Source organism: Poromitra crassiceps (genome assembly GCF_964638095.1).
Source record: "Poromitra crassiceps genome assembly, chromosome: 2".
Classification (NCBI taxonomy): domain Eukaryota; kingdom Metazoa; phylum Chordata; class Actinopteri; order Beryciformes; family Melamphaidae; genus Poromitra; species Poromitra crassiceps.
In genome coordinates, this window is record NC_139624.1 from 38,733,590 (window position 1) to 38,849,961 (window position 116,372).

At 43.8% G+C, this 116,372-nt stretch overlaps 2 protein-coding genes across 2 annotated transcripts; one reads left to right on the forward strand and one right to left on the reverse strand.

Annotated features, from left to right (window-relative positions):
- Positions 1-11,964: 11,964 nt before the first annotated feature.
- Positions 11,965-56,100, reverse strand: ano6 (anoctamin 6). Its single transcript, XM_083657453.1, has 20 exons — positions 55,881-56,100; positions 48,895-48,965; positions 46,910-47,038; positions 37,947-38,012; positions 32,272-32,559; positions 27,869-27,982; positions 25,838-25,953; positions 24,609-24,743; positions 23,530-23,635; positions 22,636-22,696; positions 21,743-21,888; positions 21,434-21,511; positions 21,055-21,283; positions 20,666-20,835; positions 20,340-20,437; positions 19,870-20,000; positions 18,864-19,069; positions 16,972-17,177; positions 15,968-16,073; positions 11,965-14,600 (listed from the first exon to the last, which is right to left on the reverse strand). The coding sequence occupies exons 1-20, from the start codon at positions 55,975-55,977 to the stop codon at positions 14,382-14,384; spliced, it is 2,772 nt and encodes a 923-aa protein (XP_083513579.1). The 5' UTR covers positions 55,978-56,100; the 3' UTR covers positions 11,965-14,381.
- Positions 56,101-56,941: 841 nt separating this feature from the next.
- ints13 (integrator complex subunit 13) lies at positions 56,942-83,546 on the forward strand. Its single transcript, XM_083632339.1, has 17 exons — positions 56,942-57,411; positions 58,267-58,525; positions 59,438-59,512; positions 60,403-60,605; positions 61,238-61,318; positions 61,769-61,859; positions 65,454-65,582; positions 67,959-68,043; positions 68,214-68,306; positions 68,732-68,821; positions 69,100-69,278; positions 74,054-74,218; positions 75,294-75,448; positions 79,496-79,726; positions 79,884-80,017; positions 81,359-81,494; positions 83,320-83,546. The coding sequence occupies exons 2-17, from the start codon at positions 58,274-58,276 to the stop codon at positions 83,354-83,356; spliced, it is 2,136 nt and encodes a 711-aa protein (XP_083488465.1). The 5' UTR covers positions 56,942-57,411; positions 58,267-58,273; the 3' UTR covers positions 83,357-83,546.
- Positions 83,547-116,372: the final 32,826 nt, after the last annotated feature.

Genomic DNA, 116,372 nt, shown 5'->3' on the forward strand with positions numbered 1-116,372 from the left:
AATATCTGAATATTGGACAAAATTAAATTAAATTAAATGTAAACGTAAACCATAAGAGAAACCCACATACAGCGATGGGGTCTGTAAATACCCCTTGTAAATACAACGTCTTCTAGTGAAGTGGGCGCAGTGCGTATGTTCCGTAATAGTCTGCCAGCAATCTGCCAAAAAGCACCGTCTTCTACAACAAGTTTTTGTTGCGCGGAAGGACAAGAATGTGAAACTGCAAACGCCCTGGACAGAAGCAGCTAGCTACGGTAGCCTACGACATAAACCTCTCAAAGCATCTGCAGTGGAAACATGCTAACACAAAGCTGGCTGCAGTCTTGCAGACCCAAGCTGAGTCGTCTGCCTCGACCCCAAGCAAGCAGCAACAGCTTTCTTTTCACCAGGTAACATCAAAATCAGAGATGGACAGGCTTGTTGCCTCCTCCTACATGGTAGAGGAAATGTTGCCAGTTTCAACAGTAGAATGAAATCGCCATTTTTCAGAAACATATTGAGCAAAATACAGATGGCAGGGAACGGACAGCCACCATCAGACAGGAAAAGTTTTGCAACCTACCTTATTACGATAGAGATTTGTGCTAATATATGGGCATATATGTAAGGATTAATGTTGTATTGTTAACTGGCAAATTACGTGACAATGCATCTCAGGCTTACGGAGTAACGCAAAAGTAATGTAACGAGTAGTGTAACGAATTACTTTCTCCAGGGAGTAATCAAGTAAAGTAAGGCATTACTTTTTTTGAAAGTAATGTGTAATGTGTAATATATTACTTTTTTGAGTAACGGACCCCAACTCTGCTTATGACCCGCAGACGTTAACGTAATTCCCTGGAATGCGAGTTTAAACGACCCAGTTACATGGCGTTGCATTCGTATGTTGTTACATAGGCTACAATTGGCCAAATTATTAGTTAGCTTGACTCTAGAATTGTGCCAGGTGCAGCAGGCACTAAGCGGCCATTTTATCCAGTGATAGCCTAATCTTGAGCAGCCGAGGGGACTATTTTGTCTCGCCGGTTCTCAACTCATATTCAAGGTTATGAAAACTACATTTTGATTGCAAAATGCATGGAAATATAAATGAATGGTCTTGTTTTGTTTCTTTGGCAAGTGACCATGGTATAAGCGGGTTAATGCACTTCGAGGTGTCCATTATCGGACACCTCGTTGTGCATTAACCCTTACTTAATGTATTAACTGAAAATTAGACTAAAAATGCATTATGACCCATTAAAAATCGCCAACGCAGTCATAAGCAAATGCAGTACATAAACTGTTTACTGCATGTTATGCTGAATCCTGGCAAAATTTAGATGGAGGTAATACAAATGTAATTCCTGCATTGGACTCAAATATTGTTTTTCAATATTTCAAATAGAGCAGGTTCAACAAGGTCGATTGAAACAAAATTATGTGCTGACTGCTTAATGGGCTATGTGACATGTCAGATCAAAGTATGAAATATGGATTGTTCAGTTATGTATTTATTTATTTATTTACATTTTCATCCAGCAGACAGCTCCAGACAGCTGGACCCTGAAGACCATAGAAGAGCGCACAACATTGAAGACCAGGCTTCCCTTGTGCAGCACGTAAATCAGCACAGCACAAATACTCCCACCTCTTCCCTCTGCCACCAGTGTGGTAAAGTTTACCGCTCAATCGAACATCTCAAGAGACACATGAAAATTCACAGTTCAAAACCTCGCCAAACTCACTGCTGCAGCTATTGTGGAAAATGTTTCAGCCATAAAGGGGGTCTCACAGTGCACATAAGGCTGCACACAGGGGAGAGGCCATATTCCTGCATGGACTGCAGTAAGCGTTTTACTTCGGCAAGTGATCTCATCGTGCATCGGCGTTTTCATACAAGGATAAAACCCTACCAGTGCAAGGAGTGCAGTGCTCGCTTTTTCACATCAAGCCATTTGGGAGCCCACAGGAGAATTCACACTGGAGAGCGACCGCATGCATGCCAGGCCTGTGGGAAACGCTTTACACGAAAGAGAGGTTTAATGAATCATCTCTTAGTTCATTCTGGACTGAGACCGTTCTCATGCGCTCACTGTTCAAAAACATTCCAACGAAAAAACCAACTTGCTATTCACATAAAAAAAAATCATCGGTGAGAGACGTGAGCCTCAACATGGGTCCAACGACTCATGACTGAAAACCTCATGTCTGCCAAAGGTCAACATAGGCTTACATTTTAGACTGGCTGATTTGGAAGATATTGCAATGGGTTCCAATGAGGTTCCATAAGAATTCTAAAATTCCAGAGAGGGGTTAGAACCAAGTTGTAACAGCATGAGCATTACACAGTTTTGTGTATTGTGCCTGAGGATCCCGCAAATTAGGTAATGCTCTTGACTTTTATCAATTGCAGGCTAGGTCCTTCAAAATTGGGAGATGAGAAGGACCTTTCTGTTCTCCATCTTTTTGAGACCTGATGAGTTCTGAGGTTCTAGGTTAAGACTATTCCTTACATTGTTCCTTTAATAACTATTTCAGCCTTGAGATAACCTTACATGTTTTTTATTTTCCTTTTTGATGATGTCTGTGTGTTTAATGTTCTTATCTTATAAGTTTAGGAGCCAAAGGTTTAGGAAGGGGCTGGGAAGGGGGCAAGTGAAAAAACAGCATGAGCATAGAGTTCCCATCATTGTGAGATTGTCCATGTGCATGGTTCCCCTGGTCATGGAAAACCTGGAAAAGCAATGGAATTTCAATTTTATTTTCCAGGCCTGGAAAAGTAATTGAATTAATAAAACTTTTGAAAGTTTTGGAAAAGTCATGGAATTTTGTTCTGTGTAATGAAATGCTACTTTCTGTAGCTGTTTGATGTAACGTAGCTCTAAATTGTCGATGCGTGACTATGTTTTGTTTACTATCACATACGGTATGTTTCTTCACTTGATGTTTGTGCAGTGTGGCAAACATGAATTTGTAATTTTAGTGCTTTTTCTATTTTTTTAAATAAATATTTTCATGGAAAATTCTTCCATCCCCCACTCGCTCTGATAGCTTCTATGTAATGTGACCCACTGACTCCAAATCAATACCAGACTTACAGAAAGGCAAGTCTAAACAGATGGATCCTGCTTGAGCTGTTTTTTTAGTGTTTAGGAGCAGCAACATCCTAAAAAGCATTGTCTCCTTTTGTTCTAAGCCTCCCATCGTGGAACATCTGGCAGACCCTGATCAGTAGACCTTAGGGACTTGCTGGTGATATAGGGCTGCATTAGCTTAGCCTGGGTAAACCCATCCCCCAGTGACCTGCTCTCAGACCTGTTCTCAGTCACTAGTGACTGGGAACTGAGAGAGCAGGTCACGTGGGGGCTGGGTTTACCTAGGCTAGCATTAGCTCTGATCAGTAGACCTTAGGGACTTGCTGGTGATATAGGGCTGCATTATCTCTGATCAGTAGACCATAGGGACCTGCTGGTGATATAGGGCTACATTAGCTCTGATCAGTAGACCTTAGGGACCTGCTGGTGATATAGGGCTGCATTATCTCTGATCAGTAGACCATAGGGACCTGCTGGTGATATAGGGCTACATTAGCTCTGATCAGTAGACCTTAGGGACCTGCTGGTGATATAGGGCTACATTAGCTCTGATCAGTAGACCTTAGGGACCTGCTGGTGATATAGGGCTACATTAGCTCTGATCAGTAGACCTTAGGGACTTGCTGGTGATATAGGGCTACATTAGCTCTGATCAGTAGACCTTAGGGACCTGCTGATGATATAGGGCTGCATTAGCTCTGATCAGTAGACCTTAGGGACCTGCTAGTGATATAGGGCTGCATTAGCTCTGATCAGTAGACCTTAGGGCAGTGGTTCTCAAATGGGGGTCCGCGGACCCCCAGGGGTCCGTGGCACTTTGCCAGGGGGTCCGCGAAAAGTTTTCAGGTCAAATTTTTTTTTTTTTTTTTTTTTTTTTTTAATTAAAAAAATTAAAAATGATCCTTCTCAAACTACTTCCTACATGGTGCTAGTCTATCAAAATATCTTGGCTGTCATTGATTGTGTTGCATAGTGGTTTTCTGTACTGTTGACAAATTGTGATATTGCAAGTCGCTTTGGACAAAACAAAAGCATCTGCTAAATGACGTAATGTAAATGTAATGTAATAAAAAAAAATATATAGATACCGGTATATATTTTTTTGCAAAATCTTCATAGTTCAACGAAAATAGTTTATGCTTTAAATCTAAAATGGTTCATGGATTACATTCTAATAACAAACCTATCAAATTAAAAGTCAAGCACGTTACCGTGGAAACAATTAAGCTTAGCCCAAAATCACAAATCAGAATGAGGGGGTCCCCGGTATATTTTCTATCTTGTAAGGGGTCCTTGGCTGAAAAACATTTGAGAACCTCTGCCTTAGGGACCTGCTGGTGATATAGGGCTGGTGCCTGATCATGCAGAGCTCTATAGGTCATGACTAGAACTTTAAATTGTATTCTAAATTTGATAGCGAGCCAGTGAAGAGCAATGAGGATTGATGACATGGGCCCTTTTGGAGAACCTAGCCAAGAGCGGCAGCATTTTAGACCAATTGTAAGCGACCCAGGAAAGTTTTACTGAGGCCGGTAAAAGGGAATTACAGTAGTCAAGCCATGTTGAAACAAAGGGAAGAGGTGTGTCCTATATCCAGTGTAGTAATAATTTCTGGTATAGATACAGAGTCACCGCCTCACATTACATGGGAATTCTATTATGGATCCTTGAAAAGTCATCGGGAAAGTTTAAAAATTTTATCCACAAAAATGTGTGGGTCCTAGTGAATTCTCCATTAATTTCCTCATTGAAGTTTCATAAAATCTTTATAAAAAGTATTTTACTTGGTCAAAAGAAGCTGGGGGGGGTAATCTGTCTCCCCCCTTTTTTATTTTTTTGCTTTTGCGCCGAATCAAATGTTTTATGGTCACTCATGATTCATCTGCTGGCTAGGTTGGCTTGGTTCCAGGATTAAAACTTCATATAAGGATTTTTCAAAACGTCAATGGAGATAATGAGTGAAGAATTCTCTTCCAGAACCGGAGCTGTGAAAAAGTGGGCAGTCACTGTTGAGCTATTACCAAAACTGAAGCTACAAGATTTCCATACTAACACCATTATTTGACTGTATTTTTAGCATGAAATAAACGTTGTCTTGCTTTTTTCCTTTTCATTATTTAAAGCAACTACTATTTGCATTAATTGTGAGATCTGTTTAATATGGGATATGAAATTTGAAATTGCACAATCGGGATAGCTTAAATCATAATAGTACTAATAGTAATTTATAGCAGCTACTATTAATATAGTAGGCCTTGCTGGCTGATGAAAGGAATGACCATGTCCTTACATACTAATAGGTTCATATTAACTCCTATAAGTGGTTACTATACAGTACACATTACACAACTGCCACTACAATCAGCTGCTGAATAACATGTCTATAAAATTGTAGGAAGTAGAGTCAAGTTCACATTCAGAAGCCTTTATTGGCAGCAGGAATTAAGTGTAGTCGCAGACTGTAGTTCAATCATGGAAGACCAAATAAGGCATTAATAGAGCACCCCATGCTGTCATAACCCTCAGCCCAAATGACGTCACTAAATGACGTCTCCATCTCCGACGTCACCTTCTCCATGACGTCACAAATGACACCAGTTATGACATCATAAATGACGTCAGTTATGACATCATAAATGCCCTTCTCCCAAATGACATCAGTTATGACATCATAAATGACATCAGTTATGACATCATAAATGCCCTTCTCCTGGTACTATATAAAGCCCCCATCACCACAGCTTAAATCACACTTGTGCTTGTGCAGTCATCACTCACCTTGTGTCAGCATCACGCATTCATCCAGCATCTCCAGAGCAAAAAGCTTCATTCAGTCCAGCACCATGTCCGAGTCCGAAAACGAGCAGCAAAGTTTCAGCTCCACCGTGGACGCTTTCCTCCAGAGCACATTGAACGCCCCGGCCAGCCTCGGGCAAATCCCCAATCCCCAGGCTCCATCTCCGGGCGTCACAGGCGTCTCATGGGACGCTCCCCTCACCAGGGGCCGCGGCCGCAAAAGAAGATCCAACGTCAAGGAGGTCCTCGTCTCGCCTGGATCTCAGTCCGCACAGCACTCCGGAGGCCGCGGCCGCGGCAAAAGAGCCCAGAAGTCCACTTCCCCCGGATCTCAGTCCGCACAGCACTCCGGAGGCCGTGGCCGCAGCAAAAGAGCCCAGAAGTCCACCTCCAAGAAAGGCCCAGCGAAGCGCACCACGACCGCCGGCTCCTCGGCGGACGCGCCAAGGCTCCAGCCCCTCCAGGCCTCCAAGATCCCCTGAGCGCAACGATGTCTTCACTGGTCGGGTCCCTCATCGACATCGATGCCCAGCCGAGGACGCTCGCGAGCCCCACGCTCCCCACGGCAGCAGCCCAAACAGCCCTGCCCCAGGTTTCAGGTCGTATCCCCCCTTTTCAGCCGGCATCTCTTCCGGCGGCCGCACTCATTGCAGGCCGGGTGCCAATCCCCGAGCAACTCTGCCCTGTTGCATACGGCCGCTTCCCTCTCCCGCGTCCGGTCGGGTATTATCAAACATGCATTTAGTCCCTGGTTTCAGTCAACGTTGCGGCATTGCTGCTGCACTCATTTCAGGCCGGGTGCCAATCCCTTAGCATACGGCATACGGCATACGGCCGCTTCCCTCTCCCGTGTCCATTCGGGTTTTAACAACATGCCTCTAGTCCCAGTTTCCAGTCAACCTTTTCTTTTTCATAGCATGGTTCCTCTCTTACGCATCCAATCCATCGATCCAATCCCAGTCATTTAGATAAAGTATAACCCTTGTAAACTTTTCCGGCCATGCTGAGTAGCGAGCTAGCTACCTGGCTAGCCACCGGCCTTCCATGCTATACTGCGCATGCGCGTGGCTGGTCTAGCGTTGCCAAAGATGCGCATTGCAAATGCAAGATGCGACACTATCGTCTCCCGTCGCATGCTTCAGGCAAAATGGCGATAATCATCAGTTCTGCTGTTGCCGTCCTTCAAAATATAAGAAAATGTATAGCTCAGCGCTAGAGCGGACTGGCTTGAATGTGGGAAAGCGGGGTTCGAATCCCGTGTGCGAGCTGATATTTTAATTTAAGATCCTGGTGAAATATGGTCTAAATCTGAAAGTTCGATAAACGTCTGCAAATAGTGGGTGAAAAAACTTTCACTTTCAAATTTAAACGTCTTTTCAACCGAAAAATGCTCGCGGGTGGTTCTGGCTTCAGCATATGCTTGAATTAAGTTCTAGAGGTGAATGGTTGCAGAAAAGAGGCACCATGAGTTCCCTACTTTCTCCCAGTAGGGAATCGATCTTCCTCTACGAGATTTACTCTGGTATTGCAAATGCATACGAAGCTTCAGTCTCGATCATAAACAAAAGGTGCTCCTCCCAGTCCACCACGGCTTTAATGTGCAGTGCAGCATCACCCGGCTTTCCGTTATGCATAACTCGTCAGGTCAGCAGAGCTCATTCCCCGGTCACGGCGCAGTAGATTCAGCAGAACACATCCCTGGTCACAGCACAGTGGCTACAGCAGAGCATATCCCGGCAGCGTTGCCAGACGTACGATAATTATCGTACCTGTACGATAATTTTGACCTCTGTACGATGTACGATCAATAATCCCCAAATCCCCCAAACGTACGAGAATCTCATCATTTCGTGACACTTAGACGAATCCTACGTCTATCACTCTATCTGTTTATACAATCATCTCTTCAAACAAACATATTTGCAGCTAATACGTGCAGGGTGTTTTGTCGTTGTTGCAACGCAGGCTGAGACCACAGTGTTGAAAAATCATGCCAAGTCCAAAAAGTAGCCTGTGATCAGCGCAGCCCCCCGACATAGGCGCGCCGAAGGCACGCGCGCTGGGGAGGGGGCGTGCGATGGTTTCGCTCCAAAGACGATGGTTTTGACCCTCTGGTACGATGGTTCAACATTTGCCATCTGGCAACACTGTATCCCGGTCACAGCAGTGGCTCAGCAGAGCATATCCCTGGGCACAGCTCAGTGGCTTCAGCAGAGCTCCTCCCCGGTCACAGCACAGTGGCTTCAGCAAAGCATATCCCTGGTCACAGCACAGTGGTTTCAGCAGAGCTCCTCCCTGGTCACAGCACAGTGGCTTCAGCAAAGCATATCCCCGGTCACAGCACAGTGGCTTCAGCAGAGCTCCTCCCTGGTCACAGCACAGTGGCTCCAGCAAAGCATATAGCCGGGCACAGCACAGTGGCTTCAGCAAAAGTATACCCCCGGGGCACACCTCTTAGAAAATTGGAACGGAATCTCATTTTTCTACGACGAAATCGTCTCGTCTGCCGACGACTTAAAACTTTCTACAGATGCAGCACATTCACTGCTCCCCCTCCCGCTGGACGTCAAAACTAATCAAAAAGGTCATGGCACGAAAACCACGTGTCTCCACAGCCAGTCTCTGCCTCAACTGAACTAAGTCCACCGTACAACAGCTCAGCCGAGGGTGCGGGTGCAACTCTCCCGAAGTGACAGTACACGACTGTCAAAACAAATGAAAAAGGCCCATAATAGACATACTGTAGACACGCAACTTAAAGTCAAATCCAAGGGGAAAACGTACTTATTAACAATGGTCAGCCCACCTTTAATATTCCAAATGTCAAAATGCACAAATCAGAACGTGCATCTATTAGGAATAGAACGGATAGATAGGAAAACTATGAGAAAAATATCAAGCCTATCTTTGCCTCATACAATTTGGGATAAAGTAAGTGCACAACTAAAGAATATAACATTATGTCTACTCATTTTTAGACATTTTCATGCCATAATAATATAATGCTAAAGGTTAAATATTGCATCTTTAAGCCATTGCTGGCTATGCTCATGCAGGTTGTTGCGACCTTGGTCATTACTGACCTTAAAAAATGCAGGTCATCGCTGACCTTTTTCTTTTGGGGGGGGTGGTCCCCTCCCGGGGGGGTCCTCCCTTCAACAACTGGGCTGCTGTCCTCATCAGCCATGCATCCTACATCCATCCAGAGCAAGCTGCTATATCATCAGCCCAAAGATGCCTCCTTCCATGATTGGTAGGAAGTATTAATGCATTTCGTTGGTGGCGGTCTTCTCTCCCAATCCCCGTTTGGTGCCCATGCCCGGGCAATTTGCATATAACCCCATAAGTGTCCTTGCCATTGCTTAACCTCAGTCAGCCCACGTCCTGACAATTGCACAACCCATCATCCCTGCATTCTGCTTAAACATCAGTCAGCCCATGTCCTGACAAGTCAGCCCCCGTCCTGACAATTTGCTCAACCCATTATCTCTGCATTCTGCTTAAACCTGTCAGCCCACGTCCCGAGAAGTCAGTCCACATCCTGACAACTTGCTCAACCCATTATCCCTGCATCCTGCTTAAACTTCAGTCAGCCCACGTCCTGACAAGTCAGCCAATGTCCCGACAATCTGCATAACCCATCATTCCGGCATTTGCATAAACCTCAATCAGCCCTTGGCCCCCTTTTCCTCATCTCTCCCCATCATCACATGACAGGATCCTGGTTCATCCTTCACTTCAAGACCACACTCCAGAAATGCAACATCCCTGCAGAGAACTATTCCAGTCACTCCTTCAGGATCGGAGCAGCCACATCAGCAGCCATGCAGGGGGCGTCCTCCGCCTCCCTTCAACAACTGGGGCGCTGGTCCTCATCCGCCATGCATCTTTCATTCAACCAGAGCAAGACACCATATTATCAGCCCAAAGATCCCTCCTTCCATGACTAAAGAGGCAACAAGCACTTCATTGGTGGTGATCAAACTCTCCTTTTCCTCATCAATGCGCCCATGCCCGGGCTATCCACATCCACGCCCTTGCAACCCCGCTTTGCCTTAAAAAACCCCGGTCAGCCCCTCATCTCCCGACATGCCTAAATTCTCCCCCCGTCAGCCCACGACCTGACTAAAGCATACCCCAGGCGAGCTCCATGACCCCCGTTTTCACTCTCCCAGTTCCTGAAATAACTTTAAATTCCTTTGGGGGATGTCCTATCTCATACAGCACTGACGCCCCTCTCTCATAAGCAAGAGGAGCGTCACATCATGGAGTCATACGCCATACTCAAACTGTCTATTCTGATTCAATAAAGTTTGTTAAAATTATATTACGAGTCTCTCATGATTGAAGTGTAGTCGCAGACTGTAGTTCAATCATGGAAGACCAAATAAGGCATTAATAGAGCACCCCATGCTGTCATAACCCTCAGCCCAAATGACGTCACTAAATGACGTCTCCATCTCCGACGTCACCTTCTCCATGACGTCACAAATGACACCAGTTATGACATCATAAATGACGTCAGTTATGACATCATAAATGCCCTTCTCCCAAATGACATCAGTTATGACATCATAAATGACATCAGTTATGACATCATAAATGCCCTTCTCCTGGTACTATATAAAGCCCCCATCACCACAGCTTAAATCACACTTGTGCTTGTGCAGTCATCACTCACCTTGTGTCAGCATCACGCATTCATCCAGCATCTCCAGAGCAAAAAGCTTCATCCCACCACCTCCCCAGATCACCACCAATGTCATGACTCCTGTTGGAAACAAATCCCCTTAGGGGGATGTCCTATCTCATACAGCACTGACGCCCCTCTCTCATAAGCAAGAGGAGCGTCACATCATGGAGTCATACGCCATACTCAAACTGTCTATTCTGATTCAATAAAGTTTGTTAAAATTATATTACGAGTCTCTCATGATTGAAGTAGTATTGAGTGTTAAAGCATGTAGGATAAAATAAGGTACAGAATATCGGTATTATAGGAAATATATTAATTTAAAGTTAAAATTGTTTAAAATATTAGATATATAAAAATTGCTCATTATAAAGATACCATAGAAATGTGCAAACTATTGCTAAATATGGACAATAATTGTGCAATACATCCTAGATGATTTCACTCAGTCCTGAGGTAGTAACACAATGAAACATCTGGCAGCAAGTCTCAGTTTTCTCCTCGCCCGAATAGTTTGAGTGAGTTTGGGATGGAATAGGAACAGGGTTGGGTACTAACTGACTACATGTAATCAGATTAAAAAACATAACTATAATCAACCCAGATTACATTCGGAAAGTGTGTAATCAGATTATAGTTACATTTGTCAAGGATTAGATCTTTAAAATATGGCAATTTTCAACCCCCTCCTTTGAGACCTCAGCAGCGGAGGGAGAGTCAGTGGTTTCCCTTTCTCATAGACCCCTGTCGTCCCAATCCACACCTATTAGCCTTTTTCACTTAACACCCAATTCCCCCATTTTGTGTCTAAAAGGCAGGAAGTAACACAGGTGCAAGCAAAACCTTAACGAGGGCCCCGGCACTGGATCACCTAAATGGATTGGAAGTTGGAAAACCTCATTAATGTTTTGCTTGCTATGTCTGTCTGTGGACAGATCTTTTTAGTGCAATAGTGTCGTTTGAGTCTTGAAGAAGATCCCGCACACTGCTCTTGCTCAGCATCACCCTTCTTTTAAACAAACATTTCGGTCCAATGGACCTGATGAATGGACCTTTGTCAATGACCGTTGAAATGTTGTTTATTTAATAAAGGGGTGATGCTGAGCAAGAGCAGTGTGCGGGCTCTTCAAGACTCAAGTGATACTTTCCAACGCACCTGCACCAGAGATAATAACCATGCGAGATAGTCAATATTTTACAGGTGTGTCTTTATCAATTCATATTGATGGAAAAACAAGCTTCTTGCTCTATTGCCTGAAACCATTAGATGTGAGATGAAAAATAACCCAGTGGGATGATCCAGCTCTCATGCTTTCTACTGGATTTCATTGGGTATGAAGACATTTGTTTTGATTGATACAGATTTTCTATCAGAAACAAGAGGCTACATTTTTATAAAACACAATTTAATAGCAAATGTATAAAACACAAAAGACAATGCTGAAAGGCTATAGTACATAGCTATAGTACGCTATATCATACTGTTGTTTTTGCATACATGTTGGTTAGTACCTTTAGTTATATCACATGGGGAGGCAATAACAAAGCAGTGGTAGGCTGTTGGTCAGATTGCATTTCTGTATTGTGTATCCATAAAACATATAGTCAAAATGTTGTGCAATAATTTCAGAGAGAGAGGGGAAGAGATGCTTGCCTCATTAAATAAGCCACTGAATAATGTAAGGTTGGGGTCAATTCAAAATATAAAGTGGCGCTGCATTTCATTTAAAAATGAAAGGTTTCCTCTATATACATTCAGCAGCGGTGCCCCAGCCCCCACTGCTTCCAAAATAATATGAATTGTCATGAAGTCAGGGCGACTACTTTAACAAATCTAAAATGTAAGATAGCTTTGATTTGTTTGACTCTTTTGGTCACAGCACAATTCAATTTGTGTTATTGTTGTTTTATGTCTTTTCAATTCCAAATGGTAAAAAATGAAGAAAAATATGGTGTGTCAAACCTTGGTACCTGGTAGTGTAACTTAAGATGGATATGCAAATGTTCAGGGAGAGTAATGTTACTTAACTGAAATAACATTTAGTTTCGGGGGGACTTGGCCAAGAAAAGCAGCACAAAGTTACAGACGCTACAAACAAACATTACACTAAATAACATTACTTTTATAGAGAAATAAATGGTGCAAAGCACATACTGTTGTAGAAAAGTAAATCTGTGCAATTCTCCAACTGCCAGCGTATGAGACGCGCACGACCCAGGTACAACTAAACCCTTTGCCCCCGCTGCTAAACAAAAATCCTAGAGGAAACACTGAACCTTCATTTTCAAAACGTCCTTATACACAGTGGTAAACGTTTTCCCATTTTGAATGTAAAGAAGATTCACTTGCTAAATGGATTGTACTGAAAGTAAAAGTAACCCACCCTCCCCATTCTGTCACTCAACAATAAAGAATGTGTTTATGAAACGTAAAGAGCTTAAGGCACACAGTCTGTAGGCACATTTAAAACAGTGGTAAGGGTTAATGTACACCGCCTCCGGAACAGATGCGGTACGGCTGCGAACAGACCCACACTCATGTAATCTGTCAGACGTATGCAAGATCCGACAAAAATAGAATAGGTGCGTAATTTTTCCGTACCGCATTTATCGGCCATCAATTAACATGGGCGAGAGTCGATACGGCAGGTTTGCTGGATCCGCAACGCAGCCGCAACGCATCTGGTGTACTCCAAGTGTACGCATCTGGCATAGGCTACTCCTTAGTCCAAGATTGATTCCAACTATAGCTGTGACCATTGTAACATTGTGTGAGATCTTGTCAGAACACTATAATATAGTAAGAGTAATGATAACCCCCCCCCATAAAAAGGCACATCATCATGATAACATTGCATTCAAAAGGTGTAAATCGTTGGCAATTTATAATACTAGTATTTGATAGTGGCATTTTCCAAAAACAAGTAGCATTAACTGATGGCTTTGATCCTACAGCGTACAGCTCATCGGACAGAGCGTGACGCTAACACTGCCAGGGTTACAGGCCAGCCATGCTAAAATCACATGCAATCCTGGAAAGCTTTAAATAAACGCATCCAGAGAAGAGGTTCAGAGATTATCATCGCCGAGCATCAACAAGCAGATACAGTAGAGGACAGACATCCGTCCCCTGAGGAAACTTTACTATGACTAGTGTAGTGCCCATTCACTCCACTGCTGCACAGAGCACTGTTCGCTAATATTGTCCAAGTTGCACCAAATCTGACACTGCACGTCCTTGGGTCCCCAGCAATACAGTAGATCGGAGGAACAGTTCTCGAGATATGCGCACACACACACAAACTCTTACAGACTGATATTCCTTTCCTTAGTAGATACTAGCTGTATGCCCATAGCAGCTGAGCAATGATATAATATAATTAAAGTTTTTATCTTAGTTTCTAGTGATTTTATTGTTTTTATGAATGCTTTTATGAGTGAATAGCTGCACTTTTTAGTCAAAACTAATGGTTGTGGTAACCAACTATGCTCCTTCATGTCCTGAGTGTCTTGTATTCACTGTCGCATCTATGTTTATCTGTATCTTGTCGAGTGTGCTGATTCACCAGAATTAATTCCTGTGTGTCCTTGTGATGCATTTGGCAATAAAGTGTTTCTGATTCTGATTCTGATGATTATGTATATATGAAAATTAGCATGTTAAGATGTTAGTATACGGTACTACAAAAAAAAGTGTAGTCGGAGTGAAAAATAGCTTTTTTGATACTTATGTACCAAACACTAAGACCTGGAAATACCTGGTCTCTTCCTTTGTACATTCCATGTGTGCACAGGAGCCCAGTTTACTATTGTCAGAAATCAAGATCAATCTCCTCTTTCATTGTGTTCTCCTCTGCGTGTTTGAGGATCTTGTCAGCCACTGGTTTCAAACGTCTGGTCACCAGCTTGAGGTTGGTCTCATGGAGGATGACCTGGGTCAAGTATCTCTCTCGTTTGATCTGCTCTTTGACAGCGATTGGGACGTCTGGGATCACGTAGGACAGGACGAACTTGGTAAAGTAAACAATGTGCTGTCAGGAGAGGAAGAAGAAGACGCCCATATTAGTGTGTTTTAATAAGAAAATAAGCCGATGGGAATTATTTCATACATGAGTTATTAGCCCTGTTGCAATTTTTCAGATAATATACTGATTAGGGATGCAAGGATATGAAAACTTTGGCCAATACTGATAACCGTTTTTAACATTGCCGTTATGGCCGATAACCGATATTTACCAATATATACCAATATGATCTGTATAAAAACAAGTTTCTACAATAATCAAATTGTGTACATACTGAAAAACACATGTAAACACTCTGAATGTAATGTCTTTCTTTATTTCCAAAATATATGGAAAAGCCCATAAATAATAGATTTACAGCATTGTTTCCTCTCAATATGAAAACTTTGGCCGATACCAATATGTACCAAATGTTATTATTGGTTATTAACCAATATTAACATTACTGTTATTTTTTCTCTTCGGACCATACCGATATATAAAAAAATTATAACATCGGCTGATACCGATATGATCATGCATCCCTAAAGGGCAGTTTAGAGTCCAGTGATTTATGGTCGTTGCGACCGACCATGATCACATTCCATCGTTGGTGATAACGACAAGTGTTTATACTTCCAGCGACGGGTGATATGCCATCGTTGTGATGAAAGTTGCGACCATCATCAAGACTTCCTCTGGATTCAACTTTGACCCCATTGTTGGCTCCATTGTCATGACAACCACCTTATTCTTTTTTCTCCTACCGCAATTTCTGAAGCCACTAGTTAGCTAGCTAGTTGAATTAACAATGGCAGAAGATCACATATTTGTGGAAAACTTAATAAACACAATGACACGGTTCCCGAGCCTTTGGGCTAATGACCAGGCAGATTATAAAGATGCTGTTAAAAAGGCAAATGCCTGGAAAGCGGACATTCTCAACACAGACGGTAAGTAACAGCTAACACATCGTTAGCATGGATAATCACACAGCATGTTAACAAGCAGATAGACAGTTTTGTAAATTTGTTGCAATCAAAACGGTATAAGTGACTGACTTGACTGGCAGTTTCTCTGTCTGTCCGTCCGGCATTAATCCATGTGAAAATATCACAACACATCCTGCCTCTGCGATGCGTTCTCCTATCGCCTAGGTGTTTATACTTTTTATGAGCGACAGCGTCCAAAATCAGCATCGAGCGATTCTGGAAAAGTCGTCACGTTCAGCGATGCCCGTCGGGCTATAATAAATTGCTGGACTCTAAACTGCCCTTAATACTGATGTAAGAGTTTAATGGTCACTACTGTACTGTTAGATTTGTGGTGGAAAATCAAGAGAAGCATCACACATTTTTAGTGTCACAGAGATTGCTTGTCATGCTCTCACTCACCTCTACAACAATTATAAAAGCCATCTTTGCAGCGATCACATGCCAGTAGTAGATACTGTACTCATACTCATACTTATGGCCAGGAGGATACCGGAAATCTCGATATCTACAAAAGAAAAACACCAGCTGTTAAATGGCACCAAAGATCAGCTTGGGGGGGGTAAGGGGGGGGGGGGGGGGGTTTCTTCAGAACTCCAAAACATCCAGCCACCCAACTGTTGCTGACACAAATCATCTATCCACTTTGCTATATGAGTTTGTTTCTTTTCAAGGCAATCTGCAGATGATGAAGTTATGGTCATTTTTGCAATTTCCATTCAAAGTAAAGATGGTAAAGTTTGCATGGAAGCTGGGTAGCTGACTCTGCTCAAATGAAACATAATTGTCAAACCACTGCAGGAATAGTTAATAGTTAATTTCCAAAAAGCTATACATCTATTTGGAAGAAATTATTACCTAAATATCATTATGATTAAATATCTCTGGAATTCGGAACCATGGTATGTGTGTCATCTAATCTATAAAAAGATATAATTTTGTCAAGCAGACTTTCCTTCAAATAGTATTCAAATTTGTTTTAATTGTGCTAGCAATCGTATGCATGGCGTTAAAGTAGAAAATATTACAGCATGGACTGCATTTATTGAAGCTGTGTGTGGGGACTACTGAGGTCACCACGTTAACTTTGTATTGTGCATCTCTGGCTTGTGGTTTTGCGGGTGGGGGGTCCTGTGGGCAGGGGGGATATGTTTGTATGTGTATATGTATATGTATATGAATTCGTAGGTGTGTGTGGTTTTTGTTTTTCTTCTTTTGTGTTGTGTTGAATAATATCTTAATAAAAAAACTTGATCACAAAAAAAGTGCTAGCAATCATTTTGAAAGAATATGTGTTACTTTTTTCAAGATCTGGTGGATCAACTGTACAAAATCCCAGTATTAAAGAGCCCGGTAATCCAGCATGAACATATAATATTGGGATCAATTTGTCAACTGCTGTGTACCTGCAGTAGGTGGTGTCTGTGAACCAGAAAGGCGTGTTCAGAGGCCTGCTCTGGTTGGTGAAGTCATCAATGTTGAATATAGACAGGGTGCTGTTGATGTAGCCCTCCATGGTGTGGTCTGAGTGCTCTCCATATGGATACACAGAGAAAGACCAGTAGTACACCAAGCGTGGGATCATGTCTGATGTAAAAGCAATTATCATGGCCTGTTGAGAAAGCAGGAATTTGAGATGTGGCATTTGACATTTAAATGCTCCTATCACGATCACTCAACAGTGCTTTTTTTTGGCGGGGGGTTTCTATCTGGAGGGAACCCCAAGGGAGCACAGGGAGAACATGCAAACTTCACACAGAAAGGCCCTTTTTGATTACCCACCTGGGCCGTGGGCGCTGAGGACATGGGAATGGGGACACGCCCTCTGTGCCCACAGCGTCCCAGGCGGGAATCGAACCCAGGATCGTGCTGTGAGGCAACAGCGCTACCACCCACCGTGCCCCCAATCAACAATGCTTTGAGAAAACAAATATTTGTTATTATATACAAGCAGAACACTAAGTGGGGTCTTCCATGTCCTTTGTACTGTTTGTCATTTTGATATTGCTGACATGAAACTCAGCACCAACCACAAGGCACATTTCTCACAAACTGAATGTAATTATGATCTTTAATAGTAATAAATAATATAATAGTCTTTGTTTTTATTGTGCTTTAAAGAAATGGTTGATTTACAGATAAAATAACAGCAAAGAAATGAAATAACAAAAGCAAAGTAAATAAGGGAGATTCCTACGAGACGAGACATCACATCGCATCACATGCAGGTGTGGGAGTCTGAGCAGTAGTGATGCGCGGGTCAGGGTTTTTTAAGGCCCGCCCCAACCCAACCCGTCATTGGAGCCAGCCCGTTAAAATATCTGAAAATTCTGAACCCAGCCCAACCCAGCAGCCCGCAACGGCCAATTTAATGTAATATGTCTCCGGACTCAGGAGGAGCACAGCAGAGCTTCCAAGGTGTGCAAAGTAGCTAATAACTCTGTCTCTCTCACACACTCACACACACACTCACACACACACACACACACACACACACACACACACAGACACTCACATGCTGCCGTGCGTGACAACAGTTGTACTGCTCTGGATGAGTTGCGCGGCTGCTTTCATGTCGGTCTTTCTTCAATTAATTAAGCGTAGTAGTGTGCAGCAGGTGCGTAGACGGCTTGCAGATACGGCTTTTTTTAATTACCTCATGCGCTCGCAGCCGGTCATGTAGCCTAGTTGCAGTAAAGTTGACAAATAGATCACAGTCGAGTCCACAACAGAAAATCTGCGGTGGCATTAGATGGACACTTCAAATAATAATTACAGCGAATAATCCTTCCAAAATTTTTGTTTTGAGAGCACATAGGCTACCTCATTGAAGCGTTTCTTTACTCCATGTAGGCTATAGTATAGAGAGTGCAGCAAGAGTCTGTCTGATTGTGTGTAGACCTACGTGTGTGAGAGAGAGTTCACCGTTAATAGACCCTTCTCACGGGGGCCATTTTGTGTCGAAAAGGCAGGGTTAACACAGGTGAAAGCAAAACACTAATGAGGGTTTCAAACTTCCATGATTGGAATGTGGAAACCCTCATTAGTGTTTTGCTCACACCTGTGTTTATTCTGCCTTTTCGACACAAAATGGCCCTCATGAAAAGGGTCTATTACTCTGCGTGTTTCACTGCTCTAAATTATTTAATAATGTTGCTTTGTCACGTTCTGAGCCTGCCCCGCCCACACCTGTGATATTTTCATAATTTGCCAACCCAGCCTGCCTGCGGGGCGGGCCAGCCCGTGGGACCCGGCGGGTTCTGGGTGACCCGCGCATCACTACTGAGCAGTGACTTACATTTGTTGCCACAGCCAAGATGGCGATGCCCCCGAGAATGGGCTGCCAGGCCCCGATGTCCTGCGCCTTCTCCGGCACCATGCGGCGAAACTGAGTGGTGATTTTCCAAGCATCGACACGGATCTCAAATAGGTTGTTAACCAGTGCCAGGACCGGGGCCAGAGGGAAGGAGGCCACAAACAGGGTCACAAAGCCAAACTGGATCACTGCAGGAGACAAGATACAGGTGTACAAAACACCAGAGTGTGACTGTCAAGTGTGCAGCTAAGAATGTGAGGGAGGGGCAGACGGAAAAACCACATACATGCTCCTACATGCTCAACACATAGAGCAGCAAAACTTGCCTGTAGAAATAAAGACACACTGGTGCATAGAGATGTACATGCTGCTTGTGTGCACACATTACAACATACATAGGCACCCACACATACAATAGTTACGACTTACAGTACTAACTGTAACTGTACATAGTGTCTCACCCACTGAACTGAATCATTGATTGATCATTGTAAGGCTTAAATAGCCACTTTTCAACCAGCTCTCTATATATCTGAAATTGGGATATAGTGTGAAAAACAACACTTTTTATGCACTCTCTCTCTGGGGCACGGCTTCAGGATCTGCACTACTTCCTTGATCCAGTGATGTCATGGGTTTGTGATGTCACTGGTTCGAGGAAGAGCACAGATTTTGAAGCTGTGCCGGCTCACATGGCTGTTATTCAAGCTACAGATTGGATTTACTCATTTTTGTGTGCCTGGCTGCATCAACGGGCAGACGGAATAACGAGAGCCTTAACGAGCCATACAGGGGTACCCCATATGTACCCATACATATGGGGACGGAGTTTCTGTGACAGACAAACGGGGGGCTCTCGGTGCAGGAAACATGGAGGGAAGGTAAACATTCTTCATTTGAATACCGGTATACTACTGACACTGTAATGATACAAAGCCGGTTGAAAAGTGGCAAAGTTTTCCTTTAAATTTAAACTTTTTTCTCTTACCCATCTCAAGATATTCATAAAACAGTCCTAGTTTTCCCACAGGCTGGAGCTCATAGTCCTGTTCCCAGCGAGGAATCACCTTCTCTGAGCTCACACGCGTGCAGTAGTGGAAAATCAAATTCTTCACCCACCTGTGGAGGAGACGAGAGTATATCAACAACATGATGTCACTTGTACTTTTTATGTGTTCCTTCTTGCATGTTATGTACTGAAGAGGTTCAGCCACCAGAGACCTTTCAATATAGAGACAGTTTAACTTTCAGTCACTTCCTGTATGTTTTGCCACTGCCAGCCCCCCTTAGGAGACTGGTCAGCAAATGAAGTTTCATACCATTGACAGACAGATAATTACAAGCTGATGACCATGCCCATTTAGGAGACCGGAAGAGTACCGTTTCTTACTATCGGCGGAGCCTGGAATGCACCGTCTCTATACTGAAAAGTCTCTGGTTCAGCATCTGGCTGCTTACGGTAGCAAGACCTCCTGGATGTTATTCCAAATGGCTTTTCCCCCCATGATGACGGTGAGCTGAGTTGTCAACTCAATCAGACAACCGCCAGGATCACACTGCAAAAAAACAAGACGCAGAGCAACAGTCAAAAATATACGAGCAAGTGAGTGTGAGAAACAGACAGATGGACAGATAAGAGTGATAAAAGACAAAAAACGTATAACCAAAAAACATTGTCACTGGAAAGAGAGTGCACTGCTGTTTCTGCCCACCAGGGGAGACTAAAGCTTTGGGCTGGGATTGTTAGACATGGACACAGAGCAAACACGATGGACAAACCTTACCTCCTCGTTCCGGTACTTTCCCAGTAGATAAACAGGCTGTCCGGGATAGCCAACAACTTTTCCCTTGAAGAAGGCGATGTAGAAAATGGAGGAGTAGTAGTTGACGAATTGAAAGAGAAACATTTTCAGAGTCAAACTGTTCTCATAATCCGTCTTGGTCCGTGGAAGCTCTGTTATTGCGTGTCAGAAATGATAAGTGCAAGACAAATTAAGTTTTCAATACATAATGCCTTTTATAGTCTTGATTTACTATCAGCGCTAGACCTCAAAGTCAAATAACACTCGTTCTAGATTAATTCATGGAAGGGACAAAAAGTATTTTCTGTCCTGTACTGTCTTGTTGGCTCTGCACCAATGTCACCAAAACAGACTTGGATTAAGATGCTCACCGAAATTGGTGATCCAGATGGCGACCTTCTCGTAGAGGATGTTGAGGATCATGATGATGATGAAGCTGATGATGGAGGCGGTGACAGAGGTGGCCATCTGCGGCGTCACATACTCCTTCAGAGGCTCCAGCTCCTTCAGGTCCTGGGCTCGCAGTTTGGCTGAGAAGGCGAAGAACGCGGCCAGCCGGTACACGATGATGGCCACAACCGACGCCACGATTAGCAGAAGCTAAAGAAGAAGAGGGAAATGAAGTGATGGATGTATTGTTGTCATGACTTGCAGGGTTAACAGAAGTTATGGAACTAGTTGAAATAAAGATGTAATCCATTTGTTGTTTTAAACAGGGCAAAAATGCTGAATGTACAAGAGCAGAATTACCCAGAACAAGACTGTCCCCATTCCTATGGACACCCGAATACATCGTCCACAGGCTGAATATGGCACTTTTTCATTCACCTAAACAACAAACAAATACTATAAAATACTGAATAACATGGCAAGCCTTGAAACTGACTGTATGATATAAGACAACTGAGAAAACCTGTTTGACTGCATATTCAAATATTACAAAACATTTTCATAGTTTGTCTTTTAGGTGTTTTGGTCATGATCATAAAACACAAATTGGAGTGGCAAAGCTTTGGCAGCATCTCAAATCTGTAATCACGGTCTGCGTGAGTGATTTACCCCTGTGACGGGGTTTATCCTGTCGTGGGTACACTTGGCTTCATATTCTGGACGGACCGGCTCTTCCTGCTCCAGGAACTCCTCTGTGTCCCACTGATACTCCAGCTCCGCCTGGTAGCGCTTCCAAAACTCCAGGAACACAGTCACTGAAGCCAGGAAATGGAAAGCAAACAGGCAGTCTAAGTGAAGGGAATCCCTTATACTTATAGTCTGTTTCTCCCTAAACACTGATGTAGTGTGAAGACTGAAGTCTATTGTTTTTGTCTTTCATTGTGCCTGAAGTAAGGCCAAAGAAAACCTGCTTTCAGAGTAGAATTCTGTTCTGTTCTGTTCTATTCAAGAAACAGACATCCATTGCTACATGTGTGCAGTGATGCCGAATTTGTTTCCAAGGAAATTGGCTATTGGCTGCTCAAAATGTTGCTAGAAGTGGCCAGATGATGTCATATGCTAATTTACATATCAAAATATAACCTACAGTCTACACTCACAGCAGGGGGCGGGGCTACACTGTGTGTGGAAAGCGCTGTGATCGTCAGACCTCTCTCCATGACAAGCAAGTGGAGCAAACCAACATTAGCTGTACCAATTCACTGGAAAATGCTTTGGGATTCAACACTAACATTGTGTCCCATGGTCAGAAAGTCAACATATTTGTCACTAATCGCTTTTGAAATATACAGTTGCCAAAGGGTTCTGTAAAGTCGCTCAATCTAGCGACAAAGCCGCCAAGTTGGCAACACTGGATGTGTGGCTGAGGGTGACAGATGAATGATTTTTAGCTGCGACCGGTCGGTCGGTCGGTCCACAAAAGGTTCACTACCCTTTTAATGTACTGTATATCTCCACATTTAGAAACAATGTCATGAGAGTTTAAATTGTGAACAACTTACCCCAGATTGACATAAAAACAGCAAACACCACGGTTCCAAAGTTATCAAATATGCAAAGTTTCTGAAAAAAGAAAAGCATTTAGATCATCACAGTTGTGTCCTCCTAACCCAACCTTCATGCAAATCACTTCAAAACCAAAAGCATTCAAAGCAGTGATGCTGTGTGCCTCTGGACAAACACAACAGCGATACATATTTAAATATTTAAATGATGTAACTGTATCATGTAGCCTACTGGTGCATTCAGTATTGAGTTTAACTCCCGTTGAGTTCCATTTACAAAGATTATTCAATTGATCCATTGAGAAAGAAAGGTTGTTGCTTTGAATTCACAGCTAAATATTAAAGACAGGGGATTCCATTGTCAACTATGTTACTATTTTTTTAAATAACTAATTACTTAAATTATATTCTATATTTAGAATAGATTTTTGCTGCAATGTCAGCCAATCATATTGTAATAGTGCATGCATGTACATGTTGAATATCTACTTTTGGAATGAAACTCTTCAACTAATCAACCAATATAGATACCCCCCCCCTCCTCTGACTCTGCATGATGACCAAGAATAAAACCAGTGGTACAAATCCAGAGAATAATTTGATACTTTTAATCCCAAATGAGGTATCCACCAATTGAAAGATATTAATCATACCCTGGCTGGCATAATGTTTGATTTGTTTGACATGAAAGTAAAACTTTTTTTTTTATGAAGTTATAACTATCTACAGTAGAAGTAATGTTTTAGATAATGTAATCATCTGTAGTCACCCGATTCTTTATATAATGAGCAATAGATATCAGGGTTTTTGGAGGGGAAGGGGTGTTTTTGTTTTGTGTTTTTTGCTTAAATGAGAACACAACTCTGAGCTGAAATTAAAAATACTACTCACTTGGGCCGATTCACAGGTGCTGTTTAGCCTCCAGTAAGTGCATTCCCTGTCACACTGTGGACACATCACAATAGCTCCTCCAATCTCAGGGTCACACACCTCTTTGCTGCAGTCATTTAACACAGGACAGAGGTTAGACTATGAGCTGTACACCTCTTTGCTGCAGTCATTTAACACAGGACAGAGGTTAGACTATGAGCTGTACACCTCTTTCCTGCAGTCATTTAACACAGGACAGAGGTTAGACTATGAGCTATACACCTCTTTGCTGCAGTCATTTAACACAGGACAGAGGTTAGACTATGAGCTGTACACCTCTTTCCTGCAGTCATTTAACACAGGACAGAGGTTAGACTATGAGCTGTACACCTCTTTGCTGCAGTCATTTAACACAGGACAGAGGTTAGACAATGAGCAGTCCACCTCTTTGCTGCACAGTCATTTAACACAGGACAGAGGTTAGACTATGAGCTGTACACCTCTTTCCTGCAGTCAGTTAACACAGGACAGAGGTTAGACTATGAGCTGTACACCTCTTTGCTGCACAGTCATTTAACACAGGACAGAGGTTAGACTATGAGCTGTACACCTCTTTGCTGCAGTCATTTAACACAGGACAGAGGTTAGACAATGAGCAGTCCACCTCTTTGCTGCACAGTCATTTAACACAGGACAGAGGTTAGACTATGAGCTGTACACCTCTTTGCTGCACAGTCATTTAACACAGGACAGAGGTTAGACTATGAGCTGTACACCTCTTTGCTGCACAGTCATTTAACACAGGACAGAGGTTAGACTATGAGCTGTACACCTCTTTGCTGCACAGTCATTTAACACAGGACAGAGGTTAGACTATGAGCTGTACACCTCTTTGCTGCACAGTCATTTAACACAGGACAGAGGTTAGACTATGAGCTGTACACCTCTTTGCTGCAGTCATTTAACACAGGACAGAGGTTAGACTATGAGCTGTACACCTCTTTGCTGCAGTCATTTAACACAGGTCAGAGGTTAGACTATGAGCTGTATCAAATGAAGGAACAGCAGTAGTATCAATAGTGCAGACAGAAGACTAATACCTCCAAGTGCTTGTTTCTTGAGTTGTGTATCCATAAATGAAACAAGCCAATCCCACGACGGCGGCGACAGCAAGCATGGCTGTGTAGAAGCCCAGCCAGGCAAAGTAAATGCCAACCTTTTCCCCATAATACTTCCTGTGGAAGGGTACAAATTTAATTTATCGTTTGAAATGACAAATGCTTCAGTGTTCACTGCAGTCATATTTCTGATTTACACAAATGCGACATCGGCCACTATGTTATGTAATCTAATAAAATGAAAAAAATAAAAAGAACGAAGAACGAAAGAAAGAAAGAAAGAAAGAAAGAAAGAAAGAAAGAAAGAAAGAAAGAAAAAAGAAAGAAAGAAAGAAAGAAAGAAAGAAAGAAAGAAAGAAAAAAGAAAGAGAGAAAGAAAGAAAGAAAGAAAGAAAGAAAGAGAGAAAGAAAGAAAGAAAGAAAGAAAGAAAGAAAGAAAAAAGAAAGAGAGAAAGAAAGAAAGAAAGAAAGAAAGAAAGAAAGAAAAAAGAAAGAGAGAAAGAAAGAAAGAAAGAAAGAAAGAAAGAAAGAAAGAGAGAAAGAAAGAAAGAAAGAAAGAAAGAAAGAAAGAAAAAAGAAAGAGAGAAAGAAAGAAAGAAAGAAAGAAAGAAAGAAAGAGAGAAAGAAAGAAAGAAAGAAAGAAAGAAAGAAAGAAAGAAAGAAAGAAAGAAAAAAGAAAGAGAGAAAGAAAGAAAGAAAGAAAGAAAGAAAGAGAGAAAGAAAGAAAGAAAGAAAGAAAGAAAGAAAGAAAGAAAGAAAGAAAGAAAGAAAGAAAAAAGAAAGAGAGAAAGAAAGAAAGAAAAAAGAAAGAGAGAAAGAAAGAAAGAAAGAAAGAAAGAGAGAAAGAAAGAAAGAAAGAAAGAAAGAAAGAAAGAAAGAAAAAAGAAAGAGAGAAAGAAAGAAAGAAAGAAAGAAAGAAAGAAAGAAAGAAAGAAAGAAAGAAAGAAAGAAAGAAAGAAAGAAAAAACAAGAAAGAAATGGAAACTTAGACAACAGATAAGAGATAATGGGACTTTTGAGAATCGTTGAAACTGATAGCTATACATATCATGGTAAGGCGCTGTGCTGGATCCAGATCCTATTTGATGTGGATATGGATCGATTCACAGTAAACTGAAATACTGTCAATGAAAGGTTCACAAAGGGGGCTCCTAATGTGCAGACTTGACTATTTTATGCCTCTCTGAACAGAAAAGAAAAGGTTGGTTTACCTTATGAGGTCAAGCGGTTGCATTTTGTAGAAGCTTTTGGGGTGAGCCCATTCCTCATAGAGTAGGAATCTCTCACTGGGGCAACCGTCTTCTTTGGACCTGGCATTGAATTTGCACTGAGTTGTAGAAACACAAAACACCTCAGATAGGGAACTGTGCAGTATCTTTACATTTTATATATTTTAGGCATTATAGGCTAAGATGATCAAAATCACAATATGTATAAGTGCCATATCCAAATTGCAGGAAAGATATGCACTGCTGGCTCTATGTCCTCTTCCGCAGAGCAGAATATAACCTAATATTATAACATACTGCATCATTGTATTGTAATTGTATTATAATTGTAACAATATAACAAAGACACAAATAAATACTTTTGCTACATAACACTTTAGGTTTGAAAGTCCACTCACGAGAAAATCCCAAAGATTTAGTATCACATTGTCTAGAATGGATGCTCTTTCAGAAGCTTTTCTGCTTTTCAGGTAATCTGGGTGAAATACTGGTACATGCATAATGACTAAAGCTGGAAATATACTTCGGCGATTGCCTCAACTTGGAGCCTTGCCGGCGGCAGCTGGTCCTATATACTCCAACGTCAGCTTGACGAGGGTCGCATGGGAGTCCCCAGCAAAATTAGTAAATTGTGTGATTTCACTAGGATTTAAATGACTAGAAGTTAGCCCAAGGAGAGAATGTAGTGCATATACTAGCGAGGTAGCGGCCGAGCATAGGAATCGAGCGTGCGATGCCTAGTTACAGTATATTATACTCGCGCTGTTCACGTCAGCTGCGTTGAGTCACATTTTCGAGGAGCTGCACGCAGGCTGCGGCGGCAGGCTTGCCGACCGCGGTGCACCCCTCGGCACATTCGGCGAGGGGTTTAACATGGAACTATATCAAGGCTTATACCATGGTCTGGGTGAATACTCAATTCTGATTGGCTGCAGGGTGTCCATTCATTTGTGATAATGTACAGTGATAATGTACACCAAGCTAAGTAGTTCCAGTCTGGTCTGTTCATTGTTCATATCAATGCACCAGGATCATGACAGAGCCCTTTGAGCTCTATACCACCGTTAAGGGTTAATATGGCACTTTTATCAATTTAGAAGAAAATGGAGTCGGTCAAAGTAACTATTTAGATTATCCCTGAGTGCTCAGTTTATTAAAATAACAGCTATTTAGAAATCTGTAATTTTCGGAGATCTGCTGATGTTGTCAGCTGACAGAAGCCAGGTTCTCAGCTGTTAGCTGTCAAACCAGCTCTGTTTACAACTTTGCAGAAAGCCAGCCAGGCGCTTTACAAGTGCGCGTGCTGCCTCTATCACTGACACAAATCAAGTCAAAGAGGAAAAAGACGAGATCAACAAAAAGAAAACAACGAAATGGGCAGTTAACAGCAACACACTGAGAGACGTCCTTATAAAAAACATACCTGGACTCCAACATAAAAAGATTCAGATGGTTTTCAGTCTACTCCGAGCGAGTGTGGCACGTGCCTTTTACATCTTAAAGACCCGCAGACACTAACGTCATTTCCCTGGAATGCGAGTTTAAGAGCCAGTTGCATTCTTAGACATTCCCGTTTGATTTATTTGGTATGTTACATACAATTGGCCAAATTATTAGTTAGTTTATGGTCTAGAAATTCTGCAAGGTGCAGGCAGGGTGCAGGCACTAAGCGGCCATTTTATCAAATGATAGACTAATCTTGAGCAGCCGAGGGGACTATTTTGTCTCGCCGGTTCCCAACTCATATTCAAGGTTATGAAAACTAGATTTTGATTGCAAAATGCTTGTTTTGTTTCTTTGGCAAGTGACCATGGTATAAGCGGGTTAATGCACTTCGAGGTGTCCATTATCAGAATTGAATGGCCTTCGTGGAAGCAACCGTCCTCGGCTTTCTCCTCGGACGGTTCACGCCTCCGCGTCGTCCATTAATTTCTGATAATGGACACCTCGTCGTGCATTAACCTTTACTTATAGGCAGGTAACTCATAAAGTGTAGTAACCAGCCTCACTCACATCATGCAGAGGATAGGCAGCTTTATACACTCCACCATCCAGTAACTTGTTGATGCCAAACTTCTTTATGTCCTCTCGCACTTCATAGGGGGCTCGGCTAAGGATGTAATAAGCCTAGAACAAGAAGAAACACATTTTGCCATGGTCATCTACATACTACAAAACCAGTTTTATACTTCATGTTATCAAACAATTATAATATATACATTTTTTGTTAGACATTCAATTGTCATAGTGCACCCGCAGAAGGCGTACAGACAAAATCCTTAACTGAGCAAAAACTCATAATGACAAATTCTAAGGACAACAATGTTCAGTCATTAGCTGTGTTTCCATTACAGTTTTTCGCAAAATAATTGCGATATTTCTACAACTTCGACAATGTACAATTGCGACTTGTAGGCATTTCCATTGAAGTTGAGTTTGAGTGACGGCGCACACACCTGAACGCAATTCCCCGTTGCAGCAGCTGCCACAGTGATTACGCACGGGGATCTGCCCCAAATCCCGTCCCCTGCATGCTCAAATCTAACCAATGGTCAATGCAAATCACAACATGAAGTTACAACGCATATAAACGAGCCTGATTATCAATTCAAAAGAACATGTTGCTGGCTGCGGTGAATGCAGTGAGCGCGAGAGGCAGAGGAAAAAAGGTAGCCTACAACTGCGCGCACACAGACAGGCAGCCTGTCACCATGGACCGTTTCTGTCATTAAACATGATCTATTTTCCCCAGCTCCGCTTTTGCACAACACTCGTCTTTCTGCTAGGTTGCTGCGGAGGTTTTGCCACGGCTTATCAAACCCTTTCTCCCTCATTTTCCTTTCATTTTCCGCTCCTTTTCCAAAGGAGAATGGGTCACATGACGTGCAAATGCGGAAAAGTGTGTTTCCATTACACTTTTGCGATAAACTGCTATATCGACACGTCTGAAAAACCACCTCATGAGAGCGCAAAAACTTTTTGCGATATTTGGGAGGTTTTTCTAAATTTACGTGTTTCCATTACCCACTTTCTATTGCGATATTTAGATTTTGCGCATTTCTGATGGTAATGGAAACACGACTACTGTCAAGCTGAAATAAAAAGGAATTCACTGTCAGGGTGACTACAGTTTCCTGCAGGTTCAATTTAAATTCAAATAAATATAAGGCTAATTTGAAAAAGGAGCTCTTCAGGCACAAATGTAAAAAGTGTTTCAGCCATGCTGTAGTCTTCACCAGAGAGTGGCACACCAAACTGTCATGCAAGTCAGACTTTTTAAACTTTCGCCTGAATAGTGCTCAACAGTCACTTGGGTTTCCTACTGTCTAGTTGACTTCTTCTTTTTCCCCACAGCGCGCATCCATGGAGAATCGCATTGAGAGGATTAATGAGCGTTATACACCCATACCATCTGGTTGGGCCGGAGTTTCTGGAAGCAGACGAACTGGGTTTTATATCACAACTCTCGGGAGTTTATTCTCACTATGGGGAAAATTCACCCTGACCCCCAGACAGAAGCCCTACTTTTTCTACACCAATACACAGCAATGGGGTTGTATATTGTGGTAATGTGTTGTATACTATGGTATGTTTTTATGTGCTGCATTGCATTTATTGTGTGTGCCTTTTTATTGACCTGTACAGCACTTTGGTCAACTTCGCTTGTTTTTAAATGTGCTTTATAAATAAACTTTGAGTTGAGTTGAGTTGTGTTGAGTAAGCTAGGCTGATGTCTTTCTGCCTCTCCACGATGTTGATGTTCCAAAACAGCTCAGTGGACAGAAATCTATCCGTGAGTAATTCTATCCATTTTCTGCCACAGTTAGTGGTATTCCACACACGCGCCGTGGGCCTGTACAGGATCTATACTTGCTTTATCATGCAATGACCGCAAATCAAACACCACCTTCAACAATTGCCTTCACACACCACAGCCACCAGCACTCTCTATTCTCTCTCAGTCCAATTTTATCCTCCAGTATACTGTATGTCTGCACCACCAGGGAGATTTCACACTAGAAAAGTAGTGCACTAAGGAAATAGTGACACATTAACTCATTGAGTGCCATGGACGAGTATGTTCGTCATTTCGTTTAGTAACGTAGAGTGCCAAGGACGAGTATGTTCGTCAATTGCGTTTTTTGACGGTGGGACGTGGATCAAAGCCTCAGGCATCTCCTGTACAAATATGGGAGCTATTGAAGGTGTATAACCTATTTTACGGACTCATTAGGTGGTGAGAGTGCTCTCCAGATTACAGAAAGGTCCGGAAAACAGCAGGAAAAAGCCGTGATCAAAGAGAAACCGATGCATGCTGCAGCCAGAGCCATATAGATTGCTCTGTCTGCAGCTGACATTGGCTGCGAACACAGTCAATCCGCGCCCACAACTGAGCTCCTCTGCCTCTGTCTGTCTGTCTGCATATAGTGGGCCCTATTCTCCCACAGGCCTTCGGCGCTAAAACGGGCCTTAACTGCAAAAAAACGTGCCTTGCGCCTGTTTTGGGACGATATCAATATGGCTTTACGCTGCCAAATGCGCTTTAGGCCGAATGGGCGTGGCGCAGTCCCAGAATGGGCCAAAGTGGGCGTGTCGGCCTTAAATCTCGGCGTACTGATATCTTCGCACCTGGCGTAAATTTAGCGCTTTGCGCCTTTGAAAACCAGGCCTATTCAGTGCGCCAGTGCTCTTCTGCCTCTCCCCTGTCACCCTTCTCTGTCTCTCTCTGAAACCAGGCCTATTCAGTGCGCCAGTGCTCTTCTGCCTCTTCTCTGTCACCCTTCTCTCTCTCTCTCTGACTCCCTCGCTTAGACAGGCACAACACACTTCCCATATAGGAAAAATAAGTTGTAAGTTGTCTGGCCTGTCCCAGCATGCATTGTGCTTCTCCATTTCGCTACTAAATAGCAACCAAATGAGGCGAAATAGATATAAAAGGTCGATCTAAATTAATGTGTAATGGTAACACAACCTGCAATTGTACACATTTCAATATTGGACCAAATGAAACATCGAAATGAATACACCACCCTATGTGAAACATATATGTCCTCCTGGGCCTATATATATCTCTTGTCGATTTAACGTGATTTAGATAAGTGACAGGGGAACGCGCTGCGGAACGCTTTCTACTGTCATGTGCTATACTGTGATGTCCGCTCCAATAACTTGGCCCTACTTCACATTTAGTTTTACAATAAAAACACATTTATGCAATGACTTTACATAATGTAGGGTATATTTATGTGCATCATTCTACCTGCAGCAGGGGAGAGAAAACGATATCGTTCTGGACAAACTTTCACCAATATAAAATTAATCTCATCATATAGGGATAGGCTATATTTTTCTAGCTGATGCCTTTAGAACATTCTTTTCACTTTGATCTTGCTATAGTGTAGCGTATTTACATGCTTGCAGTATTTAAACTGCAGTTAGATTGGTTTGAGAAGCATAATAATATGGAATAATAGCCTATAATGGAGACAGACAGACTGGATGAAGGGAGGGGGGGGGGGGGCAGAGCGCTTGGCTTTCGTCAGGTTTTGCGGGACCACTGGAATTGGAGCTAAAAAGGCAAGCGTGCGATTCGTTTATTGCACTTATCCAATGAGCATGACGGTGTATAATTTTACGCTTAAAAGGCGTGGTTGTAATGCTTTAGGCTGCGTTTAGCGCCAGCACGACGATATCAAGTGCGCTGGTCCACGCCCACTGATTTGCGCTGCGCCAGGCGCTCGGCCTAGAAACAACGCCGATGCAACGATAGGGGCCAGTTTCTCCACACGATTACCCGCCAGAAAGGCAGCAGCCGACGCCGAAGGGCCAAACCTTTCCCTGCAGTCCGGTTTGGCATTTCCGTGTCGCGCTGGGAGCCGCCCGGCGCACAAAAAGGAAGCGCTCCGAAAATAGACTGGGTGCGTGTTGGCTGTGTGTTAGTGTGGGGAGGAGTTTGCAGCTGAGGGGGGGGAGAGGGGGGTGGGGCACGCAGGCACCACACAACTACACCACGTCACTACATCAGAAAATATTAGCTAGAGTCAGTGAATGTGCTTGAAATGCTTTATTTCACAAAAGGCTGAATAGCTCAGCTTATAATTTGAAACCTGTCTTTTTGCTCAAAACAGCCTATCTTCTCCGGCTCATAACTAAAGAACGGAAAATGGTATCAATAAACTTTTTTTTGCAGATGATAGAAGAGTCTCATCGTTCTTTGTGCGTGTTCGGTGTTTACATAGTAATATCACACAATATTCTGTGGGCCTCGAGAAAACACTGAAAACGCTCTGAAACTCTGGCACTGAGTCCGTTCTCCAAAAGTGGCTGGCACTCAATGAGTTAAGCTGTAGTGAAAAACCCTTTAAGGCCTTGAAGTTGGATAATTCAATTTGTAACATTCAGTTTAAGGGACTTGCCATCCTGCTCCTCATGGACGGAGTGAAGAAGACATCCTGGTCCTTGATGTAGAAATACTCCAGACGGGCTTTCTCGAAAGGCGCAGTGAAGAACTCTGTCTCGTCGGTGATCAGGTCCTCACTGGGGTAGAAGTACTTGGTGATGAAGGAGAGGAAGCGCCAGGGGGAGGGGCGGGATGACAGGTCGTTTGGCTGGATGGGAAGCTTGATGTGCAGGACCTCGGCATAGGTGCACAGGACATCCCATGGCATGTGCACCTTGACGAACATCAGCTTTTCGTCCACCACCTGCAGAGCGCAAAGAGGGCGTGTTCAGTTGAGTTCAGCCTGCACACAAACCATTACATGATGCCAATTAGTGCTGAAACAGATGACAGAAACCTTCCTAACGTGTTGTGTTTTGTGTGTGTGTGTGTGTGTGTGTGTGTGTGTGTGTCAGGGTTCCCACACCTTCTTCAACAGCAAATTCAAGGACTCTCAAGGCCCAATTCCCCAAATTCAAGGACCCAACATGGCATAGTTTAAGACTGTTACTGTTACTGAATTTTTATAATGAAAACTAACAGAAGCTCACAGACAATTAAAAAGTGAGAGGCTTGAATGTGTGAACACTTCTCAACTGTACTGTGTTGTTAGTTGCAATTACAAATGACAGAAATCCACTGACTGCAACGCTTGTTAGAAAATATTTTGTTTTCACTTATTGAGAGCTGAAGGGGGAACCAAATTTGACAGAGGCAGCCTGCTCGTAATTCTCTATGCAGGGGGGAGCACTTTCAATGACCCATGTCTATTTTCAAAAACTTGTGTGTGTGTGTGTGTGTGTGTGTGTGTGTGTGTGTGTGTGTGTGTGTGTGTGTGTGTGTGTGTGTGTGTGTGTGTGTGTGTGTGTGTGTGTGTGTGTGTGTGTGTGTGTGTGTGTGTGTGTGTGTGTGTGTGTGTGTGTGTGGCAGGAAGTTGTGGGATGGAGGTTAGAAGTGGGTGTAAGTCAGAAAGATTGGATCTAGCACGAGGGGATGGAGAATGAAGAGCTTATATTGCTTCTTTATTCATTTCAAATTACTATGAATTAACCATCAAAACTCATTCATTCATTCATTCATTGTCTTTCCTCCCTTATTCACTGTCATGGTCAAGGGGGGACTGGAACCTATCCAGAAGTCCCTGCACTTCCTGCTTCTTACGTGTAAAAGTCAATGGGATTTTTGTATGGGAATTTCGGTTAAATGCATGAAATACGATCTGTGGTTAACAAAAGTTTATGACACAGCAACCTTTCTGTTCAATAAGTGATATATAAAATGTAAGTTCCATTGATTTAATTTCATAATCAATAAGCTATAACAGATACAAATAGTTATTGGTATTAGTTATTAGTCATAAAGCGCACACACATAGGTTAAAGCAGATTTCACCCTCTGCCTACAGTAACACGGTCATGTCACACCTTGCTCGGCTCCAGCCTCTGCTGCAGCTCTTAGACAAAACATGTGTGCCTTGTGCTCCAAGTCTCCCCTCCCCTCTCTATCTGCATAAGAGCTATGTGCAAATGTTAAATCTTTACTGTAACTCTGTAACTCTTTATCATGTATATTTGAAATGTTGCAGTCTCCCTGTAACTCTGATGTTTACAGGGATTATGTAATGGCTAATACTTTATGTCAGACAAACTTCCGTGGACTCCTGGCTTCAATTATTATTTTGGTCACAATTTCATATTGGCTTGAAATGCTCTGGTTAATGCGGGATGAAGAATGATGATATTGATACATATTCCATTCTACAACAGTAATCTTCATCTTCAATCTTCTGTGCTTTTTTGTATATTTTTAGTCATTTTATTTCTTTTTTTTTGCCTTTTGTTCGTGTGAGGATGTATTGTGTTGTCATATTGTTGTAGTGTCTGTTATGTGTTGTCTTTCGTGCCTGTAAAAAAAAGGATCATCTTCACAAATGAGGACCACTTTTATAACTTTTGAAGCCTTTTCTGAAAATCGTGTTTAAAAAACGCATACGCTTCGAAAATCACAAAAGTGGTCCTTATTTGTGAAGATTATCTTGCTGAACACAAAGTTCGCTGATTCATTAACCTTTGTTAACCATAGACTTATTTCAAGCATCCTTATATAAAGTGAGCACATGGGAAATATCTGTCTGTCTGTCTGTCTGTTAAATTGTTTGTCCCACTGACAATGTCACAATGCCTATGACATCATCAGTGCATATGACATCATCAGTGATATCATAAGATGATTTTGGTCAATAATGATGTCGCTGATCAAATTTAAGTTTCGTTGTGAAAAACTCCATCAGAATTCTAAACCAAGTTAGGAGTGTTTTCAGTCTACCAGATGTTTCTGTCCACACACCAATTTGGCTTGATCACTCTTTTTTACCTTTATGGTCAGACAGAACCTTCCATGCCTGGAGTGAGAAGGGGCTGGTCTCCATCAGAGATCTAATATAGATGGTCAATTTGCATCCTTTGATCATCTAAAGAGGAAGTTTGAGTTGCCTGGCACGCACTGGCTCAGATACCTGCAAATCAGAGATTATGTTCGATCCAAGATTAATGCCTTTGAAGCGCTCCCAAACGCGCATGCTTTTTTCTACGTTTTACTGAGCCCTCCTCACTCCAAGCATCTCATCTCTAGATTTGTATGTTTGTTTGACAACGGCAACACAGCCTCTACTGAGAGGATTAGAGAAGCGTGGCAGATGGAACTTGGTATTGATTTATCTGACATTATATGGGAAAGGAGGCTGTCTGTGGTACAACTGTGCTCAGTTAATAGCAGACACCAGCTGATCCAGTTTAAAGTCGCTCACCGTCTGCACTATTCTAAGCATAAATTGCACAGGATTTACCCTTCCATCTCACCACTGTGTGACAGGTGCCAGGTGTCAGAGGGCACGCTGTCTCATGCTTTCTGGTTCTGCCCTTCACTGACAGGATTCTAGTCCAAAATATTTGACTGGTACTCTAAGGCCTACAAAATAACTCTTCAGCCGGAGGCAGAACTCGCCATCTTCGGCTGCTCGGAGTCCTCTCTGAACTTCCCTACAGCTGTGCAACAGTCTCTGACACTGGGGACAATTGTTGCCAAAAAAAAAACTCATTCTGAAGGAATGGAAGTCCCCCTCTTCACCTCCTTTTCAATTGTGGTTGATGTACATGATCTCTGTTATACAGATGGAGAGGCTCAGGTTCCTGAGAACCAACTCACTTAAAAAAATTCTAACGATCTGGGACCCGTTTCTAGCCTACCTCGATGAGCTTAGGGGCGACGGCTGACTCGCCTTGCTGGTTTCTCATGGACCCCTGGCGCAGGATTTTGACCGAAACGTCTGAATAAATCTACTGGGAGATACTGTATCTTTAAGCAGTGTGCGGACTCTACTTTTTATTTGTGTCCCCTGGCGCGGGATCCCATGTACATTTCTTATAAGCACATATGCGCCTTATGTGGCTGGTAGCAGCACCACATTGTAATGAGGACCGCAGTGGAAATAAGTCCTGGACTTTTCTGTGTTATTATCCTCGAATTAGGGATGTCAACGGTTAACCGTTAATCGATTAACCGTCGCTAACGTCGTTGTTCGGTTATTGCTGTCGGTCTATCAGTTAATATTTAATTTTTTTTTTTTTTTTTTTTTTTTTTTTTTTAGTTTCCTTGCAGATTTTGCACAGTGTTTTGCATCATGCAACTATTTTGTTCAAATTTTGTTCCAATTGTTGGCAGCAAATAGAAATAGGCTATATTTTGTTTAAGTTTTTATCCTGCAAAAGACAGTAGGCCTAATGTGAAAAAATCAAAAGAAATAACAGATTGTTGTTGTTGTAATGTTTACATAAACAGGAAATAAAGCTCTCAAAAATATATTTCCTTGTCATCCATATAAGAGCCAGAATGATTTTGGAATGATTACCTGATCAAAATGTGGCAATAAACTTATAAATTTCAGCAAAGCCAACAAAAAATAAAGGCATAATTCTAACACAAAAAGCATTAACATTTCAGCATCTAAATAGACACGCCTTGTTTGGGCATGAGCTCATTGAGTAAATAGACAAAAAAAAAAAAAAATTATATTAAAAAATTATGAATTAACCGATAGGTTAATCGATTATTAGCGTCGGTTAATCGAAAGTGAAATTAACCGAAAATTGACATCCCTACCTCGAATATACTGGAATTGCATTACTGTGGCTTTCCCTCCCGTATGTGGAAAATGGGGGCTTTTTGTATTTTATTTATTCCTTTAACTTTCAATAAAACCTGACCTAACCTAACCTAATATTGAATGTTGATGATGTTTGTGTTTTTCTTTCTTTTCTGTTCCTGTGCATGAGCCTGTTTGTTTTGTCTTGTTTGTGTACTGCTCTATTAAAAAATATATATGGGGAAGGGGGGATTATGTCACTGATGACATCACTGATGATGTCACAATGTCTATGACATCATCAGTGATGTCATCAGTGACATCATCAGTGATGTCATCAGTGACATCATTATTGACCAAAATCATCTTATGACATCACTGATGATGTCATAGGCATTGTGACATAATCAGTGATGTCATAGGCATTGTGACATCATCACTGACCGTGATGTCATCAGTGATGCGAAGTTTAGCAATTGTGCCCTGCGCAATGCCAATAGAGCAGGTGATTGTGCGCTGCGCATGGGAGGCTGCGCGGTGGCTGAGCCGCATGAGGCGAGCCCGTGCAGCGGGCGAAACTAGGGTTTCGGGGATACCCTAGTTTAATCAAAATCTCCACACTCCTTTGTTTTCCTTTCTCTTTGTTCTTTTTTTTACTGTTGCTTTTCTTTTTCTTATTTATTGTTCTCTTCTTTTCTCTATTTTTTTTAATATTGTATGCTTTGTAAGGATTATTTTGAATATTGGTTTTAATTTCTGAGGTAGAATAAGCCCACGTAAGGTTTCCTGTCTCTACTGGCACATTGTGCACATTGTTTTCCTTCCTTCTTTCCTTCCTTCCTTTCTATGTGCAAAAAAAAGGAAAAAAGGATCTAACATCCAGGGGCTGGTTGCACAAAGCACCTTAAGTTAAGATTTTCCTTAGCGTCCGAGTTATGGGGTGTTTAAAATAAAAGTGGTTGCACAAAACACCCTTAAATCTTCTCCTTAAGGTTAAACATTTTAAGGAAAATGTAAGCACAAGATTTAAGAGTGTTTTGTGCAGCCGATTGTATTTTATGGACACCTTAACTCGGACTCTAAGGAAAATCGTATAACTTAAGGTGTTTTGTGCAACCGGCCCCAGGTCTTCTGGACTCATTCCTGTGGTACTCTCTATCTATATCTATCTCTATATCTATACCATGCATCATGCATGATATAGATTTTTAGACTACCATGAATAGTGGTTGAAAAGACTTTACATATACAGTGTTTCTAAAGGGAACCGTGAAAATGCGATGGTACAAGTCTACACAACCATTTTCTGTTTTTTTTTAAATATATACCGGTAGTATAGATTATTGTTATTTCTTCACATTTCCACAAACAAACCGCACTTCCCTCCAAACAAAAGGCTGTTTTGCAGGCAGAATGATGCATCATTTTCTATGTTAGTTTAGTTTTACATTATGTTTGCCCCTCTTTGTCTCCATCCACAAGGGGCCACTTTGTGTTGAGGGCAGACTTACCGATCTTGTGGTCTCCAGCTCCATTCCCAGCTTCATCAAGCTGGCCTCAAAGTACTCCCGCCGCCGCTGGGAAGAAGAGCAGGAAATGGATTCAATGAGCCTGTTGTTTCAATGCTAGCTTGTGACTCTGATCAACTTCTGAATTCACCCAGTAGCAGTTAATACAGTAGGACAGTCGGTTGGAAATATCATCCAAGACATTTCAATCATTCTGAACAAATGCCAACTCCAAGATTTCACCCTTTCTAATGAATATATTTGTGACTGTTGACAGAGTGAACTAAATCAAAGGTCAAATACTTTTGCTGTTTTTTTTTAGCAAACTTTGGCTTCAGATGGAGGCTGTTTGTGCAAGGCTGTAAGTGCAAGAATGTTTAGATAACCACATCTGACAATGTCGCTGCCACTATACGAATTGATGAGTCCCACCCATGCGGTAGTCAGTCTCAGAGCAGATTCAAACAAATGCAAAGAAGCTTTTGCAACTCATATTTGACCAGGTTCAGCTGTAGAAAAACAAAGTAAGGGAGTGGCTGGCAGAGGCTGTTGCACTCCTCATCCCTCACTGACGGTAATTAGATTTGGGATTATCCCACTGGCTCTGGAGTGATGTAACTCTTGATCTCTGAGTTGGAATCAGCTTTGCCAGATACAGGCCATGCGCCATGAGGGGGCAAGATCAAGCTTTTCCCCCTTGGTCTTAATGTCTGCAACCCCCCCCCCCCCACACACACACACACACACACACACACACACACCCGTGTAAGTTTTGTGTTTTATACAAAACGATTGCTTACTCAGTAAGTTCAACAACCAAACAAGGAGGCTGCACCTCTAAGGCGAGACAGAATGTAGCTGGTATATTTGTCATTTGTCTGGTTTGGCATGTCACAGACAGATAGGCCTACTTTAGCATATTTGCATAGGGCCATGCGGCGCTGTCTGTGGTACTGAATGGAGTGGAGGAGAGATGGACACATAATATATATTCGGTTCAGCCTGCTTTTCGTGGTTGTAAACCAGAAATTTCGTCCCTAATTATATATTTTTTCCATTGTAGGAATCCACAGAATAGAAACGACAGGGAAGTGAAGTTTCGGTCAATGAGAGCGAGATGCGCGGATTGGCTCGGACACGATGCCATCCAAATCTGCATGTAGGCTACGCATAACTCACTAACCCGCCACCCACCACAACGCCACTATACGAGAGATCAGCCGAGCAGGATTTTGGTAAACAAACCGCGTCACTGGTTGGCAACGGCAATGGAACCCTATGGAGCCCAAGTGTCGCGAGCCGTGAGTGTCTGCTCTAGCCGGCTTGACTCTGTTTAAATTTTAAAAGCGACAGTTCACACAACTTTAACACGACATGCATATATTATACATCAAACTCTTGAGCTAATTCTGCTCTCACTCAGAATGTCAAAATATAAGCAATGTGATGTATAGTTTTTGAGATATTAACATTTGTTTGGCACAACTCATACTATTAACTGCCGCGGGGCATGGATGGATGATAACCTACTGTTTTACCATTTTTAACTGCCCCCTCCAGTCACTTCATGTGACTGGACACTTCAAGAGCGTGTCAGCTGCCTAGCTATAACATCTGCAACAGCTGCTGTCGTGGAAGAACAACGGATCTATCTGCATTAAATACTTCATTGAAGCTTGCCGTGGTCATTTAGGTACTGAGTGGGTTTCAAAACCAAATGAATAAATCAATACAAATTAATTTCAGGGCTGAAGAACATTATTCTTCAGCGACTTACTTTTTACAACTATGTGTTTTTTGTCTGACCACAGTTAACTGCTCCCTGCCCTTTCTGTCAGCACCCATTTCAAAACCACTTGTTATAATTGCCACCCTGTCTTTGGATCAAGAGTATTTGCAAGCTTGACACTATGCATCCCTCAGTGAAAATCTATTGTGAAAGACAGCGGTAGCAACACAATACACCTGGCTGTGCCACTTCCTGTCTAGAGTTTCTTCATTTTGTACATCTCAATACCAGCTCACATGCACACGTACGTATACACACTACTCAACCTGCTGAGGTGTGTGTATGTGTGTGTCCAAAAGAAGCTGAAAGTAGCATTGTAGTAATACAGCAGCAAGCGAGTCTTCAGAATGAATGAGACCCCGAGGGCTTGTTCCACACACACACACACACACACACACACACACACACACACACACACACATACACACAAATGCACACAAAGTAAGGGTGCTTTCTCACTAGTGCCCAGGTACCGTTCCCGAGCACACTTGTCCCCAAATTGACCCCAGTTTCTGAACATTTGACGAGTGTGAACGTTACATTCCGTTACGTTCCGTTACGTTCCGCGCCCGGGCGCGCAAGGAAACCGTGACAGGATCCACTTGAAAAGGTGGTCTGCGCTTTGGCGTGCCCGGAACACTTGCGAGTGTGAAAGCCAACCGTTCCGAGCCTCATAGACAACACACGGGCAAGGATAAACTCCAGGCATAGTTGATGACCTAAGTGCACTCTGTTCTGTTTCCGAGCCCAGAAGAAATATTGTAATGTGAAAGCTGATCAGTGAGGGAGATGGTGGGGGGGCAACCGTTCCCGGGTGCGGAACAGAACGGAATGAAAGCAATCGTTCTCAGTGAGAAAGCAGCCTAAGTCTCCTCACACAGTTTCTGCTCTCCTGCACATGTAAAACTGTGTGTACTGTATGTGTGTATGCCCCGGAATATGCAACACACACACACACACACACGAACACGCACACACGCGCACACACACGCACACGCACAGACTCACACACACACACACACACACACACACACACACACACACACACACACTCACTCACTCACTCACACTCACACACACACACACACACACACACACACGATTGATTCTCCCATAAAACCTCTCTCTGTCTCTCTCTCTACTAGTGACGTTGTCATAGCGATGTGACGAAACGGTAATGGCCTGGGGGAACAGGTCATGTGATCACACACACACACACACACACACACACACACACACACACACACAAACAAACAAACACACACACACAGCAGGGTTACATAACGTGGAATTTTGCCTCATTGGTTTCTCATTGTAAAAGCAGGAGGCATGAGAGGACAGCAACAAAGACACTGGAAACATCCCATGATCCTCTGCTGCTCTCCTCTGCATGGTGGACTTTAATTCATCAGAGTTCTCTCTTCAGAGGTGTAGAGCTCATTTTTTAATTCTCTCTCCTATAAAATTAACTACAAATACAAGAAAAAAAGAGAGAAGAATCCTGTTTTAATCCTGGTGTTATTTCAGTTAAAACACAACATAGAGAAGCAGAAGTACTGTTACTTAAAGGAGGACTTACCCCCTAGATATGTATTAGAACAGTGATTTGAAAATACCTATGGAAAAAACCAAGAAATGACATATGCTCTTGTCTATACTGGACTCTTTGGCTGTGTTCGAGTCGAGATTCTTTTTCGGAAATCGACGCCATTACAGTTTGCCTACTGCCTCAAAAATAATTTATTTGAGAGGGGCAATATCTCTATAAATATCAACAACTAACCAACGCTGTTGGTCTGTATGGAAACAGAAAATCTGAAAATGGTTTTAAGTTATATCAATTTGGTAATTCAGTGGCGAACTAGAAATTTAATTATTTTTCTGCATGTATCTCTATGGAAACTACTCAAACTACGTTACGGGAGCAAAGTGACATGGGCTCGTTAACAGCAGCACACCCACAATAGGACAAACCTCTCGCTCTGGGGTAACACAATGCGAGATTTCTCCACGTAATTCCCTCGTCTAACTAGAGATAAACCGCGCAATGAAATCCGTTTTTAATTTGCGTTTTGGGGCTTTTCGTGATTTACAGCATGACAGCAGCATTTTTCCTCTCAGGGTTCAGGAGAGGCAGCGCAGAGCTCTTCTCCTCTTCAAAGCCCCCGCCTCTCACTGCCCGCGCGTCCCCGCTGCCTGAGCACACAGCAGCTCGTGCTCGCACACAGCGAGTCAACCCCCCCCCCCCCCCCCCCCCCCCCCCCCCCCCCAGTCCCCAGTCGCTCTACTCTGCTGACATTTCCTCTCCCGTTTGACTGGCCGAGAGACAGTGCTTCCAAGTCGGACTGATAGCCGCGGAAATGTCAGACTGTGCTCTCTCTGCTCTGGCCGAGTCCGAGAGAGCCCAGCTCTGCTGCGCGCGCCCGCGGAGCTTGGAGCTAGTGCATGAGGTTTACAGTACGACTCTCTCCCGCTCGCTCCCGCCTGCCTGCCTGGGCTGGAGACAGTGCTTGCAACTCGGACTGATAATATAAACATCATCATTCGAGCTTATCCAGGTAAGATATCAATAAAGTAATGACACATTCAGCGGGAAACTAACTATAATTAAGACATGTGCCAACTTTGACGACGTTTGGTTCAGTATTTTAAGAGCAAACTTCAATAAGAATAGGCTTGGAGTTCTGAGGAGCTGAAAGGGTACAGGGGGGGTAGGGGAGTAATTATCTTGAAATCCCATAGTCTTTGGGGGCACTGTGACGTCAGTGTGCCCCTAATCTCCCATTCATTTGAGAGAAAAAAAAAAAGCAGTCTTTGACCCTTAGAGGGCGCTTATGCCAGATATGCTGCTGAAAAATGATACAAATGGTAAAATGGCAACAGTTTGGTGTCAAATGTGGAAATTCTGACCAGAATTCTTCACACATCACCCCCAAAGTCATATATATTGGTTAAAAGCTGAAAAAAAGTGTTTTGGAGGTAAGTTCTCCTTTAAAGTAAGTAAAGTAACTTAAGTAACTTACTTTACTGACATTCTCCTGCAGTAGAAGTAAAAGTACTGGTGTAAAAATCTACTAGAGTAAAAGTATCCCGAATCTCAAGCTGAGCCTATTTTTTCCCCCGCTATTCATTTATTTTTGTGATAGCAAAATGGTAGCACAAGCAGATAATGGCAAATCCTGTTGAATTCCACAATGTTGTTGGATCTGGATGCACGGAAGCACTGGTGAGCGCTCAGCACACGGATATATCTCTCACAGTAACCAAATAGTGAAATGTTTTCCACGTCTTAACTCATTCACCGCCAGTTTAGGACTGCCAATATTTAGCACAGGCCAAAGATTTTCATAATTGTTGGTCATCTTTCAAGACCCACAGTAAATTATCTATTAGCACCAGAGTGATTTGCAATACCTCAAAATGAAGATGTACGTCTCTGGGTTCACCAGGAAAAAAAAAGTGAGCTTTTAGCATGTTCTGTACTCTACTTATAGCCATTTATATACACCCTGTTTTCACCCAAAAAGTCTCTGTGATAAAAGAAATAGCAGAAAATGGCATTTATGTACACAGCACACAATATCAGGCAGAACTCGCTCTCAATTCTTTTATTTTGAACTGTATTGACATCAGACATGTAAATATTATTCATTATGACACAAATGACCAAAAAAAATATATATATATATATATATATGAAGTGCTTTTTTTACATTCAACAATACAGTTTGCTCAGTGTGAGTGAGTGTACAGACAGACACACAGACAGACAGACAGACAGACACACCGACAGACAGACAGACAGACAGACAAACACACACACACACACACACACACACACACACACACACACACACACACACACACACACACGATCCCCCTTTTAGATTTCTAACCCCACTTAGGATAAGCAATAACCACGCCCTGTGGCGCTGGGATTGGCCAGGAGCAACACTGGAGGGCACGCAGCCCTCTGTGTGAAAGCCATTTATGTGGCGAGGCTGTGTGGAGGAGGAGAACAGCTTCTCCTCCTCGAACAGCTTCTCCTCCTCCACACAGTTGTGACTCCGTCTCGTCTCTTTCGGGCTGGCACATAGGAACGGGGTCCAGGGACCAGGATCGATCATGTTGGTCACGGGTTTGACTACTGCGGTTTCGATGTCCGCTGCTCTGAAGCAAGTCGATCAGCTCTGCAGCGCGGCGAGGGGGCATTTCAATGGCGTTTCTCCTCTGCAACAAGGAAGCGTGTTTCCTTTCCACCTTCTTCCTAATTTCAAACAACAGCCGCGGTATGTGTTTGATAACGTGCTGTCGGCTTGAGTTTGAGGTTAGGGACCCGAAACTATGTCACAGGCTGGGTAAGTGTTTCAACTATGCGCTGCACTCATAAAAACAAAAACACGTCAAACACGTCATTGGCGGGGAGGGCTATTTCTGATAACACGTCAAAGACGTCATTGGCGGTGAATGAGTTAACATCAACAGTGAACAGCAGGCACTGACTGTACTGACTGTATCAACTGAACATATTCCAAGGCTTTTAGATTTCTGAACTGAGACTGAGGCAAAGAGCCATTGGCACCAACGCCTGCACAGGGCAAGTAAAACAATATTCGGGCAGGTGGATTTTGCCTTCGGGCAAGTGTTGTTTCTAGAGACTGGGAAGGTAGAGAATTAATTTCAATGAAAACATTGACTGTCCAGACTGCATGCTTGTGCACTGGAGTGCAACTGTTTGCTACGCTGTGTAGTGTGCACAGAAGCTGGCAGGCTGCCAGGTAATGTTAAATCTGCACTGTTAGAAACTAAGTGGGTCTGTACTGTTAAAAACAAGGTAAATGTGCACTGTTAAAAACAAAACACAAGATATTTGACTACACTATCAAAATGAACGGGGGACATTACAATTCAGAACTGTTTACTACAAGCTGAACAAAGTAATTGCAAATATATGGCTGTGCTAAAAGTATAAGAATAAGAAACTAAAAATAAAGAAGGAAATAATGGATGAGAATGAGGAATTGCTGGGAGCTACAGCAGTGCCCTCAGATCCTGGTCCACCAGCATGGCTGAAAACACTATACTGTAGATACAGTCGGTCTGTGTGGGAATGCCCACAAAATGTTACTACGGCTGGCTGAGTGGGGTAAAAAAGGGCTGACTCACCAAAGGACAGTGCTGCGGCGCTACACTACATTATTGGGGATTCTAGAGCAGGTACATAGATGTCTGTTCAGATGTGCGTTTACTGCGATGGTTGAATCCCCCATGCTGCCTGCCTTGGCTGGGCTAGCAGCTAAATGCTAACTATGCTGAATGGGGAGAACGGGAGGATTTACCCCACCCTGACCACGTCCCCTGCCAGCTACCCCAGCGTCTATGACAAGACATTGACTCAGATTGTACTGCCATGATTGTACTGGGCGACTCCCAGTCCCGGGTGAGACTGTTAGTATGTCACTCTATGAAACAGGATGGCACTGAAAAAGACTGTGTGCTGAGCAATACCCTTCCCTAGATAAATAGAGGCTAAAATAATATTCAAATTGCTGTGCATACTCTGAGGAATATACATTATACATCACTTGTAATTAATCTAAACTAGATTTCCAAACTGAATCATGTAATATTAAATACTCCCTTTACAAATAGTCACTCCCTTTACAAACAGTCATGGGTAAATATGCTGGGGATGCTCCGGTGGCTCACCTGGGAGAGCGCGTAGTGCTGGGCGATATAGCCAAAAAATGTATGGATAGAAAATATTTCACATCAGTCGATATCGATAATTATTGATCAATTTAATGGTCTATTTTTAATAAAGACCACACAAAAAAGGTTGAATTTAACCACTTTATTTTGAACCACCTTATTTATCAAGGCACACAGGTCATAATTTGAATGTTAACACAACAATTAAAAAAACACAGCTGTGCAATTTGCGTGTCTGGCTGTGTGAGTTCCTGTTAAGTTAAGTTATCCTTTATTTATCCCCATCGGGAAATTCATCCTCTGCATTTGATCCATCCTCTACTAGGAACCTTCCTAGGAGCAGTGGGCAGCCGCAGTGCAGCGCCCAGGCACCAACTCCAGTTCTTTTGCCAGTACCTTGGTCAGGGGCACTGACAGGAGTATTAACCCTAACATCCATGTCTTTGATGGGAGGAAACCGGAGCACCCGGAGAAGACCCACACAAACACGGGGAGAACATGCAAACTCCACACAGAAAGGACCTGGGACGGACCGGGATTCGAACCCGGGGCCTTCTTATTGTGAGGCAACAGTGCTAACCACTGAGCCACCGTGCCGCTTGTGCTCGGCTTCAGACGAGGCAGGAGGCTGGCCAGGGCCATGAACGGCGGGAACGGTGAACAATGTTAAATGGCGTAGTGAGTGAAGAAAAGTTGGATCCAGTCTGCAAGGGGCGGCCAAAGCGACATGAGCTGCTGTTTATGAGCCAGGGAGAGAGCAAGCTTGTGAAACTATTGAATATTGTATCAAACAGTTTTCGTGTATTGTCGACGTGTACCTTAGTGGTAAGCAAGTGCTCACTTACATTTACATTTGACCAAGCTGCGTCATGTGTCATTTTCTAATTTACGCCATGTCCAGCTGAGTTTGTTTTGCAGAGAATTCATTTCAGTGACAAAGTGAATTAGCATTATGCAGGATGATGATGTTGCTCTGACCTGTCCTCAACCTGCTGACTGATACTGATATGAACATGACTTTCAGCTGAAGTCTTATGACGGACGACTAAGTTTAACCGAACATGCATGTAACCACTAAACACCTCTCATCGATGCTTGCTTTTTGTGGACAAATTACTTTCTACGAGGTTGTATGAGAGAACTACCATCAGCAATGCTGATCTATGATTGAGTGAATGAGTACATTTGCAGCTTGTAAGTTCAAGTTCAAGAGCTTTTACTACAGAACTACATACCTACCAGAGAAACCATAGAGAAACTACCAGTGCTGCTGCTGTCAATGAAAAAAAGGCACATGACAGAAGTTGGCCCCTCAGGCTTTCTGTCAGAAAGCCAGGACGCAGAACAGAGGAATCGCCATACAACTCTTCAAAACATGTTTCATTTTTATTTTAAGGAAACCTTGACTAACCTGGACTTATAAAAGGATAAATAAATTGACAATAACAACATAGAGAGAGCCTACCTTGCGTCGGTGGAATGTGTGCCTCTTCTCAAATTCCTGCTTGTCCTCATCCTCGTAGACCAGGACGAAGTCGATCCGCCTCACGCCGTCGTTGAAGAATAAGGAGTCGGGTTTGTCGTTAAACTCTGCCTGGGAACCAAAACAATGGTCAACTGGTAACTCCTCAGCCTCCAACTCGTACTCCTCTTCCTCTGAGTCCAGAAGGCTAGTGTTGTGTGTGTTTCCCATGAGGAGAAAGAAAGGTCTGTCTGCAGACAGTCTTTGAGAAATCTGTTTCAAATTCTACCTGTGTGATCCAGGCGATCAGGGAGAAGCGGGATGGGTCAACAAATCCTGAGGCACCCGCCCCTTTGTGTTGCCACAGGGTATTAAAACAGCTCTCGCAAGCGCATGCATCTACTTTGTATTAGGGGTGTCGCGTAATTGCGATATGACGATAATCATGATATTGAAAAAGAAGCAGCAGGGTGCACTGACTATGTGTGTCTGGCTGTCTGCTGCACATGAGGAGGAGAAGCACTGACTACGTAGGCTATATGCTCTGTGTCTGGCTGTCTGCTGCACATGAAGGGGAGAAGCGGTCCAACCAACTGTCTCCCCTCGGCTGTAACGACCTTATTCTGAAACTAGTAGCACATTGTCGTGCCATTGTTTCCACAGGCACAACATATTGTAAGCTGTTAATCAATGCATAGCCTAAGCCTACAAATGGATCTCGCTCTGAATGCATCTAATGCATTGTGCCTGTGTGATACACTAGAAGACTTTGAAAATCTTAACAGATTGTGAGAAAGACGGGGGAGTTTACACTACAAGATTGGTTCATTAAGATTTTTTTATCACGACTGAAAAAACGGAATGGTAAATGGTAAATCCAATGATAATATCCTTATTGTGAATTATTTTGGCCATGATAATTGTGTAGTGAAAATCTGATATCGTGACAGCCCTACTTAAAGTTTGTATACTGTATTATGATACTTGTATGACACATGAGTTTAGTATGTTTATGTTAAACACAAGTGTAGTCTTAGACTGAATTTCAATCATGGAAGACCAAAAGGCATAGGTAGACACCCCATGCTATCATACCCCTCAGCCCAAATGACGTCACTAAATGACGTCACCATCTCCGACGTCACCTTCTCTATGACGTCACCTTTGCAGGGTGACGTCAGTTGCCCAAATGACATCAGTTATGACATCATAAATGCCCTTCTCCTGGTACTATATAAAGCCCCCATCACCACAGCTTAAATCACACTTGTGCAGTCATCACTCACCTCGTGCCAGCATCCCGCATTCATCCAGCATCTCCAGAGCAAAGCTTCACCCCACCACCTCCCCAGATCACCACCAATGTCACCATGATGTGACGCTCCTCTCGCTATGAGAGAGGGGGGCGTCAGTGCTGTATGAGATAGAAAATCCCCCCTAAGGGGATTTGTTTTCAACAGGAGTCATGACATTGGTGGTGATCTGGGGAGGTGGTGGGGTGAAGCTTTGCTCTGGAGATGCTGGATGAATGCGGGATGCTGGCACGAGGTAAGTGATGACTGCACAAGTGTGATTTAAGCTGTGGTGATGGGGGCTTTATATAGTACCAGGAGAAGGGCATTTATGATGTCATAACTGACGTCATTTGGGCAACTGACGTCACCCTGCAAAGGTGACGTCATAGAGAAGGTGACGTCGGCGATGGTGACGTCATTTAGTGACGTCATTTGGGCTGAGGGGTATGATAGCATGGGGTGTCTAACTATGCCTTTTGGTCTTCCATGATTGAAATTCAGTCTAAGACTACACTTCAATCATGAGAGACTTGTAGGACATTTTAACAATCTTTATTGAATCAGAATAGACAGTTTGAGTATGGCGTATGACTCCATGATGTGACGCTCCTCTTGCTATGAGAGAGGGGGGCGTCAGTGCTGTATGAGATAGAAAATCAACTTCTAGCTGAAACCAGCATGGTGTTGACTCACCTGTTGTACTTTGGCTAACGATGCTCCTTCTTCTATAGTTGCATATGTCGGTAAATACTCCTGAAGGTAAACTGCCAAAAAGAAGAAACCAAATACATATCATTCACATGGATGTAGATTGTAGATATACAGGCAGTATACCTAAACTCTGGGGTTATAGGTAGGGCTGGGCGATATGGCCTCTAAAGAATATCGCGATGTTTTTCGGCTATATCGCGATACACGATATATATCTCGATATTTTTGAAATCTCTCATAAATGCTCAATTTAACCCTTCAGGGTTCATACACATTTTGACCAATGGATTTCCATGACTTTTCCATAAGTTCTTAACCTGTATTTTATGCACACCTGGGGTAAAAAAATAAGAAGAAAGGGCAGATAGTGAGCAAAGATGGATGATTTAATATTCCATAGCTCTGACCTACGCAAATCTGACATCACTATTCTGATATAGCCTAATATGATTGTTTTAGTAAAGTGTATCACTCAATAGTCAATACAAAAAATAATGGCTTTTATAGAACCGAAAGCCTAGCTGCTTAGTCTGCAGATAAAACATAAAAAATTACATTTAGACTCTTTGGCATGACGGCAACATATGTGCGCATTCGTTTTCCTGATAGATCATGACAGCCCTGCAGCTAGCTACGTTAGCTTGCATGTAACGTTAACGTTAGTTGCTTTTGGAGACCGGAGACAGAAACCCTGGACGTTTAATTTTGAGTAATGCATGAGGTTCTCTATGGTTTACGCCAGCTCTGGGAGTATGAAGTGCTTTAAATGCGGGGATTTTGGTCACAATAAGCTTGTGGAGCGCTGCTTGCTCTAGGTAGCCACAACCAGCTAGCTAACGTTAGCCCCCATCACAACAGCTAACGTTAACGCCAAACAAATCCGCTGCCTCCTCCCCACGTTGGTTTAGCGTAACGCCAGCTCAGACTTTCCCCTAATCTCAGAAACCTTGCGGGACATGTATTGCAAATCGCAATAGTGGTTGTTTTGTTATAATTTAACTGTCAACAGCCACAGTGGAGGCGGCCATGTTTCGCTAGCTGCGCCTCCTTGGGTTGGTGCGGACCATAGGTGCGGACGCGTGATTTCGAATCACACATAGGTTAAGGACGGGTGTGTCTGACGCGGTTTGACGCGTTTGACGTATCCATGTGATTCCCCCTCCCTTCCTGAGTGTGACAGAGATCTCCCTTGAGAGAGAGAGCTGACAAGAGGAAACGTGAAGCGAGTCATGCCGGCGGCTTAAGTTATAAACAATGCGTGACAATTATACTCGAATGTTCGCGATATAGTCATTTCTACATCTCACGTGGCACAAGCCGCGATACATCGAGTATATTCGATATATCGCCCAGCCCTAGTTATAGGTGAATGTGGATCTGCATTATTGCATTATTCTTCTAACATAATAACAGTATCAGCACATATCCACCAGCGTAATATCCACAAATATTTGTTCTTCTTGTACATGATGGACTTGTAGCCTGGTAAACCATCCGGTCACATGAACTCAACTCACTTTTGTTTGGTTCTATGGGAGGAATACGTAGAGCAAAACAGAATGTGAGATCACAAAATCAGGATGGTTTTAACCAGGCTAAAAGACTTGTAGATTAATATTAAAATTCTCCCAGACACAGAGCTGGTTAAAGGAATAGTATGTAAGTAAGATTGAGGCATAGCGCCCCCTGCCCTCCTGCCCAGATCGCAAGTCACCAGTGAAAACAAAACAGACATAGTTTCCACTTTTATAGATTGAAGAGCCTGAAGCTAAACAGTCGTATGGTAAATAGTGGTAACATGGAAGAGAGGACTCCAACTGGACCTTCTGCACCAAAACAAAACAAGGAGCCGATAAGTAGCATAAAGAGCTAAGAAGGAGAGGTGGATAACACATCATGGTCATTTTTTGATTTAGTACAGTAAATATATTACATACTGTTCCTTTAAGTGCTAAAGGGCCGCAGCACAGAGTGTTACTCATTTCACTGTTCAGACTTTCCCAGCTGCTCTGAGGATTTTTGCCCTGCCTGTTACCCGCCTGTTTCTCTAAGCTGCAGGCTGCCAGCGTCCCTCTTAAAAGCCCATGACACACCGATCAAACGTTCTCCAACAAACATGGACAAACGCAGATGATGGTGTGCCATGGCGGTCTGTCCTTGTTTGGAGATGTTTGGTCAGATTCCACATGTTCAATCCTACTTTGTCTGTGTTTAGCCCATGGCACACCAATTAAACATTCTCCAACGACTGCCAACATTGTTGTTGGAGAATGTTTGATTGGTGTTCCATTAGCCTTAGGGCGCGACGTGTATCATTGACCCAACACTCATTTTCAGCTTCTTGAAAACACTCTCTGCCCACTAACGAGCTGCAGTTTCCTCAGATATTCAGTCAGCAGTGGTGGACCACCACACCAACAAGCCCATGACAAGAACAGCAGCAGCATAAGATGGGACTTATTGTATTACGAGTGCTACTTAATATTTTACACAACACCCAACAACACAACACTCAATAGGGAAAGGAAAACCCTGCAATCTTTCCACAGTACAGCAGAGCACTATGGTAAAACTAACTGAAGGATCTTTCCACAGTACAGCAGAGCACTATGGTAAAACTAACTGAAGGCAGATGTTGTTTTCAAAACACTGGCCTTAGTAACACTGTGGGGAAGGGAATGAATAACTCATCAAACAGGACTTCCCTTTGACCAAGGAATCTACAGATTTAAGTGTTAACTTATCCATTTGTTGGCAAAGGAATGAGAAATGAAGCCATATTCTCCTAGCAGTGTTAGTGCCTCTCTCACTTGTCTTGATATAGCTTCAATTCAAATGTTTTTATACTGTTTCTTACAAGTCTCTCGCTTGTAGCCAACATGAGTCACCTGGGATTTAGTGGAGCCGAAACACAGCAAAACTCAGTGTAACCACACCTTCGAGGGTGACGTACTTCTTCTTCATGATGTAAACTCATAGTATACAAGTTGGAAGCAGCAGTACCACATATATATGTATTAGTTACATGAAGATTGGGACTTGTATGGGAAAAAACCCTGAATTACCAGATTTGTGTTTATAGTGTCAGTTGTTTGATCACTGACTGAAGCTCAGAGTTTAACCAGCTTTTTATTTATTTTACCTCACTGCTTTGGTGTGTAAAATATGTGGACACACCAGCCTAATAGCAACACATCGACAAACATCTGCACTCTAGATTGAGCTCACTAGTTCCTCCCCAGAGGAAATCCTCCCTAACAACAGACAAGAAAAACAGACGGCCCAAACCGGGAAAGAACAAAAACAAAACATCAGTCTATCAGAAATATCAGAAACTAAACTAAAAGTTATAATTACCCTTGAAAAATGTGTGTACCAAACTAGTTATAAAAAAAATGCATTTCCCTGATGTCAGTGAAGATTTTGGTAATTACACATGTAACTGTGTTATTATTATACAACTCCCTTTTCTTTTGATTCCCTACATTAAAAAGGCACAAGGCCCATAACTGTTTGACTTCAGGGCCGAGACTGGTAGATCAACCACTGTGACTGAACCTTTCATGTTCAATGCCAGCCCAAGCAGAGTGGCAGAGTGACGGTTGATGCAGAAATTATTGTCTGCGTCAGCCAGCCTGACATCATCTGCACAACAGACTTCCTCTCCAGGGATTGGTCGCAGTGAGGAACACAACAGTATTTTTATGTTGGAAAAAGGGGGTTTCCTACAGATCTCAGTGCATTATTTGATTCAGTGTCTATAATTGCTGTTTTGGATGTGAAATAAGGTCTGATGATTCATTTTCATCGCAATATGCTGCCAGCAGTGGATGAGTATTACTCTTTCTTTGAAGCTAGAGAGAATCAGCCTTGCCCCTCAATGATCAGGTCCATACGGCTATTTCACATCCCAACCAAATCAGCCATTTTGTTTCTAAAAGGCAGGAAGTAAAACAGGTGCAAACAAGATCAGAGCCCAGGCACTGGGCCCATTTAGTTGTTCCAGTCCTGGGGCTCTAATCAACGCCTTGCTTGCACTTGTTTTACTTCCTGCCATTTAGACACAAAATGGCTGATTTGGGTGGGATGTGAAATAGTCTAAATAAGACAGTGGCGGGTAAAGGTAAAGTAAAGTCCCACACCTGAGTGTGCGAAATTTGTTCTCCGCATTTGACCCATCCCCTGGGGGAGCGGCAGCAGTAGTGCCGCGCTCGGGAATCATTATGGTGATCTAACCCCCCAATTCCAACCCTTAGATGATGAGTGCCAAGCGAGGAGGCAAATGGGTCCCATTTTTACAGTCTTTGGTATGACTCGGCCAGGAATCGAACTCACGACCTCCCAGTCTCAGGGCGGACACTCAAACCACAAGGCCACTGAGCCAACGCGTTCTCACTCCGAGCGCGTAGCATATTGACGCTTTGTCCCGTCCCTTGTGCGTCGCTTGTTACTAACATGGTACCCTTGAGCGACACATGAAACAACTTGGGCTTTCCCACTAAACTCAATGCAAACCCATGAAAGTCATCTTTGACGCTTATGGCAACTGCTCCCCCATTAGCCTAACTTACTGCTCCCCCATTAGTCAACTGCTCCCCCATTAGGGTCTGGAGGAGCTAACCTCTCCCAGACCCTAATCCTAAACCTAACCTCTCCCACCCCCCATGCCTAAACCTAACCTCCCCCAGACCCTAACCCTAACCTCTCCCACCCCCCATGCCTAAACCTAACCCGTTGTCATATCTACATATTGTAAAATTGAATTACTTTCCTGTGATTGCCTAATCTTTCCAGACATCCATGGCACTCGTCTTGCACAATAATAGGCTAGTTGAAATAGTTCAAAGAAAGCACACGTCTGGTCGCAGCATGCAGCTATACAGCACTTCTCACTTTCTCCACTACAATCACAGCATACGCATCACAGGCTGCAGCTGAGCCTAACCCTGAACCCTAACAAACCCTAACCCTAACCAAATCACAGTATCACAGGCTGCAGCTGAGCCTAATCCTGAACCCTAACAAACCCTAACCCTAACCAAATCACAGTATCACAGGCTGCAGCTGAGCCTAACCCTGAACCCTAACAAACCCTAACCCTAACCAAATCACAGTATCACAGGCTGCAGCTAAGCCTAACCCTGAACCCTAACAAACCCTAACCCTAACCAAATCACAGTAACACAGGCTGCAGCTGACTGTGTAAGCATAACTGATTCATATTAGGCTACATGGAGCAGAATGCACTGCATCCCCTTTGTGATTACACATCCATGTGGCAGAGATGCTCACAAGTCATTTTTTGCAAGTCTAAGTCAAGTCTCAAGTATTTGAGCTCAAGTCCAAGTCAAGTCTCAAGTCTTTGAGGAGCAAGTCCAAGTCAAGTCTCAAGTCTTTGGTCACAAGTCCAAGTCAAGTCTCAAGTCTCTTATGGATGAGCGTTCTATCATCTGTTACATGCCATCCAGTCTGCTTAGAACACTGCAGAGCTAAATGAAGGAATTCAAAGCATGTACTGTATTATCCTCACTCCTTTATCTATTAGCATACATTATCAGCATTGATTGGATGACATCAGTATAGATTTCCTTAATGTTAATGCACCAAAAAAATTTAATAAAAAATAAAGATTGTTCACAAGTCCCAAAACTCAAGTCCAAGTCAAGTCTCAAGTCTTTGAGGACGAGTCTCAAGTCAAGTCTCAAGTCACTGTGAGTGAGACTTAAGTGCGACTCAAGTCCAAGTCCCAAGTCCAAGTCCCCATCTCTGCCATGTGGTCAAAGGAAGCATCTGTTATATCCATCAATACAGGGTCTAAGCTCTATCATAAGGTATATCACTGCCAACAATTAAAACTGTGTGTAGTATTAATCTTAAGGGATCACCCTGACCCACCATTTCTGGACTTGTCCAAAGGATAGATGCCCGCTCAGCCTTGGTGTACGACATGATAATGGCCAATAGATGCATTTTGAAACTGTGGAAATCTGACTCGGCTCTCAAATTTGAGCCCTGGTTAAGTGAATTGGTGAGCATTTTACGAATTGTCTGGCAATCCTCATACGTTTATCAGGATATGGAACCCAGTGTTAGATCACAGTTGCTTGACATCACTGATGACATCACAACTGCCTGAGTAACATCACAGCAGACACTGCCCACACACCTAGGCGCCATCGTGCAACTGTGCGCCATCAGCTCATACTACATCACAGTTGCTCGAGTGACATCACTGATGACATCACAACCGCCTGAGTGACATCACAGTTGGGCAAACACAGGTGCTCGAGTGACATCACTGATGACGTCACAGTTTGCTCGAGTGACATCACTGATGACATCAATTGCTCAAGTATAAAAAGTACAAAAAGGCACGCACATCCAGTGAGGGGTTAAAACCAGGTGCAGGACCGAAGTGCAGATAAGTAATAAAAATAGAGTCCGCACACTGGCAGCTGCTCCCAAATATTTATTTGACCACAAAAAAGTGACGTTTCGGGCAAGGCCCTTCCTCAGACATAAATGAACCCTGCGAGGGTACTTAAGGGGTGTGTCCCTACACTTCATTTATGTCTGAGGAAGGGCCTTGCCTGAAACGTCACTTTTATCAATTGCTCAAGTGACATCAATTCCGTCTCAAATCGTGACTGACACACCACCACAGCAGACACCACTTAGCGAATTTTAACTAAGATGTTCAAAGCTCAACAGAAACCAATAACAAGACTGCAGAACGAAACTTTTAAGTAGGCTAAGTTGAATAGGCCTAAACGTATGCAGAAAAGTCTGTTACACTATGATTAAATTGTTGGGAACATAAAGGCCCAATTTCGTTCCTGACACAAGGCACACACAACAAAAATCATTGTGATAGCTATGATGATTCACATACAGGACCTGCACCTATTTATTTAGCTCAGTGACCTGCACTCACACACTCGTAACGTTATGTAAAAGTGTGGTCTCACCAGTTTCTTCGTCTATCATTCCTAGTTTAGTATCTCTCTCTAACTCCTCTGTCTCAGAACCCACGGAGTCCATCTCTAGGATGTCGTTGTCGCTCATCTTGTGTCGGGTCGGGGGGCAGTCAAATCACAGAAAAACAAAAACGTGAAAAATATTAATGAAAAGATAGCCTATGATGACAAAGGCTTTAAAGTACAGCCCTCTCCGCCATGCATTCTCACGTTATTTCTCAACATTGTTCCGACCATTGACTGTTCCGACCAAAAAGATTTGGATCAAGTTGTGACTTGAAGGAAACGGGACGGGTGGGGTCGGAGGAGGAGGGCTTATGTTTTTTTTCCTCCTCCAGAACAAACCGCCCATACCGCCCTCTAAAAACACAGACGCATTTCTTCCGTCTGAAAGTTTGTTTGACACACGCACAACACTGCACCCTGTTGAACGTTGTGAGCGATGATAGCTGCACATTCTCCCCCTTGTTTGAACGGACTTGCCTCTGGGAAAAAAATCTGGAACATTTTAAAGTGACTCGTGGAAAAGTCTAATAGGATAGATAGCACAGTGTTTCAAACGAATCAGCGTGACGTCACTTGCCACCCAGAAATGCTGAACCCCGCGGCAGTTAATAGTACGAGTTGTGCCAAACAAACCTTAATATCTCAAAAACTATACATCACATCGCTTACATTCTGAGTGAGAGCAGAAGTAGCTCAATAGTTGTATGTATAATATATGCATGTCGTGTTAAAGTTGTGTGAGCTGTCGCAGTTTTTAAAATGTAAACAGAGTCAAGCCGGCTAGAGCAGACACTCACGCCTGCGCCACTTGGGCTCCATTGTCGTTGCCACCCAGTGACGCGATTTGTTTACCAAAATGCTGCTCGGCTGATCCCTCGTATAATGTGTTGGGATTGTTTGGGGATATAACAAAGCAGGAAATGTAGGTAGTAATTTCCAAGCTATATATTTTTTTTTATTCCAGAATCAGATTGTGTAACGCTGATGCTGGGAACTATTTAACGGTTTGGCCTAGCAGCTGGGGGACGAAAAATGTGACGGACCGCTGGTACATTTCCGCCAATAACAAACCTTGCAAGTCTTTCTTGTTTAGAGATAGCTAATGTGAATGATAGCTAACTTATGTGCAAGTTAAGTGCGAATAGAAAATATTCGGTGTAGTATTGCATATAACGTTAAGTTACAATCTGTATATGTCGCTCCTGATAAAAGTGAAACAGCAAACAAATGATCCCGGCTAGCGAGCTTGTTAGCTTACAAGCTAAAACGGTAGTCTGACTGACATGCTCCTTTGATAACGTTAGTATCGAATTTGGAGGTCTCTGTGTGACTGTGTGATCAGCATGTTGTGAGACGATCGGGTCTCTCGTTAGGTAGCCAGTAGCCAACTTAATTGCCCAACTTGACACAAGAGAGTGTCTTTTGCGCCTGTAACGTTAGCGAACAGTCAATCCCGGGCCTGATCCACATACTTTCCCGAAGAGGAATCCTTCATCTGAAAAAAGATTTTCGACAGGTAAAGTCAACTAACAACCAGCACTGAATCACATCTTGATAACAACAATACAGATGCTTTAATCAGCTTAAATGTTTGAGTCACGTGACACAACTGTGCTGTGAGATAAAAACATGTCAGCTGTCAGGGTTTTTTGGTTAATAATAACTGGGGAATAGACAGTGGATGATGATGATAAGGCAAACATCCACAGTAACTTTACTTCTCTTTGAAATGCATTCATTGCTTTGTTTATTTTTAATAACACTGTGTTGCACAATTGCTCGAGTGACATCACAATTGCCCAATGACATCACTGATGACATCACAATTGCTCGAGTGACATCACTGGTGTATCACAATTGCTCGAGGGACATCACTGACAACCACAATTTTTCAAGTGACATCACTGACTCGAGCCAGACAAACTCAGGTCAGAAGACAGTGGATGGATAAATCCAGAAGGAGGGGGTAATGAAACATAAAGGATGCCAACTGCCATAAAACACCACAGAAGGAGAAGAGAAACTCAGGTTGAGCGTGCGAAGGTAAACACATGATTTGGCGTGACGTGAGTTTGGTCACACCTAAAAAATGTGTGCCCATGGCACATCCTCTCCAGAGTCTCCACCCTACAAATGCCAGTCTTCATATAATGTATGTAATTCTGGTGCTATATACATTATGATTTTATGCCATTATGAATTTATGTCATAAAAAGGTTTTGCCTAAGAGGTGGCTAAACTCCCTAAGTAGAAACACAAACTGAGTTTCACTATGTTTACCACTACATTCCTGCTCATAGGTGTGAAACTGGGGAAGCAATTTTACCAGGAAGTAATTGCATAAAACAAAACAAAAACGTTGTCTTCACAGATTCCAGATGTCGGTCCACATGCAGATCAGCAAAATGAAGATGTTCTCCGTCGCTCACAAGACAGCCTTTGTGGTGGACCACTGTCCTTACATGGCGGACTCTAGTCGGCAGCTGATTGAGTGTGACGTGCTAACGAAGAGCCGAGCTCAGGGTGTCATACCTTTGGCCCCTGTGTCCAAGTCCCTCTGGAGCTGTGCTGTGGAGTGCTCCATGGAGTACTGCCGAATCCTCTACGATGTTTACCCAACAAACAAGCTGGTTAGCTTCTCTCATTTTCTCTTTATTATCTTGGGCTGAAATTTGCTGGGTGAAGTTGTACCAAGATTCCATTCAAACCTGTGTGTGTGTGTGTGTGTGTGTGTGTGTGTGTGTGTGTGTGTGTGTGTGTGTGTGTGTGTGTGTGTGTGTGTGTGTGTGTGTGTGTGTGTGTGTGTTAGAGAGCTGCAAACCCGAGGGTACCCTCACGGGCCCCTCGGGCCGACCAAAACGGGCCGAGGCCGGGCTTGTTTTTTATTTATTTTTTATTAATAGGGCCGGGCCGGGGTCGGGCCGTTTCAATAATTAAATTAAATAATGTTGTATTACTCGCTTGATTTTACACAGCAGAGCACAGTCAGACAAAGAGGAGGAGTGCACAGACACTCCCCCAGCCACACAGTCACACACAGACAGACCCTCACGTGACATTAGTAGCTGTAGACAGCTCCCGAAGAGAGATAGAGAGAAAAAACAAGCCGTTTGTGCCGTGTCCGTCCATGTACAGCGAGCGGACAGCTCCCGAACACAGAGAGAGAGAGAGTCAAATAGAGAGACAGACAGAGAGAGGCTGCGCAGGACGCCCGCACGGCGACGCAGCACGCGGAACAGAGAGGGAGAGAGATGTGTCATTATATCGTAATATTGGCTTTGGGCCTCGCAACGGGCTCGGGCCAATTAATTTTATAACTCCTCCGGGCCGGACCGGGCACGGGTCTGCATGTCACGGGCCGGGGAGGGCTCGGGCCGAAATTTCAGGCCCGCGCAGCTCTCTAATGTGTGTGTGTGTGTGTGTGTGTGCGTGTGCGTGTGCGTGTGCGTGTGCGTGCGTGCGTGCGTGAGTGAGCGTCTGTGCACCAGTGATGTCCCTGATAGCAGTTGGTTGACATATTCTGCCACCTCATTATTTTACAGGTCAATTACATTGTGAGTGATTCAGAGTTCCACGTCTTGAATAGTTGGAGGCAGGAAGACCAGAGCACTCATGAGGTAATACACTGCTAAGTGGTCATTTTTGATCTACCTTCCACAAGCTGCTGCTTAGTTAATGCAGAGAAAGTTCCCTTGAAACGCCTCGCTGTCAGGTGAAAAGAAGTAGTTGGTGACTGCATGTATCGGAGAAAGCATATGCTAGTCAGGGGGGTACGGTGGTGCAGTGGTAAGCGCTGTCGCCTCACAGCTCAAAGGTCCTGGGTTCGATTTCCACCTGGGACGCTGTGAACGCTGAAGGAATGCGTGCCCGTCCGCATGTCCTCGAGTGCCCACCGCCCGGGTGGGGTCGTCAAAAGGGCCTTTCTGTGTGGAGTTTGCATGTTCTCCCCGTGCCTCCCGGGGGTTTCCTTCATATAGGAACCCCCTTCACCAAAAACATGCAATATCCTGGTTGCTGATGTGGTGCCTCCTCTGGTCGTTAAGGGCGCCTGTTCGGAGGGAGGGGAACTCGTTGGAATAGCGTGATCCTCCCACCTACCGGTGAAGCTTCCCCTGTCAGGTGAAAAGAAGCGGCTGGCTAGCTGCCCATGTCTCGGAGGAAGCATGGAGCCAGCTTTCGGCTCTCCCCAGATCGGCAGAGGGTGGAGCAGCAACTAGGATAAATAAATTCAAATTAGCACTAATGGGGGATAAAAATGGGATAAAAAATCGGGAAAAATATATATAAAAGAAGAAAAAAAACATATGCTAGTCTACGGCAGAGGGGGTGGAGCAACTTGGGAACTTGATATATATAATATATATTTTTTATATATATTTGTAGTTGTACTTTTTTTTGTCATTAATCTGTGTTTCCAGTAAATAATTAGCGACCACATTTTGCAAGAGGAATTGGACTTGCTGCATGATTATGCACGGCTTCTTCTCTCTCTCTGTCTCTGGGGTAGCTCATGTCAGCTCTGGCAGCTGTTGGGCCACCTAACCCACGTGAGGACCCCGAGTGTTGCAGCATCCTACATGGGTTGGTCGCTGCGGTGGAGTCGTTATGCAAGATCACAGAGTTGCAGCACGAGAAGCGCACCGCCCTGATGGACACGGCTGAGAGGGTTGCCAATCGGGGCCGTATTATCTGTCTCACCAACGCCAAAAGGTAAACAGAGTAGGGAATTACCACCATCCATTGACGAAAAGTTCTACTGCCACCCCCCAACCCCCATTTTGATACAAAACTCCCAAATAAGTTCTAATGGAGATCTTTGTATTCCTTCGTTATGCTGTGTTTTTGTGTTATCCTGATTAAATGTGCTGTTTCAAACAAATGTAGGGACAGCATTATGTAGTTTATGTAGTAGTACGCAAATCAGAATCGCTTCGTCAAGTCCAACAGGTGTGTAAGGAATTTTACTTGGTTGATTGGAGCTGGAACATTACAGAATTTGAACACTTTTTCTACTCTAGTGGGTAAAGGGTAACCATTAGACTGTGAAACGGTACCGAGTTGTAGAACCCCAAAGAATTTATTGAAAAACAAGACAAATAATTGTGTGCTTGACTGTAATGTACTTGTTATGGTCTTTATTTATCCCATCAGTTGATAACACATAAAATAAGCTCTCAGTATGCATTGCATACATACCTCTTTTATCGAAGACTCTGCTAATGCCATGTTATGTTTGTGTGAATTCTACAGTGAGTGATACTCATGTAATGCCATGTTATGTTTGTGTGAATTCTACAGTGATACTCATGTAATGCCATGTTGTTTTTGTGTGAATTCTACAGTGATACTCATGTGCGCATGTTGGAAGACTGCATCCAGGAAACCATTTTAGAGCAAAACAAGCTGGCAGCAGGCTCAGACAGGTCAGTAATCGAGGATGTGCGATGGAAATTGTATATATGTGTTTTTGTCTGTGTATTTGTCTCTGACTGACTGGTTTCGAAGGATGTAGCTTTGAATGGGCAAGTAATTGTATTGGATGCCAGGTTAAAGTAGGGCATGTGGAAAAACAGCCTTAATATTACAATCTGAGGCCAAGAGCCACATCTGACATGACAGAAATCGGAACAGGTCAATTCGTTTTTCTCTCTTAGTGGAGAAAAATATTTCTATGATAATTTTACAAATAGGTTTACTACAGTTGGTATCTGCGGTGAAAATGCGACATCAGTGTACATCCCAAGTGTCTGTGCATTTCTGCAGGGCTGTGCGTGTGCCTGTGTGCATGCTGTTTGTGCGTTTATATTACCCAAAGAAATCTCTGTTTGAAAGTGTGTGTGTGTGTGTGTCCAACCTCTCATTGTGTGTTTCAGGCTGATGGCCATTCAGCAGTGTGAGCTGGTTCTGGTTCACATCTTCCCACAGGGCGAGGACACGCTGGTGTCTGACCGACCAAAGAAAGAGGTAGCTGCTAATGAAATGCTCAGGGCTTCATTTTCCAAAACCACAATCAGAATGAGAATCCCTTTAGTCACCAGGTACATGTAGCCTACAGAGAGAGACATTTATTTTATTTCTTTTATTATTTTATTTGACAGGGACAATGGACAGTCAGAGACTGTCCCAGACTTAGCTAGGAAGCTACATTTCATCTGCAGTCCCTGGGTCCCTAGACGATACAAGGACAATCAAAAACACAATAAAACAGTTACAATGTAAATCTGATAAACATGCATGTACATAATCTAATTTAAGTAAAAAAGCATAAAATACAATACCAACAAAATAAAAAATAATAAAAGATACACTGTTTAGCATTTGTTCTTAATGATTACATGATTGTTGGGATTTCAGCCATGATTTTAGTTGTTTTTTAAAACTAGTAAAGTTAGGGCTTTGTCTGATGCTACTGGGAGTAGAGTTCCAGATGTTTGTAGCTCTGATGGAAAAGGCTGATCGGTGCGTCTCAGTTGAACTGCACAGTGGCCTCTGGTGGTGGCTCTTGTTTGTTTGATGTTGTCTGAGCACAGTGGAACAAACTCTTTTAGAGGAGGAGGAGCAAGCTCATGGATAATTCTGTACATCAAACAAATATTTGCATAATTTACAAAGTTATCAAAGGACAATAGATTGTACTTGGAAATGATATGACAGTGGTGATACCTAGCTGGCTTTTTGTCCAGGACTTTCAGGGTGTATTTGTATAGACTGTGCATTGGCTTGATGGTGGTTTTTGCCGCCTGAGACCAAGTGGTGGTAATACAGTATGACGACAAGTGTGAAAAAATCATAGAGTGCATGAACAACTTGGCAGCATCTGTTGATATTTGGTTCCTGATTAATTTAAAATTTCTGATGTTAAATTTTGCTGTACGGAGGAGTGAATGAGAGGAAGGAGGGCTGGTTCAGGAGAGTGGCTGTTTGGGAGTATGTACCAGGGTGAAAATGTGACACTTTATCCTGGATTTAACACGCTGCCTAACCACATCCACTCGTAATAATAATTATATAGGCATTAGGCATTATCTAGGCATCAGGTTTTAGATGTTTTACATGTGGCAGATAATTTAGCATGGTAAGATGGAAAATAGATAGACAGATTGAGATGTCTTGTAAAAGAGAACATTTCACATGATATAAGACAGGGAGGAACTACCGTAAATTTCGGACTATAAGCCGCGGCTTTTTCCCCGTTTTTTGGCCCTGCGGCTTATATAACGGTGCGGCTTATCTATGGATTTTTTCAAAAAAAAAAAAAAAAAAAAAATCTCTCTTTTTTAGCACTCTTTCTAACTATAAATCCACTTCTGTTTTAATTTCCTCTCTTGCCCTCTTTTCACCACACCGCGGACACTGTGTGCACTGTAAAAAAAAACACAGCTGGTGTTGTGTTATGTTGTTTTGTTGAAATGTTAATAAATGGGAGCTTCCTCAAACAGCCATCTCTTTCCCGACAATCCCCTCTGTGCATGAACCCTATGGTAATTAAACATTAAAACACAATAAAAAAAAAAAAAAAAGATTAAAACACCTGCGGCTTATAGTCCGGTGCGGCTTATATATGTAACAAACAGGCAATTTTGCTGCTGCGGCTTATACTCCGGTGCGGCTTATAGTGCGGAATTTACGGTAATCTTTTTGTCAACCTGCCACAGTGGCTGCACCTGAAGACATCTCATGATCTTGTGCGAATCCAGCGGCCTTGCAAGGTGAACCCTGGAGTGTTCACATGAGCTCTTGATATAATGTACCTATGCAGTGCCCAGCCACCCTTAACTCATTGAGTGCCAGCCACTTTTGGAGAACGGACGCTCCCAGTGCCAGAGTTTCAGAGCGTTTTCAGTGATTTCTCGAGGCCCACAGAATATTGTGTGATATTACTATGTAAACACTGAACACGCACAAAGAACGATGAGACTCTATTCTATCATCTGCAAAAAAAAGTTTATTGATCCCATTTTCCGTTCTTTAGTTATGAGCCGGAGAAGATAGCTTGATTCATCCAAAAACAGCAATTGTTTTCTAGAAGCTGAGATAATGGGCCTTTTGTGAAATTAAACATTTCAAGCACATCACTGACTCTGAAGCTAATCTTTTCTAATGTAGTCACACCTCAAAAATAATTTCCTTCAATAAAAGAGTGAAGGCCAGGGAATTTTGTTTGGCAGAATAATATTTTTTAGCTACAACCAGCAGTGCTGGCCCCTGCGTGCGCTGCTGGTTGCAGCTTCTTGCTGGTCTTCATTTGCTGCTGGTGGGCATCGGATATTCTGGCTTGCGTTTGTCAATCCTGTCCTGCTGCCTGGGTCTGTCTGGGGGTTGTGTGCTGCTCTGCGTGCCCCCCCCCGCCCCGCCCCGCCTCACCTCAACTGCACACTCCTCCTGTCTGTGGTGGCTCTCTGCTGAGTTTGCTGTGCGCACAGTGAAGGGTGCGCGACATCAAGCTTTTTTACAGCGTTCCGCGTGTGTTTGTCACCGGCAACCATGCTTCCAGTTGAGAATAATAACAACTCCACGGCTGATCATGCCGATGTGCTGTCGCAACCGACACGGAGCGGCTCAATTGTGGGAGCAGATTGGCTGCTGCAGGCACAGCTGCAGTAACGTTATGCTTCCTGCATATCGATGCATACGGATGCGATGCGATTTCCGTTTCCATAACGACTTCTTCTTTGTTTTTTCCTTGCCTTTCTGTTATGTGGAGAGCACTGTCGCCACCTAAGGGTTCTGTAAAATAGGTTAGACACATTCAATAGCAACCATATTGTAAGAGGCGATGTAAGAGGCTTAGATCGACACTCCCCCGTCAAAAAACGCAATTGACGAACATGTCCGTCCTTGGCACTCTACGTTACTATTTGAAATGACGAACATGTTCGTCCATGGCACTCAATGAGTTAAAAATAAATGTATGTTTTCAAGTTTCAAGTCAATATCTTTATCGTCCCAAAGGGGGCGGCTGTAGCTCAGGAGGTAGAGCGGGTCATCACTAATCGCTTTGGATAAAAGAGGTCGGTGGTTCGATTCCCGGCTCCTCCAGTCTGCATGTCGAAGTGTCCTTGGGCAAGATACTGAACCCCAAATTGCTCCTGATGGTGTGCCAGCACCCTGCGTGGCAGCTTGCCACCATCGGTGTATGAATGAGTGAATGTACCTAGTGATTGTAAAGCGCTTTGGATAAAAGCGCTATATAAATGCAGGCCATTTACCATTTACCAAAGGGAAATTGGTGTCATCTGATTAGGTAAAAATCACTTCAAATCATATTTTGTGTTGCCAACTCTCCTTGCATTGATAATACACGATGCTGTGATAGTGATAGCAGTATCATAAGCCGTACCGCAGGAAACAAGGACAGACATTTTAACCAATGGCGCCGTGAAATTTGACCCAAGCGGGAATCTGTGAGGCGACAGCGCTACCACTGCACCAGCGTTCTCCCCACCTCTCCACCATGCTTATGATACCATTCTACATACAGTATCATAAGTACATGCATTTCACTATGGGCAGCCAGAATGGATCTGACATATTATATATACTCCTTTGCTTTCTCAGATTTCCCCCCTGCTCAGCAGTGAGGTTCACAGTGTTCGTGCAGGGAGGCACCTGGCCACCAAACTCAACATCCTCGTCCAGCAGCACTTTGACCTAGCCTCCACCACCATAACCAACATCCCCATGAAGGTAAGGGGCTCCCTGCCCGCCGGCTGTCACAGCACATGCCTTGCTGAAGGGCTCCCTGCCCGCCGGCTGTCACAGCACATGCCTTGCTGAAAAGTCAACTTGCATCAACCTTTCTGTGTTTCTGTTAGTATAAGAATGTTGTCCAGAATGCAGTGTCCCTATTTCTTTTTACTTGATTTGTTTGTTTCCTTCTTTCTTCCTTCCTTACCTTTCCTCTCACTGTCCCTCGCACCTTTCTTTCTCGCTTTCTTCTCCCCTTCCCATGTGAGCCCTTCTTCACCTATCTTGACTCATAAGATTTTACGGTTTTATCTTCTTTTTTCCATCTCATCTGCATGTTGATGCGACTGTGAACCTGCTGCTGGTTTCATGCTGTATTTTCTGTTTTGCTAGCCCACATTAAATGTTTGCGAACAGGTTAGTACTCACACACACATGCAACTGAGGGAGGGCAGAGTTGACACACCGCAGTGTACATTTTGAGTTCTGCTATTGCAGACAGGCTCACAGTGACAGTCAGTCTGGACAGATTTGCTGGTCAGGTTGCAGTAAAGGACAGGTAACTCTGGTCTGGTGTGGACACCCGCCGGATGCAAATTTTGGCTTTTAGTGGAAAAGTGTAAATCATGCACACCATGCCTATACATATTTTATTTACATTATTTAACATTGATGACCTGATGATGATGAATCACATTGAATTAAAATGTCAATAAAAGGTAGGCTAACTCAGAATTTGAATTCCTTGAATTTGCCAATTGCAAGTGTACATGGAACCTGATGATATATAAGTGAAGTTCTTAGTCTGCAGCCTTTAATCTTCACAGTGAATTACCTGCACGTCAACTTGATATGTGTAGAAATATCAGTTGACCGGAGGCCCTACATGCATGTTGTTGGTGTCTTGCAGAAACCTATCTCCAATACATGAAAAACTAATGCACCAATGGGTGGGGGGGACTTCAGTACAAATAAATCCTTACTATCGTTCTCATTTGCTCTTATTTTTGTATTTCTTTTCATAGCACTTCTCTTTGTCTGACATGATCATTTTATAGTCACAATAGTATTGGAATATTGCCAGTGCACTATTCCACGGATCCATCCACTGCTATTGGTTGCTTGTAAAATATTGGTGATCTACAGTAGAATTGAAGCTTATCCTACTGTTCTTTGTGTGGCAATCTGTATGGAAGCATCAGCTAAAGGCCTATAATGTAATGTAGAATCTAAATATAAACAAATATGTTTATACTGTTTCATGAACCTGGGACTGAACCAAAGCATCTCACTGTAAAGCCATGCATTGTCAAATCTAAAATGTGAAAAATCAACCTTTTTTCCCCTCGCTTCCTAATAACTTTGGAGATATTGTTTCTGCCAGATACTAATGATATATCGACACACACAAAACAACATGCAGGCCTAATATGAATATGGCAGTCCAATATTTGTCCAGTCATCTTTGACCAGTGTTGCCTGTTCTTAGTGTTTTTGCTGTCTAGCAGAGATGTGCATCACACCTTAACTGTCCAAACTTTCCCTTGGCCCGTGTTTCCTCATCCCTGTCAGCCCCTGCTCATCCCATGGGACATTTGTCACTCCCCCTTTAGTCTCTTTGTTGTGGTCCTTTGTGCTGTCTTTATAACTAGTTTTTAAATATGATTGTCATTTAAATGTTTAAATATGACTGTCCTTTAAATGTTGAAATACGATTGCTCCTTTAGGTGTTTTTTTATCCTGCTGTCATTCCCAGTTTAGCAACTTGTTAATTCCATAATTCATGGTTTGGAGGTTTTGTCTTCTGGGAGCGTTCTCAAGGGTGGGTTCTTGAGGGGATTTAAGGGTTCCTCTGCTAAAACGAGGAAGAGTAAACATTTTAAAAATCTCTTTTCATGTTAAAAGAATGCATAAGAACGATTATTTTGATCATAGGTCTTACTTACTGCCATGTTGTCTGTTGCCTGTCTCCTGCAGTTTAGTCAGTTAGGTCATTTAGTACTAGATCATATCTAACAGTAAAAATGGTCTCTGATAGGAGATATTCTTACCAAATGAGGGTCTTTGGTCCAACATGTATCTATTTAGGAGTCCTTGTCCAGTTTGGGAACCTGTGATTTAGGTGAAGAAAATATAGACCCAAAGCTATGTTTCGCGACTCTTTAGGAAAAATAAAACTGACATAAATGAGTGACTGAGTCGTCCAGGTAGCGAACATTTGCCTTTTCCTTTGTCCGTTACTTTTGTACCGTTTGGAACATGAAATCAGCAGTGTTTGTTTGTGTGTATGTATGTGTGTTTGTGAATATGTGTGTCAAAAGTTGAGTTCATGCTAACCTGCATTTATGATCTCGTTATTTCCCTGCGGATGTGCAGGAAGAGCAGCACGCTAACACATCAGCCAATTATGACGTTGAGCTGCTGCACCACAGAGACGCTCACCTGGAGTTCTTTAAAAGTGGTGCGTACTGACTATCAAAAATACCGTCTTCTTCACCAAAGATAGACATTAAAGCCGTGGAGTTTGTTTCCATGATTTTATTTATGCTTGATGTGTTTTAAAATGATCAAATAAATCAAAGGGATGAGCTGTTGGCATGATTTTCACATGGCTTTTTGTCTGTTGTGTAGGAGACCTGCACATGGCTGGCAGCACCAGTCGAGACAGTGGACTCAAGGAGACGGTTACACTGAAATGGTGCACGCCTAGAACCAACAGCATAGGTGGGCCCAATCAACTGATTCAACAGAATCAATGCATTTGTAGGGTTTTAAACTTTTAAGCCCTAAACATATATCTGATTTTATTTCTCTATTTAAAAACACAAGCAGTTGTCTTCTCTAACATGTTTCATTGAGTAAGTAAAGGGCTGGCCGGTAACTGCAAAAAAAACAGGGAATTTGCACGGTGGTTTAGGACCTTCTCTATATGGTTTGGCTAGAACCTTTGAATTTGATGGGAGATGTATTCTCCCCTTTTGGAAAATATTCAGATACACTCAGAAGTAGGTGTTTTGCACATATAGAACCAGGCAGGAAGACAAATACACCTCAGTGTAGATGCTTTCTAAACCAATGCAGCATTTACTGACCCAGTTCTGATCTGGAATGCCAAACTGAGGTGCATGTGTTTGTGTTTTCCCCCTCAGAACTCCATTACTGTACAGGAGCCTATCGTATCTCCCCCACAGACGTAAACAGTCGTCCCTCATCGTGTTTGACTAACTTTCTCCTCAACGGTAAGCTGGAATAATCGCAGCACCACCCCTTTTTGTCTACTCTTAATTTATCTTTCTACATCTTACATATGTATCGAAGCATAGTTTTGTGTTCTGTTCTGTATTACATTTTCAAAAGTTACTTGCAAAACAGCAAAAGTTGTTTGATGTACAGTATGAGGTGCTAAAATATTTTTGGACTGAAACGCTTGCTTCTAAATGTACTAGTGTGAGCTCATGTTGTTGACTTATTGATTGATTGTCTTGTTGGCTGATGCCTCCACTGATTGATTGACCAGGACGATCAGTACTGCTGGAGCAGCCGAGGAAGTCAGGTTCAAAGGTCATCAGCCACATGCTCAGCAGCCACGGCGGGGAGATCTTCCTGCATGTGCTCAATAGCACCCGCTCCACCTTGGAAGACCCGCCTTCCATCAGCGAGGGCTGTGGGGGTCGAGTGACAGACTACCGCATCACGGTAAGTTCACCTCACACGTCACACCCACTGTGTTGCTATATTTTGGGTTTCCATAGTTTTTGCTTTGTGTGACATCAAATCCAAATCAGAATCCCATGCATGTACCATTTAGTGTAGTGGTTCTCAACTTTTTTGTTTTTTGTTTTGCTTCAGTACCCCCTTTCCCTGATTTCTGAATCCAAGTACCCCCCTTACCCAACTACATTTTGCTTAGAAAACTGCAAGGGAAAACTATAGCATGAATGAATGATAACCCACCTTAAAGGAGGACTTACCCCCTAGATATGTATTAGAACAGTGATTTGAAAATACCTATGGAAAAAAACAAGAAATGACATATGCTCTTGTCTATACTGGACTCTTTGGCTGTGTTGAAGTCCAGATTTTTTTTCGGAAATCGACGCCATTACAGTTTGCCTATTGCCTCAAAAATAATTTATTTGAGAGGGGCCATATCTGTATAAATATCAACAATTAGCCAACGCTGGTGGCCTGTATGGAAAGAGCTTTGCTCAAAATGGTTGAAAGTTATATCAATTTGGTAATTCAGTGGCGAACTAGAAATTTAATTATTTTTCTGCATGTAACTCTATGGCAGTGTGTTGAACTACGTTACGAGAGCAAAGTGGCATGGGCTCGTTACAGCAGCACACCGCACAATACGACAAACCCCCCGTTCTGGGGTAACACAATGCGAGATTTCTCTACGTCATTCCCTCGTCCAAGTTGCCATATAGTCCCTTTTTCATTTTAGTTTGGGGGCTTTTCGTGATTGTTGTTAAAAGTTGTGCAAAAGTTTTTTCCTCTCAGCGCAGTGCAGGCTGCCTGCGCCTCCTCCCTCCTGCCAGACCCCGGCTGGCGAAACAGCCTGTTGCATGCATGGGGCGCTTGTAACCTCACGGAGCAACAAACAAACAGACAGAAATAGCTGGTGTGCGATTTAGAGAATACAGTCTGAGATTGGGTACAGGATTGAGGGAATCCCGCATCTGTTTGCGAAGGTGCGACTGGACAGGACGCTTTTCACAGACGGGCACAGTAGTCGGAGCGAGGCGAGTGTCTCTCAGGGCTACTCAGGGCAGAGCTGCAGATCTCTCCTTCTCCTCCGCGCATTCAGTCTGTCCAAAATCATTACCGATATAATCTCAGTAGGAGGGATGCAGGGAAATGATAGTAGCCGATGTGTTTAGAGAAGCTTTGTCACGTTGTCACGTCGTAGTATAGCGTTATATTTTACATGTGCGCTAAACTGCGACCATATTTGTTTGCGGAAATATCAGACTGCTCTCTCTACTCTCAGAGCACAGAGAGCTCTGCTCTGCTGCGCGCGCCCGCGGAGCTTGGAGCTAGTGCATGAGGTTTACAGTAGGACTCTCTCCCGCCTGGCTGGGCTGGAGAGAGCTGCTTCCAACTCGGACTGATAATATATACATCATCATTCGAGCTTATTCAGGTAAGATATTAATAAAGTAGTGACACATTCAGCGGGAAACTAACTATAATTAAGACATGTGCCAACTTTGACGACGTTTGGTTCAGTATTTTAAGAGCAAACTTCAATAGGAATAGGCTTGGAGTTCTGAGGAGCCGAAAGGGTACAGGGGGGGTAGGGGAGTAATTATCTTGAAATCCCATAGTCTTTGGGAACACTGTGACGTCAAAGTGTTCCTAATCTCCCATTCATTTGAGAAAAGAAAAAAAAGCAGTCTTTGACCCTAAGAGGGCGCTTATGCCAGGTATGCTGCTGAAAAATGATACAAATGGTAAAATGGCAACAGTTTGGTGTCAAATGTGGAAATTCTGACCAGAATTCTTCACACATCACCCCCAAAGTCATATATATTGGTTAAAAGCTGAAAAAAAGTGTTTTGGAGGTAAGTCCTCCTTTAAGAAGAATATAACATTACAAAATGAGAAATGGAGTGAAAGAGTTGCAATTAGTGTCTCCTGTGCAGATTTATTTTAACGTTTCATTTATTTTCATGATTTATTCTTAAATTTTTCCATTTCCCCCTTTCTCTCAATTGCCCCCTGTAGTACTTCCACGTACCCCTAGTGATATGCGTACCCCAGTTTTGGAAGTACTGATTTAGTGGGTTGTTTTATCAGAAGCGTCTTAAGCGCCCGGCATGGTTCTGCGCAGCCTCGACTTGGAGCCTTGCCGCCGCCGAGCGGCGACAGCGAGACTGTGCATACTCGAACGTAACACGTCCAAAACGTTATCATGTCGTTTACCAAGAACTTGCAATCATGTCGGTGGGGAGACATTTTATTGTCCCTCCATTTCAAAACTAATTCCGGTGAGCCTGCAGAAGGCTTTGCTAGATGAGGGACAAGCACTGTTAACACATTCACTGCCAGCCGTTTTTTTTTTACTGTAGGTAGCTTCTGCCAAGGTTTTTTTTTGAGGATTCTGGCTCATCTTTCAAGAGCCGAGGATTATTTTCTGCTAAGATTTTGTGAACACAAAATATCTCAAAAGAACTAATAGAATGTGTGCTTTCTCTGTCTAAAAGAGTTAGTTTGTAGAGTTAGTAGTTATGTAGGCATTAGCACTTGAATACAGCATGGTTTCAGCGTCTGAAAATTTAAGCTGAGATAAATGGCTTTTTGTGAAATTCGATAGAACAGTCACTTTAACCATTCATTTTTGGCATCAGTAAGACGTCAGACATCTAAACAATAGTTTTGAACAGTAATTTCCTCCATAACAGCAGGAAACCCCCCTCTGCTTCAAACTCCTCCCTCCGTGTGTGTTCTTCTTGGCTGCAGCGGGCGTGTCACAAGCGAGTTTCTGCTGCTGCTGCTGCTGCTCCTGTCTGCTGGCGGCCGCTCTTTGGGCGAGTCTGGATGGGCTCGCTCGTTTCTTGGGGTTTCGGTTGAGAGCTTTGATGAAGCTTCTGCGATTCTGGTCTTATTTATGCTGCGTGTTTCAAAGTGTGTTGCACCCATAATCTATTATGCAAATTTGCAATCCCCCACCGCCAGCTCCCTGCGCGAAAGCGAAAGCGTTTTCGCCAATCCATTTTCATGAGAATGGCTTCCTCACGCGGCTGTTTTTGCTTGGCTTTCTCTCGTCTGGAGAGCACTGTCGCCACTTAGTGGGTCGGTAAAATAGATTATACACATTCAATACCTCCCATATTTTAATAGGAGATGTAAAAGGGGTTGATCGACGTCCCACCGTCAAAAAAAAAAAAAACGTTGGTTTCTGCTTGACGAGATATCTCGTCCACGGCAGTGAACGTGTTAAATGAGGAAATGGCATTTCCCCATTCCTCACAACAAGGAGTTGACGCCGCGGAGTAGGGATGCACCGATATGAACATTTTGGCCGATGCCGATCCGATATTAACATTGCTGTTATGGCCGATAACCGATATTTACCGATGTCGATATGATCTGTATAAAAACACATTTCTATGATAATAACATTTTGTAGATACTGAAAAACACATGTAAACACTGAATTTGAAAAAGTAATGCATTTCTTTATTTCAAAAACATTTGTAAAAGCCCATAAATCATAGATTTACTGCATTATTTCATCTCAAAGTGAAGAATTTGGCTGATACCGATAACCGATATTAACATTGCAACATCGGACCGATACCGATATGTTAAAAAATGACTAACATCGGCCGATACCGATATGATTGCCGATATATCGTGCATCCCGACCGCGGAGTCACATTTTCGAGGAGCTGCACGCCCCCTACGCCGAGCTGCGCCGATAGGACGCCCAGCTGCGGCGACCCCCTCGGCGCAGTCAGCGCCGTCGATTTCGCTCGAGCATAATTTGCGCTTTACACTATCATGAGTGCTGACATATTCAGTTTTGGTGGCCCTGATGACAGTTGATCCCTTATTGCTGGCAGTGTCAGTGCCATGCTCTACTCATTGAGCCAATCAATTTAATCAGCAAGTACAATACAATTTGGTGAGACTGGTACAGATTAAGGATGTAACGATAACCGGATTTAATGATAACCGTGATCAAATTCCTTACGATAACCGTACCGTTTTGAATTTTCATTATCATTAAAACCGTGTTACCGTGATTACCTTGTTACTATTACAGTGCTTTGAAAAACATGGTAAATACCGTCCATCATCAACCGTCTCCCAGATGCAAACACGCAGCCCTGGAGAAATGGAGTTTTCAATATAAAACTTGGTGAAATAATTTCTGTGAGTGTATTAGCACTTTTTTAACATTTTCAGCACATTTTAACAAACCATGATAACTGTGATAATTTTGGTCACGATAATCGTGATGTGAAATTTTCATACCGTTACATCTCTAGTACAGATCCAGTTATTTGTCGTCTGTCAGAAACATATAAAAAGCTGAACTCAAATCAGACCAGACCTTAATTGGGACAGGAGCTTATCTGGAGTGCTGTACAGTAACCCGGATGTGACATTCTGTATGTGCTACCAACTCTAAACAGAATTGTTGAGTATCGTAAAAAATAAACTCTCCAGTGGTGTAGATGGGCACACCATAGAATTCTGCTGTATCATGGTAATCTCTTTTAGTACTCATAAGGTGGCTGCCCACGTAATTTACAGTTGGCAGTAATGGAAACAAGTATTGTTTTATATGTGGCAAGTGCATGAGAGGTAGATGAATGGAAAGGTTTGGCAGCTAAGTAATAACTCCTCAGCTTTTTAACATTCTTTAGTGTACCATTGAAATGAGAACATCAAGAGTCAGTGGTTTTAATGCATTCAAGTGGGATAACCATACTCAAGTTTGTTATCTTCCTCAGGACTTTGGAGAATTTATGAGGGAGAACCGGCTGACCCCTGTTCCAGAGTCTTCCTCTGACCCCTCTGGAAAGCTACCAGTTGAGAGGGCCAAAGCTCAGCTCGAGCGCTACACTCGTTACTGGCCAATGATCATCTCCCAGACCACCATCTTCAACATGCAGGCGGTAAGCAACAAGCAGGGAGGGGTCATTTAATGTTTTATGTTGCAGGGTTTTTGCTACATAAAACTACTAGATTCATAACGAGCGAGTGGGTGTGTTGATGACGTTGGGATTACTTCTGTTATCATCATCATTATCATCAGTATATAAATGGGAGCTGGGGCCCTGTTTGTTTCTCTGTCCCACTGTGATGTCATCAATCCCACTGTAACATCATCAGTGATGTCATAAATCCCAGTGATGTCATAACTCCCTGTGACATCATCAGTGATGTCATAAGTACCACTGATGACATCATCAGTGATGCCATAAATCTGACATCATCAGTGATGCTGGTCTCATTGGCCACACAGCAGCCGAGTTGTGGGCAAGGCCGTGCAGCAGCCGAGCTGCCAATGCGAGCTGCAGGGCCAGCTTGGCGAGCTGCAGGACGGGCGAGGCCGCACAGCGGCTCGATTCCTAGGCGAGCCCAAGATCCCTAGTATTGTTAAATGGGACTTTTACAAACCATTAATTTTCCCGTGCTATTTCATTTCATGAATGGATAGTTATGTGGCTGGATTATTTGTAAGAGAAAACGGCATCGGTGAGTAAACAAGTAAAAGTTGAATTGTTCCTCCCGGTCTACGTGTTTAAATCGTGAAAATGCAACAAGAAGATGATTGCACTGCATTAGGCTATATTCAAGATATAACTTTTGTGGGGAGAAATACATTGAAAATGGGTCAGATATTACTTGAATGCCACTTGTAAAATCACCTTTTCCAGCGTTTAATGTTACCGCGACCGCTACTATATGGCAGGCTGGCAGCTTTTGGCGATGTGCAAATGGCTCACTATTTGGCATATTGCAAGCCCACGTTTTCTAACCTATCGCCAGAATGAGTTGAAGGTTTTTTCATGGAGTGGAGAATTGCTTGTACTGCACTGTCTACACAGAAGATTTCTTCATGTGTAAAAACAACAATGCCTCTTGTATGAAAGGGTCACTCCGGGGGGAGTCCGGACCTGATTGAATAGACATAGTCCACTACAGAGATCATGTCTGAGCCTGTGCTGTTCCTGTCTGCTCCACTAGGTGGTTCCTCTGGCTAACCTGATAGTGAAGGAGACTCTGACAGAGGAGGATGTGCTGACCTGCCAAAAGACAGTTTATAACCTGGTAGACATGGAGAGGAAGAACGACCCCCTCCCCATTTCCACTGTGGGCTCCAGAGGCAAGGGCCCCAAGAGGTATTTCACCTGTGTGTGTGTGTGTGTGTGTGTGTGGGGGTGTGTGGGGGTGTGTGTGTGTGTGTGTGTGTGTGTGGGTGCTGTGCGTGCGACTGCACCTGACTGCACTGTGCAACTTGCATGCCTGCTCTTGTGTGAATTTGTATGTGTGCATGTATTTGTCATTTTCTACAAAAAACTCTGCTTTATGTTACCTGATATTGGAGTTATTATTGAGTGCTGAGCCAGTGCATTGAAACAAGTGTGATGAACTTGCAACTTTAGTTTCAAATATACATACTACAGCATGCGCTGGGACGCGTCATCAGTGATGTTAACTGGGGTCGTGAGGTGTTTCGGGTCTGTCAACATCATACACCCTCACCCAGTAGACCCAGCCGAGGCCAATTACGACCCCGACCCGCGTCCCAGAAGCAGCCGCTCACGGGTCAGCCTTCCTACTCTGTCTGCAACGTTGCCCGCGGAAGGGTTGATCACGCCCAATCCGCTGCAATAGAGTTAGTGCTACACCGCAGTATTGAAAGACCTTCGGTGCATGGAGGTCTAAGGCCCTGTGGGGTGATTCCAGGCCGGGCACCTCCTTCGTCTTACCAGAACCTCCCGTGGAAGAAGGCAATCCTACCATGCTGTACCATGGGCAGGGAGGATGCCTCAAGAAGGCCTGTGCGCTGCACGTCATTTGCCTGCGCCGATCACCTCACTCTAGCCTGAAGGACCCCAGGCCGTGCCGATCTTTGCGCAGATTTTCAGGAGGCTGATCCGTAGCGTGGATTTCTCCCTCACGAGAGAGCCAGGTGCTAAAACCCATCCCGTACGGATGCCGTCTCTCCGACCATCAACTGTCTCTCCAGCTTCAAGTTCAAGTTCAAGTTCAAGTAGTTTATTAATGTCCCAAAGGGCAAATTGGATTACAGCAAGGCGTAGAGGCTTGAAACGTAAAAACATAAAGTGCAAACCATACATACGATGTCATAAATAATCGGGATGTAACAACATTTAGACATACGATGAGCCAATATAAAAGAGCATACGTCTGGTGCGGCTGATAAATAAAATAACACAACACTAATAACTTAAGAAGGGGATGAGCCAGCGGCTGATACGGCCGATAAGACAGTATAAAAACAAATTAAAAAACAAGTTAAAAACAAATTAAAAAAAAAAAAATTAAAAACAAATTAAATTCAAATTAGCTTGTCACCAAACTATACTTGGTTGTCACCTAGTCTATTCCTAAGTGTCAACTTAAGCAATTAAACATAACTGGATCTCATGATTCAATATATCATTTATAGCTGTTGTTGGTGTTAGAGTAAACAACACTGTGTCTCTAAACTACTATTGAGGGCTTTTGGGGGGCATAGAGACACTGCGGAGCGCGTCACAGTTGGAAAGCCAAACCCACCGATGGGGAAACTGGATAGCTAGTTCACAGGCAAAAGCGGCCGTCGGGACAGTCTGACAAGGTTTTTCCTGTTTTCAAGTAGACAAATCTGTCAAAGAATTATTTCGGCACACTGCCTCTGTCAGACAGGAGAATGTATATCGGAATTTTTTTTACTTAATGGCCTCCATCAGTGTCCTTTCATTAATGTTACTCCAATAAAGCTGGATAATAATAAATGATCCCACACAGTGGCCACACACGTGAAATACTTCGAGATTTACCAGTAACATTACTTGATTTAATCACCAGGTAAGATACTATATATTGATATTTAATCATTTCACTTCATATTTAAAATGTAAAAATGTGAAATACAGCTACAAATACAGTATGCTTTTCAGCCTAGTTTGAGTAACTGACGTGACATTGCTGTTAAAGTGCATTGATGCGACGTTAACTATCATCTATCTATATAAAAGTGAGCATGTGGGCAATGTTTTTCGGTTTCTTTGTTTGTTTTGTCCCACTGATGATGTCATCAGTGATGTGATAAAGTACCGGCATTGTGACATCAATGATGATGTCATCAGTGATGTTATCAATACCCCGTTCAAGAGTCAAGACAACTCGGACCACCGGAAAAAATGGGTTCCGACCTGTAAAAAGTGAATTGAACGGTCGTCCAGGCCGGAATTACAGCTCGGAAATTCGGATATCATTCAGAGCTCCGCTTTGTCCGAGTTGACGTCATATCCACACATCTCATCCAAAATGTTGCATTATCGCCTCCACTTCCCAGAACCCTCCTTGGTTTTTCCCTGTATTTTCCCTCTGACAGGGAAGTATGAACGCAAATATGCCAGGGGCGGACGCTCAGAGATGAAACCTCCGGCGGTCCGAGTTGTCATGAATGCGGTAAAAGTCCGGGAAGTGATGTCATTAGTGATGTCACTTGAGCATTGTGACATCACTGATGATGTCATAGGCATTGTGACATCATCAGTGATCATGTCATAAGAGCAATTGTGATGTCATCAGTGATGCGAAGTTGTGACATCATCAGTGATGTCATAAGAGCAAGGAGCCCGCACAGCGGGCGAGGCCGCATAGCAGCCAAGCTGCATTATGCGAGCTGCAAGGCCAGCTTGGTGAGCTGCAGGGCGGGTGTAGCGAGCCCGTGCAGCGGGGTGAGCGATAACAAGTCAGTGAGATTTCACATTACTTTTGTACCCTGTGTGTAGCCTACTGGCAGTCAATATAGAGCAAAATATCCTGAGACCCATCACACATGAACGCAACCAAGGGCAAATCATCCGCTTTATAGAGAGGAACTGGCTAGTTCAATGTCGCTGTCTGTGACCTCATGAGCACCATTTTCATGCTCGTTAACGCGATATCTCAGGAACGCCTTGAGGGAATTTCTTCAAATTTGGCTCAAACATCCACTTGGACTTAAGGATGAACTGATTAGATTTTGGTGGTCAAAGTTCAAGGTTACTGTTACCCCACGACCCCCGTTTCATGCTCGTTAAAGCAATTTCTCAGGAATGCCTTGACAGAATTTCTTCAAATTTACCTCAAACATCCACTTAGACTCATGGATGAACTAATTAGATTTTGGTGCTCAAAGGTAAAAATTCAAGGACACTGTGACCTCACGACTGCCCGTTTCATGCTCGTTAACATGATCTCTCAGGAACGCCTTGAGGGAATTTCTTCAATTTGGCTCAAACATCCATTTGGATTCAAGAATGAACTGGTTAGATTTAGGGATGTCAACCGTTAACCGATTAATAAAGTTAATGAGTTAAAAAAGACCCCCCCCCCCCCATCCCAAGTAATCAAAAAGAGTTTGCTGCATGGTAAAAGAAAAATATGCCATACAATCTACAATATTTCTTAAATACAACTCATGCAGGTGATGTGCTGTATAATTGTATAGAGGGGGTGGATAGGGGGCTGCGGGTGGTGGGAAGGCGGTGGGCTAGGGGAAAGGGGCCATAGATAGAGATAGGAAGGTCATAGAGACTCGGGGTTTGAGGGATGGGTAGGGGGCGTGGTTGGGAGATGTGGGTGGTTTTGGGGTAGGGGTAGGACCATTTTCCATGTTGAAAATGATTAGTCGTGTTGTTGAGGTGCTCCCAAACATTGGGATTCAGGAAGACTCACGACGTTTCGAGCCCTCACAGGCTCTTCGTCAGGGAAGAGCCCATGAGGCCTCATTTTTTATGTAAAATAAATCCGAAAAATATTGGGAGCTACCAACTGTGTCGCGAGTCTTCCTGACTCTCATGAAGTAACTATTTTGACTCAGCACCTGAAAAAGAGATGTGCGTGTGTATACTTTGACTTCTCGTGCTCCCAAACATTGCCTAAAGTGCCATAAGGCTGAATGGCATTGGCCACACCACTGCGCTGTGGGCTTCAAGGTATTTGTGCTTGTATGAGTCTAGATAGACATGGATGTAAGACTGCTGACTTGTTGGCGGAGGCATACAACCGTGAGGCGATACTTCTCGTTTTTTACTGTGAACTGATCACCACTGAAATATCTGATTTTGTGTTTAAATAATGTCAACTTTGTTGCAAATCAGTGTCTTGTCAAAAGCAACAGCATGACATACAGCAGGATCACGTTTTTACATTGTTATCCTCCTTAGGGACGAACAGTACCGCATCATGTGGAACGAGCTGGAGACGTTAGTGAAAACTCATGCCGGAGCCACGGAGAGACACCAGCGCGTGCTGGAGTGCATCGTCGCCTGCCGCAGCAAACCCCCCGAAGAGGAAGAGCGGAAGAAGCGAGGGAGGAAGAGGGAGGATAAGGAGGACAGGACGGAGAAAAACGGCAGCAAGGACGCAGATGACAAAAGCTGGCAGGACTCCGAGAGGTAAGTAATAAAAGAATACTGTTGTTCATAGTTGTTAGTGTTTGAATGTTCTGTACACTGTGGAAACAATCTTCTCCTGTGTCTTTTGAATTGTAGAGGTTTAAACTGTGTTGTGATCAGGTGTTCTCTTCTGTCCCTTCTTGGTTTGAATCTGAAGGCTAAAGGGGATCCTGCTGGATAAAGACGATCAGGAGACGGAGGTGATAAAGGATTCCCCAGACTCCCCAGAGCCACTCAACAAGAAGCCCCGCCTGTCCACAGAGGAGGTTCAGCCTCTAGAGAGAGCAAAAGGTACAAACCCTCAGGCTATGTTTTTTTTCTGCCTGGTTCTCATTCAGCGCAGGAATGTAACATTTTTAATCCCAAATCTCCCCAGAGGTCAGCAGATTTAACATTTTACCTGTCATGCTGACATCCTAGAAAGCACCCCAAAATGTCTGGTAGATTAGACCAGTGATTCCCAACCAGGGGTATGTGTACCCCTAGGGGTACTTGAGCAGCTTGCACGGGGTACTTTGAAAGATATGGGATTACAATCTATTTCCAAAATGATTAAGAAATATATTCCAAATCATTTCATAAATCCATTGCTAAAATCGTACAGTACATGCGCACAGCATCTAGTTCCCCCCTGGCAGGCGTCAACTGTTAATCTACTCTATGAAGAGGTCACGTTCACGTATGTCAAAAAACTGGACACAAAAATCAACGAGCTACATGTAGCAAACATGGATAAATGGCTCAAACGTCCAGTTGCTGTGTCTCCGGATTCAGGTTTAGGAGAGCCCGGTGAGAAAAGGAAAAGAAAAGAGGCCAAGCCCAAACACCGGCAATTCAGTGACAAATACAGTTTGTATGGATTTACTTGTATGTCTGCAGTGCATATTAAATTAAAAGTTTAATAGAACAAATTGAGGAGAATCACCAACATGCATGAGTGAGGGGGTACTATTGGCATGGCAAAACAGCGAAGGGGCAAGACAAAAAAGGTTGGGAACCACTGGATTAGACTAACTAGTCCATGGCTGGTAAGTGGATGTGATAATTTACCATAACTCAGTATGAGGCTGTGCGGTTACCTTTGAAGCCAATCACTGATTTCAATAACCTCATTTAGGTCAGTGTTTCCCCTACCATTCTACAGGCCTAAGATCCCCCCCCCCTGCTCTCCCCAAAATTTCAATAAACCTTTATGGCATATTATTACAATACAACAATACTGGTGTTGACAGTGGATAGTAATAGAAATGCCAAATCATTCAAAACAATAAGCATTTTGCTTTTAGGAGCATTGTGCCAGCGTGCAGCGCTGTTCCAAAACGTGTCAACGTGTGTCGTTGCCTGGGAAACGCACATCCCATAATACAACTGTTTGCATCGCATCCCATAATAGTATGATGATACTTGGGATGCCATTGCCAACATAGATGCGAACAGGTTAGCTAAAAGTTTAGTGTCGCCATCAATGGCCCCCACCGTTGCAGTCAGGGTACGTTTCGAAATCCCTTCAGGCCTGACATTTTTTGAGTTTGAGTTGAGATAAGAGTTATGGGAAATGTCACCCAGTGATGTCTGTGAGGCCCTACTCAGTATGTGTTTTATGCCGGCGGTTGTCTTCTTGTGCCGCTGCAGGTCCAGTCTCGCTCCTGGCCTTGTGGACCAATCGGATTACTGCAGCCAACTCCAGGAAGCACCAAGAGTTTGCTGGGAGAATCAACTCTGTCAATGACAAGGCTGAGCTGTACCAACACCTTAAAGATGAGAATGGGTGTGTTGCCTAAAGTTAAAATTATATTTGTATTCCACTGCACAGTAGCTTTACCCTCAGTATGTTATATGAAGGGTAAGATACAGTTAGTCAAATGCAAAATCATTCCAGATTCAAATTTACTTTCATATAAGCAGTCATTGTAAGATTTATTTATTAAGGATAAATCTAATTTCTGCTGTCAAATTAAAATATTTTAACCTACATTAAAGAAATCCCATATCGGGGGGTACGGTGGTGCAGTGGTAAGCGCTGTCGCCTCACAGCCCGAAGGTCCTGGGTTCGATTCCCACCTGGGACGCTGTGAACACTGAAGGAATGTGTGCCCGTCCGCATGTCCTCGAGTGCCCACCGCCCGGGTGGGGTCGTCAAAAGGGCCTTTCTGTGTGGTAAAGTCCCACTGATTGTCACACAATGTGTGAAATTTGTTCTCCGCATTTGACCCATCGGGGATCACTGTCGTTAATTTGGAGATTAATGCTGCGTTTGTTTACAACTCGAAGGTCGCAAAATTGCCACTTGCTACTAGAAAAAATAAAATAAAATGCCACGTCAACTCTTGAGTTCCTACTCGCAAACTCGGGTATGCTTTCTCAACCCCTAGTTACTTTCAGCTCGTCATTTGACGTCATTTCAACATGGCCACCCACATCGTACAGTATATGGTGAAAATTGGTGAATTGGATTGTATGAATTAATTTAAAACACATTTTTGGTAAAAAAATAAATAATCAACAATAGTATGCTTTCAGACCAATCAACATACAGTAGTTGTTTTGCATCCTCCGTCCTGGGGGCTCACCTGGTAGCACGCATATCACGGAGGCTTAAGCTTAATTTATACTTATTAGAAAGTGTCGCTCAGCACATGGTCGCAGACGAAAAAGAAAGTGTCGCTCATGTTGTTGCATTTATACTTCAGTGAATGTTCGCCTCGGTTCAACGGTCATGTGACAGCCGAACGAGAGAGGGAATGGAATGCACAGTGAAACCACCTCGGAGGCAAGATGTAACGTGCTTGGCTGCAGCCACATATAAACGACACACAACTCACATCCTCTCTCTCTGGGAAAAATGTGATTTTCACCAAGTCATACATCAAGGACAGGCTGATAAAAATAGCGAGGACACGTTCATTCATTTCAATCGAGCGAAAACCAAAACAAGGAAGTCAAGCGCGTGCCGTCTATATAGCCAATCAGACTTGTGCAATACTATGACGTAGTCAGCGACACTAGACATTTCACTAGGTAGCAGACACTGCTCGCCGACACTTGAAAGTGTCGACTCAAGTCCTCATTTCTGTCGGCGACCGTTTCAAAAGTGTCGCGGTGACGCGGGTTCGAATCCGACCCTGAGGTCCTTCACCGCATGTCATCCCCTCTCTCTCTCTCCCTACCTTTCCTGTCTGCCTACTGTCCTGTCATATCTTTAATAAAGGCAAAAATGCCCCCCCCCCCCACCCCCAAAAAAACTATTAAGCATTAATGTTGTTTTCAGCTGTTAGCTCTCTAATAGCTGATGCTATTAGCATCCATGGTTTTGCGACTTCAAGCTCGAACGCACGTAGGTCGGAGATGACGCGTTTGCCACTTGCCGCCTCAAACCATCAACAAATGCAGCATTAACATTCCGCTTGTGAAATGTGTCCAATTAGTTGACATTACCATAGATTTATCGATTTATTTGTGGACACACATACACAGCCACAGATGGACAATTTGTTTTTAGTCCATTCACTTGTTGGATAAGATCATAACTAAAACTGCATGTCTCAAACAAACACATAACATTCATGTTTTATTTGTATTTTTACCATTCACAGGATGGATGTTCATGAAAACGGCAAGGCCTCCAGATGATGTCACCATTGCGCTGCCTCTTCTAAGGAGACATTGGACCACAGTGTACTATATGTCAGACCTGGGTGTCACTCACATTTTCCCAAACAAGGACATGGAAATAAAATGTCAACTCCAACATGGATTTTATAGGTTTTTTTACCCAAGATTTTGTAGATATGCCGCTCACATATTGTGTAAAGCAATAAAACTTGTCAATGGAGAACATTTTTGTTTGGACTTGCTCTTGTATTCGGATTTTATATTGGTTGTTAGTGACTTGTTATATTAAAGCAGAGGTTCAGGATGATCAAACGCATGATGTATTGAGTCAAAAGTTTTGAAGCCAGTTTAATAGTTGCATGCAAGCCAACTTTCATAGTAATGGTAAGCATAAGGAATAGCTAATAACTTTTAGGTGTTTTTCTCAGACAAAAACGTTTGAGCGTTTTCCAAATGATCTTCTAAAAATGCCTCCCTGTAACCATAACTCATTTTCATTGACTGTAAAAATCACATTTGAAAGACACTTCAGTAAGAGTGAAGTAATGAAGTCAAAGTATATATGGCAAATTTCACAGGAGCAGAAAACCTATGATTAATCAGTGTTACAATTTCATGTTATTCCATAAGCATGTGTGGGGTAAAATAGTATTCGCAATACTTCGTAATACCCCATATTTCCAAATTTAGTTAACCAAATTCAATAACAAACATGCAGATTGAAAAACAATTGAAGTAATTAAAAACAATGTAATATCTATATTGCATAGATTTATGAAATTTCCTTGATGGTGCCTGAAAACATTTTGCAAATTAATCTTAATGCAAATGCAAATTAGAATGAAAGGAGAACATGTGGGGTACAGTACATGTACGTTTAATATTGTTTTCCTGGGAATTTAAATATTTTCTAACAATTTGATTATTTAAGTGATCTGAATTACCCTAATAATGATGCATTGGATGCATTAGTATATCTTACATAGAATTGTAACTCATGTAGCATTACCATCTGTTTAAATGGCAAAATGTTCAACTATCGATCAAGTTAATTTTTTCTTGTGTTTCTCTTCTTGGATACTTGGAAAGCGGTATTGTGGAGAAAGCTGCACTGCCTTGCTTGCAGTTTGTTTTCCCTGTGCGTACATTGATGTAAGTGTTCCCTCATTGGCCTGTGTGAGGTTAATCCACAGTCTCGGCGGTGGTGGGGGAAGTTCTTGTTGGAATAGTGGAGGCAGCCTTGGTCTTATGGCTCTCTGATCCATGGTGTTAACAGAAACCATCCTGCTTGCAGGCCAAATGGCGATGGCTCTTGTCCTTCCATAACCCTTACAGAAATGGAGAACCACAGCAATGAAGATGACCATCAGAATGAGGAAGCAGACAATGAGGAGAGCTGTGAGCATGCTGGCCATCCATCGATACGGATTCACCTGTTGTTGTACTGTAGCAGCGGTGAGTACAGATGTGGAGACACTGGTGTTAGAAGTTGGAGTTGGCATACTTGTGTCAGAAGTGGGACTGGGGGATTTACTGGTGCCCACACTTGGATCCGAAGTAGTGTAAAGTGTAGGGCTGGATCCACCCAATGTGAGAGTAGGAGGACTGGGAAAACAGTATTTCCTGTAACTCACAGGTCCAACCTGGGTGATGGGGAACTCTGGAAGCATCACTTTACTGAACGCAGGCTTGACCCGTCCATCTGCAGAACTCATTTGCAGCCACATACTCTGTATTCGATCCACGTTGCACCGCCTTGCGTCATCACGGCCCAGCTCGCACAAGCTGAAGTTGTACCAAGACACCACGGTGGACCCAGAAGCCATGGAAATAACGGAGAGGTGGTGGCCGCCAGAGCTGTTGAAGAAGCGAGAGAGTTTACCCAGCAAGAGTTCGACCCTGTGGCGGTGCCGGAGGATGGAGTGGAGGCTGCGGTGAGCTGTCAGCGTGAAACTGTGACAGGGGTCGATGGGGCTGCGGCGCAGGTCCAGGGTGAGGGGCAGCCAGGTGCTCAGGCCCTGTCTGTCCCGGGCAGCCAATAGGAGGCGCTGAGGGGCAAACTGCAGATCCACCTCAAGAGGTACACCGTGAAGCTCCAGGCCGTCCAGCGCCAACCAGGAACCCGTGTTTCGGGGCGGCCTGTCGATGAACCTCATCTCCAGGGAAAGGGCGTCTGCCTCACCGTCCTCTGGATCGAGGAAGGTTTTTGGTGGGATCGAGTAGTGGAAGGGGAAGCCAACAGTAGCCATCAACGCTGGAATGGACTGCAACACTTTGGGTGGGAGATTTGCTGCGCCTAAAATATGAAAGCAGATTTATACAAAACAAAAACAAATCTGTATTCCACCTAATTTTCAAAAATGATGGTACAGAATCATTGGGAAAACATACAATTTGGTTGTGCGCGAGAAAATAGAAATCACTATCATCTTTTCAAATCTGTTGGAAACATGGGTTGATTTAAACCATTTGAAGTGGAAACCTCTGCTATTTGAAGATTTCATTCACAATGTAAGATGTGTTTTAACCCAGGAATAATTATTAGTTGTATGTGCTCAATTGGGTGATTACAATAATGAAAGCATTGAAGTGATATGTTTTATGCCTAAGAAATTTGTCTACATTATGAAGCATTCAGGAAGACAGAATTTTATGGTAGAGCAATAACGCCCTATACCTGGACATGATAGCCATCACAGTGTCACATTATGTCTGTTAGCCACCAGCATCATTTTTGACTCATTGGAAACCTGAATCATTTCAATCAATTAGGAAATAAACTGAAGTTAAACCTAAGTTTTTGTTGAATATAGTTTGGGTTATTAGACTGCTATATGACAAGAAGATGAGATTGATGTAGTAATCTTTTGATTAAGTTGTTTAGGGATGTATAGGCTATTTGCCTTTGTTTAACCAGCATACTGTATACTGTATGTGTTTCACAATTGATCAAGTAAGGCACAGATTTATATTTTTGTTCATTTTTTCAGGAATCTGAAAAAATGAGCCTGGGAATTTAAGTGATACTAAGATAAACTTAGCAATAAGTAACATGGATTACCCTTCATGTTTGAAGGCCATAAATGACACGGTCAGACATCCCCAGCCCCTTTTTATCTGCTTAATGGGCATTAACTCGAAACCTACAAAACTTTCAGTCAAGGAACTGGGCTTTTTATCCATGTGGAGATCCTGAAGTTTGTGTCCACAGTCCTGGTTGACTGCGGCGTGGTGTGTTGTATAACTACCCGCCCGGTCACAGACACAAGAAGCCTGCCTGTCTCACAAGATAACTTTATGAAGTTTTGTGTTGACTGAGTCAATCAATCTCAATAAGGTCTTTTGTGGTGTATTTTATAAATGTGAAGAAGTTACGACATTTAGTTTGAGACTGATTAATTATGATCTGCTTTCTCTGTGAAGCAGGGTAAAATTTTTCATTAGACTATTATCACAGAGTGGTGCCCTTATTCACGAGTGCTAAGGTGTCATTTTACGACCCAAATTTACTATATTGACGTTATGAATATTAATGTCATAATTAATATTCATAATTTATGTAGGCAATTTCCTAACAAATCCAATCCCATCAATTGTAGATGAACTGTTCATTCTGTGATTGATTGATTGATTCATTCATTCATTCATTCATTCATTTACTTTACCTGTTTATTCCTATTCAGGGTCATGGAGCGTATCCCAGCATGCACTGAGCAAAAGCAGGGAAACACTCTGGATGGGTCACCATTCCATCACAGGGTGAACACATATAGACAACCACTCACACACATTCATACCTATAGATAGTTTAGATACTCCAATCTACCTGCCTTGAATGTCTTGGAATTCTGGGAAGAACCCAGAGATCCAAACTACACACAGAAAGAGCAAGGAATCGAACTCTCCATTTAAAATTTAAATAGATCAATGATGTCAGATGATTATATATATAGATTCAAATCTAGTTTGGTGGGACTCCAGCCCGGTGTTGTGTTGTGTGTGTAAGGTCTGTGTGTTTTGGGCGTAACAGCCAGTCCTAAAACCACGTAACAGCCAGATGTAAAACCACTAACGATAACGCGGCTGAGCTTTCCCAACTGTCCTGCGCTTCACGCAGCTGCAGTTGTGCAATTAGGTGGAAACCCCTCTCTAATTATAGGTGTGAGATATAATGGAGTGAATTGCATTTTTTGTTTTGTTTTTCTGTCATAATTATTATAGCTCTTTGAATAAAATCCTCCTGCAACTAAGTTTACTGAAAAGCCTGCACAATCAAAACATGTATTTATTCAGGCAAGCTTACTGAGTGTACAGTATAAGCTCTTTTTCAGCAACACTCTGCTTCACAGTCATACAGTCAGGCTCATACACACAAGTGGGAGCTTCCCAGTAAAGCCACAGTCTGTTACTGGTGGAGAGTGAAGTGAGCATTTGGAGGTTAAGTGCCTTGCTCAAGGGCACCTCACTGGTACTTACTTGAGGTGGAAGCTGAGGAAAACAACGGCTGCACAGCGCTTTGACTTCTTGTCGAAACATGACTTAAGGCCTGGAATGATGTTAATAAGATGGTAGACATCCCATAATATTGATTTAAAGAGGTGCTCAGAATCTGTAGAGTTGAGCTCCCTTGTCCTGTGAATGGACAGATTGTGATAGGGACTTGCAATGTGTAAGACAATTGACTCATTAATAAGGCCTTCTCTGAGCTGAACCCATGATCATTGAAGGCAGATGCACTCTGTGACAATGGTGTGTGTGTGATCACTGAGAGGCCACTGCCTCCTAATAAAAGAGACGGTGTGTTTGATCCGTGGGATTTGTGTGTAGCTGGAATGTGTTTGAACTCGGAGCGTTCAGCGGCGGGTGTGGCGGCCAGCTCTATCATAGACAAAAACAGTGAAGGAATAAATTGCTCTGACTCATATTCCCCGGAGACATCTGCAGAGACGCTGGCGGAAGACACAGAAAAATATTCCACAGATGACTCCGCCCCTGTCTGCCCATGGTTGGAGAAGAATTGCCCACTTGAGTCAAATTTGATAAAGTGTGATGGAAAGGCAGTCCAGTATCCCTCATCTTTGTGTGACCTGTTGAGTGGTGGGGTACACCCACTTTTGTCCATATCATCCTGTGACGCAGAGTTGCTGCACATTGGGAATGAAGGCTCAAGGCTGTGTGTTTGAGGAATGGAGGACTTGGTGTATGGTCCTTGAGCGGTTGAGGGAGCTATGGGATCAAAGTAACCCTCAGCTGTTGGTCCGAGGCTCTCTGATGCCATCAGTGCAACAGGTTGAGTCACACGAAACACAGTTTTTAGACCCAGTTGAATTGTAGTCATGAATCCTGTTTTTAAATATAGGCTTGATGATGTCATTCCAAGGACTACGCTTATGTGAGAATACTGCTCACTTGTAGTTTGGGCCACCGATGCCTTTTCGCCCACGGACGACACTGAAGAGTCATAGATTGTTTGTTGAGACCCTGTGAGCAGCAGCGTTTGGAGAAATGTTTGTTGCATGGATGGTCGGAGTTGCGTACTCTCTCGAGGCATCTTATCTTTGGAGGCTGAGTGCAGTCCTGGACTTTCAGATTTCACAGTTGTTTCTCCAATGGATTGGGCTTTGAATGCCGTTAACGGGACTGAAATTATTTGATGGGTTTGCGTCAAAGGACGATCTATTTCCAGAGTCCGAGATGGATATGTTGGTAATATGGGCGCCACTAAAGCATCTGTACTTAATATCTGTGTTTGTCTGTTTGGGTCAAAATATAACTCTGTGCTGTTCAGTGTCCCTGATTCTGACTGCAAATGTAGATCTGGCAAAGCGGAGTCACCAATATTAGAGAGCAATGATATGGAGAGTGTTAGAAGCAGTGCTGTTGTTCGGGATGATGGTGTTTCAAGAGCCTCTACACTAAAGAGAGGAGTTTTAGCAGTTTTAGCTCTCTCCACAAGTTCTCCACTGACTGACCCAAACTCTGAGGGTAAAGGCTGGGTAAATCTGCTCATCGGTGTCTCCAGTGTAGGCAACAGGGATGCTGAGAGTGAAGCCTCCAGTTCAATTTGTTGAGACACGGTATGTATTGACGGGGTCGATGACATGTCCTGAATCGTTACATTTAGTTGAGACATCTCCTTATTCATTACAGATGGAGTCGGCGACAGATCTTGGATTGTTTCAAATCGACGAGTATTTGCAAACTGCTCAGTCATTAAATATGGGGTTGGTGACACATTTGGAAACAGCTGTGTAGATGTTAGGTTGTTTGATAATGATGGTGATTGGGTGGTCTTCAGTCTGGAGTTTATTAGCAGGATGCTATTCTCTGTTAAAGTTTGATGAGGAATGGAGGGGAAGTTATGGAGTGAATATGTTAGTTTGGCAGTATTGTGGTCTTCCATTGTCTCTCGGATATATATGACGTGACCTAGGAAAAATAAAATACAACAATTAAATGAACTGTAAAGGAAAAGCAATCAAATGTTTAAATCATCCATGTTGTTGTTTGGGATCGTTATAGTAAGCTCTCTCCCTCTCCCTCTGTCTGTCTCTCTCTAACCACTCATTTTGTTCCAGTCATCAAGAAGACAGTTTCTCTTACATACATTCATTCTATTCAGCCTCCCAAACTTTAAGTCAAACATTTTATTCAACTCTACTCCTCATCGCACATCCCTAATCGTGTGCATCCCTTCATCCATCCTCCAGCTCTTATTCAAGTCATTTGTTTTCCCATCATCCCTGCCTAGCTATACTATTACCCCATAGAGTCTCTCATTCATTCATCCATTAAGGCCCATTCAGCTGCGGGCTCCCTTTCAGATCATGTCATGTCATTACAACATATGACATGGATATAGACATGAATGACTAAGCACCCAGAACAATCATATGCAGTCATATAGAGGTCAAAAGCAGAAGACTTGCCCAATGAGCTCACTGTGGACTGACCTTCTGAGTCAGTGCTGCAAGATACAGTCAAGAAGGCATTTTCCTCTGGACAAGGGTGCAGAGACAGAGGTAGAACCGATTCTCTGTTCACAGTCTTGTGTGTCACCATGGCAGTAACACTGTAAGAGAGTAGGCTCTGTTGTGATGAATAATAATTACTGTGTGGAATGAATGATGGTACCACCGATGTTGACAGAGTGGTGTCAGCCAAAAGTTCCTCAGCTAACGTGGTGTGAAAAAATGTCCCAGGTGTCGGTATAGCCTCAGGCAAAAAGGGTGAAGGATTTTCAAGCTCTTCTATTTTGCTGATCAAAAGAGTAGGTGGTGTCGTTTGACTTTTCTGGCCCATGTGGCTAGTAGCACCTTCCATTAGCTGGCCCATGGGGCTAGTAGCACCTTCCATTAGCTGGCCCATGGGGCTAGTAGCACCTTCCATTAGCTGGCCCATGGGGCTAGTAGCACCTTCCATTAGCTGGCCCATGGGGCTAGTAGCACCTTCCATTAGCTGGCCCATGGGGCTAGTAGCGCCTTCCATTAGCTGGCCCATGGGGCTAGTAGCACCTTCCATTAGCTGGCCCATGTGGCTACTTTGAACTTGAGATCGTTTGCTGGCTAATTGGCCACTTTGCTCTGTGTTCCCCAGAAACATCTTTGTGCTCCCGAAATATTCTTCAAGCAACACGGCTGACGTTGTTTCCATGGACTCAAATATTGATGCTTGTCTACTGCTAGCTTGATTTGATAATGGTGATAACATTGTGTCTATGGTGGCTTCTGGTGGCTCCTCACTGTGGCCAATCACTATCTTTATTATTTTTGAAACATATTCCCCAAACTCATAAGTGGAAAACGCATTTCCATGACTGTAGGCAAATTCGATGCAGTTGGATGTGTACAAAGTTGAGGAAACTGTGTTGCCATGACATGTGTGCGGCTCCAGGAAGGCATGTGAATGCACACTATATGGGTGCAGGATTGTCTGCATGATGGACAGGGTGGTTGAGGATGCTTGTATTTTCTGCGTGTGACTTGTTTTTGGTATCGTAGCAGGCACCTCAGGTTTTATGTCAGGGTAAAACATGGACATCTTTTCTTTTTGAGTATGCCATTCAGGGATAAGTATGAAAGACTTGAGGAGAGAGCCTGTCAAGTTGTCATCCTGCGTGCTGGAGCGATGTAATTCTGAAGATCCTTTGCCAGCAGGGACTATAGTACTGTCACTTGAGTCCTGTGTGGGTGTTGGCTCCAGCTTTCTTCCCACATGGTGGCTCACATGCGCCAAGATTATTGACAAACTTGGACTTTTTGTGTGTGCTACCGGCTTAGTCAAATGAAGAGGAGAATACCTGAGTGCATACTCAAGTTTGACAATCTCTTGGACCTGAGTTGGAGATGGAATGATCATGTTAGGAGTAGGTGTATGCCTTGGCCATCTTAAGTCCCTCTTAACTTTATGTTGCACCCCTCCAGCTGCACAAAGCACTCTCCATCCCAAAACAGGCGCTCCCAACAACCTAGCCATCCCTCCTGCCTTTGTGCCATGTTCCAGTACCATGGCCAAATCGGAATGTCGTTGCTCTCCTTGACAACCGACAGGCCACAGCAGCTCACTGACCTCCCCCACGGTGTCTCGGTTGTCCTCACCGCTCGTCGTAGTGAGTTTCTCAGCCAGTCCACCGTGCCTACAAACTCTGAGCTTCTCTCGCTGTAGAGTGAAGGATCTTCGTAATGAAAGCATCAAGACAGAGCCTGACGGCAGTCGGAGGTAGTCGGCCATGGTGCTGACCAAATGGAGGCGCTGGTTTGCACCAAGGCTCTCAGGGTTCAACTGGAGGAGAACGTTGGCCCAAATGGTCATTTCCCCCTCAGAGCAGGTGAAAGTGTCCCTGTCAGACACAGAGACAAAGGAAATAACTAGACAACACAAACTACATTAAACAAAAGAACAGAACAAAAGGTACATCGGTGAGGAGGGATAGACACTGAATGGTCTGATGGTCCAATGAGTGCACCAGGCCCAGGGGCACCCATGCAGTCAGCCTAATGACTGCAACACTAATGGCTCATTTCCACCACATATAACAGCACAGTAAAGCTCTACTCGACCTGGTCTTACTCGTCTCTACTTGATATAGACTGTTTCCATAGCAAGTTTACTCTGCTCCGCCCACACCTGGTCGTCATAGCGACCGCATATCTGCCCTCCGCCCACAGCCGAAGTAGGCTATAACGTATAACGTTAAAATTAAATCCATACACAGAACTTTTAAACTGTTTATGAAATACTGGTGCCTCTAAAATGACCTACAGTGTACATGGGCAAATGTGACAATCGGCTAGGAGAATGGATATCACTTTGTTGTTACTCAAACTCACATGCAGCACTGCGCGGGGGATGGGAGTTGCGCTACAGGGAGAAGGGAAGCCTCTACCCCGGCGGCCTCAGGCAAGACCGCGGCTTCACTAAACCCCCGCCTCCGGCCTAGCGGAGCGAACGCAGCACACAGCTACAAAGGGCTTCCCGAGGAGCTGACTTTTTCTCTCAAAACAATTGAAAACCACCGTCATGTTAAAGCTGAGCAAGGAGATCAAATTTATTTCACCAGAGCTGAAGGCAGCAACACAAAAGACTGATGGAAATAACATTAACAGAAGAGAAGGTAAGCCCCACTAAACTGGTATCCAGCATTGACAGTCAGTAGATACAGTAAACACAATTCTGCCTGACCAATCAGTCGTCTGCAGTGTTTTCACGTCACGGTATGGTACCGGGTTCACAGCGCTGGAACCTCAACAAAGCAGGGACCAAAACTAGCACGACTCAACCCGGGCTGTCCACGTTTTTGATCAGTGGAATGACACAAAAACGCGAGACGAGCTGGGCGGGGCCGCACTGATACCAGCAGTGGAAAGGGGCCATAAGCTCCTGCAAAACAGGGCCGGAGAGTGGGAGGGTCGTCACACTTTTATGTTTTATTACAGAAAGTGTGCAAAACCCATGACCTCATACATTCTGTCATTGTTTTACTTATGGTTGGAGTTCTAGTGAAAATAAATTATTAGCCTTTTTTGCTGGGGACCCCCTGGAACCCCCTCAACAAGGACCCCACTTTGAGGACCAAAAGATTGGTGTGCATCTAGACTGATTTCCTCTCTGCTTACCTTCCAGGAGAGGATTGCAGGTCCCTTTCATTCACTGTTCCATTTAGGATGTGCAGATAGAAATAGGCAGTACTTCTACACTGCTGGCTGATAACTAACACTTTAAGACGGTATATCCCACAGTCCTCTGCCAGAGCCAGGCCAACTAGACTGCCAGTCTGATGCCTGAACACCATCCAATGGGGCAACGGACCATGTCCATCAGCCAATGACAGCTAGGGGGAAAAGGGATGTCAATATTAGCAGTTGGAACAAGACATAATGTATTTATGCTTAGTGTATGTGTTTGTATATTTATGTGTGTAAAGCCAACACATGGGAAAGAATGCCATCCTGAATTGAAAGGTTTAGCAACCTATGGTAGAAATTAAGGATCTGTCAAAATAATTGAAAATATTAATACATCCTTAGCTTTGCAAGTGCCCATCTATGTGTTGTGAGGAAACTCACACACACACACACACACACACACACACACACACACACACACACACACACACACACAGCATTTCATTATCTTAAAACAATTCTCAGCTCACCTGGCAATGCTGCATGGGTCCCAAGGGTGCAGGGAGGGGGAGCTTGAAAAAGAAAGGTGACCCTGATTGGGATGTGCAGTTTGGAAGCCCACTAGGTGATGTCATTTTGGGACAGCGTAGAGGTGGGATTAAGCTTTGGTTCTGCAGCACATTTCCCAGCAGCAGCAGCAGCTTGAGGGACAAGCCTAGGTCTGGACATGGCAGGATGCACCGTTGGTCATCCATGTCCTGCTTCTAGGGGTTTTGAACACTCTAGCTACAGTAGCTCATGCTCTACCTCCACACTCTTTGTTCCTAGTCATTTTCTTTGTCTTTGCTTTTCTGTCTTGCAAATTAATTAAATCCTGCAGAAAGATAGACTGTTCCTCTGAAACAGGTCTCATAGTGCATGGATCTAGTCTTGTGAAAGTATTCCATGCTTGCATAATTCTGGTTATGAACAGCCATGCATTTCACTGTTGCTGGTAGTCAGGGGAAAAAGCAAATTACATGGCAAAAAAAAAGCTTGCCCACCTGTGTTGTAAACCATCAGTATCATCCTGGAAGGCACCCATCTGTCACAGACAGGTCAGCAGTAAAGATTCCAGTAGAGTCCATGTAATGGAGTCTGACTCGCACAGCCCACATGAGCAACGCTCCATTTCAAGGCAAATTGTCACTGATACGTTGATACTACAGTGAGGCAACACTGAGAGCTAGCCTACTTTACGTGTGAAACCTGGCAGAACATGATCCTTAACACATGATCAGTCGATACAGAGCTCCTTTTCTGCCCACATGTCGCAGTGTGTCCAGTTACAAGGCAGTTGTGGTTACTAGGATACCTGCAATACTACCGGAGACCCTATCAATGACTTTTGTTACTGGAGGTCACAGGTGGCTGATCACAGTTCTGTCTAGATGGTCTTGTTGTCCAATAACGATCGCTTAGAGGTTTTTAATTGTGATCCTACGAAGGTTCGTTCATTACATGTCTTTTGGTCTAACAGGACTGCACTGGCTCTTCAGGCGCCAGGGGGTTTGGCTCTTAATTGGTCTAGCAACATCGGGCTGCAGCACACTCCAGGACACAAGCAAGTATCACAGCCATCCATTCACTTTGTTTCATCTCCTGGTGCATTGTAGAGGTTTATCAATTGACATAGCCTCCAAAGTCCTGTTATTTGAACTACACTCAACTTTCTGTTTCTCACTGAACGATGACATCAGATTAGGCCCTAATCTGATGTCATTTAAATTCTATAACTCTCAATGCTTTACACTGCTTTGTTGACATTTTGCCTTACACTCCTGATTGTTGTTTTTTTGGTAGTGTTGTTTACTTGCAGTTGTAGATATAACGGTATAAATGTGTTTGAGACTAAAAGTAACTTGTTCTGTTTGCTTACTCACAATATCAATCACTAAATGAGAAAAGATGCTGCCCTATAACAATAATAGTTATAAGTATAATAATAACAATTTAACCTCTTGTGTTTGTCCAACAGTATAGAAATTGGTTCGCTGGATGAATAATTGTCTATTTGGGATATGTCTAATAACACCTATAATTTCCCCTATAAAATAATATGATCTTTGATCTGATCAAACTACTTCAATTGCAGATTCATGTTTGCATTAGACATGTATTCCATACCATAAATGTGTATAATATTTTATTTTTCTGTCCAACTGATATAATGAATGGCACAGACAACAGCCAATTAGGACACCTCAGTTATCATTAAGAATGCATGCTAGTGCTACACCTACTGCTATTGGCAGATTCAGTACACCCACACCCAATGTGTTGGAACATTGTGATCCGGTTGATAAGAACATTGCAATTCTCTCAGCACTTATAATAGTAGTAGTAGTAGTAACTGTCACATACAGTAGCAATTTATTAGGCTACTTGACAGGTTTCAGTACTTTTTATTAAAAAAACTTGTTAAAAAGTTTTTAACAAGTTGTTGTTGTTTATTTTCTACATGTTGGTAGAGGATCTGTGCTTGATCGTTATCTACAATCATTTTAAAGAGCATATAAAGGAAGCGTTCACTCAAAAATGAAAACAGTATCTGTTGCCTTGCCTTGCCCCCTCCTTTCAGTTGGAAAGAATGCTGTCAGGAGAATGGCACGTTAAAGGTCATGTCAGATCATGTCTGTCATGATCTCCTCATCAACATATGGTCCTGAGGTAGCCTGTCCAAGTCTGCTTATTTCCTTCAGATTCAAGATTCAAGATTCAAAGATTTTATTGCCATGTCAACAAAAGTTGATAGGAATTTGTCTTGGTTCACTCTCAGAGACAAGCAAAAAACATAGCAGCCAACGACAGGAAACATACAGGAACAGTTCTCAGCTACAGCATATACAGTAGAAGTGCATACAGTTTAAGGTGCATACAGTTTAAAGTGACAACGGTAATGTGTCAGTGCAAATTCAAGTGCCTTATGGCTTGGAGGTAGGTGCTATCTCTGAAGCGAGATGTTCTACTCTTCATACTCCTGTATCTCCTGCCTGATGGGAGGAGGTTAAATAGGTGGTGTGCCGGATGAGAATGGTCTGCAATGATTTTGTTAGCCTTCCTGATTATTCTTTTTGAGTAAAGTGATGACAGTGAGGGGAGACTACAGCCGATAATTTTAGCTGCTCGGCGTACTACTCTTTCCAGCCGAGTCTTGTCCTGAGTGGTTGTGTGACCAAACCAGACAAGCATGGAGAAAGTGAGCACACTCTCAATAGCCGACCTGTAGAAGTGGGTCATGGCTACTTTACTGACCGTGAATTTTTTGAGCTGCCGCAGAAAGTAGAGACGCTGGTGGGATTTGCTGATCTTGAGACTGGTGTTGAGATCCCATGATAGGGATTCATGGATGGTGGTCCCGAGGAACCGGAAAGAGGTGACCCTCTCTACTACTTCACCATTGATGAGAAGAGGGGGAAGGAGGCTAGTATTCTTCCTAAAATCAACGACCATCTCTTTGGTTTTTGAGATGTTAAGTATCAGGTTGTTGTTCTCGCACCACCTCACCAGCTCCTCTACCTCTCTGCGGTAGTCAGACTCATCGTTATTAGTAATAAGACCTACCACAGAAGTGTCATCTGCGAATTTAAACAGCAGAACTGATTTGGACTGTGATTGACAGAAAAATGTGTATACAGAGTACAGAAAAGGAGATAAGACGCACCCCTGGGGGGCGCCAGTTTTCAGAATCCTGAACTTACCTATTTTAACAACTTGTTTTCTGTCACATAAGAAGTTGTAAATCCATTTACAGAGGAATGGATTGACACCTAGCTCTTGTAGTTAGTTAGTTAGTTATTTATTTTTCAAAGTGTCATACACCTTAAGGTGCCCAGCCCACATGGGCTTACAAGACACTAGTTTCAAAGCATACAGGAGCAAGAAAAAGAAAATGAAAGAACAGAATATGATACATCTCCAAACATGTCAGACAATGAAGGAAAAGATTATATCTCAAACATAAAGTACCATCCTACGCTGTTGGTAGGCATTTAACACAAACTGAGCAACCTGGAACACTTTTTCAGTAAACAAGTAAAGTTTGTATTAACTTCACAGGAACGATGGTGTTAAACGCGGAACTGAAATCGACAAAAAGAATGCGGGCGTACGTGGAACTAGACTCCAGGTGTTGAAGAATAGAGTGCAAACACAGGGACACCGCATCATCTATTTGCTCTATAGGCGAACTGATGGGAGTCGAGTGAGACGCTAGACAAAAATTTACATACTAGTCGCTCAAAGACTTTCATAATGACTGACGTTAGGGCGACAGGCCTATAGTCATTAAGACAAGTGATGTTATTTTTCTTGGGGACTGGTATGATTACTGCTGACTTGAAGCAAGCAGGCACAGTTGAGAGTTGGAGTGACTGATTGAAAATGGACGTGAGGACTAATGCGAGTTGGTCGGCACAGTGTTTTAAGGTAGCAGGCGCCACGCCTTCAGGCCCTGCTGCCTTCCTGATGTTTTGCTGGCGGAGCAGAGTTCTGATGTCATGCTCTGACACAGTGGGTGGTGTGTCGCCCCGCTCTATGGAAAAAGAGTGGAAAGCATCCAGACACAGACTTGGATCCTTCTCTGCATTTCTAACAGCAACTCAGGTAATCAACAATACAGGATTTTAATACCGTTTAACAGAGAAACTGTAGGCCTATGACGTTCCCATCTTTTTTAAAGGAGGTGAAAACCTACCTTTATGGAGGAAGGCTTTTAGTTAAATGTTCTTTTATTTAGTGTTTTATCCCCAAGCAAGTTCTTAGTTTATTTTCCTTCTATTTTAATTATTTTTTACTTACATTTTAATTATTTTTACTATTTTATTGTGTTAACTCATTTTCATGTCTAATTGGTTTTAATGTATTCTCTTTTGCTATGGTTTTATATGCCCTTGTTCTAAATGTCTTTTTCTTGCATGTCCAGCACTTTGAGCTCCATTTTATGTATGAAAGGTGCTATACAAATAAAGCTTATTATTGTTATTATCTTTCTTGTATCCTATTGTGAAAGAATGTTGTGGACCAGGGTTTTTATAGTTTTGGATTTATGGTTGTTTATTCTTTTACATACTGTTAGTTTTCAGTATGGGTTTTCCCATTTGATTTTTTTTATATTATTTTTAGTATTTTTATGGGTGGTATTTTAAAGGTATGATAATGATGATAGTCAAGTCAAACAAAAATTTATTTATATAGCACACTTCATACCGGGGCAATACAAAGTGCTTTACAAGCAAGACACCGGGAGTTAAAAATGAAAAGCATTTTTAACTCCCGCACTGTCTTCCCGGCTGCAAAACATCTGACATCATCCAACAACTCCCATCTGTACTGGCCTCACTTCCCCCATCCGTTCAGAAAATCGTCCTTCATGTTGGCTCCAATGATGTCCATAACCAGCTGTCCGAAATTACGAAGAAAAACTTTTCCATTCTGTTTAACCTCCTTGTCAAGTCTAATAAAACAATTCTTCTGTCCGGCCCCATCCCCACCTTTCGTCGCGGTGACATTACATTCAGTCGACTACTGGCTCTCCACACCTGGCTGCAATCCACCTGCTCCGCCCACAACATCACATATGTCCATAACTTCACTCTGTTTTGGGAGCGCCCTGCTTTCTTCGCTCCAGACGGCCTCCACCCGAATGCACTAGGGGCGTCAATGCTCTCCGCTAATCTCCATCGTGCCTCTGTCATACAAAACTCCAGCCTGCCCCGTCCATGACTGACTGACCCGTCCCCCTCAAGCCCACTTCTTAGCACTTCCGGTCAGCCTCTTCTTCTCTCCCTGTCCATTCTCCACACTACATTCGCGCCCCCTCATGGCCTGGCAGACTAATTACGCCTCCTCCTTCTCTCTCACTGACTGCATCCACTCCTGTCCATCTTAATAGCATTATTCACCATACAATTCCCCCCATCCTTCCACCCTCTCCGATCCCTACCAGCCCAGACAAGTTAGTATACGCAATTTCAACTGTGTCCCGCCCTCCCCGTCTTGCCATTTCTCATCACTTAGCAAATAATTTTCATCACAGTAAAGGCATAAATAAAATCAATCACATTCCAATTATTTTTGTCCCTTCTTCCACACCCACCCAGTCATGTAATCATTTTATTATAGAGGGAGGACTTTGGAACTGCCAGTCTGCTGTCAACAAAACGGAAATCATCTCATCTCACACCCTTTCCCAGTCTCTCCATTTTCTCGCACTCACTGAAACTTGGATCATCCCAGAAAACACTGCCACCCCAGCTGCTCTCTCTTCCGCCTTTTCCTTCTCACACACTCCCCGAACCCTAGGCCGTGGTGGTGGTACAGGTATTCTCATCTCATCCAAATGGTCCTACACAGTCACGCCCCTCTCTTATCTTTCCATCTCCTCCTTTGAATCCCACTCAGTTACCGTCACTCTGCCCACTAAACTCACCATTATCACAATCTACCGCCCCCCCGGACACCTTGGTTTATTCTTTGACAAAATGGACACCCTTCTCTCCCTCTTTCCCCTAGATAACACTCCACTCATCCTGTCAGGTGACTTTAACATTCCGGCTTCAACACTTCACTCCCACACGTTTCTTAACTTCTTCTCAACTTTTGATCTCTCCCTCTCTGCGTCCCCCCCTACCCATAAGGGTGGCAACCTCCTCGACCTCGTCTTCACCTGCTCCTGCAACACATCCAACCTCACAGTCACTCCCCTTCCTGTATCCGATCATTTCTTCATATCCTTCACCATTCCGATTTCCGTTCTCACTTCCTGCCCAGCTTCCACCCACTCAATCACCATCCGACGTAACCTCAAAACCCTCCCTCCCTCCTCTCTCTCCTCTGCTGCCCTCTCGCTCCTTCCCTCCGTTGACGAATTCTCTCTCCTCTCCCCAGACGTAGCCGCCAATTCGCTCTTTTCCTCTCTTTCTTCCGCCCTAGATTCCCTCTGCCCCCCCATTTCTAAACTCGCCCGTTCCTCTCCCCCTGCACCTTGGCTCACCGAACCCCTCCGCACCCACCGCACCGAACTCAGAACAGCAGAAAGAAACTGGAAAAAATCTCTTGACCCCATCGATCTCTCAATATATCAACTCACCCTCTCCAATTTCACCTCTGCAGTCTCCTCAGCCAAAACCTCCTTCTTCACTTCCATTATCCAATCTTCTGCTTCCAATCCCCGCAAACTCTTTTCCACCTTCTCTACCCTACTAAATCCTCCTCCCCCACCCCCCCCCCTTCCTCCCTCTCTGCCAACGACTTCTCATCATTTTTCATTAAAAAAGTAGCTGACATCAGTTCTTCCTTCCCCCCTCCAGTCATTCATACCACTCCTTGCTCTGACCCAAACCCACTGCCTCCTACTTCCGTTATCTCTTCCTTCTCTCCTCTCTCACCGGTAGAAGTCCTTAAAATCATAACATCAAATCGTGCCACCTCCTGCCCCCTAGATCCCATCCCTTCCCCTCTCCTCCAGTCCATCTCCCCTGACATTTCTCTTTTTCTCACTTCCCTTATCAACTCCTCCCTGTCCTCTGGTGTCTTTCCCCCTGCCCTAAAATCAGCTATAATAAAACCACTCCTTAAGAAACCATCCCTCGATCCCACTGTCATCAATAACTACCGTCCCGTCTCCCTGCTGTCTTTTATTTCAAAAACTCTCGAAAGAACAGTATCTAGTCAACTCTCTTCCCACCTCACCCGAAATAATCTTTCCGACCCCCATCAATCTGGCTTCAAACCGGCACATTCCACAGAAACCGCCCTCCTCTCTGTCACCGAAGCCCTCCACTCTGCCAAATCTTCATCACTTTCTTCAGTACTCATCCTTCTCGATCTCTCCGCAGCATTTGATACAGTCAACCATCAAATCCTCCTATCCACCCTCTCCGACCTGGGAATCACTGGCACTGCACTATCCTGGTTTTCCTCCTACCTGTCTGACCGCACATTCCAAGTCCTCTGGCGAGAAACTCTTTCACAGCCCTGCACTCTCACCACCGGTGTCCCCCAAGATTCAGTCTTAGGTCCATTTCTCTTCCTTCTTTACATGCACTCCCTTGGCCATATAATTTCATCCCACGGTTTCACCTATCACTCCTACGCCGATGACACCCAGCTTTACATTTCATTTCCCCCCTCTGACACACATATCAAATCACGCATCTCCTCCTGCCTCAGAGACATATGTGAGTGGATGTCTGCTCACCATCTGAAACTCAACCTCTCTAAAACTGAACTCCTCCTCATCCCCAGTAAAGACTGCCCTCTGACCGATCTTTCCATCTCCATCAATAACACCACTGTAGCCCCTTCCCCATCTGCCAAGAACCTTGGAGTAATAATCGATAACCATCTTTCCTTCTCCAATTTTATTGCAGCAACGGCACGTTCCTGTAGGTTCTCCCTCTATAATATTCGTAAAATTCGCCCATTTTTAACATTAGCCGCAACACAACTTCTCGTCCAAGCACTTGTCATATCTCGCCTTGATTACTGTAATGTCCTCCTCGCCGGTCTCCCTGCCTCCGCTACTCATCCCCTTCAGCTAATCCAGAACGCTGCAGCCCGCCTGATCTTTAATCAACCAAAATTCTCCCATGTCACTCCCCTTTTCCGTGACCTTCATTGGCTACCCATCTCAGCACGCATCAAATTCAAGACTTTAGTACTGACCTTCAAGGCAGTTCACTCTACAGCTCCTCCATATCTACAATCCATGATCAAATTCCAAACCCCCCACCGTTACCTCCGCCCCTCCACCAGTGCAGGCCGCCTCGCCCCTCCGCCGCTCCATGGACCATATCGCTGCACTTCACGACTGTTCACACACCTCGCACCAAAATGGTGGAACGAACTCCCCCCCGCAATCAGAACCACAGAAACATTACCCTCTTTCCGCAAAAAACTAAAAACACATCTTTTTATATCCCATCTGACTCCCCCCTGACTGACTTTCCTCAGGCACCACCTTTTCTTTGTTTTTAAACAATGGATTATTATACCGCATTCAAGACAACTCAGACCGCCGTAAGTTTCAACACGGAACCTCCGGCCAGGACAGATTTGCGTTCATGCTGCACCTCCCGCTCGGGGGGGAAACCCAAACTGTTGCTATAGCAACCCATGTTAGCATGGTAGCTACCTACTAGTGAACAATGCTAACCGAACATGCTGAATGTTGAATTTCATACAGAGCGAAACACAGATGACACAAACACATTAACATTACATCATTAAGACCTCAAATTGTGTGTTAAAACGTCAACAAACGTCTTTATAATAATTTTGTGATTATGATTAACGATGCAAGTTGCCATTTTGATGTGGCTGTGACGTCAACTCGGAGAAACCGGAGCTCTGAATGATACCCGAATTTCCGAGCTGTAATTCCGGCCTGAACGACCGTTCAATTCACTTTTTACAGGTCGGAACCCATTTTTTCCGGCGGTCCGAGTTGTCTTGAACGGGGTAAGACTTGACAATTTGTTTCACCTGATTATAGCATGAATCATTTAATTAATTTATTATTGCTGTCTATTCATATTATTATTGCTGTCTATTACTGCTGTTTATGCTGTCTGTTTGTTGCTGGTTTGTAATGTTTTTCTATCAGTTTTTTATTGCTATGCTGTACATAATCTCTGTACGTCGCTTTGGATAAAAGCGTCTGCTAAATGCCAATAAAGTAAAGTAAAGTAAAGTAAATACACATATGTATACATATAATCATGTGCAAGGCATGCATACTCAAAATACTGTAGAATAGATCTAGAATACAATCCTATTTTAATCCTGTTTATTTACATACATTTTTCAATACATCCTCAATTAGTAAAGTTAGGACCACTTGGTGGCATGCTTGCAGAAGTGAGGCGAGAATAAGAGAAAAGAGTGTGTGTATTTTGTCAAACTCCTGGAAATCTCCTTGTCAAGAAAACTCATTGTCAATCCAGATGACAAGCCTGACAAAGACCCACATGTGAATCTATACTATAATGACGGGATCGTCTGTCTGTCCTTCGCGTATCTCGAGAACCGTTGGTCGGATCGACTTGAAACGCTGATGGCGACCCGACGGAGGGCGGTGCCCTGTTTCCGTGCGATTCGGACGCGAAACACGTTCGATATTAATACATTTGTGCTCACACTGTCCTCACATGAGGACAGTGTTAATAATTAAGTCAACATGGACTCCTAAATTGAGAGTGAATGGCCGGGGGGGGGGGGGGGGGGTGGTTAAGTCAACATGAGAGAGAATGGTAGGAGAACATGTATTTGTAAGCTGAATAAGCAGCATTAATATTCAAGTCTGCTAGGCTATAATGAGTCACGCATTCAGAAATAATATCCTCTAGGGCAGTGGTTCTCAAATGGGGGTCAGGGGGTCCGCGAGAAGTTTTCGGGGGGGGGGGGCTTTTTTTGCGTGCAAAACCTTCATAGTTCAACGAAAATATGTTATGCTTTAAATTTAAAATGGTTCATGGATTACATTCTAATCTGACAAACCTATCAATTTAAATGTCAAGCACGTTAGCGTGGAAACAAGCTGAGCCCGACATCACAAATCAGAATGAGGGGGTCCCCGGTATATTTTCTATCTTATAAGGGGTCCTTGGCTGAAAAACATTTGAGAACCTCTGCTCTAGGGCAACACCACTTCCGGGAACCCGCATCCTGTGTAAGTAGAGTTACTTTCACACACGAACTCCGGGTCAGGTGAGGGTTGCTCCCCACTGAGCCTGCCCCGGATGATACGTGAAGTGTACCCTTTCACACATGAGTAGCACCTCCGCAGAGTTTGTAAAGTAGAGAGGGGGCGGGGGTGTGGGAATTTGGGCATGACCACACAATGGGGAGTTGTGAAAACTAAAAATACATAATGGGCGATAACTGCCTAACGTTCACGGCATATAATCGTTTGCGCATAACATCAGTAATTAATTAAACAACCCTACAACTCAGATGCAGATGCATCGTTTTCCTCGAGTCGCAAGCACACAAAGAAAACAGGTCTTTGCTATGTTCAGTCCTAAAATGCATCAAACCTACTAGAATTATACAGAATACAGGAAGCTAGACGTTTTTACCTTCAAAATAAAATAAATGTATTACTTAGTAACAAAAAATCAGAATGGTCGACTCACTACTGGTTAAAATTGACTTTTCGAAGGGAGCAGATATTCTTCCAGTTTATCTCCGTTCTGTATCTTTCGAAACACACACAAAAAAACATTACACGTGCATTTACTTTATTTAATTGCCATTATTGCGAAGGTTATACCCGGAAGTTTTCGTTTTATACTGCCTGACTTGACGCTACTTGGAATTTGCGGTTCTGCCCTTTAATCTTCACAAACGCTGTGTAAACGTTAAATCAAAGGCATGAACGCAACCAGATCCAGATACCCTACCTAGCGATGTCCAATACTGGGAAGTGGGACGACCCTCGCATCCAAAAATGCTTATTAAATGTGTGTGCTGTGCGAAGCTATGCAGATGTTGAAATCAGATCAGAGCCATGAGCCTTTCAATCCAGCAACATGTTGGACACGTTCGCACACGGAGCAGGTTTGAGCTTCATTTGGAAACACTGAAACGGCATGATGTTTTTTTTGCTCGCTCATTCACATCGACTATTTATATAATAATAATCTGTCACGCTGGCTTTCTGTCTCTGTCCTCATGCACTCACTGACCTGGCTACTTCACAGAGCTCTGGAGGGGGGTGACAATCCGCTCCTGCCACTACGGCTGGGGGTACACTTCCCTACGGCTAGGAGGAGGCTCGCAGGAGCGCGCATGAGCCACCAAAATCTGTTCACACATACACCGGCATACGGATGCCGTCTAGATAACTCCTGAATTCCAGACATGTGTGAAAGTGGCTTAGTGGCCAGAGTCAAACCTGGCCATTTCCACCACTGCTTATGGATGAGCATCATCTGCTGCATGCCATCGAGAACCGTTGGTCGGATCGACTTCAAACTTTGGGAGTGTGCCCTATTGTGCAGTGCAGTGCCCTGTTTTTGTGCAATTTTGCATAGCGCCACCTACTGGCAACATAGAAAATGTGGTTTATCTCAATATTTGTCTTCAGTTCTGTGCTCCCTTTAAGCTCCAACTGATCTGGCCATAGGGTCGTTAAGGAGGTGAGAACAGTCAACACAGAGTCGTTAATTAATGGACCCTTTACAGTTTCTGGAAGAAACGACACAATAGCGTTTCCTTCACACCTTTTCCTTCACACCTTCTCCCTGTTTACATGAGCGCTGTTGAATTTTTAAAACGCCATAATGTACATGCCAGGTCGCTAGGTGGCAGTGTGATCACCTTATTCTTTGCCCATACAAGGACGCTTCTGCATGACGTAATTTCGTAATCGTCTTTCCGGTTTTAAACACGGAAGTAGAGTACGCCTTCCGCAGTCATTTAGACTTGCCAAAAAGCTTTTTTCAAGCTAAAAAAACCCAAACTGTTTTAAAGTTTTTATATTTGTCGGGTGAGAATGTAACATATATGTGACCAGTTTATCAGAATAACGCCATAATCTTTAACGAGCAGCGAGGCCCGGGAGCGCTGAGTGTGCTATCTGTCAAACCCTACTGTAGGCTACTGGCAGTGAGAAAACACTGTCGACGTGCTTTTGTCACTAACGTTAAATGCCGACCGGGTACAGCCATCGGCTCCTCGCAGTAGTAACGTTATGAACATGTAACTGAAGTTGGCCGCAGTGTAGCTTAATTCTGAATGCCAAACTTCATTCATACTGACATTTCATTTTGAAAATGCTTGCCAACTCGCGCACGGCTATGGTCTAATCGTGTGTGTCGCGTGTGCAGGCACGTCAGAGTTTCTGAAATGTGCCGTCTCAAAGCGATTACATGGAAGGATCAGCGGGGGGCGTCTCAAAGAATTTCACTCTGGAAGGTGGTTTCAAAATGTGTCGTTTCCTAAGCCCAAATTCACCATCGCCGTCTAAAAGGGAGGCACTAACGATACAATAATTCCCCGTCACCATAGGAAACGGTCCTCGTGTAAAGTGCCCTTAAGTCAACATGGACTCCTAAGTTGAGAGTGAATGGCCGGGGGGGGGGGTGGTTAAGTCAACATGAGAGAGAATGGTAGGAGAACATGTATTTGTAAGCTGAATAAGCAGCATTAATATTCAAGTCTGCTAGGCTATAATGAGTCACGCATTCAGAAATAATATCCTCTAGGGCAGTGGTTCTCAAATGGGGGTCCGGGGACCCTCAGGGGTCCATGGCACTTTGCCAGGGGGTCCGCGAGAAGTTTCCAGGGGGGGGGGGACTTGGACCCTCAGGGGTCCATGGCACTTTGCCAGGGGGTCCGCGAGAAGTTTTCAGGGGAGGGGGGGACTTTTTTTTGTGTGCAAAAGCTTCATAGTTCAACGAAAATATGTTATGCTTTAAATTTAAAATGGTTCATGGATTACATTCTAATCTGACAAACCTATCAATTTAAATGTCAAGCACGTTAGCGTGGAAACAAGCTGAGCCCGAAATCACAAATCAGAATGAGGGGGTCCCCGGTATATCATATCTATAAGGGGTCCTTGGCTGAAAAACATTTGAGAACCTCTGCTCTAGGGCAACACCACTTCCAGGAACCCCAATCCTGTGTAAGTAGGGTTCCCAGAGTAAAACCTGGCCATTTCCACCACTGCTTATGGATGATGATCATCTGCTGCATGCCATTAAAGTACTCTATCTAAAAAAAAAAAAAAAAAAACAGAATTTCCCTACGGGGATGAATAAAGTACTCGAGAACCGTTGGTCGGATCGACTTCAAACTTTGGGAGTGTGCCCTATTGTGCAGTGCAGTGCCCTGTTTCCGTGCAATTCAGCATAGCACCACCTACTGGCAACATAGAAAATGTGGTTTATCTCAATATTTGTCTTCAGTTCTGCGCTCCCTTTAAGCTCCCCCCTCACCTTCCCCCCACTCCTTTCCTCCCCCACCTCCACTCCCACCTAACCACCAACCCCCCCTCCCACCCCCACCCACAACCATAACCCCCACCTCCCCTCCCCATAGATCCGGACCGCCCCCTCACCATCACTGAGGATGAAGTCCGCCGGTCGTTCTCGCGTATCAATCCACGCAAGGCGGCCGGCCCGGATGGCATCCCTGGGCGTGTCCTCAAGGCCTGCGCACACCAGCTGGCAGGCGTATTCACAGACATTTTTAACCAGTCTCTCTCCCTCCGGCAAGTTCCCCCCTGCTTCAAAACAGCAACAATCATCCCCATTCCCAAACAGCAGAAAGTGACCAGCCTCAACGACTGGCGCCCAATAGCCCTAACGCCCATAGCCAGCAAATGCTTCGAAAAGCTGGTTATATCACAGATCCGCCCCACACTCCCCCCGGACCACGACCCGCTACAATTCGCATACCGCCCCAACAGGAGCACAGCGGATGCAGTAGCACACGTGCTCCACACCGCCCTCTCCCACCTGGAGGGGAAGGACACCTATGTGAGAATGCTGTTCGTGGACTACAGCTCAGCATTCAACACCATCTCCAGGCTGGTAAGCAAACTCAAGGATCTGGGACTAAGCAAAGCGATGTGTGACTGGATCCTGGACTTTCTAACAGACCGCCGCCAGGTGGTGAAAGTGGGCCACCTCACCTCCTCCCCACTGACCATCAGCATAGGAGCGCCACAGGGGTGCGTCTCCAGCCCCTTCTGGTATGACCTGGCGCACACCCCCCAATCACCATCAACGGCACAGTGGTGGAAAGGGTGGACAGCTTCAAGTACCTGGGAGTCAATATCCACCAGGACCTGACATGGGCCAACCACACCGCCACTGTTGTCAAAAAGGCCCAACAGCGACTACACGGACTCAGGCGCCTGAAGAAATTCAGGCTATGGCCAAAAATCCTCAGGGACTTCTACAGAGGCACCATTGAAAGCATGCTGACTGGCTGCTTCACCACCTGGTATGGGAACTGCACCACCATGGACCGCAGGGCGCTGAGAAGGGTGAGGTGCGCGGCCCAGCACGTAACAGGATGTGAGCTGCCAGAACTGCAAGATCTGTACAACCAGCGGTGCCTCAGGAGGTCCCTGAAGATCATCAAAGACACAAACCACCCCCACAACAGTCTGTTCTCCCTGCTACCCTCAGAGAGGAGATACAGGGTCCCAAGAGCACGCACAAATCGCTTGAGGGACAGTTTGTTCTCACAGGCCACGAGACTCCTTAACATATACAAATAGTGTAGTAGCCGTACTGTACCGCACTGTAGATGCTACCATTATGTATGACTAATGTTCAATAGTATGTTTAATTAGGTATACGCTATTTGCACCTAACAGAATGTTATTATGTTTAATTATGTTTAAAGTATGTTCATGCCATTTGCACTATGGGCAGTGAATACGCCACTGTCTGTGGCGTGTCTTACTGCTCTATTGCTTGTTGCCTCTTGTTTTTTATTTATATATCTTTTATTTTTTGCACTATGTTGTAACGGAGCCTACAGCACAAGAATTTCACACGTGATACTTGTACTACGGGGTGACAATAAAAATCTTGAATCTTGAATCTTGAATCTCCAACTGATCTGGCCATAGGGTCGTTAAGGAGGTGAGAACAGTCAACACACGGCGCCAACGTCCCCTCGTTGCCACGGCGGCAACGAGGGGACGACCGCCGGTTTCAGGTGGCAGGGCGTGCGCCGAGCCGCCCTCCGGGGCCCCCGGCTCCACGAGCCACCCCACACCCGCGGGTGCGGGCCCCAAGCCAGGTTTGTGCGCCCTCAATGGCGGCACCCCACCCGGCCGCAGTGGGCCCACCCTGGGTCCCACGGCAGGCCAGGATACACGGCTCTCGCCCTCAGCGTGGACGAGGGGGTGCGGTGGGTGACCTGGCCCGCTCTTAGTCACCTTCCTTGGGGGAGGGGGGGACTATGAGCCCGCTGTCATTGGAGCTCAGCGCCCAACTTCGGTCCGGAGCTCAGCAGGGACCTGCCCAGTCGGCCACTTGCCGGCGCTATGCGCCCGGCGGGGGCGGCAGCTCGCCAAGGCTTGGGCTCAGAGCCAGGCTTCGGCTTGTAGCTTTAGGGACAAGCCCACCGTCCTCGGCGCCCAAGGCCTGAGTTCGGTCGGGAGCTCTCCCGGGGTCTCATACCCGTCATCAAGGCTCGCCTTGGTCCATGGCTATGGCCTGGTCTCGGCTGGAAGCATCCAGGACATGCCCACCATCAATGGCACCGCGGGCCCATTGTCGGTCGGGAGCTCTCCTGTGGACCGCACTGCCGGACGATGGCCCGCCGATCCGGCCGTGCTCGAAAGAGGACGTTGTCTCCGCAGTCCACCCAGCCCGCGAAAGTCACGCGGCGGGAGGGTTACTTCGATACGACGCACCCACGGGGCACGTCAGTAGTCGGGTTTGCGTAAGGGATTTTCCCCCGGCATGCATAGCTTCTACGGAGCTGACCATGCGGCAGGGGGCCGTAGCCTCTCACGTCCTGCTCCCCCCATTTTCTCCCCCCGCCAGGGCACCGGATCAGGTCCCGGAGCCCAACAATATACTCATGACCAGAGGGGCGGTTTCCGCTCCTTTTGGCCACAAGAGACCATCTTTGTCCAACAGGCTCAGTGCCTGGGAGCTTCTATGTTCCCCGACCCCATGGTTACGGCGCACCCTCCAGAAGGGATACGCTCTCCAGTTTGCCAGGCCTCCACCCACGTTCGACGGGATCCCCGATTCGGCCGTGGAGGGGGGGTCCATGGACATACTCCGCAAGGAGGTTACTTCGCTCCTCGCCAAGGGGGCGATTCGCTCGGTTCCCAAGGCAGAGGTGCGCTCGGGTTTCTATCACAGGTACTTTGTCGTGCCCAAGAAGGACGGCTCAGAGGTGCGCTCGGGTTTCTATCACAGGTACTTTGTCGTGCCCAAGAAGGACGGCTCCATGCGTCCAATTCTGGACCTTCGACGTCTCAACAAGACGCTGAGGAAGTTCCCGTTTCGAATGCTCTCTTTCTTGCAAAAACCTGCAGACCTTAGGGTTTTTGGTGAACTGGCAGAAGAGTTGTCTCGTCCCAGCGCAGGTGGCAACCTTCCTGGGGCTCGAGCTGGACTCCCGGGCCATGCTGGCCCGCCTTTCGCCAGAGCGACAGGCGACAGTGCGGACGGCAAAGATGCTAGGTCTGTGTCCCTCCGTGTCAGTGCATCAGTGCACAGTCATGCTGGGGCTGATGGCCTCAGCAGTGCATGTGCTCCCACTGGGGAGACTGCACATGCGCCCGTTCCAGATCTGGTTTCTCAGGCATCGCCTGGACCCGTCCAGGGACCGTCATCGCAGGGTTCCTCTGACGTGTCTGGCCCGGCGGGCGCTGGCCATATGGTAACACCTTGCGTCTTTTAACCAGCTGGCTGATTCCTCGGACGTTCCATGTTGTAAATTTGAGATCCATCATCTATTCTGCTTTACTATAAAGGAATTTACTTAAAGCCCCATTCAGTAAGTTTTCCAAGTTTTGCTATGGAGAAACTGCGCCCTCTGCGTGCATTAGTATCGATAACGATATCGCCGTTCAAAGTCAACAAAACACAGCGCCAGAAAGCTCTATGTACATGTTGTGACATCGGGTACTCACCACGTGATGAAATAATAATCCATAGTCCCGTGAAACATCATTTTCGTAGCAAATCCGAATCGAGTTACTTCCTTGTATTCATGCAGACAGCGCTTCCGCTGTACAGCGCATGCGCGCATCCTTTTCTTTTTTCTTTTTTCTTGCCTTCGGGACGCTGGTAGCAAACTGCTTAGTCCCAGGGCTGGCCAATGGAGGGCGGTGTGGGATAAATAAACTCGAGAGTCTCCCTATTACAAGTCAATCTACCATGTCCTAAGACTAAAAAGCTCTTATATTACAGTAAAAAATGTCAAAAATCTTACTGATTGGGGCTTTAACATGGGTATGGCAGAACCCTCCATAAAGGGTGGAAGTAGAAGTACAGATATAGCCTGCTTAACTAAGTTGTAGTTGGCCCTAGCATAACACAAAACACATAACATATAACATATAACATATAACATAAACCCACCCACCACCCCGATCCAAACCCTTTTGAAGTCTCCTGCATGATTCACCTGTACCTCTGTACAGGTGGGAGCTACCTTATGGACACCCCTGGCACCTCCTAATATAATACATATCAATTTCATCTTTGTAATTCTCAGATCAAAAACAGAAAAATAATTTGAATCTAAAAATAAGTCAGTAAAATGAAACGAAATAAAATAATAAAACATAATAATTGCAGTAATAATAATAAACAAAATAAACAATTAGAGTAAACTGCTTCTTAAGCCGGCCGACCAACAACACTGTAAATGTGAGCACTTATCTTATAATTACGCAACCTTATTGTAGATTTTCCTCTATAAAGATCATGAAAACTTAAGCAACAAAATAAATGAAGTTTTGTGTATTATTAGTTTTATGTATTATTTCATAAAATATTGGGGGGGGGGGAAGAAAAAAAAGAAAAGGAAAAAAGGGGAAAAAAATAGATGAAGTCTGGTAATAATAATAATCATCATCATCCCTATCACCATCAAAATCAAAATCTGAATCAAGATAAATAAACTGCTTTGGCCAAGAGCAGACAAGCAGCAATATAAACTCAGACATTTTTTATTTTTTTTATAATAATTGCTCAAGTTTATTCAGATTTTTCCCTCTTAAAGATTATAAATCAATAACAAATTATCAGCTCTGCAGGGAAAATTAGAGATAATAAAGTAAACAAAACAAACAAACAAAAAACAATAAATGCATCATGGGTCTGCTATTGCTTGCGCTTATTCCTTCAAGATATTCCTCAAAAACTAAAGCAACACCCACTGTCATAATGCTACTACACTTATTGCTGCAAAAAAAAATGTATTGCTGTTGGCTGGAAGGCCTCATATCCTCCAACACTGTCTCAGTGGAAGGCAGAGATGTCAGGCTATATCCCTCTTGATCATCTGTATTACAAAATGAAAGGAAAGCTTGACATATATGATAAAATATGGACCCCTTATGTGACTTTTATGGATAACTGTTAAACATCGGTTGAATTATGCTTTTCTACGAGACTACTGTGACATATTCATTTACTGATTTCCTCATCTTCATATACTGTTTTTTTTTCTCTTCTTTTTGAGATTCTTGAGATGTGTGTATGTAGTATGTGTATGCATATATATGTGGATATACGTGTGTACAGTATGTGTATGTGTGTACATGTATGTATGTATGTATATATATATATGCACATATATCTGTAGTTGCAACCCTAGCATTGTTTGTCTACCGTGTCTGTTTAAGTTGCATGTCTTGTTTGTCCTGTTTCGTTATCTTGTCCCACCTGCCTGAGGGTATCATACATACATATTCAGATTCATTCAGATTCATTTATTTAAAGAATGGGACTTTACACATTAATGAACAGTACAGCCGTACAGTAAATATGCCAGGTTATAGCCCAAGGGCTAGTTTCCACCTGTAGTCCCATGGCAGGTTGATGTAATCATGAAAGCGAAAGAAAAATTAATAGTACAAAAAAGATTAAAAGTACAGAAAGTTAGTAAAACCAAAAATGATTAAAACACACACAATTAATAGTACCAAAAAAAATTAATAGTATAAAAGGTTAGTAAAACCTAAAATAAATAAAACACACAGAGCATGCTGCAAAACATGGCAAATGATATGTTAAGTATGTTAATTGTGATCACATTGTTGGTTTGATCTGAGCCATATTTTCAACTGGCCTTTGAAGGTGGCGAGACTAGGGCATTCTCTAATCGAGGGAGGTAGATTATTCCAGAGAGTGCTTCCCATGTAGGATAAGGTCTTCTGGCTAAAGGAAGTTTTTCTAAAGGGGACCTCACAGACCTTGTTCGTGATGGCCCGAGTGACACGGGTCGAGTTGGCGGTCGAACGATTCATATACATATAAAAAGCATACACATAGCACTGACTCTCACTCTGCGGTGAGTGGCTCTGGGGGAGGGCGTGGCCCCCACAGTAACCCAGTTCCACCTCTGTGGGAGGAAACACTTTCGAAAATACAGGGGAGGGTTGTGGGGTATGCTGCACATTGTAATGTATTGTATGATGTTTGTTTGTAATTCAAAAAATAATAATAATAAAAAAATTAAAAAAAGATACTACAGCCTTGACGTGTCCGGTTCGCGTTTCGCGCATGCGGTACTGTCAATGGTAAGAAGGTAGTATCGTTGCCGCTCCAAATGCCACACGGTTGGGCATGGGCGTTTGGGCATGCGGCCGTGGTTCACCGATGCCTCTAGGGTCACTCTGAGGAGTGCTCCCGGCAGCAAGGGCGGTTGAATTTGGCACTAGAGTGAGAGCTTGAGTTCGAAACGAAGTAAAACGTTAGGGTTGTGCTACAACCCGGGTTTTATGAGTGAGAACGAGAGCTCTCACTACCCGCCTTGCTGTGTCGTTGCGTCGTTGGATGCGTCATTCTCAGCGAGCTGGAAGAAGGAGTGGCTTCCCCTGGTCTGGGTGGGCGTGACGTAGTCACGTGGGTGTTGGGGCCATGTATTTGACTGTAAAGCCGTTTTCCCACATGCGTACCGGAAAATTACCTGTAAGTCAATATCGGACATTTCCCTTCACACCTCTCCTCTCGCATGTCGGAATCTACCAGCGAAATTGCCTGTATGTGGGGGGGGGGGGGGGGGGGGGGCGGCACTGCAGAGCGAGTGGGGAGTGACGTGTCGGCAAAACTCCGAATGGTGAAATAAGTTTGCTTGTTTATCCGTTCACCTGCGTCGCGTTGAAGCACTTTTTACAGACTGGCTTCGTTTGATGTGTCCAGGCTTGCCTTCGCTGTCGGCAACGTAAGCAAAATACTTCCACAATTCGCTTCGTGCATTTGCTTAGTCCCTGTCGGGCTGTGACTGAAGGAGGAGGACGGACTGTGGCCAGAGAGCGAGCAGAGAGGAGAGGGGAAAATCAGCACACCCACACATGAAGCTGACATAGGCTACTGCTCTTATTATCACAAGATAATTTCGCCAGTTTGCTTTAATGTGCGCGAATGATTAGATTATGCCCGCTAGAACATTAAGCAACGTGTGTACACCTCGCCCATGAGAGTGTCGCGGAAAATGACTGCACCCGTTTCTCACTAGTATCCGCTAAAGCGCATACCGCTCTTCTGACTGGGTCGAAAGTGGTGAAATGTCGGGGACGACGGGGTCGCGCTTATACCGGCACGGCGCCTTTCTCACATGCAGGCATTAGACCACGTTCCGGTCATTTTGCGGTACAAAGCGCATGTGGGAAAAGGGCTTAAGTGTATCTCTGATGAGATACAAAAGGAGTGAAACTCACTGTCTCAACCCAGCCCCACTCTCCACATTCCATCACTTAAGTGTTGTAGAACGGCAGGGAAGCGAGCCATTCCTTTGTTACCAAGAAGGAACAAAAGGGGATCAAGCCAACTTTTCTGTTTGCAAGGGAGATAAGAGAAGCCGATACTAGAGCTGAGTGGCTGATCTACAACAAAGACACGCCCTGAACCCCACTGTATGCAGGGGAGAGCCACTCAAACTTCAGTTCTAAGTAGCTGCACGCTGCAACAGGATCGTCTGTACCACAGGGAGAGAGGGACAAGGCCCCACTCCTCTGGACCCAAGACTAGCATAGCCACAACCAGGCTAGTGCTACCTGCCCAGAGCTAAGCTAGCTCTGAGATCCTCTCCTCTCCTTCACCGAAGCCAGCATCGTCGCCTCCCAGCAGACCAAAGGCACCTCAGCTTGGCCCGCAGAGACCGTCTGTCTGTTCCCTTCCTCACCTCTCCTCCTCGTCTGGACAGCGGACGCGCATTTATTGCAAATATAAATATTACATGAATTGCCTATTTTGATGATCTATTAATCATTTTGAGCCATTTCTTTAAGGAAAAATGTCCTAATGCTCTTATTCCAGCATCTCAAATGTGAAATTTTCTTGTTTCTTTAGATGGTAAATCGTCTCTTTAGTCCTCTGTGACAGTATTCTCCTTTGTGTAATGTACCCTCTAACAGACACCATTTCAGTTTTAGTTGTTTTTCAGCACAACTAATTTCTCCATCACTTCAACTGTTATTCGCCTTCTGCAGAAGCGTCATGCCCATTGAAACTGCAGTTGCCCCCTCAGATTTTTTGGGGGGGAAAAGAGAGGGGGGGAAATCATGGCGGTCATTAGTAGTAGAGCATCAATCCCCTTTTCAAACATGTGAAAATGAAATGCTGTTAGTTATTATAGGCATAGTTTGCATAGCAAGTTAGTTGGCTTATACTTGTACCTACCATGCAGCTAAAGTAAGCATTGTAATGTTAGCCAGAGCTGTTATGGCAGTGAGCTGTTAGTTTGTACCACCACTATCACAGGTTATACTGTAGTTACTGTAGCAAAACACTGAATTATATTTGATGTATCCAGGTCAATGCAGTTCTTGTGGATATAGTCTCTTTATGTGAATAACATTTTAGGTCAAGTAAGATTTAGCTATTTCAAGAAAAGTGGCAGCAGTCTAGAAGCTGTAGTGTAGAAGTGAGTGACTAGCTAATAACCATAAAAGCACAAATAATTGACCAAAATCTCTAAATAAATATACAGTATTTACCCTAATGAGAAAAGGAGCAAAATATTGATGGTTAAAACTGAATAATGACATCACAACAGTCTAATCCTACTGTTAATTTAAAATGAGATATTCCTCCAAATCTGGCTTCAAATGGCCAACATTTTAGAAATAGCTAAATGGACCCATTGATAGATAGATCAATCAATCATGAGTGGATTCAGCACACTTTATCCGGGCAGACTGATTGAAT

What these genes read in the sequence shown, in the direction of transcription:
- ano6 (XM_083657453.1), bottom strand. Translation starts at nt 55,977, where the DNA reads ATGAGCGACAACGACATCCTAGAGATGGACTCCGTGGGTTCTGAGACA. An exon ending in AATGATAGACGAAGAAACTG is followed by an intron (nt 48,966 to 55,880) that starts GTGAGACCACAC and finishes TCTTTTTGGCAG; the next exon opens with TTTACCTTCAGGAGTATTTA. An exon ending in ACAGACACCACCTACTGCAG is followed by an intron (nt 16,074 to 16,971) that starts GTACACAGCAGT and finishes TTTCTTTTGTAG; the next exon opens with ATATCGAGATTTCCGGTATC.
- ints13 (XM_083632339.1), top strand. Translation starts at nt 58,274, where the DNA reads ATGTCGGTCCACATGCAGATCAGCAAAATGAAGATGTTCTCCGTCGCT. An exon ending in TTTACCCAACAAACAAGCTG is followed by an intron (nt 58,526 to 59,437) that starts GTTAGCTTCTCT and finishes ATTATTTTACAG; the next exon opens with GTCAATTACATTGTGAGTGA. An exon ending in GACTAACTTTCTCCTCAACG is followed by an intron (nt 68,822 to 69,099) that starts GTAAGCTGGAAT and finishes TTGATTGACCAG; the next exon opens with GACGATCAGTACTGCTGGAG.